Below are 137384 nucleotides of genomic sequence, written 5' to 3' on the forward strand. Positions count from 1 at the left end.
GGCCTCGGGTCCTCAGAGCAGCAAGTGCGGGGGGCGGGACCTGTCCTCCCATTGGCTCCCGCCTGAGGGCGTGGCCAGAGCCCCGTTCCACCTCTAACCCCCCCGCCGGATTAAATAGGCCCCATGCTGGCCGGGTAAATTATTCATTATGGGGCGGGGCCTCCGTTTGTTTACACGCTTCCATAGGCTGAATTTGAATCGGCCGGACTGCCGGTCGGCCGCGAGGCGGGGCTCCCAAGGGCCCCAGGTCGCGCCTGACAGCTTCGCCCAGGCTGAGCCTGCGCCTGTCGTGCCTCCCGAGAGCAGGCAGCCTGGGGATGGTGGAAGCCTCGGTGGACGCGGGAAGCCCAGGCGAACCGTTGGAGGCTTCCGCCCTGGCCCATTTGTTGATGAACGTTAGCCAGGTCGTGGTAGGGGAGCACTGGTTTTTGTTTTCATAGAAAGACCCAAGAGACAAGCAAATCCGAAAACAATCTAACGGTCCATCAATGAGGTCTCCTTAAAGAAGTTGTCATCGAGTTACTTCTGGGACACGAAGTAAAAATAAAGCCAGTCTGGAATGAACTGCGCAGCCGATCAAAGGGAAAACACCAAGAAATGAAAGGTGTATTAGATAAAAGTGGGTTACAAATTTGTGCTTGTTAAATGTACATAGACATCTTCAAAAGCAAAAAAAAAAATTAGTAAAGACATGGGGGGGGAGGGTGGCAGGATGCACAGATCTTTTGATACTTTTGTAAAGTCTGAATTTTGTATCCTTATTCAATGTACTACAGACCATGCAAATGAAAACATTAGGATCTGAGAACTCTCCCTTTGCATTCACTTGATTGGCTGCTGCGTGCCCCTAGGAAAATTCACGAAAGGGTCTCTAAAGGTCATGCTCGCCGCCACCCCACCCCCACCCCCTATCCGCGCGCGGCGCAGCGCATTCTCCACTTGCCTAGGGACTGAGGGAATCCAAGCTGGGAATGAGTTTCTTTACAGATTCACCCAGACCCAAGTACTTTCATTTGTTGTTTTAAGATAGTCATCACAGCCTTATTTGGGTGTGTTGTGATGTGTTTGTGAGAGCGCTTTTGGGGCTAGCTTGGGGAGGTGGGGTGAGAGGAAAGAAAATTGAGAAGAAACAGTAAAGGGGTCAAAACTAGTACTGGCCCCTTTAAGAAGGGAAACCCAGAGCCATAGAGATAAAACCACTGGGAAGGCGCTTGCCTAGTCACCAGGGCACAACCAAGAGTAATCCCTAGTGCAGAGCCAGGAGAAAATCCCCTGCACCAACAGGTGTGACCCTCTCCACCTAAAAGACAAAAAAAGGGAAAGGGGAACCAGACCGAACCACAGAAGCCAGCAGAGGGGACGGACCAGGAGAAATTGGCAGATTTTTTAAAAAATATATTACTGGGGCTGGACAGATAGTACATAGGGCACTGAGCTTGCCTTGCGTACAGCCGAACTGAGTTCCATTTCAGCACTCCACATGGTCCCTGAACATCACCAAGAGTAATTCCTGAATGCAGAGCCAGAAATAATTCCTGAGCACCTCAGAATGTGGCATCCCCAAAACCAAAATAAATAAATGTTATTTTGGAGAGGAGCTTGGGGCCACATCTGGTGGTTCTCGGGGCTTATACTCAGGGATTTCTCCTAGCGGAATTCAGAGCACCATATCTGAAGCTGGGGATTGAACCCAGGTCTGCCATGTGCAAGACAAGCACCCTCCCTGCTGTACTATAGCTCCAGCCTCAAGGTTTTTTACTTCTGGAGAACTGTAGAAAAGGGAATAAGGACTTCCTACAGCAATTTATGACTCTTACTTGTAAGACACTCCACCCCTCAGTTCCAGGGTTTGTAGAACATTGGGTTTTTTTAATTCCTGATTTGTGTGTGTGCCTGGGGTCACTCCCAGAGGTGCTCAGGGGGACCATGTGGTGCTGGGTATTGAACCCAGGCCTCCTGCATGCAAATCATGTGCTCAGCCCATTTGTTAGAGTTTCTCTTACCCATGAAAGGGCAGTTGTTAAAAGTCACCAATGCCTGGACTAAAAATGCGGCCAACCTGCAAGAGTGGCCCTTAATGCAGATGGTTCTATGGCTTAGGAACAGAGACAAGCTCAATGAATACTCCAAGGATTCTCAGTGGTTCTAATATCATCCCTGGCTATATAGAAATGATATAGAAATGGAGTCAGAGAAGTTATTCATGGGCTGTGGGGGGATGGAAAGCAGGGTGCAAAACAAGCCCCTGCCCCCTATGCTATCTCTCTGGGCCCAGACTGTTGCATTTTTTTTTTAAGTAAAACAGATTTTTAAATTTATTTATTTATTGTGTGGGCACAAGCAGCACATGGGCTCTGGCAGCATATTCACCTGTTGCATTTGGTTTTGGTTTGGTTGGTTTAGGTTTGGGGTCATACCCAATGGTGCTCAGGTATTACTCTTGGCTCAGGGTTATGAGGGGTGCTTGGGGGAACCATGCAGTGCTGAAGACTGGATCCAGCCTCCAATGGGTAAAAACCTGCACACTAAGTCTTTGAACCCTCTCCCAGACCCCAAGTAATTTTTGGATACCAGTCACAGTCACAGTCACAGTCCTCCCGGTGTTCATCGATTTGCTCGAGCGGGCCCAGTAACATCTCCATCATGAGACTTCTTGTTACTGTGTTTGGCATATTGAGTACGTCACGGGTAGCTTGCCAGGCTCTCTTGTTGTTTTAAGATAGTCATCACAGCCTTATTTGGGTGTGTTGTGATGTGCGGGCGAGATACTCTCGGTAGCTTGCCGGGCTCTCCGAGAGAGGTGGAGGAATTAACTCGAGTCAGCCATGTTGGCTGCGTGCAAGGCAAACACCCTACCGCTGTGCTATCGCTCCAGCCCTTTTGGATACCATATTAAAAACTATATATATATATATATATATATATATATTAGCCTCCCAACTTGCTAGAGTGAGTGTTTCTGTTCCTTTGGAGTACTTGAGCTGAATACCATAGACAAGGAGAGCTGAGAATCAGAAGAGAGTGATTGCTCCTAGATTAGAGGCTGGAAGGATCAAGTCCCCTTCAGATTTTGTGTCTGAGAAGGATTTACTTCCTGTGTCACAGATGGCCTCTTCTGGGGATAGGGCTGGGAATAGGAATGAGAATGAGGTGGGAATGTCCCTTTTCTAAAGGTTCCATACTTGTGACCTGATCCCCTCCCAGTATCCTCCCCCTGGGCTTCAGATTTTGCTCTTTTAAAATGTTGGATTTTGGGGTCTGGAGCTATAGCACAGCGGGTAGGGTGTTTGCCTTGCACATGGCTGACCCGGGTTCAATTCCCAGCGTCCCATATGGTCCCCCGAACATCGCCAGGAGTAATTCCTGGGTGCATGAGCCACAAGTAGCCCCTGTGCATCGCCGGGTGTGACCCAAAAAGAAAAAAAAATGTTGGATTTGGGGCCAGCCATATCCAGTGGTGGCTGGAGCGATAGCACAGCGGTAGGGCGTTTGCCTTGAACGCAGCCAACATGGCCGACCGAGTTCGATTCCTCCGCCCCTCTCGGAGAGCCCAGCAAGCTACCGAGAGTATCTCGCCCGCACAGCAGAGCCTGGCAAGCTACCCGTGATGTATTCGATATGCCAAACACAGTAACAACCAAAGTCTCCAATGGAGACGTTACTGGGCCCGCTCGAGCAAATCGATGGGGAGGACAGGACCAGGACAGAATGTTAATGCCCAGTGGTGCTCAAAGTCTATTCCTGGTTCTGTGCTCAAGAGTGACACCTGGTGGTGCTCAGGTGACCGAGTGGGGTGCTGATGATCAAACCTGGGTCAAACATGTGCAAGACGAGTGCCTTCATCCCTGTACTACCTCTCCAGTTCCTAGGCATCAATTTTTGACATATGGATTTGTGGGGGGTTGTGTGATGGTGGTGGGACACACACAAATATTGCATCAGTAACAGGAGGAAACTGAAGCACAGAGAAAGCAAGTCACTTGCTGGAGGCCTTCCCAGCAGAACAAGGATCAAAAGCGAAACAGTCCATATATGGATGTGATTGTTAGCAAGGATGGGAAAGAGTTGATTTCCAGGGCTGTGGAATGGGCCAGGGTGGAGATATGGGATGGGCAAAGTAAGCAGCTCCGCCTCTCCCCCCACCCCCCTTCAGGATGTCTTCTGAGGAAGTGGGAGTCCAGGGGCCAGAGTGATAGTACAGACTGATACTACAGTGAGTAGAGCGCTTGTCTTGCATGCAGCCAACCCTATTCAATCCCTAGAACCTCATGTGATTTCCTGAGCCCACTAGAAGTAAGCCTTGAACACTGGTGGGTGTGGCCCAGGAAAAGAAAGAAGGAAGGAAGGGAAGGAGGGAGGGAGGAAGGAAGGAAGGAAGGAAGGAAGGAAGGAAGGAAGGAAGGAAAGAAGGAAGAAGGAAAGAGAAGGAAGAAATGGAGGGAACCAGGTAGGACTCCCACTGTCCCAAGCATTTAAGGGGGAATGTTTTCTCTGAGTAGATGGAAGGAATAAAGAAGAGATGCAGAAACTGGGGTGGCCTACTCCAAGTGGGAGGAGCTCATCAGCTTCCGGTGATGGCTTAGGGCCAGATTGGGAGCTCAGAGAGAGAGGAATGAGCTAGCAAAACCCAAAGTCACCCAATGACCAGCAAAAAAGGGAAGCACAGGGCTGGCGATACAGCTCAGTGGGGGGGGGGGGGGGGCAGGCTTTGCATGGTGGATACGCAGGCTTAATCAACAACACAGCTGGGTTCCTTGAACAGATAGCCAAGAGCAGCCCTCGAGCATTAAAAGGTTGACCCAAAACTAAAAATCACAAAAACAAAATCCAAAGGCTAGAGAGTGTGTGGCCATCCTCAGTTCAATCCCCGACGCTCATATGGTTCTGCTGAACATCACCAGGAGTGATCCCTGAGCACCACTGGGGGAGGCCCAGAAACAAGAACAAAAACAAAACAGGTTGAACTGGAGCGATACTGCAGTGGATAGGCATTTGCTTTGCACACTGAAGACTTCAGTTTAATCCCCAGCACCCAAAATGGTCCCTGAGTTCACCAGGATTGATCCCTGAGCTCAGAGCCAAGAGGAAGGTCTGAGCACAGCTGGGTGTGGCTTCCCAAAGCAAAACAAAAACAGAGCCCAAAAGTAAAAAGTATAGGGCTAGCCATGTGGCTCAGAGTACTTGCCTCATAGGTATGAGATCTCTGGTTTAATTCTCCCAAATCGCATGATCCCTTGAGTACCACCAAGCCCTGACAAGAGTCACACTGAGTACTGCCAGCTGTGGCCCCAGAACAAAACAAACAAGCAAAATGTGAAGAACAGGCATGATGTCAGAAAACAGGAATGTTGTGGAGTGGGTCACTGTGGCCAGTGGGACTTGCTTTTGAATGGTTCCGGGAAGGAGACCAGAGCTAGCCAGAGTCTCCCATCCCAGCTAGAGAGGGCCCTCCCTACTCACAGGATTTTTGTCCCCTGACTGGGAAGCAACTTCCCTCAGAAGATGAATCTGTTTCTCCAATGTTTGAACAAGAATTTAGCACTTGCCAAGAGAACACAGCAAAAATGACAGAGTATAGATCCTAAAATCAGGGGCCAGAGAGATAGTACAGTGAATTGGGCACTTGCCTTGGATGTGACTGACCCATGTTTGATTCCTGGCATGAAAGAGGGTCTGAAAGTCCCACCAGATGTGATCCATGAGCACAGAGCCAGGAGTAAGCCCTGAGCACCATCAGGTGTGGCCGGAAAACAAAACAGAAATTCAAGTTCCAAGATCAGATCCAGGAGACTTAGGGGAATCTCATGAATTCTTGTCTCTCCTAGTTCATGGCTTTGTCCTGAAAACATGTCTGGGCTGGTTTACCGAGGAAAGTCTGTCTGTCTAAGGCAGACATGACCTGAATCATCCCTATGGAATCTAGTCAACACCAGCACATCTCTTGTGGATGGACTGGTTTAGCTAGGAACCCAGCCAAGGGCAGCTGGGCCTCACCCAGATGAGCAGAACTAACAGTCCTCAGAACCCAAAAGCATGTGAGAAAAAGAAGTAAATGCTCCTTATTTGGAGCTGCGAGGTTTCAAGGCTGGCTCATAGTCTGATGGGTCCTATTAACCCTACCTGGAGCTGGCAAGCGCCACTGTATACTGTATATACACGCGTGTGTGTGTGTGTGTGTGTGTGTGTGTGTGTGTGTGTGTGTGTGGAAGGTCACATCCAGCGATCCAGTGATGCTCAGGGGTTACTCCTGGCTCTACACTCAGGAATCACTCCTGGAAGTGCTCGGGAGCATAAGAGATGCTGGAGATTAAACCTGGGTCTTCCACATGTAAGGCAAATGCTCAACCCGTTGTACTACTGCTCCGGCCCCTAAGGTACTTTTGAGGCCCAGAGGTCACTCCCAGCAATACTTGCTAGGTTGTGTCAGTTGACAGTGTTTGTTCATTCAAGCAGAGACCATATGGAGTTGGGGATTAAACCCCGAATCTCATGCATATAAGGAATGTATAGGAAAAATACAGTTCTGTGGCATTCATAGTGTCAACCTTGACCATTGGGTTTTTGAATCTGAGGGTGCAGCCTCTGGGATACAGAGGCCCAGATAAAAAACCTGAGCATCTTTGGGGGTTGGTCCAAACAAACACAAACACTGTCCTCCCGTTGTTCACCTATTGAGCCTGGAGCTACTTCTCCAGCCTCTACACAATTTTTTAAATTTTGGCTTTTGGGGCCACAGCTGGCAGTGCTCGGCTTAATCCTGGCTCTACTCCCAGGGATCATTCCTGGAGGTCTCGGGGGACCCTTTATGGTACTGGAAATTGAACCTGGGTTAGGTTCGAACCCAGGTTAGGTTCGAACTCTGGCCCCTTATACATGAATTTTTGTTGGTTTTTGGGTCACACTCAGCAATGTTCAGGGGTTACTCCTGGATCTACACTTAAAGATCAGTCCTAGTGGTGCTTAGGGGCCCATATGGAACGCTGGGAATCAAACACAACACTTGTCTGTGTGCAAGACAAGTTCCCTCACTGCTGTCCTCTCTCTCTGGCCCCAATATGCATGAATTTTTAACATGGGAGATTCCTCCCAAGCTGTGCTCAGGGGGCCAAATGATTCCTCTGACAATTACAGACCAGTTGGACCCATGTTTAGACCCATGGTTAGGGATGCAGTGCTGTTTTTTTAATTTTTTTTTTTTTTTTTTTTTGCTTTTTGGGTCACACCCGGCAAAGCACAGGGCTTACTCCTGGTTTTGCACTCAGGAATTACCCCTGGCGGTGCTCAGGGGACCATATGGGATGCTGGGAATCGAACCCGGGTCGGCCGCATGCAAGGCAAATACCCTACCCGCTGTGCTATTGCTCCAGCCCTGCTGTTTTTTTTTTCTTTTTGGGTCACACCCAGTGATGCACAGGGTTACTCCTGCCTCTGCACTCAGGAATCACTCCTGGTGGTGCTCGGGGGACCATATGGGATACTGGGGATCGAACCCGGGTCGGCTGCGTGCAAGGCAAATGCCCTACACACTGTACTATCGCTCCAGCCTCAATGCAGTGCTGTCTGGATCTGTGGTGTGGGGCAGTCCCTAGGCCACCCCAGCAGGGCTTATGGGTGTCTAACAGATATTTTTGGAGGAGATACATGCAGCAGTGCTTAGGGGCTATTCCTTGCTCTGTGGTCAGGAGCGACCCATAACAGTACTCAAGAAACCATATGTGGTGCTGGGGATTGAAGCCAGGTTGGCTGCATGCAAGCAAGTACCTTACCCCTGTACTATTTCTCCAGGCCCTATACATGGATTTTAGGGTTTGTTTTTTGGCCATTCCCAAGGCTCTCAGGGCTTTTTCCTGGTTCTGTGCTCAGGGAAAACTCCCAGCAGGGTTCAGGGGACCCTATGTGGTACCTGAGATGGAACCTGGGTCAATCACATGCAAGGGAAGTACCCTCCCAGTTGTACTATCTCTCTGGCCCCAGTAGATCTTTTTTACTAAAAGTCATGTGCTGTGGCTGGAGAGATAGTACAGTGGGTAGGATGCTTGCCTTATACACAGCTGACCTGGATTTGATCCCTGGCATCCTAAAAAATCTTCAAGCATCACCAGGAATGATCCCTGAGTACAGAGGTAGGAGTTACCCTAGAGCATCACAGGGTGTGGTCCCCCATGCTCCCCCACCAAAAAACCCCAAAAGTTATGTGCTGGCAGAAGGAGGCTTTGTAACAAGGCACTCCTGACCTCAGTGGAACCCAATGACGACGATGTGCTTACTACTCATTAGTCTGGAGTCACCAGAAATGGGTTTGGTGGCTCTGCTGATCTGGACAGTGCTCACTTGTGTGCCTGGTGGTCAATCATGGGCTGTGTCCCTTGTGTCTTTCTCACCCACAGGCAGGCCAGCCCAGACATGTTTTGTGGATGAGGGAAGAGTCGCTGGAGCAAGTGGGTCCAATCACACAACCCAAGCTCAAATTTTTGCAGGTGTCACATCTGCTAGTATTGCACTGGCCATGGCAAGCCCCAGGATTAAGCTGAATGGGAGGGCACTACACAGTTACAAAATCAAGATTCTACAGGAAGCCTTTCTTGCAGGAAAACCATGCTAGAGATCCAAGAAGGCTCCTTCCTATCACTCTCCCTCAGCATTTGTGACTACACAGTGAACATGTAATGCTTGTTGCTGCAACAGCCATCTTATGCTGATGAGTCACTGACAATGAGGATGAAAAACACCCTTCTGAAGACAGCTGAACAAAAGATGTGGAAGTCTGTGATGACATGGCTGAACTGAGTCACAGACCTCCAGTCATTGTCAGTTGGTGATTTTTTTGTTTTTGTTTGGGGTCTCAGAGATCAATCCTGGAGGTACTCAGGGGGACCCTATGTAGTACCAGGCATAGAACTGGGGTTGGCTGCATGCAAGGCCAGCTCCTTACTCCTTGTGCTATCTCCCCCTACGTGGCCATAGGATAATGATGTACTATGTGTTGCGAGATAATCAACATACCAGTTATTCCTTTTTTGGGTGGGGGGAGGGGGAACACACAGCAATGATCAGAATTTACTCCTGGCCCGACACTAGGAAATTTCTCTTGGTGAAGCTTAGAAAACCTTATGGGATGCTGGGGATTTAACCTGAATTGGCAGCGTGTAAGACAAGCACCCTACTCATGGCATGCTCTCACAAGTTCATTTTTAATTTTTAAAATTATATTACTTTATTCAAGTTTCCCTGAAGGAAGTGGCCTGCGAGACAGAGACAGCACAGTGGGGAAGGGGCGTGTTCTCTTTCTCCTCTCCACACCTGGTACTAATGGGGCAACCATGGAACTTGTTAATGCACCTGTCAGGGGGCTGTGGTGGGGATAGAGTAGGGAGACACTGTTGGGAGAAATTGACACTGGTGGTGGGACTGGAGTTAAAATATTATGGGTCTAAAACTCAACTACCTAACTTTATAAATCACAATTATTATTTCTTTTAAAAGCCAAGCTGGAAGCAAATTGTGAGACTCAGACTTTGGGGGTCGGAGGAGACAATGTTTGCTAAAGGAAGAAAACCAAAGCTGGCCCATCTCCCACCACACCCACACTTCCTCATCGTTGCCCCTGAGGATCAATTTTATTTTATTTGTTTTTGGGCCATACCCGACAATGCTCAGGGTTCCCTCCTGGCTCTTCACTCGGAACTACTCTTGGCGGTGCTTGGGGGACCATATGGGATGCCAAGGACCAAACCTGGGTCAGCCACGAGCAAGGCAAATGCCCTACCCTCTGTACTATCGCTCTGGGCCAGGATCAATTTTACTTAACAAAAGCCAAACTCCACAGCAGCGTCATTTACACGAAAGCCTTATATCTTATATCTGAAGAGCGTAATGCAATGTTCAAAATTAAGGCTAAAAATGCAAATGTGCTGCCACGCACGACCCCCGGGCTTTAGTACATTGTCCCCACCCTCCTCTGCAATGAGGTGACCCCTCAGGTCGATTGATCCTGAACCCCGCCCCCCCTTCCAGTTGTCCGGTTCCTCAGGAGCCAACACCCCATCTCTGACGCGCTGGGGTGCAAACTGCCCCAACAGGCGGCATCAACCTCCCCGCTCCTTGCAATCAGTGCTTCAGCTCTGCGCCTGCCCCGCCCGGGGGTGGGGGGTCCCATGACCCTCGAAAGGCGTCCCCTCAGCTCCCTGAGAAGGACCCCGCGGCCCAGAGCGGCCCGCGAGCCCCGCCCACCCGCCCGCTGCGTTCTAAAGGTGCCCCCCAGGGAACAATGGCCAGTCTCTGCTGAGGGCACGCAGGGCCCGCCCGTGCCCCTCCGCCCGCTCCCTTGCCGCCCAGTGCCCCCCCAGCAGCGCCTCCCCACGCTCCCGCCCTCAACCGCCCGCCTCCCAAAATGGCGCCCAACCGCCTGCTTTCCCGCCCGCTGCGGGTCACCTGACTGCGCCGGCCCCGCCTCCAGGCCCGTGGCGCCTGCGCGGTCGCGCCTCACGCGCCAGAGCCCGGGCGGCTCGAGGCGCGCGCGAGGCGACGGGGCGGCGCCGGGCGGGGGCCGTGTCGCGCGCGCGCGCCCACGCTGCGGCCCCGCCGGGTGCTCCGGGGGTCGGCCGGGCTGCGCGTGCGCGCCCCGAGCGCGAGCGGCGCGGGCTGGGCGGGGGCCGCTGGGAGGCCCGCGAGGCGCGAGGCCCGGCGGCGCGCGAGCCCCCGGGGCGGGTAAAACCCGGTTGCTGCTGCCCTTACCCCCTCCCCTTCCTTCCTACCCCCCCTTTCCCGCCCCACTCCTCACTTTTCAACCCCTCCCCCCTTCAAAAACCCTAATTTGTTTCTCTCTTTCTCTTTTAGGGGGGCGGGCCCCGTTACCCCTGTTGAGGGGCGCAGCAGGCGCGGCGGGTGCCGCTGCCCCTGCGTCACGCACGCACCTTCTGCACCCCAACTGCTCCGGGCCCCGCTGCAGCCCCGCAGCCCTCTGCCCCTTGGAGTGGGCTCTCGTCAGGGACCCTCGGCCGCTGCATCACCTTTTCTTTTCTTCCCGGTCCCCCGAGGCCCTAACTGCCCCCGGCAGCTCCCCAGCTCGCGCCGCGGGCCCTACCCGACCTCAGCGCTTTCTGCATCTCGGCCTTGCACAGGCCCCGCTGCTCGCTCGCTCGCGTTCCTCATTCCTGCCCAGTTGGCCGACCTTGGGGAACCCAGATTTGTTTCTTGTTAGGATAGTCGAGCAAAGGCCCCCTCCTCCCCTGGGGGGGGAAAAAGCTTTCCCATCTCCCTTGATTACTCCCTTCCTCCTTTTTGAGGCACTTTGCTCTAGCAAAAATACTTTCTAGATTTTTCCTTTATTCTGAAGCAACTTTCAGCAGACGTTCTTTCTTCACACCCAGAGACTCCCCCTATTTGGAGGATCTTTACACATCATAAAAAGTTCCATCCTCCCAGCTTTTCCTCAGATCTTCGTATTTTTAACTCTCTGTTCGGCTTCTTCTATATATATATATATATATATATATATATTTGTAATAGAATATATATATATACATATATATCATGCCTGTTCACCCCACTTCCACAGTTCCCTTCCGTGGATGTGTGGGAGATAAGGAGAGGAAAGAACTGTTCCCTTAGCCACAAACCCTTTCCCCAACAAGATCCTTTCAGTTTGGTACTGCTTCCTTCCTTCCTTCCTTCCTCCAAAAATCACCCTGTCCCTCCTACTCTCACTCCCAATTTTACACCCGCTTCTGGCTTCTTTAGCAACCCTAGTGTTGACCACCCCTTCCTTTCCACCACCTGCTTTCAGACGAAAAGAAGTTGACTGCGTGTTCAGAATCCACCACCCTGCGATCCACGAGGAAATACCCAGGGGTCTGATTGTCACCAGAATCCCTCTCCCCGTGAGGGCGGGGGGGAGGCCTCCACTGGGTCCTTCTGTTCCCTGGAGATTCATTCCTGCACTTGCTCCTCTCCTGGTGAGTTTTCTCCCTTTTGCACTTGTCCAAAGACACAATCCCCTGGGCCTGCTGAAGGGATGTAGATGCTCCTTAGGTTGATGCCTATGTCCTTATTTATTGCATGCCACTTTTGCCTTTTCTGGCATAGATGCCTCCAGGAGATGGGCCGGGAACCATCAATTGTATGCCTGGTCCATGGAATGCTAGCTAGTGAAAAGTCTTTCCATTCTTGAAAAATAGATTTTTTTTTGTTTATTTTGGGGTCTCAGCAGGTGATGCTCAGGAATTACTCCTGGCTCTGCACTCAGGAATCTCTCTGGGCAGGGCCCAGGGGACCATAAGGTATGTTGAGGATTGAACCTGGGTCGCAAGACAAGTACCACTGTGCTATTGCCCTGGCCAGTGATACTCAGGGTTCCTCTTGGCTTTGCACTCAATTATTCCTTGCAGAGTGATCCCTGAGCTCAGAGCTATGAGTAAGCCCTGAGCCTGCCATATGTGCCCTACCCCCCCCCAAAAAAAAAAGAATTACTCCTGGTGGTGCTTGGAGGACTGTATCAGATGCCAATAACCAAACCCAGATTAGGCCCCTTCTAGCAAGCTCCCTACCTCCATCCCCCGTTTTTTTTTTTTTAAGAAATCAAACACTCTCATGGGAAAACCCCCCCCTTTTTGCTTTATTTTATTTCTTTAATATTTGGTTTGGGGGCCACTCCTTGCAGTGCTCAGGGCTTACTTCTGGCTCTGTGTGCAGGGATCACTCCTGGAGGGGCTCAGGGGGATTATCTGGCTACCAAACCTGGGTCAGTTGCATACAAAGTAAGAGCCTTACCTTCTGTTATCCAGTCCCATGTCTTTTGATTTTTAAATTAAAGTTTTATTTTCAGCAAAAACTAATTTAGTAAATATGAAGGATGATGTGAAGTCCTTGGAAAGTACATCTACTGACTTGAAACTTCGGCTTCAGTTTTTGTTTTTTGCTTCTTAGTGGTTGTTAGACATACATCCACAAATACAGACATATTTGGGCATGTGGGGACTCAACATTTTATCCTTTTTAGACCAGCAGTTCTGTTTTTGTTTGGGGGCCACGCCCTGAACACTCAGGGTTTACTCTCCTGGTTCTGTGCTCAGGGATCTTTTGTGGCTTCAAAAGTGACTTCAGCCCACTTTTTGTGGACTTGGGACCCCATATGGGGTGATGAGGATCGAACCTGGGTCAACCACATGCAAGGCAAACGCCCTCATTCTTGTCCTAGAGCAGCAATTCTGAGGCATTTGGATCTTAGGACCCCTTTACCCTTAAAAATTATTGAATACTCGGCCAAAGCAATAGTACATCCAGTAAGGTTCTTGCCTTATGGCTGAATCATGATCAATCCCTGGCATTCCATATGGTCCCCTGAGCCCACCAGGAGTGATCCCAGTAGTGCAGAGCCAGGAGTAAGCTCAGACCATCACTAGGTGTGGCCCCCAAGCCAACATATAAATAGAATAATAATATTAAGCAGCTAAAATAATTTGTGTGCATGTGGGATATATCTGCTGACATCATTGCTATTTTAAATGTTTAAAATTGTGGTTGATGATATTAATTTTATTTTATTTTTAAATTTTTATTAGTGAGACAGATATTTGTTAATTTTAAAGTAGCAATAATAACTTAATGTATGTTAACATTATTGTTATTTTTATTTAAAAAAATTTCGGGACAGGACTGGAGGGATAGTACAGCAGGCAGTACATTTACTTTCCTTGCACACAGCCAACCTGAATTTGATCTCCAGCATCCCATGTAGTCCCCTGAGCATGCCATAAGTGACACCTGCGCACTGCCTGGTGTAGCCCAAAAACAAACAAACAAACAAAAATCTTTATCGGGGCTGGAAAGTGAGCTCAGTGGACTGAGTGCATGCTTTGCATGCAGGAGGTCCAGATTTGGTTCCCCGACCCATATGGTCCCCTGCACACCGCTGCAAGCAGTCTCTGAACACTGCCTGATGTGAGCCCAGAACAAAACAATCAGACAAAACAAAACACTCCTAGATACCAGAGGGAAAGTTGGTGAGAACCATGGCATTCTTTTACACTTTTAAAATCATCTGGATTCTCATATCTGCTTCTGCCTTCTGCTGCTTGAGATCTGGCATTAAGCCTCTGCAAAATTTTCCTGAAAATGGAAAAGCCGAAATCCAAGTATTATTAGGAAATTGATTTTGATCTCTCTCTGACAGACTTGTGAGGTCTGTTCCCTGTATACCTCACTAGTGAACATGGTTTTATAAAATTTAAATGCTTAGTTGCTTTTTTTTTTTTTTGCTAGGATCAGCTTTTGAAATGAAATTTTTATCTTTGGTTCTGGAACCACACCTGGTGGTGCGCAGGCCTTACTTCTGGCTTTGCACTCAGGGATCAGTCATGGCATGCAAGTCAAGCACCGTTCTTGCTGTGCTATCACTCTGACCCCAAACCACTTTGCTTTGGACTGTTGAGTAATACCCATTGCCCCAACATTTGAAAGGCAGTACAGCTGTTTCTGGTTTGGGGCATAAAGCTGCACAGATGTGTGTGGGAGCATCTGGTAAGATGCTTCCTGCTGGGGTTCGAAGGGAGGGTCCAGTGCGGAGGGCACTGGCCTTGCATGCACCTGCCCTGGTTCAGTCCCTGGCATCCCATCTGGGCTCCCTCCTGGCTTCTTTGCAGGCACCTGCGTGCATACTCTCCCTGCTGACTCCTTACTGTGCCTCCCTGAGCTGGGCACCGCCTTTGTCCAAGCCCCGATCACAGTGAGCCATGGACCAGTACAGTCTCGGCGACGAGGGGGCCCTTCCAGCAGAGCTGCACCTGCCCCCGTTCTCTGAGAACCAGAGCCTCAACTGCAGTGACCCCCTCAACCGCGACCTGGGCCCTGGCCCCCGTGACCTGCTCTACGCTGGCCTGGGTGGTTTGGACCTCGACCCCAGCCTGCCGGCCCCTGAGGTGCCCAGCGAGGCTCTGGAGGACAACCTGGACACCCTGTCCCTCTACTCAGGCAAGGACAGTGACCCCACAAAGCTGCTGGAGGAGTGTACTGACCCCGAGTCTCAGGCAGCCTTGCAGGGTGAGGCGCTGGCGGGTAGCTGGGACAGGGGGTGGGTGGGCTCAGCTTCCCTGCCCAGGAGGCTGAACCCTGATCCTAGGGAGCAGTGCTGAGAAACCTCGGGGGAGTACTCTGCTTTGAGGCCGACCCCAGCTTGCAGAGAGGCACTGTGAACATTTGAACCCATCTCTGGGGCATTCCTCTGCTGAGAGTGTCCAGTTTTCCTCCTTAATCATCGTGTTCACAAGCATTTGAAAAAGGAGGCTGGTAGGGGTAAGAGTGAGAGTCCAGCGGGGAGAGTGCGTGTCTTAAATGTGGCCCACCCAGATTTGAAGTCAGGCATGCCATAGGGTTTCCCAAGCACAGCCAGGCATGACCCTTGAGTGTGGAGATGGGAGTAATCCCTGAATACCTCCGGGTGTGGCAAAAAAAAAAAAAAGAAGAAGAAAAGAAAAGAAAAAGGAAAGGAATTAGGAGGCTCATGAGGATGGGAACCCTGACCTGCACCACCAGACCCCAATCCCATTTTCCTTATTCAGAACTATCTGTTGGCATCACCTGATCCCAGACATTCACTTAACTTGTGTAAGTGAGGTGAAGTGAGGGGACAAGTGACGTCCTGGAATGACATCGCCTCATTGCTTCTCTGTGTCCCATGTGGGTTCTCTGCCACCAAGGGGAGTCCAAGGAGCCCATGGTGCCTCCTCTGCAAATGTCCCCAGTTACCTGGGAAGTCTGAGCTGTCTGTCTCGAGTTCTCGCCCCCTTCCCCCTGGAGACACCGTTAAGGCCAGAGCGACAAGGTAGCACAGTGGTAGAGCTTTTGGCCTTACACGTGCCCCATCTAGGCTCCATCCCCAGCACCTCAAATGGTCCTCCCTGAGCACCACCCCCATGTTTGGGGACTCCAGCCACCCCAGAGCTTCCCAGCTTCCTCACCTGTTCTCAAGTGGCATGGCTGGTTGAGATGGCTGGAGGTGGAACTGGGATGTATGACAGAGTGGCACAGAGCTGGGTCTGTGGTGCACATTCCTCCTTGCTGCTTTCCCACGTGACAGATTTGCATGCTCGGGTTGCCGCCCTCTGCTAGCGCAGTGCTGCTGCAGTCCCCTCTCACCTCGACAGCTCTCTTTTCTTTTTTCTTTTCCTTTTTGTGGGGGCATACCCACCAGTGCTCAGAGTTTACTCCCAGCTCTGCGCTCAGGAATCACTCTTGGAGTGGCCCAGGGGACCCTGTTTGGTGCTGGGGATCAACCCTGGGCCAGCTGCGTGTAAGGTGAGCGCCCTGCCAGGTATACTATGTCACTGCGGCTCTGTCTGGCCTGTTCTCTACGTGTCGTCAGTGATGCTGATAGCAGAGATGCTGGCGCCCTGCTGCCACCACCTCCCTGTCCTGTTGTCCAGTGTTTCCCCAGGAAACTCTAAGCTACAACTGCCCACTGAGGGTGGGGAGGATTGGCGCCTTCGCCTAGGACTCCATGTCTGGGCCCCCTTTCCTGCAGGCTCTCTGCCCCTGCAGACAAGCTGCTGCGGGTGGGTTGGGGCCACCTGCCCACTCTCTTTTCTGCCATGCCAGAGCCCCGGGTGGCCCTTTAGGATGGACGTGATGACCCGAGCTTCCTCCCTCCATCTAGACCTGGGGCTTGGCATGCTGAAGGCCCCGAAGGAGGCTGAAGAAGGTGGCAGGGCGGCCTCGGGCAGTGCCCGGAAGGGCCGGCGACAGCACAGCTCCCCACAGAACCCACTTCTGGACTGCAGCCTGTGTGGAAAGGTGTTCAGCAGTGCCAGCTCGCTCAGCAAACATTACCTGACGCACAGCCAGGAGAGGAAGCACGTCTGCAAGATCTGCAGCAAGGCGTTCAAGCGCCAGGACCACCTGTATGTGGGCTCATGCTGACCCGCGGCACCCCCACCCCACACCCCTTCTTACTGATCGTACCTTTTCTTGAACGGGCACGGCGCAGGGACATCCCAACACGGAAACTTTGGCCAAGATTTTCTTGAACCTAGTGGTGGAGCCTTGGCTTTTTAATTTTTCTCCCCAACTCTTGAATTGTATTTCTCCTTTTTGGGGGGGTTCTTCCAAGCTGTGCTCAGAAGGCCTATGGGACCCCTGCTCTGGCATCTCTTGATTCAGGGCAAGGCACTAAGGGTGCTCCAGGGATTCTCGGGCAACTGGAGGCCCTGGGCTGCACCCAGTGAGGCTCTGGGACCCTATGGAGCCGGGTCGGGTGCAGCATCCCTCTCCCCCGGTTCTGAGTGCCCAGGGGGACAATCAGCTTCGCTTGCTCCTTCAGGAACAATGAGACCCTTTCTGAGATCAGGAGGCTGGCCAGTGGAATTGGAGCTCCCAACCTGCACACTGACCAGTGACTTCCTAGCTGATTCCACCTGCTTCTCACTCTCCATCCAGATGCGGGAGAGGGAACTTCCACCTATGGGCTGATGCTGTCTGTGGGCCAGGCTGTGGGGGAGGTCTGCGCCCTATCCCCCTGAAGAGGGGGGCCCAGGGGCATTTTACACTTGTAGTTGTGTGGGTGGAAGTCGCTGGAATCAGCCGTGTGTGTGTCTTCACTTGTCAGAGTCACCTTTGGCTGCTTTCTAGAAACTGTTTATGCCTGCTAGGAAGTCTCTTTTGGGAGTTTTTCTTTCATTTTGGTTTTGGGGTCACACCTGGCAGTGCTCAGGGCTGACTCCTGGCTCTGTGTTCAAGGATCACTCCAGGCAGGCTTGGGGGCCCATAAGGAGTGCTGGAAATGGGATCCCAGTTGGCCACGTGCAAGCCAAGTGCCCTGCTCACTGGACAATCTCTCCGGCAGGCCCTTCTGAAATTTCTTAATTTTTTGCTGTGGGAGTGCTAGACAGTTTCCTCTCTGAGTGAAAGGCCCCCCTCCTCCACCCCCCATCTCTCCCCAGCTTAGAATTTTCTTTCGTGCTTTCTACTTTGTTTTGGGGCCACACCCAGTAGTGCTCAGTGGTAACTCTGCACTCAGGAATTACTCCTGGTGGTGCTTGGGAGACCATATGGAATGCCAGGGATCAAATTCGAGTCAGCTGCGTGCAAGGCAAGCGCCTTTCCCACTGTACTACGGGTCCAACCCCAGAATTTTTTTTGTTCTTGGAGTTGCTGAAAGGGCCTTTCTTCAGACAGAGGCTTTTCTGAGACATTGGGAGCCCCAGAAGCAGGTCCCCCCGCTCCTTGGGGCCCCCTGCTCCCTGCCTGGGAGCAGCCCTGCTGCCTGGTGTTCCCCGGGAACCCACTTTGGGGAGGGCCAGCCAGACTCCCTGGGGTTGCGTATTTTGCATCCCGCAGTGGGGGTTGGGCTGCTAACCACTGACTGCTCCCCCAGGACCGGGCACATGCTCACCCACCAGAAGACCAAGCCCTTTGTGTGCATCGAGCAGGGCTGCGGCAAGAGCTACTGTGACTACCGCTCGCTGCGGCGGCACTACGAGGTCCAGCATGGCCTGTGTGTGCTCAAGGAGGCGCCCCTGGATGAGGAGGCCCTGGTGGACTCCCCCCATGCCCATGAGGCGGCCGGCCTGCGGCCCCTGGTACCCCCCGAGGCCCGCTCACCCGGCTCGCTGCTGCCCAGCCGGGACCTGCTGCGCTGTATTGTCAGCAGCATTGTGCACCAGAAGATGCCGTCCCCAGGCCCCGTGCTGGCTGATGGCGAAGGGAGGCCTGCGGCCTGCCCCTGCCCACCCCCCACAGGGCCCCCCTGCACCCTGGTGGGCACCCCCACCGTCCCTGAAGGGCCCGACGAGCCCCGCTCTCTGCGGAAGGAGCCTGCAGACACCCGAGCAGCAGAGAATGGCGGCCCTGACCTGGCCGAGGCCGAGCCTGTGCCGCTCCAGCTACCATCCACCCTGGAGGCCTGGCCCGACAGCAGCCCCCTGCCCACTTGCCTGCCCCTGTTCCGAGGCCAGGCTGGCCCTTCAGGCGCACCACCAGCTGGCCATGGCTTCCAGTGGCTGCGGAACCTGCCGGGCTGCCCCAAAGGCAAAGGCAACAGCCTGTTTGTGGTGCACAAGCCACCCACCGGGCTGGCCCGCGAGGGCCCACAGGCCGGCTCCACGCCTTCTCCCGATGAGCCAGAGCCCCTGCCCAGCTCAGGGCCTGGCCTGGAGGAGGCGCTGCCCTTCCCACCCTCACTCCTAAAGGTGTCTGGGGAGGTGGTGGGCGACCCCCGCTACGCTGGAGGGGATGACGACAGCTGGGCAACCAAGAAGAGCAAGTTTGAGAGCGAGGCCCTGGCCTGGCCCGGCCCCGCGGAGCTGGGCGCACTGCCCCCCGACGCCACCCCGCTCTTCCGCCAGCTCTTCCTCAAGTCACAGGAGCCAATGGTGAGCCCCGAGCAGATGCAGGTGCTGCAGATGCTTGCCAAGTCCCAGCGCCTCTTCCCGCATGCGCCCGGGACAGCTGGGTCCTGGCCGCAGCAGTCCCCACTCCTGCCACCTGCTGCAGCTGATGCTGTGCACATTGGGGCCGGGAACCCTGAGCCCGAGGGCTCCCCAGCCCGCCGGAGGAAAGGCTCGGCCACCTTCCCCAGGGAGGCCTCCCCGGGCAGCAGCAGACGCGATTCCAAGGGAGGTGCCAAGGCAGCTGCCACTCCCCTACCCCTTGGGGCTGCACCTCTGGACACCCCCGGGAACCCCGACCTCTCCTCTCTGGCCAAGCAATTGCGATCATCAAAAGGTACTTTGGACCTGGGTGACATCTTCCCTGCCGGGGGCCCTCGGCAGGCTCCGCTGAGCGGGGACGAGCCCCCCGGAGTTCAGCTGGGCGGGAAGCAGGCCCAGGCTGAGAATGGCGTGGCCTCAGGGACTGCCAAGGCTGAGAAGGTCCCGGCCTGCTCCCGTGGTGGCTACCGGCTACTTCCGAGCAACCCCCGCGCCCAGCGCTTTTCGGGCTTCCGGAAGGAGAAGGTGAAGATGGACCTGTGCTGTGCTGCATCCCCCAGCCAGGTGGCCATGGCCTCTTTCTCCTCAGCTGGGCCACCTGTGGAGGCCCCCCGCGACTCCAAGTCCAAGCTGACCATATTCAACCGGATCCAGGTATCTGCCAGGGGTCTGCAGGCTGGATCTGGGGTGCTCAAGTCCCCCTACCCTCTCGTCCTCTGGTTCCTCCAGCTGCTCTAAGCCTCAGGGGCAGGTCACAGAGGTGAAGGTTCAGGGAGGGCCCCCCCAGACCCCTAAACACAGAGTCGCGGACCTGACCAGCCGCTCTCCCTGGCCCTGCTCTCAGCTTTCTTGCTTTCGCCTCTCCTTCCTTTTGGACCAGCCCCACTGCTGTTCCTCAGGGGACCCCTGTGTTGCGGTGGCACCTCCTTCACCCCTCTCGTGATGGTGGGGCAGCATGCCTGCACCCAAGAGTGCCTCCTAACTGTCTCTACACAGCCCCCACTTCCTTGGTGGAGTTTTGTTGGTTGGTACCCGGTGGGCCACAGTGTACTGGGGAGGGACTCTTCTCCATCCTGTTGAGCACTATCTGTTCTGAGTCAGTAGGGACACATCCCTCCATCCCGGGGGGATGTGCACCATCCGCGAGCTTCCAGCACAGTCCATGGCTGTGCCTAAATCGCAACTGTTCGTCAAAATACTGTCATCACTCCAGAAAACACCCACACCCCTTAGTTGTCATCCCTCTGCTCCAGGGCCTCCAGCCTCAGGAAAAGGAGCATCTGCTTGCCTGCCTGAGAGCCGCCGCCCATCTGGGCACTGCCTGGCCACAGAGCCCTGCGCCATGGCCTGCTGGGCTTGGCCTATTTGTAGCTTCCAGGGCTGTCAGCCCTTTGAGAGCTGAATCCTGACACCTGCAGCAGCCCATTTTTGTATGTCACTGTCACTGTCCTCCCATTGTTCATCAATTTGCTCGAGCGGGCCCAGTAATGTCTCCATCGTGAGACTTGTTGTTACTGTGTTTGGCAGGCAGAATACTTTCGGTAGCTTGCCGGGCTCTCTGAGAGGGGCGGAGGAATCGAACTCGGGTCGGCCATGTTGGCTGCTTGCAAGGCAAATGCCCTACCCGCTGTGCTATAGCTCCAGCTTTGTATTTTTGTATGTATGTTAGTGTTTGTATATATGGTATACATGTGTGTGCGCATGTGTGTGTCTGCTGTATGTATGTATGCATGTGCATGTGTGTATGCATGTGTGTGTGTGTCTGTGTACCTGTGTCTTTGTGTTTGCACGTGTGCATGCAGTTTGTGCATATGGTGTATATGCATGTGTGTGCATGTATCTCTGCATGTGTGTGTATCTGTGTGTACATGTGTGTCTATGCATATGTGTCATTCTCTCACTATAGGCTTGCTGTGATGGGCTTTGCCCCAATCACACGGCATTGTCCCGTGCCTTTCTCTTCCCCGTCCATCCCTTTTACACAGATTCCCAGCCCTCAGGCCCTGTCCTGTGGGTTGAAGGCATTCTCCTTCGCAGAGTCTGCCTGGAGCCCCGTTTTTCTGTCTCCTGTTTTGTTTTGTTGGGAGGCCTTCCAGGGAACCCTGTGCAGCAGGCATGGCCCTAAGTTGTGTGCCTTTGGGGGTTTTCTCTTTGGCGCAATGGTCTGTTGGCTCAGGCATGTTCTGCTCCTCAGGGTGGAAACATCTACAGGCTCCCTCACCCCATAAAAGAGGAGAACATAGCCAGCAGCTGGTGAGTGCAAGGCCCCACCTATTCCACCCAGGGTGGGGCTGAGTTTGGAGGGGTCCCTGCTTCTGGTGCCTTCCCGTGCTACTCCCACGAGCTTGAGACCCCGGTGCTTGCAGAGAGTGGCACAGATGAGCACAGGGCCTTCATGTGTCCATCGTTTCATGGGTCAGACTAAAGCACAGGCCCGTGGTGTGGCCTGGTGCCAAAGCCCTGGGTGCAGACACAGCGTGGTCTGTGCTTTTATCTCCCTCGGAGGGTGGATCAGAGCCCCTTCTCCCCTTTCCTGTCACGTCTCCCCACAGTAGCCAGCAGAATGGGGGCCCTCCTGACCGGGTGGAGTCCCGGAGCACCTATGTCTGCAAGAACTGTGGCCAGATGTTTTATACTGAGAAGGGGCTGGGCAGCCACATGTGTTTCCACAGTGACCAGTGGCCATCCCCTCGGGGCAAGCAGGAGCCACAGGTAAAGGGACACGGGTGGTATGCACTGCACTTGCAGGCTTCCAATAGGCCGAGTGTCAGTCTGGGTGCTGGGTTGTGCATCCCCACTTTGGACCGGCGCAGCCGTTCTGTGCACCCCCTTAACGTTGTTTCTCTTGGCTCCACCTGTTCCCCGTGTCCAGGTGTTTGGCTCAGACTCTTGCAAGCCTCCAAGACAGGTGCTGAGACCCGAGGGGGACAGGCAGAGCCCCCCAGGAGCCAAGAAGACTTTGGATGGCCTGGCAGCAGCCCCAGTAGTAGCCTCTGTACCTGTCCCTGTGGCTTCCATGAGCCGGCCCCCTGGGAGCACAACCAAGGTAGGCTCCTGTCCAACATTTGCTTCTTTCCCCTCTTCTCACACAGACATGGAGGGCACAGCCAAACTAGAGCCAGGGGAGATCCTGACTCGGGAAGTTCCCCCTGCATGCTCCTGCCCCCACCCCCAGCTCAGTTTCACTCCTGGCAGGGCCCATGCAGGGTGGGCAGGGTTAGCAATGGCAGAGCAGGATGTGGGAGCCCAAAGAGGGTGCCTGAAGCCCAGCCTGCAGTGATCAGGGAGGACTTCTTGGAGGATGGGGTTTGGACTAAACCATGATATTGTGGAGGAGCAAGACTCAGAGAAGAGGAAGTCAGAGTATTCTCGCACCAAATGGCCCGTGTCTCTGCCCGTGCAGGAGGCTTCCACCCAGAGGAACCCATACTGGCCCAGGGGCAGGGAACCGGAGGGTGAACATGGGGCGTCCTGTTGCAGGACCTGATGTCACTATGAGGGGAATGTGCTTCCCTCCGCACCTGCATCCCGCTCCTGGGGTGCCCCTCTGTCTCCTGCAGCTGCCCTCTCACATTCCCCAAATCCCACTCCTGCATTTCTCGCTAGGCGTGAGGCCCCAGCTCAGAACATGGGACATAGCACACTGGGTGGGCCCCCACTCCTCACCCTTTTTCTTGTCCTGGGCCACCTTGAAAACTTGACTCCATGGGTACCCTCCCATACTGCTGAACTCTCCCCTCTAGGGACAGGAAAGGGAGCGGGAGGAGAGAGATGGCAAGGAGAGCCCACACCGGAAGCGGAAGAAGCGCCCCCAGCCCAAGGCCCTGCTCATCCCCCCACCGCCCGCCCCGACGTTTGGGGAGCTGGGCACCGGGGGCTGCCACCAGAGCTGCTTGCGTTCCCCCGTGTTTCTGGTGGACCGCCTACTGAAGGGGCTGTTCCAGTGCTCACCCTACACTCCGCCACCCATGCTCAGCCCCATCCGTGAGGGCTCGGGGCTCTACTTCAACACACTGTGCTCCGTGTCCGCCCAGGCCGGTCCCGACAGGCTCATCAGTGGCACGTTTGGTGAGTGGGTGCTGCAGCTGCGTGGGAGTAGTCTTGCATGGCCAGCCTACTTCCATGGTTCTCCAGGGCCGTGGCAGTGCAGGAGCCGCAGGTCCTGCTGCTGTCCAGTGGGATCCTGGGGCCCTTGGGGCCTGCAGCTAGTCTAGATTCTGCGCATGCACTCATCTGCAGTTTAGGCCTTGCCATGCTCTTCTCCCATTGAACTTAAGGTGTTTTCTGTGTGGTCCATAGCCCAGTAGAGACCAATGGCTTGTTCTCTTTTGTTGCCAAGCTCCAGTTCCACCTTCCACGGAAGCCAGGTTGTCCAACAGCGGCTGGTCCCTGGCTCTCTTTAACTGGGAATGAGTTTGCCTTCAATTTAGTAAGATCCCTGCTGGAGGTCAGAGTCATGGTAGCCATTTCTGGAAAGCCCCAACTGTCACCCGATGTTGCCCCTAGTTTGGGATGAGAAGCACCACCCTCCCCCTGGGTCCTCATGTGCAGTGGAATGGCTCTTCTCTCTGCTTTCCTGGCTTGTCCTCCCGCATAGCTGCAGAGAGTTGTGGCTGATGTGTTGGAGTAGAGAGCTGCTTGTGTTTGTGCTGCTTGCTTCGGGAGCTGGCATGAGCATGTCACTTGATTTTTAGTCAAATTGGGACACTGCAAACATGATGGAACACTGCCTTCCCCTCCTGCTCCTACTGTTTGCAGTGTCCTGATGAAATCCCCACCATTCTCTGAGATGCTCCTGATTTTCCTTCACCCTTTTCTCTCTAGTCTTTGGATTTCATCATTTCCACTGACAGGCCCGCAGGTTGGCTGTCCCTTTATCTGGCCAGCTCAAATCTGCTCTTGATCCTCACCTTGGTTATTGTACATTTATTTATTTATTTATTTATTTATTTATTGGGTTTTTGCACCACACCCAGCGGTGCTCAGGGCTTACTCTTGGCACTGTGAATTATTCCTGGCGGTGTTCAGGGGACTATATGGGATGCTGGGGATCAAACTCAGGTGCAAGGCAAGTGCCCACCCCGCTGTACTGTATCTCTGCCCCCCAATTTGTTGCCTTTCAATTATTATTTGGGACGCACACCTGATAGTTTCCTGATAGTTTCTTCCAAATCCCAATCATTTGGGGGCCATGGAATGCATCCAGGATTCTGGTAGGCAGAGTACATCAACCAGCACTTTGCATCGTATCGCCAGCCCTAAGGACTGTTACTGACCTTGTTTCTTTAATGAGAAACATTTATTATGTGGGCTGGAGTGATAGCACAGTGATAGGGCATTTGCCTTACAAGCGGCCAACATGGTTGACCCGAGTTCGATTCCTCCACCCCTCTCGGAGAGCCTGGCAAGCTACTGAGAGTATCTCACCCGCACGGCAGAGCCTGGCAAGCTACCCGTGATGTATTCAATATGCCAAACACAGTAACAAAAAGTCTCATGATGGAGACGTTACTGGGCCCGCTCAAGCAAATTTATTATGCACTTGGTTGTTGGCATGCTGGGGGTGTGGGGTCCCTAGCTCCTTGTCGGTGCAAACATGTCGAACTCCCCTTTGATAGAGCCAGGGCCTGGGCAGGGAAAGTTGCACAGACTGTCACTGTTCTTAACACATGCCAGTCAATATCTGTGAGTTTGAATGCTCCTGAAGATCCTGTTAGCCAGGCTGGAGAGAGAACACAGTGGGGAGGGTGCCTGCCTTGCATGTGGCTATCCTGGGTCCAGTCCACAGCACTGCAGAAGGTCCCAGTAGCCTGCCAGAAGGGATCCCTGAGCACAGAACCCGGAGGAAGCCCTGAGCACCACCAGGTGTGACCTGAACAAGGTCCTAACAAACAAACGCTTTTTCATCCAGTCCATTTGTCTATCTCCTTCCTCTACTCATTCCAATGTCCTGTGGCCCTCCCTGCAACAGAGCTGTTTGGGGTGATGTGGTCACCCTCTTGCCGTGTCTGCTCTGTGGCCTCCGGCTTTGTGTTGAACCTGAATCCCAAAGGCTGATTCACAGACCCCACCCAGGATCCCAGTATCCCGCCTCTCTTTGGTCATGTTGAAAAGCTTTTTCAGGTAATTGGTGTAAGCGCATCACACACTGTGTCTCTGTGACTTCGGTTACTCAGACAAGTGTCTTCAAGGCTTCTCACCTTGAGGTAAAAGAACTTCTTGTCCCTATGTCATGCACATATGCTTTGTTCTCTCTCTTCTCTGGTTTTTAGGCTACAGCATCCCTGCCTCGACCCCAGTGGCTGGTGTTGTGAGGCCATGACATGTGACCTCCTCGGGGTCCTTCTCTCCATCCTTGGGTTCCACACTTGGAAGTGGGTGTAGTGGATTGTTGGGGCGTTCTGCTGTGATGATTTGAGGTGCCCTCGGAGCCTACTCTTGACTGTGCTGGACAGTGGTCAGGAGGCAGCCTCCCCTGGGCATTCTTTGTGTTTCCTAGACCAAGGGGATGGCAGCATCAGTGTCTCCGTGCTGAAGGACGATACCAAGATCAGCATCGAACCGTGAGTCCAGCCAGCTGAACCACCTGGGGGCCTCCACAAGCTGGTTTATCTGCCTCCTTGAGACTTGGGGCAGACACAGCCACCTCGGAGAAATGTGGGGGAGTTCCTGGGGACCCCATACTCCTTCTGTCTGGGCCAACTCTAGTGGGGCTGCAGGGATTCAGTGCCCAGCACCCCAGGGTTCCAGGAGGAACCGGCGACTCTCATGCTCACACCCAATGTTCAAGGACTGTGTCTGCATGGTGGGGGCCACGTGCCAGGTACCCCCCTGTCCCCAACCCCAAGAAAGACACCTGAGGCCAAAGGACGTCTCATCCAGGGAGGGGCTGGTGTGAGGGTTGTGGGATGATCTGACCCTAACTACCCACCCCTCAACACCCCCAAGTGCAGCTCTCCAGCCCCTGAGCAGTGCTGCATCCTCAAGTCCTCACCTTGCACCCTGGACCAGTGCTGAGGGTCCCGAGAGAGGGGCCTGAGAGAGGCTCTACAGGCCTGTGTTTGTGGGAGGCCAGCAGGGTGCCAATTCCACCTTCCTGGTGGGCCCCCTGACCTGACTTGTGTGGTTCCCCCAGGCATATCAACATTGGCAGCCGGTTCCAGGCTGATGTGCCGGAGTTGCAGGAGCGGCTGCTGGCCGGGGCAGATGAATGTGGTGCTTCCCTGGTCTGGAAGCCATGGGGAGACGTGATGAACAACCCAGAGACCCAGGACAGAGGTGGCTGGGTTGGGGGTCCTCCCTGACCCTCAGGGGCCTGACACCCAGACTTGAGGGGGCAGGAGAGGCCCAGGCTGATGTCCACGTCTCCTCCCTCCATCAGTGGCCGAGCTCTGCAACGTGGCCTGTTCAAGTGTGATGCCAGGAGGGGGCACCAACCTGGAGCTGGCACTGCACTGCCTGCACGAGGCTCAGGGCGATGTGCAGGTGGGCCTGGGCCCCAGGGTACAGGCTGGGGGCAGGGCGCAGCTGCACCCACAGGAGTAGCCGTGCATCCTCCTCCCCTGTGAACTGGGAGGCCTGGGGTGCTGGGGACAGATCAGGGTCCTCCACTGAACCAGTTCTCCCTCAGGGGAGGGGAGTCCTACCCAGCCCCACATGGATCCCCTTTATTTCTGAACTTCATCCTTAACATAAAAAAACCCATGTCTGGACCCAGGATATGCCACAAAGGGTGGGATCCCAGGCTTGATCCCCAGTACTGCAAGGTCCCCAAACCCCACCTGGGGTGACCCCAAACCCTGATCCCCAGATGTAGCTTCCAGGCACTGCCAGGCATGGCTCCCAAACCAGAAAAACCATTGGCTGCTGCCGAGTGCTGGATGACCCTCAAAGGGGCTGTGACGGGCACATAACAGAAAGCTGGTTGTGGCTCCCAGCACCCCCAGGAAACCCCACACTAGGTGGGTGCCTGCTTGGGGACAGTGTCAGGCAGGGGCGCCAAGCATAGGAGCTGTTCCCTGTGCACCTCCTGCCAGGCCTCTTGTTGCAGGTCGCTCTGGAGACTCTCCTGCTCTCTGGTCCCCAGAAACCACGGACCCACCCCCTTGCCAACTACCGCTACACAGGTGCTTGGGGTTGGGTCTCAGGTTCTCCTAGGGGAGCCCTTGGCTGGGAGGGGGACACATAAGTGTCTTGAGCAGCTGCTCTGGAGCAGCCCCAAGTGCTGCATCTGGAGGGGGCCATGCTGTGTGGGGTTCAGGAAGGGGCATTGGTGAAGGACAGTGGGGTCCCAACTGGAGAGACATCCCAGCCCTGCTTGCCCTTTTTGCTAGGTTCTGATATCTGGACCCCTGTGGAGAAGAGGCTCTTCAAGAAGGCCTTCTGTGCCCACAAGAAAGACTTTCACTTGATACACAAAACGGTAATGTGGGTGCAGACAGGCTGGCCAGGGCAGAGCACCTCCGTCATTGCACCTCCAGCCACACCAGTACTGAGGCTCCTCACAGCAGACTGCATGACTGCATGCAGTGCCAGAGTGAACTGTGCAGCCCTGAGAGAAAGCATGAGGGGGGATGGCGAGTACCTTGTACACAGCCAACCCAGGTTCGATCACCAGCATCCCATTAGGCCTCACCCCTACCCGAGCCCTGCCAGGAGCCATCCCTGAGGAGCCACCCCTGAGCACAGAGCCAGGAGGAAGCCCTGAGCACCACCCAGTATGACCAAAGAAAATTCCAGAAATTAGTAACTCATCTGCTCTTAGCTGTGCATTGCCCTGAACAGTGGAGAACTTGGCCAGCCATCTGCTCTGACCACTTTTCCCGGAAGTGAATCCTCCCTTGTCCTCTGTGCACAGGGGCACACAGCCCCTGCCCACAGTTCTGGGACCACGTTTTCTGTGCTTTCCTCCCGGGAGTTGTGAGAGTGGCTGCGTTGTCACCATTGTTCTCTCCCCCTGCGCCTCACCTGCAAGTCAGGCTTCACTGAAGGAGCAGACATGGCTCAAACAGACCTCGTGGCTCCACGGCCTGGGTGTCCATCTAGGGGGTCTTGGGCCTGAGAAGATCTCGAGTCAGCAAAGCCTCCTACTAGCCTGGTTTCTTGCACTCTGCATTGGTACTGCCCCATGTGCTAAGTCTTCATGCCTTCTTCCTTCCTTGGGCCACACTGGGTGGTACCGAGCGGCTCTTCCTGGCTCAGTGCTTGGGGTGACCCCTCATGTGCTGGGAGGACCTCATGATACTGTGGATGGAACCGGGATCTGCTGAGCTCACGGCTTATTAACCCTACCCTGGATCTTGGGAACTTGGCATGTCTTTGTGGGAATGATATTTTATATACCTTCTGGACAGTGCCAGGCCAGTCTGTGGTCCAGGTCTGTGTGGTTCAGATAAAGACATTGCTGCTGGACCAGCATTGTGAGAGCCTCCATCACCTAGGAGGCTGCCTCTGTAGAGAGACCGCTGGGGTTATTGGCCCCGCAGGGTTCCCTGGCTCCTGTGGCTCTGCCCATTGCCAGTTTCATTTCTTTCTTCCAGATCCAGACCAAGACTGTAGCCCAGTGTGTGGAGTATTACTACATCTGGAAAAAGATGATTAAGTTTGACTGTGGCCGAGCGCCTGGGCTGGAAAAGAGGGTCAAGAGAGAGGCAGAAGAGGCCGAGAGGACGGAGGCCAAGGTGGCAGTCCTGGGCCCTGGTTCCAGGGTGGGGGTGTCTGAGGAAAGATTGTGGGAAGACCCTCCGGTGGCTGCCTATGACTCAGAGCCTGCTTCTCCTATGGGGTGGGGAGGGGGTACACCAGGGCACCCACATGCTGTGTCGCCGCCTCTGCAGGTCACGTGCAGCCCTCGGGAGAGGCCCAGCCATCGCCCAACTCCAGAGCTAAAGATGAAGACCAAGAGCTACCGGCGGGACTCAATCCTCAACTCTAGTCCCAACCCGGGCCCCAAGAGGACCCCAGAGCCCCCAGGGAGCGTGGAGGCCCAGGGCGTGTTCCCCTGCAGAGAGTGTGAGAGGTACCTGTCCTATGCCCCACCCCCATGTCCCTGGCTGGCTCAGGTCCTCTGGGGACTCCTCAGGCCCTGCCTGCACCCCCTACCGCTGACCCGTGTCCTGTGGGGACTCCGAAGGCCTGCCTGCAATGCCCACCGCTGACCCCGGTCCTGTGGGGGCTTCGCAGGGTGTTCGACAAGATCAAGAGCAGAAATGCGCACATGAAGCGGCACCGCCTCCAGGACCACGTGGAGCCTGTGGTGCGTGTCAAGTGGCCAGTGAAGCCTTTCCAGCTCAAGGAGGAGGAAGAGGAGGAGGAGGAGCTGGGGGCGGGCATCGGCCCCCTGCAGTGGTGACCAGCGGGGCCGGGCAGTCCCTCCACGAGTGTCTAGGACCTTCTCTGACCATGCCCCACTCAGCCCTTAGGGCCTTAGAGCACAGTCCAGGGAGCCGCGACTCCCTGGGGCACCAGAGGCTCCTCTCCCTGGGGTCCTGCGCAGGACTGGGAAGGAGCCGGTTCCATCCCGGGAGTGATTCCATCTGAGCCCCAGGCTGGGGATTTGGCTCCGTTTGTTAGGTAAGCCCAGAGAATCAGTGGGAAGATGCTTCAGATCTCCGACCAGTGGGGCCCCTCCTGGGTTGGGGAGGGGTCTCTCTCTGCAGTTTTGATTCAGTCCCTAGTCTTGCGATGACTTGTACATGTTGGGTGTTTTTTTTTTTTTTGTACGTGTCCACTTGTAAATCGTATTAAATTGGGTTCTTGAGCTGCTGTGCTATCTGCTGTATCCCTTGACCCACCCATCCAGCAGAGACCTTGGGGCTCTGCCACTAGCTGGGGACACAGATGGGTGGGCCAAGTCCCTGCACTAGGGTCCACCCCTCCCAAAACTCCATAATCCATGGGGGAGCAAGGAGATCAGCCCTGCGGGGAGAATGAGCCAGTGGTGCCCCTCAAGGCTTCAGGGATTGGTCAGGGAATAAGGGGCAGGGGTTCTTCGAAAGTGTTGACTGTGCAAATATCAGCAGTCAGGAGGGGGGATGCCAGGAATCCAGGCTTCCTGGCCCATCCTCACCATCAGCCACCTTTTGGGCTGCGCCTTTCTCTTGCAAGTTCCCATTTTTTTAAGAGGGAGGAAAATCTGCAGCCAAAGGCCCCGTCATTTCTAGAAGGGTTTCTGGTAGTGAGAAAGGTAAGGACCCAGCTCTCCTGGCCACTTGGGCCATGTCCACACAGCTGCCCTGACTACTGCTCCAGACTGGACTTCTCTACCACGAAGAGAAGAGGAAGTAGAAATGGATGCTGGGCAGGCATACCTTGTGTCTGACACAAAGAGGCTGGATTCATGGGGATTCACTCGGTGTGGTGGACAGCGAGGGTCGGCCTCGCTGTGGGACTCCAGTGTGGGAAAGCAGTGATGGTTGTCTAGAAACAAAGGGAAAAACAAGGGCCAGAGAATAGAACAGCAGGTCCTATTTGCCTTGCACATGGTCAACCCAGGTTTGATCCCCGGCATCCCATAGGATCCCTCAAGCACCACCAGGAGTAAATCTGGAGCGTAGAGCCAGGAGTAACCCCTGAGCATCTCTGGGTGTAGCCCCAAATCGAAACAAAACAAAAAGGGAAAAACAAGTGATGAGAGCCAGGACTGGGCAGCGTGACTGGAAGCTTAGGAGAGGCCAGAAGCTGTGAGGTGGGTGGTGGTGACCGGGGCTGGGGCGGCAGAGCAGAGAAACAAAGGCAGGACAAAGCACACATCTTTCAAATTTTTTGTTTTGTGGGCTGGAGCGATAGTAGAGTGGATAGGGTGTTTGCCCAGCATGCGGCCGACCCGGGTTCGATCCCCGGCATCCCATATAGTCCCCCAAGCACCACCAGGAGTTATTCCTGAGTGCAGAGCCAGGAGTAACCCCTGAGCATTGCTGGGTATGACCCAAAAAAGAAAAAAAATTGTTCTGTTTTTTGGGACACACCCAGAGGTGTTCAGCTGTTACTCCTAGCTTTGAACTCAGGAATCACCCCGCAGTGGGCACAGGGGACTATGTGGGGTACTTGTGTGCCAGGGAAGTACCCTCTCTGCTATACTATAGCTCTGCCCCCTGAGGGTTGCATCCCACAGGTCAGAAGGAGGATAAGGCTGGCATTGGAGTTTCAGGGCATGAGCAGCCACGCAGAAGCCTTATCTCAGGAACTGAAGAGGTTCTAGTGCTCTCCCCACTGCCACTCTGGAAGCACAGCACCACCCAAGGTGGCCTGGCATCCTGCAGGGTCAAAAAGGTGGGGGTGGGGGGTGGCTAAACAGAGGATGAAGTGGTGTTTGCAGGGTTTTGACACTGTGGTTAGGGGAAAGGCCTGGGGCGTCTAAGTCACAATGTCCAGCCTGACCGCCCTCTTCCTCTCCTGTGCCCATGACCAATTCACTTTCCCTGCCGGAGCCTCCGTGTTCCTGTTCTGTAAGGTGGGAAATGCCTGCCCCCCGTGGCTCCTTCCGAAGAATTAAGTACTGGGCAGGATGCAGCACCACAAATGGGGATTGGTCAGGGAATGAGGGGCAGGGGCTCTTCACAAATGGTGACTCCGCATAAATATCAGCGTCAGGAGGCAGGATGCTAGGAATCCGGGATCCGCAGAACCCAGCATTCAACCCCGAGACACAGGGCACCTTCCTGGCCCATACTCACCACCACCCCCCTTTTGGCCTGTGCCTTTCCCTTGCAAGTTCCCATTTTTTAAGAGGCAGGAAAATTAACAGCCAAGGGCCCCTGTCATTTCTAGAAGGATTTCTGGTAGCGAGAAAGGGAAGGACTCGGCTGTTGATCTGCAGCATGTTCTAGCCACAACTGTGACTGTATAGGTTTGCTATGAATAGCAAGGGGTGCTCTGTGGTGTGAAGAGTGGGTATGATGGTAACCACTGCTACATAACAAATTACTCAGGAGTTGAACAGCTGGGAGCAAACGGAAGCTTCTCTAACAGGGCCACCCCCACAGGCCCCAGGAACCGAAACTGCTTGAAGCAATTCAGGCCCAACCGCACCTGCTCTTGGGTCAGAACACACTGGTGACCACAAGTGGGTTGTCCTTGGGTGTCAGAATGTGGGAGGAGATGGGGGCTGGAGTAATAGCACAGTGGGTAGGGCATTTGCCTTGCACGCGGCTGACCCGGGTTCGATTCCCAGCATCCCATATGGTCATCCGAGCACCGCCAGGGGTAATTCCTGAGTGCAGAGCTAGGAGTAACCCCTATAACCCCTCTGCCTTGCCAGGTGTGACCCAAAAAGCAAAAAAAAAAAGTGGGAAGAGAGTTGGGGAAGCTTTCTTCTGTCCCACAGTTCTCAGCCACTCCCACCCTTCCATAAGAGCAGTTCTATAGTCCATAGTCCCTGAGATATCTGTAGCCTAATCATCTGGGAGAGTCCCATCCACTAGCACTACCAATTCGTTTTCTGGTCTTTCACTGCAGAATTTCATAACAGGAATCAGTGAGGGCCAACCACTGGAATCTGGATCTTCAAAAAGTAGTTTTATTCAGTAAATAGTTTAAGGGTTTGGGGATAGAGTGATAGTACTGCGGGTAGGGTGTTTGCCTTGCACACAGCTGACCTGGGTTTGATACCCATTGTTTGATATGATCCCGTGAACTCACCAGGAGTAATTCCTGAATGCAGAGCCAGGAATAATCCCTGAGTATTGCCTGGTGTAACCCCAAAACAAAACTAAATCTTTTTGTTACTATTAGTTACTAATAGTTTACAGAAAATGTGGAGAGGTGGTGCAGAGTTCCTTAAACACACCCAGATCCCCTGTAATACACTTAGATTAGTATGGCACTTTTCTTACCACAAATGAACCATTAGTGATACATTGTTAATAAAAAGAGCCCATATTTTATTCAGACTTCCTTGGTTTTAGTGGCATGTCTCTCTATTCCAGGACTTCCCACGAACACTTCTTAGCATTTGTAATTTTTCCTTAGGCTTCTCTTGGCTCTGACAGTTTTTCAGGCTTTCACTGTTGTTGATGACCTTAGCACTTTGAAGGAGGCATTAGGAGAAAGTGCTTCTGCTGGGATGTGTTTAGACTAGGAGGAAGCCCACAGAGGGCAAGTGCCATTTTCATCAAACTGTCCTGAAGGTACCAGCTGTACCTATGCACTGCTGATGGGAACCACAGCAACTAGCTGGTAGCGTTCTGTTTCTCTGCTGTGGACTTGGGCCCCTACCTCCTGCCCTCTGAAGGAAGTCACCAGTGCATAGTCCACACAGAGAAGTCATGCTCCACCCTGAGAGTGCAGTACAGATTATTAGAGTTTTGTACAGAATATTCTACCCCACTTAAGTGCCCCATCGTTTATATCATCGAGGTTCGTGGATTTCTTCTACATTCGATTATAAATCAATACTATATTTTGTTGCTAAAAGCATTAGTTTTGGTCACTGGGAGTTGTTTCTTCAACATCGCATCGGGTGTGTGTTGGGGGCTGTGAGACAAGCGCACCAGCCTTTCTGGTATGAATCATGTTCCATAATTTCCTGCCTAGTTTTAGAACTAGTCATATATCCAAGGAGCCTGGCTCCTTTCACTGGAGAGTGTTGTTCAAAACCAAGATCTGGCCACGAGGTGTGCCTAAGCCTGAAAGAAAAGGTTTAAAGTTTTATGGCAGGGGAGGCCTGAACTACAGCTGGCGATGTTCTGGGACCCCATGTAGCACCAGCAGCAAGCAGGGGTCGGCTGCATGCAAATCAAGAGTCTTAACCTTTCCTATCTCTCTTGGCCCCTAAAAACCTGAATTTTTAACACTCCCCGCTCCAATTATTATTTTAATGAAACAGGATTTTGAAAACGCCTCAGTTCAGTATTCTCTCTAGTTTCAGTACTTCACTGGTCTTCCGGAACCAATTTCACCGTGGTCGGCAGAGGGCGCAAGAAAAGGCAGCTCGGTTTCCTTTCCATTTCCTAAGCCAACCGAAGGATTGTTACAAGCTCTGAAGGGGCGTGGAGGCGGGAACCAGACTGCGCAAGAGCTGTCAAACCCTGACGTGGGTGGGGAACCTCTTCCGGCAAAGGCGGCGGGGATATCACGTGACGACACGTGGTCAGCTGACTAGCGCTCAAGTTTCGCAGAAGGGACGGGCTAACCGGTGGCCTTCGATAATAGGTGGAAGCTGCTCCAGCCGCGGAGCCCTCTGGGGTGGGTCCTTTGACAGCAAGGGCGATGATAGGCTTACGCCACGTCACGTGTTGGCCGTAAGGTTCACCCGGAAGAGAGCGAGGAGGTCACCGAGGAGGAATGCGCTTGCGCGGAGGCTTCGAGTCGGGGATTGGCAGCCGTGAGTCACGGGATGACGCGCTCGCGGCCGGAGGGGCCGGGCCCAGCGGGACGCGCGCCGGGAGGTGAGGCCGCTGGTTGGCTGGTGTGAGTCACGTGGTGCTGCCGGCAGGCGACGCGCGCAGGGGCGACGTCAACGCCGCTCGCTGAGCTCCACCGACCTGTGTACCGCGGCTCTGCCGCGGCTGAGTCCCCAAGGGCCGGGTGCGCGTTTTGCCAGGCGTTTTAGCGACCACCATGGACAACTCCGGGAAGGAGGCGGAAGCGGTGGCGCTGCTGGCCGAGGCCGAGCGCAAGGTGAAGAACTCGCAGTCCTTTTTCTCGGGCCTCTTCGGGTAAGGACGGCGCCCGGGGGTCGTCGGGGGCCGGGGCCGAGAGGACGAAGGAGTCGCGGCGTGAGGCGGCTGGACCGGGACGTGAGGGGGGCGGCTCCGGGTTGACGTTACAGGGCCTCAGGCGGCGGGACCCCGGGCTGAAGTGGGTTGAAGAGTGAAGAAGCTGGGCCGGGCCAGCGACCGGCTCGAGAGGCCGTTGGGGACCGGGTCCTGGCCCCGAGGGCACTGCCCGGGGCGCCCACCTCTGAGAGCGAGATGCGGGCAGAGGGGCTGCTGGGGGACGTGAGAAGAACCGGCCGGCGGCGGGGAAGGCAGGGGAGGAGCGGGGAGCTGGGGTGCGGGGAAGGGGGCTCAGGGAGCGGGGGCTCGGGCTGCCGCGCGCCTCGGAACAATGTGCCCGGACAGACCTGGATCGAAGGATGTACCTGGACTGAGGATGGAGCCGAGAGGTCGGGAGTGGAAAGGGCTGGTGGAGTCAGGGGGCTTTGCAGGGGTGGGGATAGGGCTGGGAGGGGGACAGGGTAGGGAGACGCACGGGGGTGAGCGCGGGCTTAGGAGAACCGCGGGGCTTGGACAGCAGAGAGGTCGGGCAGCAGAGACTCTGGGGCCAGCCCCCCGCAAGCTGCCTGGGAGCCGCACAGAGGTGGCGGGTCCGAGGGCGAGGGCAGAGATGCCTCGGGTGCGGGCGGGCGGGCGTGGCTCGCGGTGTTTGTTGAGGTTGTGTAATGTTTACTGAAGAGCTTGAACCTGCCCCGTGGCACGGGATGATGGTGGTCATGGGGCGAGCAAGGCCCAGGTTGTATTGGAGGGATGGGGGACAGGGGCGTCGTGTCCCAGTCTCCACCGAGAACTGCAAGTGTAGGGTCCTGGGGACGGGCAGGAAGCCCCCTTCCCCGCTGTCGCCTTCACGGGTAGCCCTGGGCATCTGGTCCGGTGGGACCCGAGCTTGACGGGAGCTGCCTGGTCAGCCCCGGTTTGGGAAGGGAAGCTGGATTCTTGCCGGACAATGGCAGAGCAGAGCAGGGGAACGTTCTGTGGCCTTCCTGAGCTCTTGTGAGTGGGGCGACAGGCCCAAGGCCCTTAGGTTGCCAGGTGAAGGGGGAGTGGTGGGGCTGGTGTCAGCAGAGGTGGCCCAAGGTTCTGCCCCAAGCACAGGGGCCAGAGGATAGAGGATAAGCAGAACTTTGGGGGTTCCCTCTGGTGGGGGTATTGCACCAGGATGAGGATCCTGAGACTTGGAGCAGGCAGCTTCCTACAGGGAGTTAGAACATGAAGTTAGGACAAGCCAAAATAGGAGGCAAAGCTCAGCCCAGCACACCTTTTGAGAAGAGATTTGGACTTGAGAGGGTATGTTGGAGGGTATCAGGAATTTGGGGGCCCTGATTTGGTCACATGGACTGCTATGTGGGCAGACTGTAGATCAGGTGACTTATAAATGACCAACATTTCCTTCTCATAGTTTGGATGATGGGAATCCTGAAATTACAATGCCGCGGGGCCTATTTTTGCCAAGGAAGGACCCTGTTCCTAGTGCCCTCGGGTCTTTTTTTTGGTGGGGGGGAGTCACACCTGGCGATGCACTGGCTCTGCACTCAGGAATTACTCCTGTTGGTGCTCGGGACCATATGGGATGCTGGGAATCGAACCTGGGTCAGTTGCATGCAAGGTAAATGCCCTACCCGCTGTGCTATTGCTCCAGCCCCGCCCTCGGGTCTTTTTGCTTTGTTGTCACCTGGGCAGCACTCTCCTGCCTACCCGCTGCACCCTGGCCTGACCTGGTACCCTCTTCCTCAGAAGTTATGGTTTCAGTCTGCATTGGGGTGCTGGGGAGACTTAACTCTGGCAGGGCCAGTCCTGCAGGGTTCTCAGAGTTTCCGTTTGGCTTTGTTTTACAAAAGGTGGCTTGCTTTTGATGTTTGCTTTTTGAGGCAGCATTTTGCGCCACAACTGTTCCCTTGCTGTTCCTGGCTCAGTGCTTAGGGGTGACCCCTGGCGGTGCTTGGGGGACCATGTGTGGAACTGGGGTTTGAACTGGAGTTTGCCAAGTGCATGGGAAGCACCTCAACCCCCATACTGTCTCTTAAACACCATTTTGCGTCTGTTTAAATTATCCCCTTTGCCTTTCTCCACTGTGATGGTGGTGGCTTGCCACTGTGTTCTTATACACATGCACTGAGATTTGCGCTTCTTCCTCTCCATTTTTATTGGAGGGGGCAGACCTGGTGGTGCTCAGGGCTTACTCTTGCCGGGACTAAGGGAACCCTGTTGGGTGCCAGGAATTGAACCCAGTTTGGCCAGATGTAAGGCATGTTCCCAGGTTCTGATTGGGTTCTCTCGGAGGCTGTACTCCCTGCCGGGACTCAGAGAACCCTATTGGGTGCCAGGGATCAAACCCAGGTTGGCCATGTGTAAGGCATCTCCCCAGGTTCTGGTTAGGTGCTCTCACAGGCTGTATTCCCTGTCTATGGTGCTCGAAGTTTTGCTTAGTTTTGGTGTGACCGGAAGTCATGGATCACAGGTCTCACTGCTGCCTGCAGCACCGGAAACTTGAACTTGGGACCATGTATTTGCAAGGAGGGGCTCTGAGCCTCTGCACTTGTCCCCCATTTGGAAAGGGCTGTCACAGCTGCTGGTGGAGAGGGACCACAGCACCCTCACCCACATCTTATAAGACCCCAAGCCGTGAACAGCCTGTGGGTGAAGGGAGATTCAGACCCTGACCTCTCTGACCTCATGGCCCTTTTATTACCCCAAGAGGTTCTCCTGGGGGTCAGGGAAGTGGCTCAATGGGAAAGCACATGCCATGCAGCCAGGAGACCGAGGTTCAAACCCTGGTTATCGGTGGGAATAGTTTCTCCTTGAAGTATGGGCCTATTTATGGCCCTTTAAGAAGGACATTGGCAAACTCGGGGTGCCCTACTTGGTCCCTCTCCTGGGCAGGCTCTGGAAACAGTGGAAAGAAAGAGCAGACCCTGGGCCTTGGTCCTGCCCCAGAGTTGTGCAAGAGGTGCGGGCTGGGAATAGTGGGGCTGCCGGGATGGACGGGCTTGGAAGGGGATGACACTGGCCTTTGCCTGCAGGGGCAAAGGGGACTGACGACAGGGAGTGGCACCCTAGGTTTGTTGCTCTAAGCTGTCCCCCTCTGGTACTTCCCCCTCCCTCTCTGTCGCTCCCAGTTTCTGGCACTTGACGCTAGAGGGAGGCCAGCTGGCTGCAGCTGCAAGATGCAACTTCCCACTCCTCAGCTCCCCAACCTGTGTTCAGCTCCAGACAGGTGCTGTCCGGTGGGGCTAAGGGGGGGGGAGTCCAGCGCAGGGAAGAGAAGCCAGAGCATTTCTTCCTTTCTGCCCCATGGCCCATATCCCAGTAGCACTGCACTGTAGCACTGTCCTCCCGTTGTTCATCAATTTGCTCGAGCATACCCCAGTTCCCAAACGAAAACCGCTTTCCTCCAACTTTTGGCCTGTACGGGACTTTCTTGCCCCTGGGCGCACCTTTAGGGAAGTGTAAAGGCAGATGAAAGCCACATGAGAAGCAGGAGAACCACGAGCATGCATTTGGGCTTAGCCTCACCACATGCACCTATGGCTGGAGTTCAGGGCAGCCCAGCACATAACCTCAGTGACTTGGACCTGAGCACCCCTCAGAGGGGTGGGAAGGATATGGCCCCGGGCAGGCCTCCTGGCTTTGCTGCTGGATACAACCCCCTTCCTTCTCCCTCAAAGCTTCAACATCCTTGGCCCCAGGGATGGAATGGGTTATTCACTGGGGAGCCCCTCTCTGAGCAGTCTGAAGGGCTCAGTCCCTGAAATGCACATGTCATAGCTGGGGTGCTAGGTGGGGGTGCAGGGCCCTGGTGGCACTTTGCTCCTCCAGAGTGGAGAGTTAGCCCCATGCCCAGACCTGAAAGCAGGTGAACAGGCCTAGGACATGCCCTGCTCCAGGCTGGGTGTCATTATCATCAACCTCACAGCTCCCAGGTGGCACTTACTGCCCCTGTCCAAGAAGGAAACAGGCCTCCAGGCTATGGGCCAACTCAAAGCAGGCCTCTCGGGGTGCAGGGAGCAGGGATGTAGGCTGTGCTGCTTCCTGCCAGGGTGAATTTGGGGGAGCCCCAGCTTCTTCCTCTCTGAGCAGGCTTGAAATTCCAGGGACAGGTGGAGGCCATCAGAGGGGACAAGGTCCACCCACTTTCCCCACTGACTCATGGTCTGTCACTCTGACACATGCATCCTTACATACACTGTCTTCTTCTCTCATACACACAGTTCTACCCGCACAGACACACAGCCACACACGCGCTCACACACAGTCATATATTGTCTCTGCAGAGCCAGGACAGGGCCTCTGGTTAGGAGAGACCCATGGGTGGTGGGTGATAGGGGGATATGGAGGGACAGAAAAGGACCTACAGCAGTGTCATTCTACCCGCCCTGCACTTTGATGTCCCTGGGGACTGCAGTTGGGGTGGGGAGGCGGGAAGGAAGCAGAGCCCGGGCCTGGAGGGCATCTGTTGGTCCTGGCACCTCGTGCTTTGTTCCATCTGGCTGTCGCTGGAGGTTTGGTGTCAGTGCCTGTAGACCTGAGCCTGCTGCCTGAATTACCAGCAGCTCTGGGCCAGCCCCAGCCCAGCTGCCTCTGCCCAGCGTGGGATGGCCCAGCAGCTGTCATCACGCTGCCACCCTGGCACTTACCAAGAGACCCGCCTGGCCAGCTTTTCTGGATTCGGGGTGGGGGGAGAATGGGGGCGGGAGGGTGCTGCCTTTGGATGGGAGCTGGCAGCTGGCCTGATGGGGCGATGCTCCTGAGTGGAGGTGGGGGTGCCTTTCCAGGGCTAGCCCCCTGCCCACTGCTCCCCTCTCCTCTACGGTCATCCCTGAGGACTGAGCTCAGCTTCCACGTGAGAGCAACTTTCCTGACCCTTCAGAGCACCCTTTTTTCCCCAAGCCTCCGGTGCTGTATCTCCTCACCAGATTTCTGTAGCCAAGGTCCGGCAGCCTCTGATGGTCGCTATGTTCACCTGGTGTGTCACCTGCATTGGTGATTGTGTGATGCTCCAGGGACTACCCTGCACTCTACAGGCGGGAAGTAGGGGCAGGCCCAGATTGCTGAGCAGCTGCTTGATGACTTCCCCCTCACTGTTGGTATCACACCTGGGCTTTGCCCAGGGTCCCAGCGTGTCCACCTGGGCCTCTCGACACCCCCAACCCAGGAGTGCCCCTCTGCCCATGGGCACTGCGGGTCCTTTCCACCAGTAGCAGGAGTGTCTCTGCTGTGGGGAGAGTGGGCACACCTGTGATTTCCATCTGAATGCACCAGCCCCCTCCCCCCATGTCTGAATATTGGGGAGATCTCCCTGCAGCCAGCCCAAAGGGGCTCCTCTGCCAACTCACTTGGTAGTGCAAGCCTTTCCCCAAGGGAGTAGGAACCTGGTGGTTGAGTATAGGAGGGACCTCTCGGGGGGACAGCTGAATCTGAACTTTGTGTGGAAGATCTCCCTTGGTGGTTTGTGTTAAAAGCCCCAGCACGACATAGGTCCCCGAGCTCCACCAGGAGCCAGATGTGGCCCCCAAAGCCTCAACAAATCAAATGGAGTATTTCCTGTCTCATTCAGAACCCTTGGATAAGAACTGTGGATCCCACCTGCACCCCAAGCAGTCCCCGGGGTGAGGGGCTGGGGAGAACATGACTCTTCCTAGTGAGGTTCAGGGTGACACGTCAGGCCAAGGCGGGCTTCATTCCTGGGGATACACTCAGCCAGGAGACGCTGGGGTGAGTGTAGAGGGTGATGGTCTGTGTGGCATCTGCTCAAGAAGGTGAGACACTGCGTGGAGGCCTGAGAGGGGCCTGTTCTTCTGGTTATGGGGCCCCTGGAGGTGGGGCAGGCTACAGGGGCTCAGAGCAGGTCGAGCCAGCCTGGCTTAATGGAAATGGAAGGACAGGCTATGGTGGGGCCATGCTGACCAGCATCTCCTGACTCTTAAGTGCAGTAAAAACAGTGCTCCTTCCCTCCAGGGCGGGGCAGCTCAGGGGCCACACCTGGGGCTTTTTGGTGGTGCTTTGGAAGATCATGTGGTGCAAGGGGCCAAGCCCAGGCCAAAGTGTGCATGCCACTTCTTTACCACCCGTTCCTGTGCTTTACTGTTTCACTTTGTTTTCTGAGCTATACTTAATAGTGCTCAGGGATAACTCCTGGCTCTGCACTCAGGGATCATTCCTGGTGGGGTTCAGGACCATCTGGGGTTCCAGGTCAGCTGCATGCAAGGCAAGTGCCCTCCCCACTGCACTAGCTCACCAGCCCATCCCTGGTCCTGCTTTCTGGAGCTTCACCTGAAGGGGTGCTCAGACTACTCCAGGCATCTGCTCAGGGCCAGTGCTTGGGGATCACTCCATGGTGCTCAGGAGACTGTGCGGTACCAAGGCTCAAAACCGGGTTCCTCCATGCTCTGCCTGTGCTCAGGACTGGTCTCCTGTTGGGATCATGTTCTCATCAGCCCCCTCCTGCTACATCATTGTGCTTGAGGAGGTGGTTGCCTTCAAATGCTGTGCTGAGTACCCTTGTTGCAGCATCCCTGAGTTTTTCCAGGAGGTAGGGGGAGACCGCTGCAGCTGTGCCCACGGCACTGGGGCCATGTGCAGCAGTATTTAGTCCCAGGGTGTGCCCAGGGCCTGCAGGTTCAGGACAGAGCCCTGCAGTGCCTGGATGGACCTGGAGGCCTCTGCATGCCTGCTGTGCATACTGACCCCTCACGCCCTCTAATGGCATTTTCAGGATTCAGTTGCTAGAAGAATAATTCACTGCTGGAACACAGTCCAAGCATAGATCATCTACTTGTGATGTACATACATGCTCATCTTTGATAAAATCCACAGGTGGAGAATACCAAGACAGGGCCAGAGTGCTGACCCGCCAGACTGCTGACCCACCTGAGCGCAGGCAGGAGGCCAGGGCTGGGCCCCGGAACTGCATATTTCCCTAGGTACCCTAGGATAGTCCCCGAGCACTGCCAAGTCGTGGTCTAGAAACAGAGCAAATGAATTCAGACAGGCCCAAAGCTTATATAGTACAGCATCCCATATGGTTCCCCAAGCCCCACCATGAGTGATCCCTGAGCACCACTGGTGTGGACCCCCCCTCCCCCCCAAATTCATATAGCTGGAATGAAGGGCTCCCATATCTTTATATGAAAATCCCCCCCACACACACACACACACATACGCATGCTTGCCTTGGAGGTAATGGTAACGATTTTTGGGTGTATTTTTCCAGAAATATCCTCTTTTTGCTAATCTGTATGTTTCTTTCCCGAACAGCTTTTTAATTTTTTTTCTTATTTTAGAAATGGAAGCTTTTTTATTTTGGGGGCTATCACACTCAGCAATACTCAGGTGCTGTTCGTGGTGCCATTCTTGGGGATGCACGTGGTGCCAAGAATCAAACCTGGGACTCTTGAATACAAAGCCTGTGCCCCTGACCTCTCAGCGCGCACCAGCCTTAAAAATAGGGGCACTTCAAATCTGCCTTTAAAAATAGTTGTTCTGGGGCCAAAGCGATGGCTCAGCAGGTGGCACACTTGCCTTGCATACAGCTGACCTAGGTGACCTGGATTCGATCTTCAGCATCCCATATGGTCCCCTGAGGACTGCCAGGAGTGATCCCTGAGTGCAGAGCCAGGAGTAATCGCTGAACATTTCCAGGTGTGTCACTGTCACTGTCCTCCCGTTGTTCATCGATTTGCTTGAGCGGGCCCAGTAACATTGTGAGACTTGTTACTGTGTTTGGCATATCGAATATGTCACAGGGAGCTTGCCAGGCTTTGCTGTGCTGGCGAGATAACTCTGGGTAGCTTGCCGGGCTCTCCGAGAGGGACGGAAGAATCAAACTCGGGTTGGCCCTGCTGGCCATGTCGGCTGCGTCCAAGGCAAATGCCCTGCCTGATATGCTATCGCTCCAGCCCTTCCAGGTGTGACCCACACAAAAAATAAATAAAATTGCCATTCTTGAGACTAGAGCAATAGTACTGTGGTTAGGGCTCTTGCCTTGCATGTGGCTGACCTGGGTTCAGTTCGCAGCACCACATACAGTTCCCTGAAGTGAGTGTGATCTCTGGGTGCGAAGTCCAGAGTAATCTTGAAGACCGCCAGGTGTGGACCCCCCACCCAAAAAAAAAAAGTGGGTTTTTTGTTTGTTTGGTTTTTTTTTTTTTTTGCGTTTTGGGTCATACCCGGCAATGCACAGGGGTTACTCCTAGCTTTGCAGTCAGGAATTACTCCTGGCGGTGCCCAGGGGACATATGGGATGCTGGGAATTGAACCCGGGTCAGCCGTGTGCAAGACAAACACCCTACCCACTGTACTGTCACTCCAGCCCCCCCCCCAAGTGATTCTTAAGTATGGAGATAGTGTGTGGGGTGGAGGAGACTCTTGCCTTGTATTCAGCAGACCCTGGTTCACCCCATCATCACAAAAGGTCCACTGCCAGGAATCAGACCCGAACACTGAGCCAGGAATCACCCTGAGCACCACTGGATGTGGCCCCCAACCCCCCCCCACCCATAATAATAAGAATCATTGTGGGGACACTGTGTGAGGTGGGTGCGCTAGGAGACACTATGACTTCCAGTGCCAGGGAAGCTTGGCTGGCCCCTGTGCCAGAGCAGGAACGGAGTCTAGTGGATGCCAGAAGAGGACAAGAACCACAGCCTCTGCTGGAACCCTGGAGTCTTGGCAGTCAAGTCAAGGGGGCTTCGAATGCAGGACCCCAGGTCTGCCCAGTCCCATTGGGGGTTGGGAGGTGCGGCATACAGGGCACAGGGACATTAGGACACAGAGGCACTGGCATCCCTGCTGTCTTTGGGGAAACAAGGGTCAGTGAGCCTGAGGGGAAGTGCAGGAAGTGTGAGAGGCAGACCATCTTGGGCCCCTTCCCAAGTGCCCACCCAAGGCTCCAGTGACCTCCCATCTTGTCGTGGATAGGTGCCACCAGCCTCCAGGATGCGGGTTTCCCAGGGGACCCTGGGGCAGGGATGTAGCAGCTCTCTCTTTGACCCAGGTTGTCCGGCCTCATTGTCTTTCTTTCCTCCCCCCCAGGGGCTCATCCAAAATAGAGGAAGCATGCGAGATCTATGCCCGTGCGGCCAACATGTTCAAGATGGCCAAAAACTGGAGTGGTACGTGTGCACCCCTGCCACCCAGGCCCCACTGCCCGCTCCTGCGTCCATTCCCACCTACCCAGACCCCACTGTCCTCTCCTGCATCCACTCCTTCCGCTCAATCCCTGCTGCCCTCTCCTGTGTCCACTCCCACCATGCCCAGTCTTTGCTTCCCTCTCCTGTGTTCAGTTCCCACTGCCCTCCTCCCGCCCACTCCCACCATGCCCCGTCCCTACTGCCCTCTCCTGCATCTGCTCCCACCATGCCCTGTCCCCGCTGCCCTCTTCTGTCCCAGGATACAAGGTAGTAGGTCCTGGGCCAGTGGGTTAAAAGCCCTTGTGTGCTATTCCCATTGCCACCACACTGCAGATCTCCCCATGACTCTCCCCAAGATTTAGAGGCTGCCATTCCTCATACCTCATCTCATGCCCAAGTTCCCAAATGAATGCCCGTTCTCAGCGACACACTTACTCTGTGTTGGACAAGCAATAGTGTGGCGGAAGGGTTTTTGCCTTGCATGTAGTCAGCTTAGGTTAGTCCCTAGCACTCCATATGGTCCCCTGAGTCCTGCCAGGGTTGATCCCCAAGTACAGAGGAGTAGGCCCCAAGCACTGCCAAGTGTGGCCCAGAAGTCATAAAAAAAGGAAAAAAGAACAATCTGTCACTTTTCCCAGAGCCACAGGTGGTTGTCTTGGGTCTCCCCTTGGGAGAAAAGGGGAATAGAATGGGGGATGGGTGGGGAATGTGTGCGAGGGGGGTGCAGGACACAGTGCCTTCAGACTGCCCCAGCTGCCCTCCCCCCTGTACCACCTGTGCCTGCCATCTGTGCACCTGTGCCCCCTCCTCCATATCTGTGCCCACCATCTGTTCACTTGTGCATCCCCCACTCATGTGTCTGTCATCCCTGCCCCCTCCTCTTCCTGAGTGGGAAGCATACCCCGTGGTGAGCAGCGGTCACCTCACCTGCGGGGACTAGCGACTGATGAGACAATGTGGAGAGAGGTCAGATGGGACACTCAGGAGGCGCTTCAAGGGTTCAAGGAGAAAGAAACCAGAGCGAGGGGAGGAGCAGGGAGAGTATTGCTAACTCCAAAGGTCCCAGCACCTTTACTGCCCTCCCTGTGATTCCTTGGGTCATAGGGAGGGAAGATAGGTGGGTGGGGGCAGCTGGGAGCTGTTAGCATGAGGCCTTAGCTCCATGCACCTCGGGCTTTCCATAGAAACCACCGGTAGCCTCAACATGGCTCCCTGAGACAGTGACTTCCCCTCGGGGACAGTGGGCACCCTCCCCCCCAACTTCCTGGCACAGGTGGGCTCTGCCTTTCTCGCCTGGAGTCTCTCTGAGCTGGACCTGTTTTCCTGTTGCAGCCGCTGGCAACGCTTTCTGCCAGGCGGCCCAGCTGCACCTGCAGCTGCAGAGCAAGCATGATGCGGCCACCTGCTTCGTGGACGCCGGCAATGCCTTCAAGAAAGCCGACCCCCAAGGTGAGTGCCACCCTCCCCACACCGTGTCCTCAGGTGACCTCCAGTCTGCCTGGCACCGCTTCCCTGTGGCTGACACGTGAAGGCCCAGAGGGGGCGCCGGGGAGCAGAGCTGATTGCCGCAGCCCAGGCTTGCCTCCCCTGCTCCCTGGCGCCTGCCTGCAGCGGATCCCCCTCTCCAGAGCCCGAGCATTTGGGAGTGGGTGAGTGGGTGTCATTTCAGACCCCGACATGCATCGGGGAGAGGAAAATCTGTTCTGTTGTCAGAATTAACCCGTGGGGGTGCGGGGAGGGCTCCCAGCGCCGGCAGGTGGGAGCAGCTGCCGACAGAACAACGGAAGTACCCTAACCCGGCTTCTCTGTTACCCCACCCCCTGTGGCAGGTTGGGGGGCTGGGTGCAGCTGCTGGAGAACCAGTTCTTGAGTGAGAGCAGGCTCGTCCTGATTCATGGTCGGGGTCCCAGCCTGTGGCATTCCTGCAGCCATGTCTGACCAAGGCATTTGCATCTTTTCGCCAGACAGGCTGCTCACTGATCCTCTAGCCAGCCAAGGCATTTTCTAAAAACGACCCTCTCTGCCCACCTGCTCGCCTCAGAAGCGAGCAGACAGAAAGAGATGTGGCTGGAGGAAGTCACGGTGCACCATCCTGCCCACGTACTCCTGGGAAGAGGGAGCCCCAGCTCTCGTCTAGATGGAGTCTTTGAACTAGGGTCCAGTGTCTGTCCTCAGACCTACCAGCTGCTGGTGCTGCAGACACTGGCCTTGGGGCCTTCTTCCACCTCAGTTCCCCCCAGGGATGGTGTGTGTCCCTCATGACGCCCCTTCCCTCCTTGGGGAACCCATCAGCCAGAGACCTGCCCAGGCAGTTGTGGGGTTCAATATCTTCTCATTTCTGGGGCAGAGGCAATACCACGCTGGGCCCTGGGTCCCTGCACTGTTGGCACTAAACCAGCCCACATGCCCTTGGATTCACCCCACATGGGCTGGGGTCTGGTCATGGCCTGGCCTTGCCTGCAGTAGGGGCCCAAGGCAGCTGGGGCAGAGGTTGGGGGTAGGGGTCCCCTGGTGTGGAGGAGAGCTTCTTTTAGGCAGACCCGAGTGGAGAGGTGTGGAGAGGCTTCTGGGAATGATGCTGCTGTGGGGCGGGCCGGCTGCACCCCTGACCTCAGGCAGCCCCCATCCTCTCTGAGGCTCCCAATTCTGGTCCCGGGGGGCCAGCAGTAGCTCTGCCTGGTGGGGTTCCTGGCATGGGGAACATAGCCCTGGACAGCCCAGGGCTCCTCTGCCATGCCCCTTGGCTACCTGCCCAATCCTCTCTGGGACCTCTTTGGTCACCTCACCTGCCTCAAAGGCCCCATCTACATCAGTGCCATCTGTGGAAGTCCTGGCCGGGGGGAAAGGGGGCACCAACCCTCCCCCACAACTGATGGCAGAACTGCCAGTGCCAGCAGGGGCGGAAGGAAAGGATTTGCCTCTTGTCATCGCCTGCCCATGAGGAATCACCCCAGCTGGCAGGGACTGCCCAGAGCTGCCAGCCTGGCCCTGCTCTCAGGCCCTTCCTGCTGTGTGCCTGTGGGCGGTGGCGCCCTCCTGGCTACCCTCACCTCTGTGGTGTCGTCCCACTCAAACAGGAGGTGTCTCCTCACCCTTTCACCTTCTTTGTGGGTTTCTCAGATCAGCCAAAGGGGAGGCAGGTGTCCTGTGGGAGGGCATGCCAGGGGGGTGACTGACCTTAGGGTGGGGGAGCACCCCCTGCCCAGCACCCCTTCTGGGCTGAATCATCCCAGGCATGCTGGCTCTTCTCTGGCCAGCCCAGCCAGGTCCTGATGGCCAGAGAGAAGCGGTAGCAAACTGCTGGTAGCTTGTTTTCAGGCAACTTGGCAGCCTGCCGCTTCCCCGGCCCGCCACCCTGGAGAGCAGGTGTGGGCACCCCGCTTGGAGGGGTTGGGCATACCTGGCTGACAACCCTCCAGCTCAGACATAGAGCTGCCCCCCCCCCCCTTTTCTCACAGCAGACGGAGCTTTAACAGGTGACCTGGTATGGACTCCTGCTTGCCCCCCATGTCTATCCTAGGAGACCAGGACCACCTGGCACCTGACTTCCAGAATGTTCCATCCAAGTGTGTGGTCCTTGCTCCCCCGCAAGGCGACAGTGACTGTCCTGGGTGCTCTCCCCACTCCTCCCTTATCACCTCTCATGCCTCCTGGCAGCCTTCATACCTGGACTGAGTTTAGGAAGCCCTCTGAGCATTTGAGGGGTAACCAGAGGCCTTTTAGAACCAGACAAGCTATAGACTTTGCACAGGTTTTGCGTTTACATTAGTTGGGGGGGAGGGGGCTGAGCCCCTTTTTGTTCATTGTCTCCGAAGCAGTACCCACAAGAGTGGGAACTAGGCCCTGTGCCCACTGATAGACCTGGGCTAGGCCAGGAACCTTGGGATGCCCTGGGCTGGGGATGAGCCTCGCCTCTGCCCAGGCCCTGTGCTCTTCTTCTCCCGCCCCCCCAACCTTCCTCCCCTCCCCTCCTCCCCCCCACCCCCCTGTTCAGCAGCATTAAAATTATTCCGCCCCACAGCTCATCTCTGGCTGCTGGAAAGTGCCTCCCACTCATGCTTCTCTCTTCTCCAAATAACTTGTCAAAAAAAAAAAAAAGCCATCCCCAAATTTAAAATCTTGCAAGAGATAGTACAACAAAGCCAGCCCAGCTCTGCTCGGGTCCCATTGAGCTTGGGTGCTGGGGTCCCTGTGCTGGGTATGGGGGGCCCTGTCTACTGTTGAGATGGTGCAGGGGAGATGGGAGATCTTGGAGGGCAAACCCATGGCCAATTGAGGGGCCTTCGGCTCCCCCTTTCCTCTGAGCTGGGCAGGTGCGGCTGGAAGAGAACATGGGGGGTCTGGTAGAGTTCCCCAGTGCTGGGGAGGCCAAGGCTTCGTGGCTTGTCTTGAGGACAGGCAGGGGTCCCCATACTGTGTTCCTGCAGTACACGCCACCACCCACTTCCTTCTCTCCCCAGAGGCCATTAATTGCCTGATGCGTGCCATCGAGATCTACACGGACATGGTGAGGGTCTGCCCCAGCCTCCCCTCCAGGTCTGTCTGATGAGGGCTGTGGGCACCCAGGGTGGCGGTGACTCACCAGATGCCACCCCATTCGTCCCTGCTCCTCTGTGAGGTCAGGGAGTGGAGGCATGCAGAGGGGGTCCTAGGGAGCAGGCTCCCCTTTATGGATGCAGATATAGCACGGAGGTTTGCTCTTGCAGCAGCCTGTGGGAAGAGCCCTGAGATCACTGTGCTCCCAGTGGCAGTGATGTGACTTGTTAATCACTTGGGCCCTGCAGCATTGCTGGAGCCACACTCAGCTGGGCTGGCCTTGCCTGCAGGCCTGAACAGGCCTGACTATGTGGGGGATGTCTGTCCGTCATTCTGGTGTCCTCGAGAGGGGCTGATTGTACCTGGGATCCAGCACCTCAGCCAAAAACACCCCAGCTGTCCTCGCCTTCACCTCCCTTTCTAGCCCTGGTCACACCTCCCCTAGGGGTTCACCAGCCCAGGGGGTCGGGTGGGCCACCTGGGATGCCACTGGTGACAGGTGGCCCTGTGCCCCGACCCCACCCCCAGGGTCGGTTCACCATCGCAGCCAAGCATCACATCTCCATTGCCGAGATATATGAGACAGAGCTGGTGGACATCGAGAAGGTGGGTCCAGGCGGACCGGGACTATGGCATTAGAGGACAGGCTGAGGAGTGGCCAGTGACTGACCGACAACCCCCTTGTCCACACAGGCCATCGCCCATTATGAACAGTCAGCAGACTACTATAAAGGCGAGGAGTCCAACAGGTACCACGCCTGTTGCCTTTCCCATCCCCTGCCCACCCCAACCCCCCACCTCCGCCCACCTCCCTGCCTTCTGCACTCCCCTCAGCTCAGCCAACAAGTGTCTGCTGAAGGTGGCAGGGTATGCTGCCCAGCTGGAGCAGTACCAGAAGGCCATCGACATCTATGAGCAGGTGGGTGCAGGGTCCCTCTCCCCGCCCCCAGTTCCCTCCCTTCCTCTCCACTCTCTTACCCTGGGCGCTGCAGCCCTCCATACCCCGCCATCGCAGCTGCCAAGTCAGGGTGGGATGAATCGCTGGAGCGTGAGGTGGCAGAGGCAGCTGGGGACCTGCTTGAAGGGGCCCAAGAAGCAGGCCCCTCCCTAACAGGCTGGAATGTGGGAGCAGGGTTCGGGCCCCACGCTGCAGGGAGGGAGGCCCAGGGCCTCCTGGTGGGTTGTGCCTGGCCCAGAGTGAGGCAGCAGCTGGCCTGGGGGAGAGTGGGGCGGCGCCGCCTCTTGTGTTCCCGCTGCGTCCGCCCTCTGCCCGCCAGCCTGATGGTGGGGGGGCCTCCTGCCTCTCGCATCCTCTGCCCACTTCCCTGGGTCTGCTCCCTGGCCTCCGTCCCTGGGGGGTTCCTGGTCACATGCCTTCGCAGCCCAGCCCTCTGCCCACAAGCCTCACGTGACTCTTCCATGTGTCCAGGTGGGGACCAACGCCATGGACAGCCCCCTGCTCAAGTATAGCGCCAAGGACTACTTCTTCAAGGCTGCCCTCTGCCACTTCTGTATTGACATGCTCAATGCCAAGGTGCGCTCTGTGAGGCTGGGAGGGGGTCCCGGACGTCCCTCCGCCCCAGATCACTCTGCCCTTGGGGCCGGCTATTCCCCCATCTCAGGGAGTCTCTGGATCTTTATGATAGATGGTCTAATATCCCCTGAAGACCCAGCTGTCACTGTTCCTTCATCCCCTTCAGAAGGGGAAACCCTGACACAGAAACCTTGGCCCTCCGCCCCAGTTATCCATCTTTGTAGTCAGCATAGCACAGAGCTTGGCCCAGCTCTGGGGAGATGCTCCCTGGAGTGGCTACTGGAGGGATGTAAGTGTGACCCCAACTTCCTCCCCGCCCTGCTCAGCTGGCAGTGCAGAAGTATGAGGAGCTGTTCCCTGCTTTCTCCGACTCCCGGGAGTGCAAGCTGACCAAGGTGAGTGTGGCCAGGGACTGAGATTTGGACAGGTCCACTGGTGGTTTCCCCTCTGTGTCTGAGTCCTCGTTTTTAGAAGTGACAAGGAGGGCACAACAGTGATGGGGGTCTAGGCAGGTGGGGAGACTGAAGGGTGGCATGCTCTCCATGTGGAGTCCCGCCTCCCCTGTCTGCCCACACCCACAGGTGTGTGCCTGGCCCCTAGAGCCCCCTGGATCCCACCTGCCATTTCTTTGCAGAAACTGTTGGAAGCCCACGAGGAGCAAAATGTGGATAGCTACACTGAGGCAGTGAGTGCACCTCTTTGGGGTACTTTCCACCCTGGCCCTGAATTTCTTTCCCCAGCACCCCCGATCCTCCAAGGTACCCAGAGAAGTACAGTGGGTCTGTCCTGGAGTCGGCACAGAGCAGCGCTCACCCCACCATTGTACACATGTCCTGGGGCACACTGGAGGACCTTGCTTGGGTGAAGAAGGGGTACAGCACATGAGGAGAGTCCTGGCGGCCCCTCAGTGCTAATACCCCAGAGCCCTCATTCAGTCCTTCCCTGGGCAGTGCCTGCCCCGGGCCTTCTGGCCTCCCCTCACCCTCAGCACACAAGAATCGGTGTTGCCCACACCCCTGGGGCCTTTTTACCAGGCCTCAGGGAAGCCTGTTTGGGCAGCTTGCGGGCAGCCAGAAGCATCTGTCAGCATTCCCATGCACGTGCAGGTGAAGGAGTACGATTCCATCTCACGACTGGACCAGTGGCTCACCACCATGCTGCTGCGCATCAAGAAGACTATCCAGGGCGACGACGAGGACCTGCGCTAGCCACCTCTGCCTACGGGCCGGACACGCGCCTCCCTTCCTCTGCGCCCTCTGCCCCACCGACTTATTTAAGCCCCCAGAGGTGCCCTTGTCCACCGGAAAGCCAGAATCCATGGCACAGACCTGTTTGCTGGGGGCACTGCCGGGTGCTGGAGTCCGCAGCTGGCCCCATGCCTGAACCGCTGAGCCACTGCTTGACCTTCCCTGGCCCCCAGCTCAGCCTAGCACATGTAGCTGAGACCTGCCCCCACGGAAGGGGGTGGACTCCCTGCTTCCTGAGGCCCCACCTTTCCCAGGAAACCTCGGGCTGCAGGGCCCGGGCTTGCCCCTACCCCTGCCCCTCCATCTGCTCTCCCTGTGCTTCGGGATTTGAGGTGGGAGCCGCAGCTGGCCCAGGACAGGAAATAAACATCACCACTTCAGCATGAGTCTCTTCATCTTTACCTCTGCAACTCCTGTCCCCCAGCCCTTCGCACTGGCCTTCCAAACCCCCTTAGGCTGCGGCCATGCTCTGGAAATGGCATGCAGGCAGCATCTGGTCAGGAGACTGGAGTGTACTCCAGGGCAGATGTGGGAGTTGGTGGGGAGGGGCAGTATTCCCAGGGCAGGTGTGAGGGAGCTGCAGTGTGGCATTGTGGGGCCCAGGTATCAGACTTACTCTGGGACCTTGGGGACTGGCACTAGGCAAGAGGAAATGCTCCAGGGAGGAGCCCTTGCATCTCATGGTCTCCCCCACGCCCATGGTGCCTGTAGGCAGGGCTACATCACTGCATCTGATAGGGTGGACTGGGAAGGTACTAAGGTAGAGACAACAGAGGTCCTTGGCAAGAACCACCTGCCTTAAGGCTGGAAGCAGCCCATATGACAAGAAAGGTACGGAGAGGCAGTAATACAGAGGGAGGGATTCCCTGGAGCCAAGGACAGGCTTTCTCGGGAACTTCTGGAATGAGTTGGCCTCACCCAGCCCTGCTCCTTTGTCCCCATCAGCCTCTGCCACTGCACCCATTGGTTGCTCTTGTCTACTGCTTCTCATTCCCACTCCTGAGACCTGACAACTGATGTCTGCCTTGGCACAATCTGGAAAGGCAAAAGAGCATGTGATAAGCTGCCTCTACTGTTGTGATCTAAATAATTTTAACCCCAGATATCTTCCAAAATCTGGAGCCAGGTTTATTTATTTATTTTGTTTTTTGGATCACACCTGGGGATGCACAGGGGTTCCTCCTGGCTCATGCACTCAGGAGTTACTCTTGGCAGTGTCCAGGGGACCATATGGGATGCTGGGAATCGAACCCGGGTCGGCCGCATGCAAGGCAAACACCCTACCGGCTGTGCTATCACTCCAGACCCAGAGTTTTTTTTTTTTTTAACTTTTTGGGTCACACCAGCGATACTCGGGTTACTCCTGGCTTTGCACTCAGGAATCACTCCTGGCAGTGCTCAGGGGACCCTATGGGATGCTGGGAATCGAACCCGGGTCGGCCGTGTGCAAGGCAAATGCCCTACCTGCTGTGCTATCACTCCAGCCCTGGAGCCAGGTTTAAAAAGTCCAGGCTGGAGGAGCACAGTGCTGCCTCAATTCATCTGTTTGTGAACTTGACAGACATGGACATGGGGGAGCTGCAGGCTCAAAGAGAACATTGAGAAGAAGCAGACCTCAGTCCAGATTCTGTTCATTGAGCAAGCATTTAAGCACCTACTGTGTGCATGCTGCTCCAGACTTGGGGGAATAAAGAATGGTCAGACCCTGCCCTCCAGAAGTTACCCAACTTGAAGTGGATTTTTATTTTTTTGCTTTTTGGGTCATACCCGGTGATACACAGGGATTACTCCTGGTTCATGCACTCAGGAATTACTCTTGACAGTGCTCGGATGACCATATGGGATGCTGGGAATCGAACCCGGGTCAGCCGTGTGCAAGGCAAATGCTCTACCCGTTGTGCTATCACTCCAGCCCCTGAAGTGGATTTTTAACAGTTAATATCAGGCATCACCCAGAGATGCAGTGACATGTGTATGCACATAAACAGACACACCACCACTCTCCACTTAAAACCTGAATCAGAAACACTGGTGTCTCCCCACATGCCAAGGGTTTTCCTGAGCCTCAGTTTTAAACTGGGAGACTAAGGGGTTGGGGAGAGTACAGCGGGAGTGTGCTTACCTAGCATACAACCTATTCAGGTTCTATCTCTGGTACCCCCTATGGTCCCCCGAGCACCCCTAGGAGTAATTCCTGAGGGCAGAGTCTGACACTGCTGGCTGTGACAAAAAAAAAAAAAAAAAAAAAACACTTTTTAAAAAATGAAAAGCACACACAACAGCCCGATTGTGTGCCAGGATAGATCTTTTTTACTTGGGGTAAAAAAAAGCGGATTTCACCCTTTTGGTGGTGACCTTTAAAAGGCGAACTTGTTTGGGCTTCAATATTAACCCGCATCTTACTCCCCGTGTGTTGTTCACACAGTTCTTTACCTCTTGGTGCCTCAATTTATCTATAAAAATTTCTCCAGTGGAGAACCAATCTCCACCTGCGTAGGTGTTAGAAATAAATGGAGAAACGTGTTTTGTTTTGTTTTTTTTTTTTGCACACCCAGCTATACTCAGAAGTTACTCCTGGCTCTGCACCCAGGAATCACTCCTGGCAGTGCTTGGGGGACCATATGGGGTGCCGGGGATCGAACCCGGGTCGGCTGCATGCAAGGCAAATGCCCTACCCGCTGTGCTATCGCCCCGGCCCTACATGGAGAAACGTGAAGGCTATGTAAAGTTTTGTGATTCTGATTATTCTACCTTCCACACCGCCTACCTAAGGGTAGGCACCAGGCACTTCCGATTTACTGCCGCAGCCTCCTCCTGGGTCCTGGAAAACCCCGGAGGAGCACACTGTGCGCTCGGGCAAAGTGGCCTCCGAAGTCCGCCTGGATGCCATCTTGGAAAAGGGCAGAGGCGGCGGCTTTCCTGCGTCATCAATCCGCGCGGCCGCCTGGCACCCCGGCGTTTCAAGTCCCGGCTTATGGAGCGATAGGGCGGGCCGTGGGCCCACGCCTGTGGGGGTGAGCGGCGGAGGGGCATCATGGGGGAGGCCGCGGTGCCCTCTGAGCCCTGCCCGCTGCGCGAGGACAGCTTCACACGCTTCTCGTCGCAGAGCAACGTGTATGGACTGGCGGGCGGCGCGGGCGGGCGCGGGGAACTGCTGGCCGCCACCCTTAAAGGCAAGGTGCTGGGCTTCCGCTACCAAGACCTCCGACAGAAAATCCGGCCAGTGGCCAAGGAGCTGCAGTTCAACTACATTCCCGGTGCGTGGCGCCCTGGGGCCAGGGGGCCTGGAATGTGTTGAAAAGGCGTCTGAGGCTCTCTTGAGCCGGCTCAGCCTAATGGGAGTCTGGGTGATGGCAGAGGTGATCCGAAGAAATAGGTCCGAGGACAGGGATCAAAGGGGCCTGGGAAGGGGTTGGTGTAAGGAGACTTCAGACAGGGAGGTCAGGATCCCTGTACTGTGATGGTCCTGATTACAACTCCCGCAGATCCCTGAGGTCATGTTAAAGGCGGGGGATCTTGATTAGTGTATTGATGATTGGCCCTAAAACTTGAACTATCCCCTCCAGTGGATGCTGAGATTGTCTCCATCGACACCTTCAACAAGTCACCCCCAAAACGAGGTCTGGTTGTGGGGATCACCTTCATCAAGGTATCCACAACTTCTTCCACTTGCGCAGCCCTATCTTAGACATGCATGTGCGGTGCCTCCTGCAAACTCTGACCCCCTCCTTTTTCTATTTGCTGCTGAGGCACTTTCCTCCCTCAGGATTCAGGGGACAAGGGTAGTCCCTTCCTTAATATTTACTGTGACTATGAGCCTGGTTCCGAGTACAACCTGGATTCCATTGCCCGTAAGTGTGACCTGGATGGAAGAAGGGGGATCAGGAGGGCAAGTGTCTGGCTTGTGAGATCCTGTGCCCACATGCCTGTGTTTGCCCTTCAGAGAGCTGCCTGAACTTGGAGCTGCAGTTCACTCCTTTCCAGCTGTGCCATGCAGAGTAAGTGTTGCAGGGGGGATGGGACAGGAAGCCAGATGTGACCACAGACCTGCCCACAATCCAATTCTGTTTTGTCTTTTAGCTCTTTATAACTCTTTACAGTGGTCCAGTGGCCATCGGCTAGGCTTGGCTGATGGGCTACCATCATGTTATCCTTGAGAAGTCATTGAACATCTGGATTTCTAAGAGCTAGAACTCCTGGCTCTCATGGTCTAGATTTAGCTCTGCCAAAATCTAGAAACATTCCATTTTTTCAGGTTTATGAACTCAGAGATTCAAGAAAATAGGGGATAAGAGCTGAGATTCCATAAGGATAAAGTCCTCACATTCCTCTATTTCAAGGAGAACCAGTGCAGACCATCTAGATTCCCAAAGTATATGGGTTCCATTCTAGAACACCTGCACAGGTCAGCTATTGGGGCCCAGGGGACACTGTACATGAATGGGTATGGCTGTGTTCCAATAAAACTTTATTTACAGAAGCAAGCAGTGGGTTGCATTTAGCTGCTGCTTATAGTTTGGCAACTGCCAGCTCTAGCAGCAAGAGTTCTAGAAGCTGGTATCAAATCTAGGATGTGATATTTGGCCATTCCGAGTCTGAATACCCAAGAGACCAACTTCTCAAAGTTCTAGTTCTTCCAGAGACCAAAAAAAAAAAAAAAAACTTTCAGCAGAACACCCAAGTTCCAGATTAAAGAGATTTTAGATTTCTGAGGCTCATGACACAACATCAAGAGTGAAGTTTTCGGAAGCTTCTCATGTCTGCCACTCTGAAATTGGAAAGTTCTACAAGTCTGCAGTTCTAGAGTTCTCGAGGACTAATTTCTGCATTCTGGGCCTCCTGTCCTGGCCCCCGTCACTTGGGTTTCTGGAGCCCAGATTCTTTAGGATTCTGATGGGCAGGAGGAAGGTTTTATAGCATATGTACTCATTATGTCCCCACTCAGGTTCTAGATTTCCTCTGCTTTCAGGGTCCAGGTCGGGGATCAGCTGGAAACCGTGTTTCTCCTGAGTGGAAATGACCCAGCCATTCACCTCTACAAGGAGGTAAGGTGGAGTGGTGAGGGGGAGGTGTTTAACTGCGCTTCCCACAGACTGCCTGCTAACTGCAAGCCTGGGCCGGATGTGGGGGTCTTGGTTCCTCCCAGAATGAGGGACTGCATCAGTTTGAGGAACAGCCAGTAGAAAACCTCTTCCCGGAACTCACGAACCTGACCAGTAGGTAAGCGGGGCCCTGAAAGAGGCGGGGTCCAGGGCAGGCAGCCTCTGGAAACCTAGTGGCGGGAATGCCCCGAGGATGGAAGCAAGGGGAGGGGGGTGGTGAGAAAACTAGAGAAATGGAGTCGCAACAGGGATTCCAGGTCTCAGTGGTGGCCCCAGGGAACACAAGAAGTGGAGTCAGGACTTGGAAATTGATCCCCATAGAAATGGACAGAGGAGGACCTCAGAGAAATGAGATCCCCGGAGACCCAAGCTAAAAGGAGGGCCCACCAATGTCCTTGGGGAAGCAGAAGAGTGGGGCTCTAAGACTTCCCGCCTCTTTGATCCCCTGCCCATCTGCTCGCTCACCAGCGTCCTCTGGCTTGACGTGCGTAACCTCCCTGGCACCTCGCGGAGGCTGTCAGCCCTCGGCTGCCAGAGCGGCTATGTCCGTGTCGCCCACGTGGACCAACAGAGTCGTGGTAGGGGCAGAGTCCTGGTGAGGGGGGCGGGGTTGTGGTGAGGGGTGGTGCTGTGGGGTAGGGCCACATGGACCAGCGGAGTTGGTGGAGTTGGTGAGGAGTCGGTGAGAAGTGAGGGGTCTTGCCAGGGCTGGGCAGCATCCGGAGTCCCATTCTCCATGCAGAGGTTTTGCACACCTGGACAGTCCAGCAGGACGGCCCCATCTCCCGCGTGATCATCTTTAGCCTCTCGGCCCCCAAGGGTGAGTGGGTGCAGGCTCCCCCACTACTGTGTGGGCCCCTTCCTGGAGCACTCCGCCTCCAGCATGCCCCTGCCTGCCCCTGCCTGCCACCCATTGGCCCTGGAGCTAAACTTCTGCCTTTCCCTCAAGCTGTCAGCCCTGCACTCTCATGCTCTCTGTCCTCTTCACTCCGGCTGGCTAATCTCCAAGGCCAGGCTTCTCCACCCCTCAGGACCCTGCCCCAGCCCCCCCCCCCACCAGTTGGCCAGGGCTGTGTCACGACCCCTCACCCATGAGCCTGCTCTCCAGTCCCTCCCATGACCTTAGACGTTTCCGCTGCCCTTCAATCTCCATCCCTTCTACCCCTATCTAACCACCCTCTCGAGGGCCTCCCATCATCCAGTGTCAAGCTTCCAACCCTCCTCCTGAACCACACGACTCGGGCCTCTCCTCGCTTCCCCCAGCGTTCCACCCACTCTGAGGTGGGCCCCTCACCTCTGTTCACGTGCCCTCCCCAGAGACTAAGGACGAGCCACAGCAAGACGAATACAGCGTGCTGGTGGCCAGCATGTTGGAACCGGCGGTGGTGTACCGGTGAGGGGCCCCAGGGTCTCAGCAGAAAGCCCCTTGCACCAGGTGGCTCTGGACTGGGCAGGCCCAGATGTCCATGTTTGGCTGTAGGGGGTGGGGGATGGCTGTGTAGGAGGGTAGAAGAACCCGGAGCCTATAGGGAATGGTTGGGGGCTGGAGGTCCACTCCCCCTGGTGGACAGGTGGACAAGCGGGCTGGCAAGTGGCAGAGCTAGTTGGAGATGCTTGCCAATTGCCCCAGTGTAAAGATACTCATCATCTGGGATCGGCCCACACAATGCCCACTGATTCTTTAGCTCCCTGGGTTGACTCCTGGGAGCTGGCGCCAGCCAGTAGGAAGAAGTCCACACTGGGCCCACTCTCCTCCAGTGCATGGGGACAGTGTCTGGCAGAACTGTGGAGCTGGGGTCCAGACTAGAGAGGAAGGGTTGGCACTCGAAAGTGGAAGATTTGCATTCCTGGTGGAGAATGCTGATTGGAGGTGGGGAGTGTGTGGGTGTGGGTGTGTGAGGGGGGTCAAGGTCTGACCGGATGCGGGAGGCCAGAGTAGGGATGTGCATTGGACCCTCACCCTGGCCCCTTACTGGACCCTCAGGGACCTACTGAACCAGGGCCTGGAGGACCAGCTGCTTCTGCCGGGCAGCGATCAGTTTGACAGTGTCCTCTGTGGCCTGGTCACCGACGTAGACCTGGACGGGCGCCCAGAAGTCCTGGTAGCCACCTATGGTCAGGTGAGTTGGGAGGGAGGAAAGGAAAGGGTTGGACCCCACCCCACCCAACCTGGCCCCACCCCACCTTGACAGGCCACGCCCATGGGACACTTTTGCTGCCCCTTGCAGCCCTGCCTATTTCTGCAGGCCACGCCCCACGTGGCCACGCCTCCGCCTCGTGACTCCTCCTCTGCCCTCCCCTCTTCCATTCCCCAGGAGCTGCTGTGTTACAAATACTGGGGTCCCGAGTCGGGGCTCCCCAAGGCCGAGCAGGGCTTCCGCCTACTGTGGCGACGTGGCTTTCCCAGCCCACTCCTGGCACTGGCCCACACAGACCTGACAGGGGACGGGCTGCGGGAGCTGGCCGTGGTCTCCCTGAAGGGCCTGCACGTGCTGCAGGTAGGGGGCGCGTGGGACTGGGCGGGTGATCTGGGACCCGGGACTGGACAGGCGGGGCCCCACCTGCCCTGCAGAGGCGCTTCCAGCCTCCCGGATACCTCTCTCAGGAGAAGGGGCACTGGGGCATCCCCACTGGGGAAGGGGACACTCTCCACGCGCTTCCCTTGTTCTTCCTGAATTCTGGTCCTAGTCCTCCAGGCCACTGCTCAGTAAACCTGGACTCAGACCCCCTACTGTCTTCCCCTAATGAATGCTTTCACTTGCTCACTCACTCTCTCTCCCTTTCTCCCTCTCCCTCACACACACACACACACACACACACACACACACACACACACACACACACATTTAGCTGTGCTTAGGAGTTACTTCCAACTTTGTGCTTAGGGATCACTCCTGGCAGGGCTTGGGGACCATATGGGGTTCCAGGGATGGAACTTGAGGGAGTGTCTAAAGCCAGCACCCCCCCCCCCCAGTGTACTATCTCTCCTGGCCCTCAGCTACTCCTTTTTATGGGGGCAACCTGGGCTATGGGAGTATTCAGGCCTGGCTCTGCTTGGCACCTCCAGGACACCCCCACCAGTATCTGGGGACTTTTCATGGCTACTTCTCCAGATGCCAGCCTGTCCTTTGTCTCCCACCATCCCCATGTGGTCCAATCTTGGCCTCCCGTGGACAACCCTCACGTCACATCACCCGGCCCAGCCCTCCTGACATGATCCTTTGCCTTCCACTTAGATTCTCCTGTTCCACCCCTAAAGAGCTCCCCTCCTCTGCCCCATCACCACTGTACTCTGGCAGGGGGGTCTCACCATGCCCCTCTTGTCTCTCACCCCCACAGCACAGCTTGACCCAGGCCTCCGAGCTGGTCCTGTGCCGGCTCCGACAGGAAGTCGAGCAGCGGAGACGGCAGCCACAGCAGTGCGGGGACCAGGAGGGCTCAGGACCTGCAGGGAGCTCAGCCCCCTGAGCTGGGACCCTTCCTTGGAGGTTCTCCGTCCACCCCATGAAGGAGGAACATGTTTCCCAGACACCCTGTGCCCCACTCTGACACATGCCTCTGAGCCTCCTGTGAGAATGGCGTGGTCTTCTCGACCATCCCCTTCCACTCCCAAGGAGAATGGTTTGGAAGAACTAACTCAGCTCTCTGTCCCCTCTTTGTCCCGCAAGCTTTGGGGGTGGGTGATATTTTTGCTGTGTGCATCCAGAACAGGTGGGAGAGGGGCCAGAGAGGGAAAATCTAAGGGTAAACCCAGAACCCCAAAGGGGTTGAAGCTCAGTGTACGGTCTTGAGGAAACCCACACCCTGTCCTGATTCCATAGGAGCATTGCCAGGAGGAATCCCTGAGTACCACCAGTATGGCCCACCCACCCTCCATCTCCCTCCCATAGAAAGGAAAAGGAAGTTAGCAGAGAAGCAGAGAAAGCTGTGTCTCTGTAGAAAAGTCTAGAATGTGAAAGAGGACTAAAGTTAGGCCCAGCGAACAGGGCCACTAGGCTGAGCACATGCGTTGCAGGCAGGAGGCCCCAGCACCACACCCAGTACCACAGAGACAGTACCCTAAGCATCCTTGCAAGGGACACTCCCCCCAACTCCCCAGCACCATTGTGTAGCCCCCAAACAACCAAACAAAAATAGACCTGCGCTAAGGGTCAGAGAGATAGTATAGAGGAGAGGGAGTCTGCCTTGCACATGGTGGTTCAGGTCTGCTCCCTGGGCATCCCATCTGCTCCCCTGAACCCTGCCACGATTGAACTCTGAGCACTGCTGGGTGTGGCCCAGAGTCAAAAATAGGAGCTGGAGAGATAACACAGCGGGTAGGATGTTTGCCTTGCACGCAACCGACCCGGATTCGATTCCCAGCATCCCATATAGTCCCCTGAGCACTCCCAGGAGTAACTCCTGAGTACAGAGCCAGGAGTAACCCCTGTGCATCGCCAGGTGTGACCCCAAAAAAGCAAAAAAATAAATAAAGGACCTAGGGGCTGGAGCAATAGCACAAGCGGGTAGAATGTTTGCCTTGCATGCGACCAACCCGGGTTTGATTCCCAGCATCCCATATGGTCCCCCGAGCACCGCCAGGAGTATTTCCTGAGTGCATGAGTCAGGAGTAACCCCTCTGCAACACCGGGTGTGACCTAAAAAGGAAAAAAAATAAAATAAAGGACCTATAAGGAGGACCAGAAGAAAGCACTGAAGGAAAGGCCTGGCTGGGGACACGGGGTTGTGGCCTAGAGGCCAGAGACAGACAGGTCAGAGTCAGCTGTGTGTGGGATGCTGGGGTTGGCTCCTCTCCAAAGTGGCCTATGAGAACAGGAAATAACTAACTGGGTCCAGCCCCCGGCTGGATTTGCTGGAGGAACTGCACTGGAGAGGACAGAGGTCAGCCAGAGTCCGAAAGCCCTGGGGTTGGAGGTGAGGCTGGGGCCACCCTCCCGTGGCTCTCGGGATTGCCCACTAGTGGCCCGTGGCCCAGTGGCCAGCAGGGGGAGGAGTCAGCCCTATCTCTGAGCCACTTCTGGAGGCAGTTGGGGATGACGACAGGCCTCCCCTCCCCCAGGGCGGCCAGGAATAGAATCCAGGTCAGGAGGGGTGAGGAGTCAATTCCTGAACCGGATCCAGGCTGGCGGGAGGCTGTGACTGGCTTCCTGGGGGAGCAGGGTGGGCGACCTGGTCCTGCCCCCGCACCTCCATCTGCCTTCCCACTGGGAGCTCTACCTGAAGAGGGACTTCCACTTCCAATGACAGAAGGCCAGCACTCTCCCTCCTGACCCTGGGGCCGCCCCCAGATGCCTGATGGAGGGGAGCCTTCTGGTCTGTGGGAGCTGGTGCCCCAGGTGCATTTGGGAGGGGGGCAGTCAGTGTGCTTCCAGACGCCTACTGGACCCCCACCGGCTCCCTTTGAGGGCAGAGCCCATAGCCATCCTGCAGCCCGGGCCTCAGTCTCCCCATCTGTATAATGAGAGGGTGACAGGTTGGTGAGGGGAGTGAACTGTGGCAACATGTGTCAGCAGCTGATGAAAAAGCTTCCCCGTGCCTGGCCCTGGGCAGTGGCAGTGTGAATGCAGCCCTTGTTATTATTATTAATGGGCGCTTCTGTGGTTGTTTCTGGCTGGTTTTCTGAGCTGAGGGCTGCAGTCACCAACTAGGGGTTTGGCTCTGATTCCCACACTTTCCAGGGCGCACACATGCGCGCGCGCGCGCGCGCACACACACACACACACACACACACACACACACACACAGTGCCTGTCTGAGCCTGTGACTATTTGTGGCTGTTTTTGTGTCTTTTGGCCCTTATAGGGACCAGCGCCCTGGCGGCGGGGGGCGGGGGTGCCAGAGCGACGCACGTGCTTGCCCATGTGTGCAGAGGGTGCCTCTGTTGGAGCCCCGGAACCCCCAGCCCCCCCAAACACGCGTGCACACCGCACACGCGTGCAGCCGCTGTCCTGCGCCGGTGGTGCTGAAGCGGTGTGGGGGGAGCTCTGACGACCTCCCCCCTCCCCACCTCCGCTGTCCCTCCTGGTCCAGGCCCCTCCCCTGCTGCTCCCCGCCCCGCCGCTCCCCTCGCTCCGCCTCCTCCTCTCCCCCTTTCCCGACTCCTCCTCCTCCTCCTCCCCGGCGCCCTCCAGCCCCTCCTCTCCCCAACTCCCCCTCCCCTGTGCCCTCCCCCCTCCTCCTCTCCTCCCTCTCCCTCCCCTCTTCTCCGACTCTCCCTCTCAGTCTCTGGTTTCTCTCTCTCTCTCTCTCTCTCTCTCTCTCTCTCTCTCTCTCTCTCTGTCGGGCGGAGTCGCCCACCACTGCCAGCCCTTACCGGCTTCAGGCTGCAGCTGCAGGTAAGAGCCCCCCAATTTCCCCAGGTGAGCTGTGACGGTCCGGGGCCAGGACCGGGCACCCCTGCTCCCCCTGAGTTGGGGTATGGGCGGTGGGGGTTAGGTCCCTCCCATGGGGGCACCACCAGCTGCCAGCATCCTCCGCTGCTCTCCCGTTTGGGGGCGAGGGCATGGGAAAGGGGGCTGCCCCCTCCCCTCTCTCCACCCCCGCCTTCCTGTCTGGGGATCTGGTCAGGCTTCCTGTCTGGGGGTCTCTGTGCTGACTCTCCCTGGAGGTTTCTGGGGGCCTTCTCTGCCCTCCTCCAACACCTCCTCAGGGGGTTCATGTTCCTGGGGCTGCCCCCAGGGGTGGCTTTCGTTCCCTGTCTCGGAGATTTGGTCCCTTTCCTCTGCCTTTCCCTGAAGCTGCCACTTAACTCTCCTCCTACACACCTTTGTCCCCGCCCCTGGCAGGGAGACCTGCCCCCCCCCACATTGAACTCCCCCAAACTCCTTTCCCCTGCTCTGCCCCCTCCCCATGCTCCGGGCTGACCTCTCCACTGAGCTCTGACCGCACCTGCCAGGCACTCCCTCCCAGCCCTCCTGTTCCTTTGAGTCATTCATTCTGGCTCTTCTGGGGTGCAGCCCTGCCTGGTCCCTGCATGGCCAGCCTGGACCTCTCTGGGGTAGGGCGCAGAGCCCCAAGCTTCTCCATTGACCTGGGAGGACCTTCTGGGGATCCCTTTCTTCCTGGAGCACCCCCAGAAGCTGGTGAGAGTGACAAGGGGAGTTAGGGCCCCTGGAGCCTATGTGGGGTGGGGTCCCCAATACCCACACGGCCTCCCAGATGGGATGGAGCATGCCCGCGCTGGAGTTGCCATCTCTGTTTCTGTCCACTGGAGCCAGGCCCTTCCCCTTCCTGGTTGATCAGTTTCCCCATTGAGGTGTGTGTTGTGTGTGTGTGTGTGTGTGTGTGTGCGCGTGTGTGTGCGTGTGTGTGTTTGTGTGTGCGCGCGCGCATGTGCCTGAGCGCATGTGTGCGTGTCCAGGGCCAGAGTGCTGTGCTGGGGAAGGCCAGGCAGGAAGTCAGTCTCTCCCCACCTGTCCCCAGAGTGCAAGCAGCACCTCTCATGTGCACCAGGAGGGGGGGCCACCTAACATGACATCAGGCTCCCCCTCAGTCTTGTACTTGCTCCCTGTCCCCCAGACCAACAACCTGAAAAGGGGGTTTCTCAGCCCTGCCCAGCGAGCCCCCTGCAGGCTGGGTGGGGAGGCAGCACCGCCTCCACCAGGTCGCTCTAGCCTGGGCTGTGAAGCAGATTAGGTTTCCGGGCCCCCGGCAGCAGCAGTGGGCCGGCGGGAGCGCGGATGGAGCCAGCTGTCCGCAGTGACAGGGCTCAGAACTCTGTGGAAGAAAAAAAGGAACTCCGAGTGTTCCAGGAACAAATATTTACCCGGCGATTCCTCTCCCCGACCCTCCTCCTGGTCCGCCTCTGAAGCTGAGACCCAAATTTCTCCCAAGAACTGCCAGGCATTGGCTCCAGCCCCTGCACCCTCCACCTCCCATCTCCCTGGTTGGGGACAGGTGGCTGAACTGGACAGGCGACCTCCAAAGGGAGGGAGGGAGGGAGGGAGGGAGACAGCCACTAGTGACCCAGACACCCCCAGAATGCAGGGGAGATGGGAGGGTGGAGAGAGCAGGCTGGCATCCTGGTGGGTTCGTAATTATGCCTAAACCATTGCTAATTAGGGGGCTTCTAATTAGACTCTCATTAGTGGCCCTGAAGGGACTAATTGTGCAGTGGCCCTTTAAGAATCACCCCTCTCCATTGCCCTCTACATACACACGTATACATGTATGCACACATATATGCCTACAGATAGGTATACACATACACAGACTCACACACTTCTCAGGAAAGTTCTGCCAAAATGCTGCCTCCCTCCCCTCATGAACCAGCACCCAACACTCAGGCTGTGACTCTGCGGGTGTGTGGGAGGGGAGACCCCGGGTAAGACTGCCCCCCCCCCCCACTCACACACAGCTCCTGCTCCAGGGAAATGGAAGTTACAGGAGGAACCCTGCTGTGGTCCAGGAAAGTGGGCTGGGGGCGGGGTGGGCTGGGTGCTGCATATGCCTTTAGCTCGGCTCCTTCCCTTTTTATCCTTTTTATAGACTTCAGGTTCTGTGCAACGGGGAGGTCCCGGGTCCCCCATCCACTGTGAAATGTGGGCAGGGACTCCCCAAAGAGGGTGGGGTGAGTCTGAATCTGATGGTTCGGGCCAGGGATGCTCCCAGTGGATGCTGGAAGGCGTGGATTGTTGGGGGAACAGCCGGGAGAGAATGTGGGGGAGGCCTCAGGGAGGGGGCCGGGGGGGTTCTGAGTCGGGTTGAAAGAATCCAAATTCCTGATGAGAGGCACTTGGGCAGGACAGAAATACCCCTCAGACCCAGGCCCAGCAGTGGCAGGAGAGGGCTGACTCCCCGCCCAACACGCACACATGGAACACATGCCCAGCAGAGCTCACCCCACAATACCCTCTGCAGATGGGCGTGAGACCCCTCTGCAGGCAGCCCCCAGGTGGGGCAGGGGAACCAGTACAACCACCCAGTGGACAGGCTCCTTGATCCATTGCACCTCACCCACTCCCTGTCCGTCTTGATGCCTTGACCCTGGTTTTCTATGCAACTGGAAACTTTAGTGCTGTATAGTATTCCACTGGTCATTGCTGCCATCATCTGCTTCTGCAGCCACAGCAGGGTCTGTTGGGTGGGGAGAGTATCCTCCTGCTGAGATGCTCGAGCTGCTTCTCCCCATCACAACCTTGCAAAGCCGAACTGCCGAGTAGGTGGGGTGGGGTGTAGGGAATCTTGAAAGTGTTGAGTTCCATTTTCCTTCCTGGGAGTGCCACACCTGCCCCTGTGTCTGTCTCTCTGAGTCTCCCCATGTCCCTTCCCTCATGCAGGTTTCCTCCCCCCCTCCGCAGGCCCCCACCACCCTCCATGGCGCCCCTGGCCTTGGTGGGGTTCGTGCTGCTCCTGGGGACTCCCCTGTGCTGGGGGGCAGCCACCCCAACCCCCTCCATGCCACCGCTCCCAACCAATGAGAGCGACACCAGCACGGAAGGGTGCCAGGGCTCCAACCGCTGTCAACCGGGAGTCCTGCTTCCCGTGTGGGAGCCGGATGACCCCTCACTGGGCGACAAGGCTGCACGGGCCGTGGTCTACTTTGTGGCTATGGTCTATATGTTCCTGGGGGTGTCCATCATTGCCGACCGCTTCATGGCGTCCATCGAGGTCATCACGTCTAAGGAGAAGGAGATCACCATCACCAAGGCCAACGGGGAGACGAGCGTGGGCACGGTGCGCATCTGGAACGAGACGGTGTCCAACCTCACGCTAATGGCCCTGGGCTCCTCAGCGCCCGAGATCCTCTTATCGGTCATCGAGGTCTGTGGACACAACTTCCAGGCGGGCGAGCTGGGCCCCGGCACCATCGTGGGCAGCGCTGCTTTCAATATGTTCGTGGTCATCGCCGTGTGCATCTATGTCATCCCAGCCGGGGAGAGCCGCAAGATCAAGCACCTGCGTGTCTTCTTCGTCACGGCCTCCTGGAGCATCTTTGCCTACGTGTGGCTTTATCTCATCCTCGCCGTCTTCTCCCCAGGGGTGGTCCAGGTGAGCAAGGACTGGGTGCAAATTTCCGCGGCCAAATCCAGAGGGGGGTTGGCACCTAGGGGTTGGGAGTATGGATTCATGCTGCTGCAGAGAGACCCGCCCCCAAATTGGAGGGCTGCCTGGCGATTCGTGCAGCCTCAGAGAGGCCCGCCCCCAGGTTGGAAGGCTGCCTGGCGATTCGTGCAGCCTCAGAGAGGCCCGCCCCCAGGTTGGAGGGCTGCCTGGCGATTCGTGCGGCCTCAGAGAGGCCCGCCCCCAGGTTGGAGGGCTGCCTGGCGATTCGTGCGGCCTCAGAGAGGCCCGCCCCCAGGTTGGAGGGCTGCCTGGCGATTCGTGCGGCCTCAGAGAGGCCCGCCCCCAGGTTGGAGGGCTGCCTGGCGATTCGTGCAGCCTCAGAGAGGTCCGCCCCCAGGTTGGAGGGCTGCCTGGTGGAGGTGCAGATCTGGCAGGCCTAGGGAGCCATGCTAGAGAACTGAAGAGTGCCTCAGCCATGTCTAATGGTGCTGCTAGCCCTGGAAAATTCTCCCCTGCCCGGGGAGGGGTGGGATTTTATTGTATCTATTCATCCAGAAAGGGTGTCCTGGAACGCCCGGAGTCCCTGTCACCTGAGGAATGAGTGCGTGCTGCGGTGGCGCCCACTCGAGTCTGGTGTCGGGATGGCCCCAGGCCCCTCCTCCATCTCCCCTCCCTGCCTTCTGCATAATTTAGTCCCGCCTCTGCGGTGAGATCTCCCCATTTGAATAATTCACGCCACACTTGCCCAATCCCGCCTGTTTTCCGACAGTGCTAATTGGATTGGGGGACTCGGTGCCATTTGCCTAATTTCTCCTCCCTGATCTGGCTGAGAGCCAGCTGTGTCCACATCTCCATACTGTGGCTGTGAATTGCTCGCACACCTCCTCCCTGATTCATAACTGATTTCTGAGGGGAGGGTAATTTCTGCAACTTCAGAGTAGCTTAGAGGCATGTCGCCCCCCTGCCCGAGACAAGCGACCTGAAAAGACAGCTTGGTCACACTGTTTGCAACAGTGGGAAAATCTAGAGCGGCAGCCAGATCCTGTATCCCCACACTTCCAGCTCCCGTGACCTCTCATCCGCCCAGTGTCTTCCAAAGGCTGTCTGGAAAACCTTTGCCAAACTTCTTTCCCACAGCTCTGGACTGCTGCCTCCACTGGCATAATTTACTTGTGGGCCTGGCCTAATTCATTCACTAGCATGTGTAATTTGTTTGAAGCTGCCCAAGATTTATTTACACGTGTATGATGGAGTTGTACCTGTCAGATTTTACCAATGACAGTTTCTCTCCAGGAAGGATTGACAATCAAAGGTGAACAAATTCTCAGTCAATGATTTATTTCTTGGGCCGGGGTTGGAGGCATAGCCGGCAATGTTCAGGGCTTGCCCCTGGCTCTGAATTCAGGAATCACTTTTGGTGGGCTTGGGGGCCCATATAGGGTGCCAGAGATCAAACTCAGATAGGCCTGGTGCAGGGTTAGCATCCTATCTGCTGCACTCCAGCCCCTTAACATGACTCTTTTCCAGGTACACTGTCAGGTATTGGAGACAGTGTGCATCCAGCAGACGGGGTCCTCTACTCTGTAGAATTTGCACTAGGAGTGATCATGCTCATTTCCGGTCTTGTGAATTTCCTCTGAGTAGGGAACCAACAATGTTTGATACTTCAGCTCTGACACTCATTCTTGAGAATCTCCTTTTTCTTTTTAGCCACTGGGCTATACCCTGCAGTGCTCTGGAGTGCCTCCTAGGGTGCTCAGGAATCATGCAGTGCCAGAAGTCCAGCTTGAGGCTCCCTTGTGCTAAACCTGTGCTCCTGCCCATTTGAGTCACAGCCCCTACTTTTTTTCACAGCCCCTATTTTATGGGCAAAAAGTGGGGCCAGGGATTCTGCTTTAGAATCAAGACTGACCAGAGAGGTAGTCTGGGACACAGACATTCATTAGGATGAGTCTAACCCTCCTTTCTGTGCTCTACCACTGACTCACAAGTCACATCTCCAGTTTTCAAACTTGTACTTTTTTTTTTTTAAGAGTCACCGTTTTGGGGCTGGAGCAATAGCACAGCAGGTAAGGCATTTGCCTTGCATGCAGCCGACCCAGGTTCAATTCCCAGCATCCCATATGGTCCCCCGAGTACCTCCAGGAGTGATTACTGAGTGCAAAGCCAGGAGTAACCCCTGAGCATCGCCAGGTGTGACCCAAAAAGCAAAAAAAAAAAAAAAAAGATTCACCATCTTGGGGCTGAAGCAATAGCACAGAGGGGAGGGCGTTTGCTTTGCATGTGGCTGACTGGGTTTGATTCCCAGCATCCCATATGGTCCCCTGAGAACCGCCAGGGGTAATTCCTGAGTGCAGAGCCAGGAGTAACCCCTGTGCATCGCCGGGTGTGACCCAAAAAGCAAAAAAAAAAAATTCATCATTTTGTTCCCAAGGCCAGAACACCTTGGGAAGTCTGAGGAAAGAGAGATGGGCTGGGCTGTACCCACTGAAGGTGGTGGGACGGGAGTTAGAAGTGGACAAAGTAGACATCCCAGGTTTGGGGGATAGGTGGGGGGAAAGAGGGTGGGAGCACAAGTCTCTGCCCTGGGCCTGCAGGATGGATGTTTGCTGGGTGCTGTTTGAAGGTGCCTGCGTTTCTGGGACTTGGGCAACATGACAAAAGTGGGTGGGTGGAAGGACTGAACAAGGAGACCAGGAGAAAGGATCGGAGGCAGAGAGCAGTGAAAAATCCACAGAGGAGAGAGATGGGGACTCGCCAGAGAAATAAGAAGTTGGGGCTGCAGAGACAGTAGAGTGGATAGGGCTCTTGCCTTGCACACAGCCAACTCGGTTTCGATCCCCGGCACCCAGGAGTAATTCCTTAGCATTGCCGGGTGTGACCGCAAAGCTAGAAGAAAAAAAGAAAGGAGAGGGACTAGAGAAATAGTACAGACGTTAAAGCACTTGCGGCTGACCCAGGTTCAATCCCTACCATCCCAGTGGTCAGTCCCCTGAGCCTCATCAGAAGTGATCCCTGAATGCAGAGCCGTTTCTTTTTAGCCTCTGGGCTATACCCTGCAGTGCTCTGGAGTGGGACTAAGTACCGCCAGGTGTGACTCAAAACCCCCCCAAAAAACAACCCACGGAGACTGAGGCAGCAAGGAGGAGAGCAGAGAAGGCGGAAAGACCAAAAACAAAAACAAAAACAACCAACTGTCACCGAGAGAGACAGAGGGAGAGAGAGGCGAGAGAGATGCAGGGGCAGGAGACCTAGACACCGACGGACAGACGGAGAGTGGGGCGGGCCTGCGGGCGCGTCCCGGGGAGCCGGGGAGCCGGGCAAGGCGAGCGGGGCCGGGACGGGCTGGCGCGCCCCCTGGCGGCGCGGCGGTCCTGACGGCGCGGCCACCCCGCAGGTGTGGGAGGCGCTGCTGACGCTCGTCTTCTTCCCGGTGTGCGTGGTGTTCGCCTGGATGGCCGACAAGCGGCTGCTCTTCTACAAATACGTGTACAAGCGCTACCGCACCGACCCGCGCAGCGGCATCATCATCGGCGCAGAGGGGGACCCGCCCAAGAGCATTGAGCTGGACGGCACGTTCGTGGGCGCCGAAGTGCCGGGAGAAGTCGGGGCCCTGGGCCCGACCCCCGCCGAGGCCCGCGAGCTGGACGCCAGCCGCCGCGAGGTCATCCAGATCCTCAAGGACCTCAAGCAGAAGCACCCCGACAAGGACCTGGAGCAGCTGGTGGGCATCGCCAACTACTATGCCCTGCTGCACCAGCAAAAGAGTCGCGCCTTCTACCGCATCCAGGCCACGCGCCTCATGACGGGCGCAGGCAACGTGCTGCGCCGCCACGCGGCCGACGCCTCGCGCCGGGCCAGCCCCTCCGACGACGCGGGTGAAGACGAAGACGACGGCGCCAGCCACATCTTCTTCGAGCCCAGCCTCTACCACTGCCTGGAGAACTGTGGCTCTGTGCTGTTGTCTGTGGCCTGCCACGGCGGCGAGGGCAACAGCACCTTCTACGTGGACTACCGCACTGAGGACGGGTCGGCCAAGGCTGGCTCAGACTATGAGTACAGGTGGGTGTCCTAGCGCTCCTCATCCAGCGCCACTGTCTGCAGGCTCTTTACAGCTCCTATACTCTGCCACCCAGAGCTCACCAGTCTCCTGGATACATATGGGTCCTCTTACCGTACTCTGGGCCAACCTATTCAGTCAAAATTCACTCATTCATCCATTTATGCATCCATCCATCCATCCATCCTTCCACACATCCATTTGTCCATCCATTTGTCTAGCCATCATCTACCCATCCATCCATTGGTTCATCTACTTACCCACCCATCCATCCATCCACTCACCTCACCTACCATCCATCCACACAGCCAACCATTCATCCACCCATCTATCTACCCATCCATCACCTACCCACCCAACCATCCATCTATTCACCACCTATTCATCCACTCACCCACCCAGCTACCCACCTAACCATCCATTCATTCACCCACCCATCCGTCCATCCACCCATCTGTCTACCCACTGACCCATCGCCCCATTCACCCATCCATCCATTCACCCACCCAACATCCATCTATTCATTCACCCACCATCCACCCACCCACCCACCCACCCATTAATCCATCCATCTACCCATCCATCTATTCATCTATCCACCCATTCATCCATCTACTCATCTATCCATTATCTATCATCCATTTGTCCATCATCGTCCTTTCCATCCACCGATGCATCCATCAACCCATTCACTCATTCATCCATCCTTCTGTTTAAGCTCATTTCATATCAGTCACAATTATTGACATTTGACACCAAGTGACAATTAAGACAAGTGCCAACTTCCACTGCCCACATGTTCCTCACCTTCTTGTGAGTTCTGGTGCAGGATGCCACACCATTCTCCTGATTACAGCTCCAGAAACTGTGTACTATTAACTAGGCAGAATAAGTATCCACACCCACACACACTATGCACCCCACTTCAGTCATGCATCACTTACATTTTGACCATTATTGGAATGTCTATAGGACACTGATCCCAACAGACTGCACCATCTAGCCTAGTTGTGTAGTTGGCTGCAAGACTGTCATGCTCTGTGTTGTTCATACAACAAAAGCACCAACTGCTGGATTTCTCAGAGCATATATATGTCTTTAAGCAATGCATACTTGTATTAAGTAAAAATGGATTCTGAACCCCTACTGAATGCCTGTTGTCTAGGGGTGAACAGGAACGCCATGGTCCCTATCCTCAAGTTGCCATGAAGCAATAAACTGTTAAACATAGAGCAGCAAGCGATGGTTAAGTGCTATGTGGCAAAGTTAAGCAGGATAAGAGAAGTGACACTGTCCACAGCATCCTCAGGCCTCTGGTTTCACTATGAAGCAAACCACCTTCTGCTTCCTCAAACCTCATGTCCCCTGCATACATACCTGACCCTTCACTGAGCAGACCTGTGACTCTCCTCAGGATGCAACAATTCCCACCTGCTGGGTCTCAGTTGCTTTCTTAGGGGGTTGGGAGAACATAAAGAAAAGTAACTTTCAGGGCAGAATAATAGTACAGTGGGTGGGGTGTTTGCCTTTCACACAGATGACCCAAATTTGATCCCCAGCATCCCATGTGGTCCCACAAGTACTGCTGAGTAATTTCCGTGTGCAGAGCCAGGAGTAACCTATGAGCATCTCTGGGTGTGGTCCCAAAACCAAAAAAAAAAAAACAACAAAAAAGAAAAGTAATTTGTTTGTCCTCATCTGGCCCATTTTTCAGGTGGCTAACCATGGGTGGGGCTGGGAATGGGACCTCATCCAGCCTTGCTCATTTGTGGCTCTGAGGTGACCCCTGGTGGTACTCAGGAGACCATATGTGGTGCCAGGATAGAACAGAATCAGCAGCATACAAGGCAAAATGCCTTATCCTTTGTACTATCTCTCCAGCTTCTTATTTTAATAAGATACCCCCCCCCCCACAGAGGGTTAATGCACATGTGAAGGTTGAGAAGGGTGGCTTTGGTTGAACATTCTAGTTCTTGGTTCTGGACTGTGAAAACCTTTTCCAGCCCCTCCCCCCGCACCCCAGCCCCCGTGGTTCCCTCCAGTGAGAGAGGCCAACTGTCCTGTTGTGCTTGTACCTCATTTCTCACTGGAAGTCCCGGTTGATGCATGTTTAGAGGTATTTAATACCTCGCTACCCTCAAAGTTGTGCGTTCTCCTGTGATAATGCCCCTCTTCCTGGAAGCCCTCGGGGACGCCCCCATCCCATAGCCTCTTCACCCTTCTCCCTCGGTTGCAGCGAAGGGACGCTGGTGTTCAAGCCCGGTGAGACCCAGAAGGAGCTGCGCATTGGCATCATCGACGATGACATCTTCGAGGAGGACGAGCACTTCTTCGTGCGGCTGCTGAACCTGCGCGTGGGCGACGCACAGGGCATGTTCGAGCCCGACGGCGGCGGGCGGCCCAAGGGCCGGCTGGTGGCGCCACTGCTGGCCACCGTCACCATCCTGGACGACGACCACGCGGGCATCTTCTCCTTCCAGGACCGCCTGCTGCACGTGAGCGAGTGCATGGGCACCGTGGACGTGCGCGTCGTGCGCAGCTCAGGCGCGCGCGGCACCGTGCGCCTGCCCTACCGCACGGTGGATGGCACAGCGCGCGGCGGCGGCGTTCACTACGAGGACGCGTGCGGAGAGCTCGAGTTCGGTGACGACGAGACCATGTGAGATCACGCGCAGCGGAAGAAGGGATACCTGGAGGGTGTGGTTGGGAGATGGGCGGGGCGTGAACGGGGGCGGGGCGTGGAAGGCGTGCCCTGACCTGGTGGGCGGGGTCCTGCGTCCTGGGCGAGGTTTGGGGGCATGGTCCCATTGGCACCTGTTGTGGTGTGGTAGGCGTGGTCTGGGGACTGGGCGAGGCTTTGTTGGTTGGGGTCGGCGCTGTGGGCAGAACTGGGTGGCAGTCTCAGAAACGGGGTGAGGTGGGGCCCAGAGTCATGGGTCTTGGAAACTGGGCGGAGCCTCCGTGGTGGGACCAGGTGTTGTGGGCGGGCTCTGTGGTTGGGGCCTGGTGTTGTGGGCGGGGTCTGGAAACTGGGCGGAGCCTTCGTGGTTGGGGGCCAGTGTTTTGGGCGAGGTCCCAAGTGCTTGGTCCTGAAGTCGGGGGTGGAGGGGGCAGTTCTTGTCTACCGGGTGCGGGGCTGGGTGGTATCGCACCTGCCTGAGAAATGGAGAGAATTGGAGAGAGGGAACCTGGTTCAGAGACCAGCCAGGAGGGGCAGGAGCGGTAATACAGCGGGTAAGGTTCTTGCTTTGCATCCGGACAACCCAGGTTCGGTGCCCAACCTCCCCACCCCACCACGCCCCCGCACCACATGCGGTCCCTGAGCCCGCCAGAAGTGATCCCTGAGCATAGATCAGGAGTCAGCCCTGAGTGCCGCCGGGTGTGGTGGTAATGCGAGCAGTGCTTACTTGGGGAAAGGGTGGGGGTCCCAGAAAGAAGGGCCAGATGAGGAGAGAGGGGAGAGGAGAGAGACACGAGATTGGAGGGCTTCCTTGAAAGATGATCTGTGGCCTGCAGGGCTGCAGTGAAGATGCGAGGGCGTCTGTGGAGACGGAGGGATGCAGAAGGGCAGCGTCTACCGCAATGTGGGTGAGGAGGCCAGGAAACGAGGTCCGCGGGAGGAACCTTATAAGATGGGGCGTGACAGGGGAAGCTGCACGGGGGTGGGGAAGGGTCCTGACCTGGGTTGCAGGGGAAATGGGGGCGGGGGGGGGAATAGGCCAAGAATGGGGAACGTGGGCGAGACTTTAGCAAAGAGTTTGCTGGGACCAGACCTGTGAGGCGGGGCACTGGGGTAACTGGCGGGGTGGGGTCCGCTGAGCTGGATTTCCACAGATACACCTTTAAACTCAGACACAACCAACACAAACACACTGGCAGAGAAATAACCGCCCCCCCCCCCCCCCGGTCCAGGAAGTGTGGAGTCAGCGCTGCTCCCGGCCACAGACGCCAGGCCACCCCCTCGCGCACCTGCCTGGCCCACCCCACCCAGCCCCCGCCCCTGGCACGGAGCGCGCCTGCAGCCTCACTGCCCCCAGCCGCCTGCCAAGGCCGCAGAAGGCGGCGCCCCCGCTCCGCCTGCTCCCGCCGCCCCCGCAGCCCCGTCTGTCTCCCTCCTCCCGCCGCCCACGGTGCTCCCGCCGTGCAGCGCCCCCGCCTGCCGCAGCCTCGGGCCAGCGTCTCCCCATGCGCCCCGGCTTTCCTCTCTGCGAGCGCTCGATCCTGCGCCCCTCCCTCGCGCCATCCTCCCTCGCCGCACCCCACTTCTAAATTTCAAACCCTCCGCCACCACCACCTGGCTCACATCCTCGGTTATATAGTCCCCCTCCTTTTCCTTTTCAGGGGCCCAACACAGGCATCTCGCATGCCTCAGAGGCAGGGGTCAATGAGAATGCGAGGTTCTTCTGCTTGTTCTTTCTGTAGTCTAACCCACTTCCCTCCTTCTTGCACACACATACACACACACCACCACCACCACCACACTTCCTCTCCCCGGGCTTCCCCAACTCGAGACACCCTGTGGCCCCCGCCCCCGCCCGGTTTTCCAGCTGTGGCTTCAGGAAACAAAAAAACCAAGAGGCTAATTAGCGTTTAGGGAAACACATCCACTCCTCTGACAGACAGGTGATAATTAGAGGTGCAGCCTGGATGGAGGGGCGACCCCAGCAGGATCAACACAGATGGTGGGGAGCCATCTAGAGGTGGGGAGAGAGTGAGGTGCGGGGAGGAGGGAGAGAGAGAGGGAGAGAGAGAGAGAGGGAGGGAGGACAGGGGTTTAGGCACCTACCTTGCACCTGGGTTGGATCCCTGGCACCACATAGGGTCCCCCAAGCCCGCTGAGATTGACACCTGAGCATGGAACCAAATCTTAAGCCCCAGTGGGTGTGGCCCCCCAAAAAAAGGAAAAGAAAAGAATGTAGGAATGGAAGAGAGAAAAGGAAGGAGAAAACGAAGAGAGAAAAGGAAGAAGGGAGGGAAGGCTCGATGACAGGCAGGGCCTGGAAGATAGTGCATTGGGTAAGGGGATAGCCTGGCATGTGGCTTGCCTGGGTTCAATTCCCAGCATCCCATATGGTCCCCTGAGCAATGCCAGGAGTGATCCCTGAGCACAGAGTCAGAAGTAAGCCCTGAGTACCACTTGGGTGTGGCTCTAAAACAAAAAAGGAACTAAAAGAGGAAGTGGGAAACTGAGGCAGAGGAGGGTAAAGGGTGAGGGTGTAGAGACACAGGGGTTCATCATTCACTCTGAGACTCAAGGAAGGAGACATTCCCCCACTCCAGATGAAGGGAGATTGGGACAGCAAGTGATGGTGGGGACAAAGGGGCTGGGTCTGAGACCAGAAGACCCAGTGGTCTAGGCTGGACCTTTGGGTGTCCCCTGGTGCCGTCTGCCCTGGGGTCCTTGAGGTAGCTCTTCCTCCCGGGCCCGTGAGGGCACCAGTGCCCAGTGCCTGGAAGACAGTGAGGGTGGGCTGGGGCTGCCCATGTCAGGGTGTGTGTGGGGGGAGGGATACTGTCTGAGTCTCCCTCCAGCCCCCCCTAGCCTCCTAGTTTCAGAACCCTGGACAGATCTACGGGTGGGTTGCTACTTTACCCACCCAGGGAAGATAGAAACACCCACGCCCAGGGTGCTGAGGGAAGAAGAGCAGAGTGTCTTGGGGTGGGGTGGGGCGGCCTGGCTTCTATGTTCAGACTCAGCTGCTTGGAGAATGATCCACACTTTCTATATGACTGTTCATTTTGGTCCCCATGGCCTCATATCAGCAGGGAAGATCCTTGGCCTACCAGGCGGGTGACCTTCTGCAGGTCCTGAGGCTTCATGCAGGTCCAGTTCTTCAGCACCAGGGACCCCTGGTCTACCCTGGCAGTGGCTCTGGAGTTGCACCCAGTGTGATTCACGAGGAACCATGTGGTGCCAGGATCAAACCCAGCTTGGATGTGTGCCAGGCAACCACCTTAACCCCTGTACTTCTCCTGGTCCCCTGAGGGCTTACTCCTGGCTCTGCAGTCAGGGGTCACTCCTGGTGATACTCGGGACCCTGATCGAACCTGGGTCAGCCATGTTCAAGGCAAATGCCCTCTTCATTGTCCTATTTCTCGGGCCCATATTTTTTCTTCAAGGGGAGTTTTTTTATTTGGGGCACATCGCTGGTGCTTGGGGGCTACTCCCCGCTCAGTGCTAGGGATCGCATGGGGTGATGCTGAGGGGACCATACGGTGCTAGGGATCCAACCGGATCCCCTGTGTGCAAAGCCTGTGCTCTAGCTCTTGGAGCCGTCCATGGGGTCCCTCTGGGTTGTTTCTTTTTTTTTCCTGCTTTTTGGGTCACACCCAGCAATGTACAGGGGATACTCCTAGCTTTGCACTCAGGAATTACTCCTGGCAGTGCTCAGGGGACCATATGGGATGCTGGAAATCGAATCCAGGTCGGTCCTATGCAAGGCAAACGCCCTACCCACTGTACTGTCGCTCCAGCACCTGGGTTATTTCATTTGATGGACACTTGAGAGAGGGCGAGGACAGGGTGGGAAGACAGGCGGGTAGGGTCCAGCCCCAGACAGTCGGAGTCAGAGAAGCGAAGCCACTGGGCTGGGGGTAAGGAGAGCAGAGAGGCCACCCCAGGCTGAAGGGAACAACCTAACGTGGGCGGCTGTGAAACAGACGTCTGAAGAGAGCAAGACTCCTTGCCGGGGAAAGGCGGCTGGGTGGGCTGGCGTCGGGCAGAAGCGCTGCAGCCCTGGGTGAGGGGCCAGCGGGCTGCCGGCCGCCCCCCTCCCCCTCCAGTTGTCTGCTGCAGCAGGGAGCGGCGGGTGCTATGGCATGTGGGCGCGGGCGCCATGCCTGGTGGTGCTTCCCGTGTCTGCTGAGTGTGGGCTGCGGGTTTGTGTTTCTGGGCGCTGCGGCCAGTGCCTGCTACAGCTGAAAATGCTGCTGGTGGAGAGCCCAGCGCGCCTCCAGGCTCCAGGGCCTGTGCGGGCAGCAGGGAGGGTTCCGGTGTTCGGCCCCTCCAACCGGCCCCCCGCCGTTACCATGGCAGCAGAGTGGCTGGGAAAATCACTTAGCCCTGGTGCACAGCCCCGGTGGGGTCCTGACCCAGAGCAGGAAGCCGGGGAGGGTTCTCGGCACTGGTAGCTGAAAGATCCTAGTTAGCACAGTTGCTCGACTGATGTAGGGCAGGATGGATTTCCGTACTGGGGGGTGTTGAGCCACACCCCAGAGTGTAAGGAGCTGCTCCTGGCTCTGTGCTCAGGGATCACTCCTGGCAATGTTTTGGGGTCATTTGTGGTGTGAGGGGTTGAACTGGGGTCGTCCAGGTGCATCTGCAGCACCTTTCCCTCTGCACTTTCTCTCCGGGGATTCCCATAATAAAAATGGTAGCTCAGGGGCCCGAGTGATAGCACAGCATGTAGGGCGTTTGCCTTGCACGCGGCCGACCCGGGTTTGATACCCGGTGTCCTATATGGTTCCCCAAGCACTGCCAGGAGTAATTCCTGAGTACAGAACCAGGAGCAACCCCTGAGCATTGCTGGGTGTGACCCAAACACAGGGAAAAAATTAAAAAGGTGATATAGCTCAGCACATAGCTGCAAGGCCCTGGGGTTCATCCCCAGCACTGCATGTCCCCCAGTCTCCCCCAAAGATGGAGCCAGCCTCAATGAATCAGGGTCAGCTAGGGGCAAAGTACTGGAGTGAGCTAGGAAGAGTGTTCTTGGTGGTGGTGGTGGTGGGGGCAGCCAGTGCAAAGGCCCTGAAGCAGGAGTGGGCCTGGTGTGATCAGGGAATGGCAGGGGCAGAGTAGATGGGGAAGAGGGGGATGGAGGAAGGGGGCTGTGAGAAAATGAGGGCGACGGGCAGGGGTGGGAGGTGTCTTGTGGACCAGTTCTGGGGAATTTGGGAGCAGAGAAGGTTCTGTCTCAGCCATGTCTCATGGGGATCCCTTTGGTGGTGGTAGAGAGGAGGGTGTGTGGGTGCAGTAGCTGAAGCCTGGTTTGTGAGGCAGGCCTGGGCGTGGGAGATGATGGGGGGCGCAGGGAGGCAGGGAGGGGTGAAATCAACTCCCCCCCATCATCCCTGAGTCACATCACTCCTCTTCACCCTCAGCTTCCTCTGCGGGGCAGTGGGGGCTTGTTTGGGATGTGGGTCGTGCCTCTCCTGAGGGAGTTCTGGGGGGTCGTGGGATGTTACACGGCGGGGCTGGAAGGGGGCGCTGTAGGCAGCTCGCGACTGGCTCCCCTAAGGGCCCTCATGCCAGGCTCCCCCTCCCTCCCGCCACAGGAAAACTCTGCAGGTGAAGATAGTTGATGATGAGGAGTATGAGAAGAAAGATAATTTCTTCATCGAGCTGGGTCAGCCACAGTGGCTTAAGCGAGGGATTTCAGGTGAGGTGTGATGGGAAAAGTGAGTGGTGGGGGTGGAAGCAGAGGAGACCCCTGGAGTCCTTCCTTCAGACTTATGTAAATGAACAAGTGAACAATGCAGGAAAATAAACCGACTCTTCTCTCTCTCTCTCTCTCTCTCTCTCTCTCTCTCTCTCTCTCTCTCTCTCTCTCTCACTCTCTCTGCCCTTCTAGCCCTGCTCCTCAACCAAGGTGAGTGGTGGTAGCTACCTCCAGGCTCAGATGTTGGTGGGGTGGTACTCAATACTCAATAGGATGGATCTGAGGAACCAGAGATATAGTACAGTGAATGGGGAACTTGTTTTTTGTTTTTGTTTTTGCTTTTGGGGTCATATCCGGCGATGCACAGGGGTTACTCCTGGCTCTGCACTCAGGAATTACTCCTGGCTGTACTCAGGGGACCGTATGGGATGCTGGGAATCGAACCTCAGTCAGTCGCGTGCAAGGCAAGCGCCCTACCTGCTGTGCTATCGCTCCAGTACCAGTGGGGAACTTGTTTTGTACACAGCCAACCCGATTTGATCCCTGACACCCTAGATGGTTCCCACGTCCTACCAGGGTGTGACCTAGAAATTTAAAAAAAATGGGGGTGGGGCGATTAGGGGATCAGATCCCAGGTACCCTTCCAGGCTGGATTGGTGGTGAGAGGAAGGCAGAGCAGGGACTGGTAAGGGCCAGAGTTCATGTCAGGGTTATAGCCAGTTCAGTTTGGGGTTACAGTTAGAGACTTAGAGCTTAAAGTTGTAGATCAATTCAGGGGCTGGGACTGGAAAGATAGAATTGAGGTGCTTATCTTGCATACAGTCACCCCCAGCTGATTCCCAGCAACATATCTGGTCCCCGAGCCTGACCAGGAGTGACCCCTGAGCACAGAGCCAAGAGTCAGCCCTGAGCACCACTGAGTGTGGCCCAGAACAAAAGTTAGAGGTCTGTGATGAGGTTAATGGGAATCAGATTTGGGCTGGACTGGGGTAGGTGGGGTTGAGGATCAGGATTAGGGCTGAATTGAGGTCAATGTGTTTCTCAGTATTTGAGATGAGATTTGAACACCAAGACTGAGGTTAGAGCTTGAGGTGAGTTTGAGGGACTGTGGTTTAGTCAGGGTTGGGGTCTAATATTGGGGTGAGGGTGGGCGCAGGGCTCAGGGGCTTGGAGAGAGTGATGGAATGGTTTGGGGGTTCAGACCAGGACTGGAATGAGGGTGCTTAGGATTCAAGTCACACTATGGATTTTGTTTTTTTTGGAGGCCACACCCAGCAGTACTCAGGTAACCCTGGGCAGGCTTGGAGGACCCTATGGGGTGCTGGAGGTTGAATCTGGGTCAACTGCATGGAAGGCAAGTACCCTCCCTGCAGTTCTATCACTCCAGCCCCAGAATAAGGATTGTCTTAGTCAGGATAAGTAGGAGAAGGTGCTGCAAGAAGACCGCTAAATCAAACATAGTGAATTTCATGATGGGGAAGTTTTCCAAGGACTTTTCCTGGTTAGTGAAGGGGGGGAACATGGGGCGTGTGTGTTGACTCACTTTAGGGAAATAAAAAGGCTCAAAGCATATGTTGGTGGATCCAGACCCAAGAATTATTCCAGAGTTGAGGGTCACCATCTTCTCGACCACCTCAGATGCCCTCATTGATATTTCCAGAGCCCTAGCGTAGAGCGAGAAGCCCCCTCCAGCCCCCTCCACTCAGGCATGAGGACGACCATGCTTGGATGCTTTCCCCAGGGTTCAAGGACTTCTCTGAACACTTTTCATCAGTTTAGTTTGTTGTTCATTTGTTTGAGTACCAGAGATATAGTTCAGGGATTCAGCACTTACCCTGCAGCCTCTGTTGCTAGTTCAGATTCCCATGAATTGCACAGGGTTCCCCAAGCAAAAATAGGGGTCGCGCCTGAGAACAGAGTGAAGAGTAGCCCCCAAGCACCTATGGGTGTCTCTTCCCACCCACCCCCAAAAACAACTCTTAAAACTTTACTATCTGGGATCAGAGGGATAGTACAGCAGGGAGGGCATTTGCCTTGCATGCAGCTGAACCAGATTCGATTCCCAGCACCTATGTAGTCCCCTGAGCCAAGCCAGGAGTGATCCCTGGGTACAGAGGCAGGAGTCATCCCTGAGCACCACTGGGTGTGACCCCAAACCAACAACAACAACAAAACACTCTCCCAGCTTTCCTATGAGGTGAGAACATATAACGGTCCTAGGATACACTGGGACACAATGAGATTATGAAGGGCTTCAGTCCAGGGGCCAGAGTCTGGGGGCAGGATGGGGGCAGAGCTCAGGTTGAGGAAGACAGTGCTCAGATTAGGGGAGATGGTGGGCATGGGTGCTTCTCCACAGGAGGCTGCCTCCAGGTTCCATGTCTGGAAGCAGTTACTAGGGACTGGGCACTCTAATTCGCTTCCCTCGAGTTCCGACACACTTCCCTCATGCTGCAGTGGATGGAGACCGGAAGCTGACAGCTGAGGAGGAGGAGGCCCGACGGATCGCCGAGATGGGCAAACCTGTCCTGGGGGAGAACAGCCGTCTAGAGGTCATCATCGAGGAGTCGTACGATTTCAAGGTGTCTTTTTGTTCTGGAGCCCCAGCTTTCAGGGGCATCTTAGCTGAACAGTTTCCTTGAGGGAGAGAGTCCAGAAGCAGGGGGATCAGGAGAGTCCTGGGGTTGGGGGTTGCTCGGTGCTGGGGCCTTCAGCACCACGGATAGCACCCCATCCACTCTCAAAGCAAGCCTATGCCCCCCTTTCCCACCTAATGGATCTGGGTCTGGAGGTGCAACCTTCCCACCTGTTCAGATCTTCCCTGGTCACAGGCAATGGTGTCCCCACTTTCCTCTTGTCCCCAGAACACGGTAGACAAGCTCATCAAGAAAACCAACCTGGCGTTGGTGATTGGGACCCATTCCTGGCGGGAGCAGTTTTTAGAAGCGATTACGGTGAGCGCAGGTAAGTGGGGAGGGAAGAGGGGTTGGGCGGTCAGGGGACAGCAATAGATGCAGAGAGACCCAGGGGGACCCAGAGGGGTACCCGGCAAAGGGAGAGTCGCGCCTGGCAGGACAGAGGCGGAGAGGGAGAGGACGGTGAAAGGAAAGGGAAAGCGGGGCAGAGAAACAGAATGAGACAGAGACATGTGGGTGCAGTCAGGGGAGAGGGGACGGGCGCTCGGGAGAGAGAGATGTTCAGACAGTGAGGAAGCGGCGGGTTTAGATGTGAACACCAGAAATTTGAGAGGGGCTGCGGGAGGGGGCAGGTGGATGGGGTGGGGATGGGAACAGAGGGCAGAAAAGGACAGAGGATCTCGGTGCTCTCCTGGGGTGAGGTTGGACAGTGGGGACTGGTGGAATAATAGCACAGAGCTGGCTCCTCTGTTGCCATGGAGACTGTCACCAGGACACCCAGCCCTCCCCACCTGAGCCTCTTCCACCCCTGTGGGCCTCGAACAGGTCAATGCTGCCCCCCTGTGGCCTGAAATGCAATGACAACCAGGAGTCTGTTAAGCATGCAGCTGGGGGAAACTGAGGCTCAGAGCCAAGGCACATCTGGCCAGAAGTATCAGAGGTGGGCTGGAGAGATAGCACAGCGGGTAGGGTGTTTGCCTTTCATGCGGCGGACCCGGATTCTATTCCCAGCATCCCATATGGTCCCCTGAGCACCGCCAGGAGTAACTCCTGAGTGCAGAGCCAGGAGTAACCCCTGTGCATCGCCAGGTGTGACCCAAAAAGCAAAAAAAAAAAAAAAAAAAAAGAAGTATCAGAGGTATCCAGAAAGGGCCAAGGTGGCACTTTTGTTCCTAACACATCCTCGCCATCAATCTCTGACACTCTGCGGGGGGTGTGGTTGGAAAGCAAGATGGGGTCCACCAGAATGGGGGTGGGAGGGCGAAGCTCTGGGAGAGGACAGCCAGTGTGAAGCAGACTAGAGATGAGGTGGCATTTCCATCTGAGATGGCATCTGCTCTGCGTCTTTTACTCCACAGTGGCCCCATGAAAGACACTGGTAAGGACAGAGGTGAGATCTTGACCAAAGTCACAGTCCCTTGGGGGAGGTATTGCTGTTCCCCAAGAGTGAACAGGAAAGAGAGCCCAGGACAGGCTTCGAGAAACCAGGCATGGAGACTCACCCAGGCTGGAAGTCAGGGAGGGCTTCCTGCAAGAAGAGGCTTCTCAGTGGCAGTCCCAGAGGAGGAAGCCAGGGGAGGGAGAAGACAGGAGGCTTGGAAGGAGGTGGCGGGAGGCAGGGGCCAGACCACACCTGGTTTCACATATGAGTTTGCCTTCCAAGCACCAGTGTAGCACCTGTTACCCCTTTCTCTTTTTTGTATTTTAAATTTTTATTTTGGTTTTGTAAGAGCCATACCCGTTGGTGCTCAGGACTCATGCCTGAGCTCAGGGGACCATAAGGGTTGATGTGGATCAGACTCAGGTCAGCCGTGTACAAGGCAGGCATCTTACCCACTGCACTATTATCTCTCCTGCCCTCGAAAGTGAATATTTTTATCTCAGGGACAGAAACTAATCACCTCGAGGGATTTGGAGACAGAGACTAATGTTAGCAATCTATAGCTCGCCCCAGCTGCAAAGGATTCTGGAAAAGCAGGCATCTTCAATTTATTTATTCATTGGCTTTTGGGTCACAGCCGGTAATGCTTAGATCCCTGGCTCTGCGCTCAGGGATCACTCCTAGTAGTGCTGGAGGGACCATATGGGATGCCAGGCATTGAACCCAGGTTGGGAATACACAAGGCAAACACCCTTCCCACTATACTATCGCTCCATCATATTTATTTTGTACTGCTTCCCCCCCCCCCCCATCCTCCAGGATGTTTTGTTACTCCTGCTTGGGGGACCATATGAGATACCTCCGAGATATGCTCTTTGGGGGTCATACCCCGCAGTGCTCAGGGGCTACTCTGGCTCACTGCCCAACAGTTGCTCCCAGCAGTGGCTGTTTTTTTTTCCTTTTTGGGTCACCCCTGGCATTGCACAGGGGTTACTCCTAGCTCATACACTCAGAAATTACTTCTGACAGTGCTCGGGGGACCATATGGGATGCTGGGAATCGAACCCAGGTCAGCTGCATGCAAGGCAAACGCCCTGCCCACTGTGCTATCTCTCCAGCCCCAGCAGTGGCTGTTTGAGGGACCATGTGGTTCCAGGACCAGCCAGGACCCTCTGCACGCAAAGCATATGTGTCCTAATCCATCGGGCTCTCTAGCCCCAAAGGTGAACATTTCCAGTGGGGACTGGCCACACTCTGAGTTGCCAGGGCTTTTGGGAAGACAGGTGCTTGCATGGGATGGGTCATCTAGAAGTGAAGGGAATGGGGGTGCTGCTGGCCAGCGAGCCCCAGCTGGGTCTTGTACCCACAGGGGACGAGGAGGAGGAGGAGGACGGGACCCGGGAGGAGCGGCTGCCATCCTGCTTTGACTACGTCATGCACTTCCTGACGGTGTTCTGGAAGGTTCTGTTCGCCTGTGTGCCCCCCACGGAATACTGCCACGGCTGGGCCTGCTTCGGCGTCTGCATCCTGGTCATAGGCCTGCTCACAGCCCTCATCGGGGACCTCGCATCCCACTTTGGCTGCACTGTGGGTCTCAAGGACTCTGTCAATGCTGTGGTCTTCGTGGCTCTGGGCACCTCTATCCCTGGTAAATTCCCTGGGAGGTCGGGCTGGGGAGGGGAGCGGCTTGGAGAAGACAGGTAGATGTACTGAGGGAAGGAAGACACCCAGTGGGGGCAGTAAGGGGGTGGAGCCATAGCACAGCAAGGAGGGCGCTGGGCACTCACCTTGCACACGACTACCCCAGTTTCGATCCCTGGCATCCCATAGGGCACCCTGAGCACCATTGATTGCAAAGCCAGGAATCATTCCTGAAGACTGCCTTGGTGTGAAACACACACACAGACAGACACATACATAACATAGTGAAGGGTTGGAGATCTAATACAGCAGGCATGGCCTTTGCCTTACACATAGCCAAACCAGGTTCAATTCCCGCAACACATTTTGCCTTCCTGAGCCCCACCAGGAGAGATGCCAGAGTGCAGAGCCAGGACTCAACCCTAAGCACCTCCCATAAGCCTAATAATAGTATCATCAGAGGCCAGGGTGATGGTAGAGCAGGTAGGACACTTGCCTTACACATGACTGAGCTGGTTTGATCCCTGGCATCCCATAGTATCCCCTAAGCTCCACCAGGAGTGATTCCTGAGTGCAGAGCCAGGAGTAACCCCTGAGCATCATGGGTGTGACCCCAAAGCAAACAGCAAAAACATCATATTCAGGGGCTGGAACAATAACACAGTGGGTAGGGCATTTGCCTTGCATGCAGCCAACCTGGGTTCGATTCCCAGCATCCCATATGGTCCCCTGAGCACCACCAGGGGTGATTCCTGAGTGCAGAGCCAGGAGTAACCCCTGTGCATCGTTGGGTGTGACCCAAAAAGAAAAAAAATCATAATCATAGTCAGCCAGTGTAGTCTAGTTAAGCCCGTAGGATGGGTCCCTGAGAAATGCCGGGGTGGGGGTCATTATGGACATTAAGTGGGGTTGCAGGGGTACTGGAGAGTCAAGGGTCAAAGATATAACACAGGGTGGCTGTTTTTGGATTTGGGGGAAGGTTTTGTTTGTTTGTTTGTTTGTTTTGCTTTTTGGGACACACTCGGAGATGCTCAGGGAGTACTCCCAGCTCCACACTCAGGAATGACTCCAGGTGGTACTCAGGGGATTATATGGGATGTCAGGATTCAAACCCATAACAGCTGCATGAAAGGCAAACGCCCTCCCCTACTGTCGCTCGGGCCCCATAGTTCAAGATGCTTTCCTTACAAATGGCTGACCCAGTTCTATCCCCAGCACCTTATGGTTCCGGAGTACTGCCAAGGGTCACTACTGAGCACGGGAAAGCGGTGGTGGTCCAGTGGCCCAGTGGACCCTCAACCAGCCACTGCTGGGTAGTCCAGTCCTCCCCCACATCTGTCAGGTCCGGGCAGGTAGGCGGGTGTGGTGTGGCGGCACCCCCCTCAGAGCCCTGACACCCGTGCCCCCTCTCCTCCCGCCCCCTGTGTCTTGTCTCTGCAGACACGTTCGCCAGCAAGGTGGCTGCGCTGCAGGACCAGTGCGCGGACGCGTCCATCGGCAACGTGACGGGTTCCAACGCAGTGAACGTGTTCCTGGGCCTGGGTGTGGCCTGGTCGGTGGCCGCCGTGTACTGGGCAGTGCAGGGCCAGCCCTTCCAGGTGCGCACCGGAACCCTGGCCTTCTCGGTCACGCTCTTCACCGTCTTCGCCTTTGTGGGCATCGCGGTGCTGCTGTACCGGCGCCGGCCACACATCGGCGGCGAGCTGGGTGGCCCGCGTGGGCCCAAGCTGGCCACCACGGCACTCTTCCTGGGCCTCTGGTTTCTCTACATCCTCTTCGCCAGCCTGGAGGCCTACTGCCACATCCGCGGCTTCTAGGGCGCCCCCTCCTCGCCATGGACTGGGCCTCACACCTGGCCTCCTGCCCGCATCCCTGTCCTCTGCCCTCTCTTTCCCGCAGCAACTGCCCCCCCCTCCCCAGCTTGACCCCTGAGAATTCCCCGCTGACTTTTCTGGGGAAACCTGTACCTCGAAGGCCCCCAGGACCAGCTTCTCTCCCTTGATACTTTTCTCCCATCCCACTCTCCACTCTCCTTTTTTAATTTTTTACTTTTTATTTATTGATCTATTTATTTTGCGGTGTGGGGGATCACCCATGCAAGGCATTGAGCTCTAACCGCTGAGCCACATCCCAGGCCCTCTTTGAAGAACCTTTTCGGGGAGAGGAACCGCCCTCCTCCTCTTCCCCCTTTCAGAACTCAGCCATTTCTGAGGGCCGGAGGGGGCACTTTCAGGAGGTTGATCCCCCCTCGACTGTCCCAGATCTCTGCCTTTCCTCCCAGACTCAGGGACCTGGGATGGGGCTGGAGAAGGGGCAGGGGGCACACCTCTTGGTTTCTCCACTCAGGTCCTTGGGATGACTCATCTTGAGGCTTGGAGAAGGGAGGGGAGAAGTTTGGGGTTCCAGAGCTGGAGGAGGTACAATTCGAACCTGCGACTTCTCACATTCCAGCGCCCCCACTTGCCTCCACTACCTCTGGGAGCCAGCCATGCCTTGGAGGAGGAGGGCCTGTGTGTGTGTATATAGTGTGTTTGGGGTGGGGGGAACGTGGGAGGGTGCATGTCTTGGGGACAAGGGGTGACCGACTTTCCTTTTAAGAGGGCAGCAGACTCCCCAAGCCAGAAGAATCGACTCTGGGGAGGAGCCAGGGAGACCAGCCCATCTCCCGTGACAATCTCGAAGGTTCATTATGCCCTCAGTGCCAGCCAATCCGGGCAGGACCCTCGAAGAGGAGACCGAGGGTCCCAGAGGACCAATGCTACAAGCCAGCAAATGCTGCCACATCTCTGCCTGATGGGGAGCAGGGGGGTGGGGAGGGAGGGAGGGACTGGGGGTCAGGGGGGTTTGGGTGGACATTTTTAACTTCGGCTGTCCATCAGTCGGCAGCCTGTATTTTCTTACTGTTGTTGTTTCCCACCCAAAGGACACGTGGGGTGTGGGAAGTGCCGCCCATTTCTTGGGACCCCGTGGATGATCCTGCAACCCCCATAACACTCTGCTTCCCTCACATTTGTAGCGTTCTACCATCCTGTTGTACATTGGCCCCAACATCCTAGCCCTGTGACCCCCTTTCTCTACTCCTTTCTCCACTCCGAGCTCATCAGCACCAGCCGTTGTCTCTCTCTTCTCTGTGATTTCTGTAAAAGTTGCCATAAAACTTGGAAATTCTGCCTGAAAAACAGCCTTCCCGCGGGAAGTTGGGATTCGAGGAGGAAAATCAAAAAGGGTGGGTCTCTGAAAGCCTGGGTCATCTGTAAAAATAGAGCGGGTCATTTTCAGGGCACACCCGCAGTCACGGGTCACGGTGGCCTTCTTGGCCACCCCCCATACGCCACTGGGGCTCTTTCCTGGCTACGTTCCCTCCTAGAGCTATGCATGACTGGGGAAAAAAAAACCCTAGCCATACCCCTGCCAGTCAATTTCAGAAGAAAATGTTTGGCTACGCCCCCTGTATCTCCTGGTCACGGCCCCCTACCATTCTCTTCAGGAAGGACTGCAAGCTGATAGCGGAGTGTGGGGATGCGGGGGGGGGGGGGGGGAGAATTTCCTGCACGGACAGTGGGGTCTTTCGGGCGTGGGAATGAAGGCTGCAGATAAGTGGGAAGAACCGGGTCAGGGAATGGTCTGGATTCAGAGTCATTCAGAGGCTGCTGAGGACCTGCCTTCCCCATCCCATGAACCCGAGATGCCCACCTGGGTCTCAGGAGAGGGAGGTTTGGGGCAAGTCAGCATGTGGTGTCACTGTGCTACAGGGGAGATGGCCTTGACCTGGGACAGTGGGTCAGCAGATGGGAGCTTGTGACTGGAGAACTTGGAGGGGAGGTGGGCGACCAGGAGACTGGGGCATCTGGGCCAGAGAAATTTCCAGAATATGAGTGTGATCCACAAGCCCAAGACCATGGGGAGAAGCAGGACCCCCGCACTGGAATTTTTTTTTCGCTTTTTGGGTCACATCCGGCGACAAGCAAGGGTTACTCCTGGTTTATGCACTCAGGAATTACTCCTGGCGGTGCTCAGGGGGCCATATGGGATGCTAGGATTCGAACCCGGGTTGGCTGCGTGCAAGGTAAATGCCCTACCCGCTGTGCTACTGCTCCAATCCCCCCACCCCCCAAAAGTTAAGTGTTGAGGAGAGCTGTGCGGCAGGGGCAGAGAGGGGAAAAGGCAGGTGGAGGGTGGCCATGGACAAGCAAATGACCCCACCGGAGGGAAGAATGTTGGATAACATCAATCTGAAGCGGGGAGGTGGTGGGAAGTCACTAGAGGCTAAGATATCAGGGCAATGGGGCCAGCTCCAGAGGAGAGCCCGCGGTAGCTGTGGGGAACACACTTCAGGGCTCCTCCATGCCACCCACCTGCCCCTCAAACCAGGCCCCTTCCTCCATGGCCAGGAAACAATCTCGGGAGACCAGGCAACCTGCACAGGACTCACAGTGGAGAGGACGGGGTCCAGGGTACGGAGGGCACCGGGACACTCCCATCTTACCAGGAATCACCACTGGAAAGGGTGCGGAGGCAGAGAACTGTGGGAGCAGAGAGATGAGACCAGATCTTGGAGAATAAAGGAGTAAGCAGCAGGAGTCCCTGGACCCTTCCCCAGACCTGACCTTTGCAGTTTTTTGTTTGGGGGTCAGACACCTCCATGCTTGACGGTCCTCCCAGCTCTTTGCTCATGGCTCATACTCGGTAGAGCCCAGAGACCAGGTGGTGCAGGGGATGAGACCCAGTCTTCTGCATGCAAAGTGTGAATTCAGCCCAACATGCTCTCTCTGCTGTGAACCTCACCTGGTTTCTCACCCAGATGGGGAACGCCCCTCACAGTCTGGTGGCAGAGATCAGAGCCCTTTGTCCAAGGTAAAGGTAAAGGTAAAGGCCCTCCCGTTGATCGTCGATTTGCTCGAGCGGGCCCAGTAACGTCTCCATTGGAGATTTTGTTGTTACTGTGTCTGGCATATCCAATACTCTCGGTAGCTTGCCGGGCTCTCCGAGAGGGGCGGAGGAATCGAACTCGGGTCGGCCATGTTGGCCGCTTGTAAGGCGAACGCCCTACCCGCTGTGCTATCGCTCCAGGAGGTAATTTAGAGACGTGCATCCCCAGCCTCAGCTCTCACCCTAATAATGGGGGCAATCATAAGGGACAGAGGGACCTTTTCCCCGGCAGTGTCATGAAAGAACAAGTGTTAAAACAGTCCCTGGATTATTCTAGAAACCAGAAAGAGTTCAGCCTGAGGACACCATTACTCTATCCCGCCTGCTCCCAGGTTACTCCAGGTTCCAACTGCCCTTGCAGTCTCCTCCACACCCTCCTTAGACAGCACCAGAGGACCGGGAAAAGCTCCCAGGAACCTGCTGAGTTGTGGCCAAATCACAAAAGCCAGGGAGGAGTGGGAGTGTGGGGTGCAACTGGGGACAAAGAGAATTTCCTGCATGGACAGTGGGGTCTCTGGGGCCTGCAATGACAGCTTTGAGTAAGTGGAAAGAGCCGGGTCAGCGAATGATCTGGATTCAGGGTGAGATTCAGAGACTGCTGAGGACCTGCCTTCCCCACTTGATGAGATGATCCCTTCCCCCACCAATCCCTAGTGCTCTGGGGCAAGCCTGCTCCCCCCAGTTTGTATTCTCTACCACCTCCTCTCCAGTCCCACCTCCCCTCTTTTTTTCTTTTTGGGTCACACTCAGCAATGCTCAGGGGTTACTCCTGGCTCTGCACTCAGAAATTACTCCTGGCGGTGCTCAGATCAAACCCAGGTTGGTCCCGTGCAAGGTAAACGCCCTACCACCCGACCCACTTACTATCTCTCCAACACTATTTTTTGGGGGTAGGGGGGTCACATCCTGTGGTGCTCAGAATTTACCCCTGCCTCTGCACTCAGGGATTATTCCTGGCTGGGCCGGTGAACCCTAGGGGGCGCCCGGAATTGAACCAGGCTGGCTGTGTGCAAAACAAGCCCTAAGTGGTTTCCTGTTATACTGTTCTCTCCAGTCCCTTGATTTGCTTTCAGTGTATTTTGAGGAAGTCTCCCAAGTAATGCCCAGGAGGCTCCCAGGGCCCTTCCTGCCCAACAAGGCTGGTGGCTCAATGTGAGGGTATAAGAATCTGATGCTACTCAGACTCTGGCATGCCAGGAACCATCATGATCACCCCAGAGTTTCTGGGGGGGTCTCCTGGGCTGCACCCCTCCACGCTCAGGTCACCCATACTGTACTAGGGATCACATACCTTGCTGTTACCCCAACCCCTATACTATGTCCCTGACCGCTGTTACCTTGATTTTATTTCGTTATTTCAATTTTTGTTTTTTGAGCCACACCCCGTGGTTCTCAGGGCTGACTCCTGGCTTTGTGCTCTGGGATCAATCTTGCCTGACTCGGGGAGCATATGTGATGCCAGAGATCCAACCTAGGTCAGTCATGTGCAAGGCAAGTGCCCTAACCTCTCTACTATCATTCCAACTCCTCCCCTTGATTTAGACTTTTGGACTCTATGCTCACCATGAGAGAATACAAACAAGTGCATGAGCTGGGAGGTATTGGGGGGTGGGGTAGGTGCTTGCCTTGAATGCCACCAGGCCTGCTTTAATCCCTGTTGCTGTATAGTCCTGGAAGCACTCCTGGGAGTGATCCCTGAGCTCAGAGCCAGAAATAGGCCTTGAGCACTGCAGGATGTGGCCCAATCCCGCCCCCCACCAATGTGCTATTTTAAACTGTGAGGATTGATTCCAGCAACTTCACAAAAGATACTATCGAGAAGCTTCTGATTCTGACTGATATCTCCTTGGAGCTCAGTCCTCCTCCTCCTGCTCTGTGCTCAGGGTTTAATCCTGATACTCCTGATTCTGTGCCCAGTAGGTTGAACACAAGGCGATCTCCTTACCCCTTGTATTATCTCTTGCACCCAAAGTTCAGCTTCTCAACTGTCAGGCAAACAGGCAGTAGACGGGTCTCTATTTCTGGCTACGCACTGCACTCCCTTTGTGGTCAGGGCTGACATTCTAGCCTTGAGAACCCTACACCCCCCCCCACCCCCGCCTCAGAACGCAAGAGCCTCGATTTCCCAGCGTCCTTTGCAATTCGACTGCACACGTGACACAGTTCCCACCAATCAGGTTCCCCAACCCCCTCCCCGGTGGCTTGAATTCCGAAGAGCCACTGACACGGCCCAAGAAGGCTCCAGATGGGATCTGATTGCTGGCCAGAATGGAGTGACAGCCGTGGGTGCAAGAAGGAGCACAGCCTTAGTAGTGGTGGGGATGCTGGAAGGGTTGGAGGCAGGGTAGGTCTGGGCTGCAGGACCCGTGGACAGAGGTGGGGGCCCCTAGAGCTCAGCTGGGAGATGGTTTCAGTTGGGAGGGTGCTTTGGGGGTGCTAAGCTGAAAAGATTCACACCTGGTTTTCCAGGTGACCCAAGGCTTCCAGAAGGACCCCCCCCCACCACACACACACACACACACACACACACACACACACACACACACACCATCCTTTCACATTAAGGTCCATATGGCGGCAGTAGGACACGCACTTTGCAGCGCACAGCCCTGCCTTTCACCCCCAGCACTGCAAGCAGACAAAAAATAGTCCAGGGGCCTGGGGAGGTAGCGCAGCGGGTAGGGCGTTTGCTTTGTACGCAGGTTCGATTCCCAGCAACCCATATGGTCCCCTGAGCACCGCCAGGAGTAATTTCTGCGTGCATGAGTCAGGAGTAACCCCTGTGCATCGCCGGGTGTGACCCAAACAGCAAAAAAAATAGTCCATATAGGAAATTGTATTGGTGCTCGCTAAATTCTTTTCTCTTGCCCAAGGGAAGGTTGCACACTCAGCAGCGGAGTGACTTTCCTGTTAGAGGATACCAGAACACCAGCATGGGAGTGGTCCTAGAGGGTAGGGGCCTGGCGCTGGCATGCACTGGGCTTGAACTAGATGAACAAATACACCTCCAGGTCCATTCAACTAAGTGTGCAGGGTGTTTGTTACAGTAGCGGTACCCAGACACACCCAGGGTGAGTAACAGACCTGCAAAAGAGCCTGTTTCTGGCCCCACCAGAACCTGAAAATGTTCCTTCCTGTGGTCCAATGGACTTTGCAGGTAGTTAAAGACCTTTCTTTCTTGAGCCCCACCCAAAGGCGCTTAGGGCTTACTCATGGCCCTGTGCTCAGGGATCCCTCCTGGTGGGGCTCTGGGAACCCTATGGGATCCTGGGGATCAAACCTGGGTCAGCTGCATGCAAGGCAAGTGCCCTTCCTCCTGTCATATCTCACTGGCCCCCAGGTTAAAGATCTTGAGATGGGGTATTGCCTGCATGAATGCAGTCACATTCTCCTTCCCAGGGAGACAGTATGTGGGGAGGGAGAGGAAGGAGAAGAAGGAAAAGATGGGCAAAAGATTGCAGATGCTGGCCAGGAAGCTTGTAGCAGCCCCCAGAGGTGGCAGGCAAGAGGCCAGGGGTGAGGAACAGAATCTTCCCAGAATCTACAGGGGCTCCCAGTTCCAAGTCCTGCATCAGGCCTGGTGTGAGCTTTGGGTTTCCTGAGCTGTGAGAATATCCAGGGTTCAGTGCAAGTTCTCAGTTTGTGTTGCATAACCACAGCGCCCCTGCTGCCCAGGACAAGGCGACAGCTCTGAGACTCACGTACTGCTCCAGACTCCTGTGGCTGGCTGTGCTGTTAGTGCTCCTGTGACGAGTGTGACAAGAGGGCCAGAGCCATAACACAGTGGGGAGGTCATTCTCCTTGCACCCGGCTGGATCCAGGTTTGATCCCTGGCATCCCATATGCCTCTGTGCACCATGACTGCCAGGGGCAAGCCTTCCACACAGCCCAGAGTCGTCCCCAAGCTCTGGCAGAGGTGCTGTTCCCCAAACTTTTCACTGTGACCATATTTTCCATGATCCTCACGTTGAGAGATGTCACCACATAGGGACTCATGACCCAGAGTTCCTAGCAAGGGTTCAAGCAGTCTTTGCCCCAACCACACAGAAGCTGGTGAGAAGCCTCAGCCCAGAGCTAGAGCTAGAAGGAAGTAAGGATAGAAGGAGGGGAGCAGGGAATTAAGGCGGGGGGGGGGGGGGGGGGGGGAGGGGTTGGTGTGGGGGGGGAGCTCAGAGGGAAGACAGACTGAGAGACAGAACTTGAGCGACGCTTCATCCCAAGAGACAAAGGTAGAGGGAGAAACGCAGGAGAGAAGAGCCGCACAGAGAGAGAAAGTGGGGGAGAGGAGGAGGAGGAAGGGCCAGGGAGAGCTGCTCAGTGTATTGAGCACATTCGTTGCACACAGGAGGCCCTGTTTGAATCCCAGAACCACTTGCTTCTCAAGCACCATCAAGGAGAACCCTCCAAGCACAGAGGTGAGAGGAGCCATCACCAAGTGTGGGCCAAAATCGGGGGCGGGGGGGGGGGGGGAAGGAGGGGCCCGAGGATGTTTGCCTTGCAAACGGCTGACCCAGGTTCAATTGTCCGGCATCCCACAGGGTTCCCTGAGCTGCCAAGAGTGATTCCTGAGTACAGAGCCAGGAGTAACCCCTGAGCATCGCCAGATGTGGCCCCCCCCAAAAAACGAGAGAGACAGACAGACAGACAGACAGCAGACAGACAGACAGACAGACAGAGGGAGGGCGGGGGAACGGAGCGAGAGAGGAGGAGGAGGAGGAGGAGGAGGAGGAGGAGGAGGAGGAGGAGGAGGAGGAGGAGGAGGAGGAGGAGGAGGAGGAGGAGGAGGAGGAGGAGGAGGAGGAGGAGGAGGAGGAGCTGCAGAGAGCCGGTAAGGCGGAGAAGCAGAAGAGAAAGGCGGGGGCGTGGACACTCTGCCCCGCCCCTCCCGGCCTGGCCCCGCCCCCGCCGGGCGCGGGCCAATGGTGCGTTTGCGCGGCGGGCGGCGGGCGGCGGGGACCGAGGAGCGGCTGGTGTCGTGTCACCAGCTCGGGTGATGGATGGCCCCGGCCTGCGAGGCCCAGCAAGATAAATGTTTCCTGCTCCTGGAGCAGGGCCAGGCCGGGTGGAGGTGGGGGTGGGAAGTGGGGGGATTCGGGGCGATGTCTCTGCTCGAGGCATGGGGCCGTGGGGTGGGGGTGGGGGAGCCAGGAGAGATACAGAAACCCGGAGACCCAGGACGGGGGGAGTGAGAGAGGCAGCCAGCTGCAGAGGGGGAGAGGGGTGGACACACAAAGGCAAGAGCTGGAGGTCCCCAGAGAGAGAGAGAGAGAGACAGAGAGACAGAAAGAGACAGAGAGAAGAGGGCAGTGGGGGAGGGAGAGACCAAGAGAAACCAAGACGGAGAAATCTTCCAGAGAAAGACATCCCACCCACAACCAAACAGACACACAGAGCCCCCCACCCCCGCCCCTCTTAGAGAGGGACGAGGCGTTGTGGGCAGGGACAAGGGGCAGAGGCAAGATGGAACAGGAGAGAGAAGATACAGAGCTGGGGAGGAAGGGAAACTGAGGCAGAGTGAGTGAGACACCCGCCCCTCCAGCTTTGTGTGCACACGGGGGGGGGGGGTCAGTGCCAGGGGTGTGGGCAGGTTTGTGGGGACTGGTAGCCAAGACAGGGAGCCTGGGCAGGCGGTGGGGGCATGGCTAGGGGTCATGCCCCGTGTGTGTGTGTGTGTGTGTGTGAGAGAGAGAGAGAGAGAGAGAGACAGTGAGCAGAGGGAAAGAAGGAGATCCCCCTCTTCACCCTCATTCACCCTCAACCCCTGCCTTCATCCTAGTTTTTCTCCCATGTATACTTCCCCTCCCCAAACCTCCCTCTCTTTAATTAAGATTGATGCCCAGGAGTCCAAGCACTTCCTTCTTGATTTGGGGGGGTGGGGTCCTTCCTGGCTCAGAGCCCTGGAAGAAAACAGTCTCTGTGCACCACCCCCTTCCTCCCTCCCTCCCTCCCCCCAACTCCACCCCCTTTCCTTCTCCCAGGCTTTCTCCAAGTCACACCCCCTCATTACACTGCTGTACATCACACACACACCCTGGGACTGCCTGGCACCCTGTTTTTCAGGATCAGCTTGGGTATGAGGGGGCTGAGCCTCCCACCCCCATAGGCCAGGCAGGGCCGCAACCTAGACCTCGGGTTCCCCTGCTCTGAGCCTCTGAGGGCGGGGTCCACAGGGGGTGGAGGGTGTGTGTTTGTGTATGTGTGTGTTCATATAGGGAGGTCCACAGAGGGCAGTGTGTGTGTAGGGGGTGTCCACAGAGGGTGGTGTGTGTGTAGGGGGTCCACAGAGGGCCCTGTGTGTCTGTGTAGGGGGGTCCACAGAAGAGCTTGGCTTCTTTAATTAAAAAGTGATTTAAATTAATTTTCTGCTCCAAAACCCCTATCTGGGGGGTGGGGTGGGGATCCTGTAGCAGTGATTAAAGTGGGGGGGCAGGGACTTCCCCTCCATCTTTCTTAAAGGGCCAGTGTGCTGAGATTATTTGGTGGGGCAGTTAACCGGGCCCCCAGAGCCTAGGCACCCTGATTTAGCTGCTTCCTCATCACCCCCAAGCACACTGCCCACCGGAAGGTGGCGAGACAGGGTCAGAGAGGGTAGAGGGTGGAGCGGGGAGATTTTGTTCCAATTTCCAGGGCTGGCAGGTGATTAAGATTGATGCCCAGAAGTCCAAGCCCTTCCTCCTTGAGTAGCAGGAGTTAGTGCTGATTATGGGGTGTTTATGGCTGTCTAAACTATGCCTTTAGGGCATCCAGCAGATCCTCTTTCCCCCACCTCCCTCTCTCTCTCTCTCTCTCTCTCTCTCTCTCTCTCTCTCTCTCTCCTCTCCACCCCCCCCCTTGCTCTCTGCCTTTCTGTCCCCTCAGCTCTCAGGTCTGTCTCTGTCTCTATGTGGGTCTCTGTCCCCCCATTCTCTGGATCTGAGGTCTTGCTGTTGTGCTTATGCCTGCACATGTGGTATATATGCGCACACGGGTGTTTTGGTGTTGATGCATATGTGTGCATGTGTGTGTCATGTGCCTGTGTGTATGTGTGTGCATGTATGCCTGTGTGTCTGTGCCTATGTGAACATGTGGTATATGTCTGTGTGTGCACAGAGTGTGTGCATGCATGTCTGCACGTCTCTGTGTGTGTGTGGGGGGGTGCATGTAAGGCTGCACTTTCCCGCTAACCCACCTGGCTGCCCTGTCCCCCAAGTCTCTGCCCTGTCCCCCAAAACCTCAGATCCAGAGAATGGGGGGATAGAGACCCACATAGAGGGACAGACCCGAGAGTTGAGGGGACAGAAACGCAGAGAGCTTTAGGTTTCTCTTTGGTGACACCCTCTGTGGTCAAGGCTCATGACTTTGGAGAGTCAAGTAGCCAAGTGTGAGAACAGAATAAAAATCCTGGTGTCTCTAGGGAAAATCACCCTGGCACCAAGCCCACTGAGCCCAGCAACTAACATTCCCAGGCCTCCTGCTAGCCACTCACTGACTCTGCACCACACACACACACACACTGCATATATGCACTCTGAGAACACTAGTGGCGATCTCAGCAGTAGTGAGTATATCCCAGACACCTGTCTTGTCCCCAGTCCCCTCCTGGGTCTACTGGCCTTCCTGCTTCTCCAGCACAGCTGCACATTCCTGCCCCAGGGCATTTGCACCTTCAGTCCCCTACTCAAACGATCACCCCCACATCAGCATGACTAGCTCCCTCATATTCAAGTGCCTTCTGGGAAGTCACCTCCCCTGAGGTGTCCCTGCTCTGTCTCAGAGCTCATGTCACTTCTAGACATTGTTTTGTACTTAACCCTTCATTCCTTCCTCCCCCCCATGCCCCCAACCCACACACACTTTCTTTTTTGGCCACACCTGGTGATGCTCAGGATTACTCCTGGTTCTGCACTCTAGTCACTCCTAGAGCAACTCAGAGGACTATGATGAGATGCTGGGCCTGGGACCAAGCCCCCCGTCACCGTTTGCAAAGCAAGCGCCTTACCTGCTGTCTCTCCAGCCTGACATTTTTCTTTTACTAGTCTTTCTCCTCCACCTCCTCCACCTAGAAGGTTGCCCCTTAGGGTCCAGAAGTTTGTGCCTAGTCCCCTGCTGTATATCAGAACACCAACCAGCACAGGGCATGCACACGCACACATGCCTGAGAGCACAGTGCCCGAATCCGAGCGGAGTCTCACACACAGGTGAGCATCGCCGCACCCATCCCCGATCCCGCTGTACATGTCCATTTGCCTTGCCCAGATCTTCATCTTGGAAAGCCTGTTGTGAGTCCTTCCCACGTGGGCACACGCCCCACATGCCAGTCACCTGGAACACCCGCCACCCCAAGTCACCCCAATTCACCCCATCCTCCCTGAGAGTAGGTGAGGGGGTTCAGGGGGGAAAATCTCTGGCAAGGCAGGAGGGACAGTGCTTCCTCCAGGCATGCACGTGGAGACACCAAAAGCCCAAAGTCTGTGCAAACTCGGACAGACAGACAGACACAACCCTCACCCTAGTCAGAGCCAGACCCGATAGCCACGGTCACGCTCACAGCCATTCACATCCCACACAGACACACAGTGGCACACACAGACACACACAGACACACACACAGACACGCACAGACACACACTCGCACGCACACGCACGGGCGCACGCACAGGCCATAGCCCCGGACTACTTGTCTCCGCAGGGGAGGACAGGGCGAGGGCCAGCGTGTGGGACTCCGGGGCGGGGAGCGATGGGGGCGCGGGGGAGCGGGAGCCCAGCGGCGGGCGGGGCGGGGAGCTGCGGGGCGGGGCGGGGTGCGGGGCGGGGCTCCCCGCCGTCCCCCGCTCCAGCATCTCCGCGGTGCAACTTCCGGATGTAAGAGCGGCGCCTGCCAGCCGGCAGCGGAGGGAGCGAGCAGAGCAGAGGCCGGGCCCCCGCACCCCGCGCCTCCCGCGCGCCCCGCGCCCCGCGCCCCCCGCGCGCTCTTGGTCGGTCTCAGGCTGGTCCGATTCCCCCCGGACCCCAGGGAGGGGGCCTCTGGTGACCCTCTCCGCCCGCTCTCACCCTCCCTGCAGGCATGCGTCCCTCGCCGTGACCCCCCGCGGGGGGAGGGGGCTGGGGGTCCATGCTCGGAGACCCCCGGCTGCCCGGCGCCTGCCGCTGACGGCGGTGGGGGTGGGGGGCCGGGCCCCCAGCCTCCTGCCCCACCCCCCTGGCGTCGGCACCGCGGGCCCTGGGGGGCCACTGCCCCCGGCTGCGCGCTCCCCGCGGGCCGGGCCCAGGACGGACCCCGGAGCTGCGGCCGGCATCAGCCCATGGCCCGGAGGGTAGGTCTGGCGGGGACCCCGGCGCCCCAGCCGGTCTTCTCGGCCCGGCGCTCAGCTCCGCCTCTCGGCGCCCCGCGCCCTCTGCTCCAGCCTTGTGTGTCCGCGCCCTGTCCCTCCGCCTCTGTCCCTGGGTTCCCCCCTCTCTGTCCCCAGCTCTCCCCGGGCTCCCTCCTCTCTGTCCCCAGCTCTCCCCTCTCTGTCCTCGGGTCTCTCCTCTCTGACCCGGGTCTCTCCTGTCTGGCCCCGGCTCTCCCCACTCTGTCCCCAAGTCCCCCCTCTCTGTCCCCGGCTTTCCCCTCTCTCCCCAGGTACCCTCTCTCTCTGTCTCTGCGTACACCCCCCCCCGCTGTCCCTGTGTGCCCCCTCTGTATCCCCATCCCTCTCTCTCTGCCCCTGTGTCCCCAAGCCCCCCTGTCCCCGCTTACCCCTCTCATTCTCCAGTCCCCCTCCACCCCCCTCCTCTCCTTCTTAGACCCCTCCCTCCTCTGTCCTGCCCCAGCCTTTCTCCCCAATCTGTGATCTACTTTTGTTCCTTCTGAGGGGAGAGGTGGGGACTGAGGGACGGGAACATTTGGGGAGAGGGTCTACCCAGGCTAGGGCTTCAGGGTCTCTAGGCCAGCGGTTGAAGAGATGGGGGTGAGGAGGTGGAGGCAGGATGGGGGCCCAGGCTGTGTCCGGTGGGAAGCCGAGGGCTGAGTTGAGAGAAGTGAGGGTGGCATAAGAGTCGCAGCCCTCTGCGCCCCCCTCCCCAGCTTTCTCATGTAAGGGAGGGGGGTTGACCAAAGGCCCCAGCACCCCCGTACATGAGCTCCTGCAGCAACAGCACCCACAAAACTCCAAGGGGCATCTGTCCTGAGGGTCTGTGAGATGGTACAGGCGTGGCTTCTGTCTGTCCGTCTGCCCATCCCATGGAGGTTCCCACTGCTCCACCTGGGCTTCACTCATTCATTCATTTGTTTCTGCATGCCCTGTGCACTGTCCTTCCGGTCTGGGAGGTGTTTGGTTCTGTGTGTGTGAGTGTGTGTGTATGTGTGTCTGTGATGTGTGTATGTGTGTCTGTGTGTGAGTGTGTGTGTGTATGTGTGTCTGTGATGTGTGTACGTGTTTATGTGTGAGTGTGTGTGTGTGTGTGTGTGTGTGTGTGTGTGTACACATGGGGAGTACGAGAGGGAGGCCCTTGCCGAGTCGGGTATGACAGATTATAAAGACTCAGACACGTGTTTTTGACAGCTGTGAAATGAAGTCAAAGTTTTGGAGTTGGGATGTGAGCAGTTGTGTACCGGCAATTCAGCTCTTCAGGGGATGAGTTCAGGAGTGAGAATCTTTCTCTCTCCCCCCCCCCCCTGTCTCTCATCCTCTCTCTTCCTCTCCTTCTCTCTCGATTGCTCTGCCTATTCTTTATTCCTTTGCCTTTCCTCCATCTACTCCCCAAATCTCCCTTCCTCCATCCCAAGTCTTTCTTCATTTTTCTCATCCCCCACACACTCACTGTGACCAGATAGTAACTCTGGACGCCCTCATTATCCTAACCCCCGAGATCTGAGACCACAATTGGCGTCTCCTCTCTGGACCCTCTCCACAAATGTGGGAAATGCTGATGCATGCAGGGGTGCAGGAGAAAATCATAGGACATGACCTTCGGGCCCCCAGGAAGCCAGGACAGAAGGACCCTGGGGGTTTGGGAAGGTCCAGGTGTGTTCCTGGGAAGCGGGTTTGGCATCTCTGATCCTCAGCTGAATGTCTGGGTCCCTCCCTCCCCAGTATGATGAACTGCCTCAATACCCAGGCATCGTGGACAGCACCTCAGCCCTGGCCAGTTTCTCGGAGGCAGCGCTCTCGGCACCCAGGGGCCCCGGCCCCTACGGCCCCCGCCGGCCGCCCCAAGCCTCCAGCTTGGACAGTGACAGCTTGAAGAGGGAGAAAGATGAGATTTATGGGTGAGTGAAGGTGCCCAGCCCCTTTGTCCAGACTGGTCTTCTTTCTTCCTGTGTCTCTGTCACCGCCTCTCTCTGTCTCCATCGCTTTTGGGGGACTTCCAAGCAGTGCTTTGGGGGCTCCAGGGCCACGTACCGGGATCCTTAGCTAATTGGGCTGGGCAGTTTGGTGCTCAGGTGGGGGTTGTGGTGTGTAAAGTCAGCCCAGAGGTGGCATGTTCCCAGGGACCAAACTCCTGCATGCTGGGTGGGTTCAGCCACTGACACCCGCAGCAGTCTCCAGCCCCCTCTGTTTCCGTTTCTTCTCTCTGGCTCCCCCATCTCCCTCCCAGCCGCACTCATGTCCCCATCCTTCCTTCAAGAGCTTGCTCTGCTCCTGTTCCCCACAGACACCCCCTCTTCCCGCTGCTGGCCCTGGTCTTTGAGAAGTGTGAACTGGCCACGTGCTCACCCCGTGATGGGGCCAGCGCTGGGCTGGGCACACCTCTGGGCAGCGACGTCTGTTCCTCTGACTCCTTCAATGAGGACATTGCAGCCTTTGCCAAGCAGGTATGTACCACCCCCATCCACCCTGCTGGGCCATGGGAGCCCCCGGCCAGGGCAGGCGGGAGCCTGCATGTGCCTTCCTGCCTGTGTCCCCCAGGTCCGCTCTGAGAGACCCCTCTTCTCCTCCAACCCGGAGCTGGACAATCTGGTGAGACCTAATTCCGCGACACGCTCGCCCCCACACCCCTTGTCAGGGGCCCGAGCCAGACCACCCCCCGCAGTAAGAATGTCGGTAAAGTTGAGCGGAATATATGGTAGAGCAAATCGCTAGAGTCGGACACTCCCGTAGCAGCAAAATTATGTCTGCGCTCTCCTGGGGGCTCTGAGCTGTACACAAACATCACTCAGACCTGCAAGGACCTGGACCTCTGGCCCTGTCTGCTGGGCTGCCCGGAGCCCTCCGTGTCTACACAGCACACATGGATGAGAGTGCTGCAGCATAACCTGAGTTTGAGAAGGAGGATGGGGGGGGGCTGGTTTTAGATCCCAGTGGGCTTCGTGTGACAGGGCAAAGGGTGACCCAGGACCTCTCTGGCCTCTTCAAGGCGAACCCTCAGTGATAGAATTGTGGGGAGCACTTGAGCTCCAGAGTATCAGGCTCTTGGAATGATGATGCGGGCACAGTCTTAACACTCACTTCCGAGTAATGTGGGGACTGGGTGGTCATGGAGATGACCAAAGGACTGGCCAGAGAGGGAGAAGGGACTGGCCTCGCCCTTCCCTAGAGCTCCACAGACTCCCAGGTCTTCCCATTGGCCAACCCCTGTTGCAAAGGCTTCTGGGAAATGTAGTTTTCAGCCACGGGTGGGGTAGTTTTTGTTTTGTTTTGTTTTTAAAACCCGACGAGGTCCCTTGCTGGGACTGGGCGCTTTTCTTTCTCTCCTGCTTCTTGTTTCTCCTTTGTCTCTCACTCTGACACACGCTTGCTCCCCTTATTTCTGCCTCTCTCCTTTCCGTTTTCGTCTTTGTGCTCCTCTTCCCCGGCCTCCCCTCCTGCTCAGATGATCCAGGCCATCCAGGTACTCCGGTTCCACCTGCTGGAGCTGGAGAAGGTGAGTGATGCCCCCCCACCCGCCCTCACTGCAGGCGCTCCCAGCTGCCCCCGCCCTGCGCACCCGGCCCTGGCCCCCGGGTGGCCCCCCCAGTACCCCGGTGCCCCCCCAGGTCCACGACCTGTGCGACAACTTCTGTCACCGCTACATCACCTGCCTCAAGGGGAAGATGCCCATCGACCTGGCCATCGAGGACCGGGACATCGGCGGCTGCAGGGAGGACCTGGAGGAGTACCCGGCCCCCTGCCCCAGCCTCCCAGAGCAGGTGGGCTCCCAGCGGAGGCATCCTGGTGCCTGACCTAGGACACACACCAACTCCCAACAGCCCCACCAGCTGCAGTGGGAGACAGCACCCCACGTTCACCCACAGACACATGCACACACACCCACATTCCCCACTCACACACACATCCACCTCTGCCCACATATATGCTCAGACCCGAGCCCTGCCCAGACCTGGGGACTCTGGGGACTTGAGTGTGGTGTCGTGGGCAGTACAGACAGGCCCCTGTGGGAGGGCCTGGGGTGACTGGGAGGCTCAGCTGCCCACAATGGCCGCAGGGTTTTCTTCTTTGGTTTCGATTGCCAGGAGCCAGATGTGGGTGCGGGGAGACAGATGCTTGTTCTGGCTAAGCCCGGTGCTCCCTTCCCACCTGACTGATCGATCACCTGGGCTGCATGGGGCTGGGGTGTGGAGTGTGGGGGACCCAAAGAGGAATGTGTCCAATCAGATGTAGCAGTGAGTACCCACTGCAGGGTCCTCAGGGTGTCCTTGGCCTATCCCCAGAGCAGTGACTGTAGTATGGGTGGGTCACTCCTGGAAGGACTCAGGGCACCATGTGTAGTGCCAGAGGTTGAACTGGGGTCGATCACGTGCAAGACCTGTCCCCTTCCTCTGTTGTCCTCTGGCTACGCACTGTCACTTCCTCTGTGTGGAACCCTGTCTGTGACCCCAGACCTGTGATAACCGAAAGGTTTTCTTTGCCTATCAAGTTTTTTTTTTCTTCTTATTTGGGTCACACCCAGTAATGCTCAAGGGTTACTCCTGGCTTTGCATTCAGGAATAACTCCTGGCAGTGCTTGGGGAACCTTATGGGATGCCGGGGATCGAACCCAGGTCGGCTGCATGCAAGGCAAACACCCTACCCGCTGTACTATCGCTCCGGCCCTTGCCTGTCAAGTTTCTTGCAGTCTCACTTGGCAGTGAAATCTGACCTGAACTAATGAGGGAACTATTTATAGTCTTTACTTCTTTCACTTAGTTACATATTCATCCACTTGGTGGCAGAAATGTTAATGAGTCTGGTGCCAGGGCCGTACCCCCGCTGGGGATGTGTGGTGTGTGCGCTGCGGGGTTCGCTCCGGGCAGAGCAAGGAAATTCTGAGTCCTGGACACCGCAGGAGCCCTCTCCAGCCCCCACCCTCCCCAACTCCCTACTGAGGGTTTAGCTAAAAGACCAGAGAGCTCCACTTTTGTGAGCCATGGTTCTGTGACTTTACAGAAATAAACTCTTCCTGCATACTCTTGGGAGCCAAGGAGGAGTGCAGGACCCTCTCATCCTTGATTTAAAACGGGAGACACGGAGGCAAAGTGATTTTTCCAAGATCATACAACCAGGATGGAGCTCAAGATGGTCCATACAGGACTGTCCCTAGCTTGAGAGTGGTTGATGCCCAACACTTGTTTTCCAGAATAACACATGGATCAGAGACCAGGAAGACAGCGGGTCTGCACATTTGGGGACCCCGGGCCCCTCCAGCGGGGGCCTGGCTTCTCAAAGTGGGGACAATTCCAGTGACCAAGGTGAGAAACAAGGGAGGTGGGAAAGGGGGAGGTAAAGTAGAAACGGCAGGGGGGGTCCCAAGGAGCAAGGATGGAGTAGGGTGGGGTATATCTTGCACATGTGTCCTGGCCTCCCTGGTCCAGCCTGTTCTCACCCCCACCAGGAGATGGGCTGGATGCCAGTGTGGCCTCCCCCAGTTCTGGAGGCGAGGATGAGGACGCAGACCAGGAGCGGCGGCGGAACAAGAAAAGGGGGATCTTTCCCAAGGTGGCCACCAATATCATGAGGGCGTGGCTATTCCAGCATCTTTCGGTGAGAACCCTGGGCTGGCTGCAGCCGGCCTGCAGATGGGAGCCTCGGGGAGTCTGAGGGCAAATATCCAGCAGGTGGCGCTGTTGAGAGCACCATGGCGGAGACAACCCCCCTCACCCCACCCCCAGGCAGGTGCTGGTGAGGATTCTTTTGTCTTCAACTTATTATTACTTTTTTGGTGTTTTTGTTTGTTTTGGGGCCACACCTGGTGGTGATCAAGGGTTACTCCAAGCTCTGCCCTCAGGTATTACTCCTGGCAGTGCTTGGAGGACCCTATGGGATTCCGGGGATCAAATCCGGGTCGGCCATGTGCAAGGAAAACACCCTCTCTGCTGTACTATTTCTCCAGACCCTTAATTTTTTTCTTGTAACACTGTGATTTACTGAATTTTTCATAATACAGTTGTTTCCAGCTTTAAATCTTCGAGCCCCAAGAGTTCTTTTGATTTGAAGGCCACACCCAGCCATGCTCAGGGCCTGCTCTCAGCTTGGTGCTCAGGGGACCGTGCAGTGCTGGAACCCGGGCATCCTGCATGCAGAGCAGTGTTTGCCTCTTTGAGCTTTGCTGGCAGTTCTTGAAGCCTTTGTTCTTTGCCCCATTCACACCCTCCAACCAGCCCAACGCCCCTGGAATAAAAGGGATCTCTTTTGGGGGCTCCCCACACCAGCGGTGCTCAGGGGATCCTCAGTGCCTGGGGAGCCATTAGGCATTGGTGAAAGAACCCTGCCGAAGCCTGCGTTCCAGCAGAAGGACTGAGAGTGTTTCCATGTCACAGCGGAGGAGACAGGCTTAGTAGTGTCCCAGCTAGACATGGGGTCAGATGGGTGGGCTGGCCTTAAGCACAGCACCACACTGCTGCACCCAGAGATGGATACAAAGGCAGCAAAATATGGAGAGGAATCAAGGACTGGAGTAAGGGCAGGAGAGGTAGCATAGCTGGTAGGGTGCTTGCTTTGCATGTGGCTAACCTGGATTCAATTCTTGGCATCTCATCTGGCCCCTGGACTCCCTGCAGGAGTGATCTTTGAGCACAGGGCCAGGAGTAAGCCGTGAGCATCAATGCATGTGGCCTCAAAACAACAACGATAATAATAATTAAGAGTGAGAGAGATGAAGAGGAGGGAGGGAGAGAGAGACAGTAGATCACAGAGAGAAAACGGAGCATGGAGAGACCAGGGCAAGCACACTCGTGAGGGGATGGAGCTGGGCTTGCCCCCTCAAAGCTGCCTTCCTAGCGGGGAACCCCCAGAGGGGCCGCCAGTCAGCCTAGAAGTAGCCTGCATGGAGGTTCCCTGGGAAATGGAGAAGCTTCTGCCCGCTGCCTGACAGCCTGGGCTCTGCATCCTGGGGCTGCGGGGTCAGGCCTTGGGGCTCCGGTGCCCCGGGAAGGCAGGGTGAGTCTTGCTGGTGGCCGCAGCACCCGTACCCATCGGAGGAGCAGAAGAAGCAGCTGGCCCAGGACACGGGACTCACCATCCTGCAAGTGAACAACTGGTGAGCGGCGGGCAGGGCGGGGAGGGCGCTGTCCGCGGTGCTGAAGGAGGCGGGGCTGGTGCCGTGACCGCGCCCCCCGTCTCCCCCGCGAGCTCTGCACCTCTGCGGATGCCCCGCCGCCTCTCTCCAGCCCCCCTCTCCCCTTTCCACATCCTCCTGCTTCCGTGACCGGTCCTCAGGTTCATCAACGCCCGGAGACGCATCGTGCAACCCATGATCGATCAGTCCAACCGTACAGGCAAGGACCGACGGTGGGAGAGAGGCGGGCCTAGGGTACTGGCCCCCTGGAGGCCCAGCCTGCACCCCTCAACACCCCCCTCCCCTTACCTCACAGGGCAGGGTGCCGGCTTCAGCCCCGAGGGCCAGCCCATCGGGGGCTACACGGAGACTCAGCCCCACGTGCCGGTCAGGCAGCCTGGTAAGACCCTGCCCTGTGAAGCCACGCCCCCAGCCTGCCAGGCCACGCCCCCTGGGAGTGCATCTCACTTGGTCCAGGCCCAGCTCCCCGACCAGAGGACCCCACTTTCTCTTAAAGACTGGAACTTGGGGCCAAGCGATAGTACAGCGGGGAGGGCGCTTACCTTGCACGTGGCTGATCTGGGTTCCATATGGTCTCCTGAGCATCCCCGGAGAGATCCCTGACTGCAGGGCCAGGAGGGAACTCTGAGCACCACTGGGTGTTTCCTCCCGAAAAGGACGCTCAATCTGTCCTGATATGGGGCCCCCAGGTGAAAAACGGGGCCAACCAGACCTATGGGAATACGAGATGTCTGGTAAGGGCCCACTAATCTTCATCTTCCAGGATCCATGGGGATGAGTCTGAACTTGGAAGGGGAGTGGCATTATCTGTAAGGCTGTATTCAGGACACGTGAGTAACCCCCGCATGGGGACGCAGGTGGGGTGCTGTGACTCAAACCTTGCTCAGCCCACTTCCATCCAGAGTGGGTTCCCCGGAACAGGGTCAGTCCGGGTTCCCCAAGACTTGGTAGGGAGGTTGTCCGTTCACCTCTTCAGCCCTCACTGTCTTTCCATCCAGCCATTCATCCGTGTGTCTTTCCTTTTGGGGATTGCCCACCACCCACCCTCTGCCCTTCCTACCATGTCCCCACCCACTAGCATCTCCTGCCTGGGCTTTTGTCCACTGCCTTATTGACCCATCTGGTCACATTCCCCTCCACGCACCCACCTATGCCTGCAGGCAGGTTCCTCAGCATTGCTCAGGACAGCTGAAAGCTGCAGGGAGACTTTCAACCAGCCTGGCCAGAGGTTCAATGCCAGGGCCCGGGATGCTGGGATGCTTGGGCTCTGCAGTGCTGGGCACACCTGGCAGTGCTCAGGGGGACCAGGTGGTGCCAGGAATTGAACCTCAGTTGGACTCAGCTTAGGCATGTACTCTGGCCTCTGTACTATCTCCTGATCCCTCACCTACTTTTTTTGTGTGTGTGTGGAGGGGGTGTCACAGTCAGCGAAGCTCCTGACTCCGCACTCAGGAATTACTACTGATGGTGTTCAGGGGACCCTCTGGGATGCCGGGGACCAAACTAGCAAGGCAAATGCCCTACCTGCTGTACTATCGCTCTGACTCCGCTCACCTGCTTATTTACTTACCTACCTATGCTTGCCCGCATACATTCATCCTTTATCCTTCCACTCATCATTCATCGTCCATCCTTCCATCCAGCCATTTGTACATCTATCCACTCATCCTTCCCTCCATCTTCCCATCCTTCCATCCATCCACCCCTCCCCACTTTTCTGCCCTTCTGTCTCTGGCTTGTCTTTTTCTGACATGCCCTTTCTCCAGCCTCCCCCTCACCGGTCTTATCCCCTGTCCCTTACCATCAGCCTCCTTCTTTTTCTCCATCCCTTTGGGTGTTTTTTTCTTTTTGAGTCACACCCAGCGATGCACAGGGATAACTCCTGGCTCTGCACTCAGGAGTTACTCCTGGCGGTGCTCAGGAGACCATATGGGGTGCTGGGAATTGAATCCGGGTTGGCTGCGTGCAAGGCAAACGCCCTACCAACTGTGCTATCTCTCCAGCCCCCATCCCTTTGTTTTTTGGGGTAGAGACTTCCCAGCAAGGCTTAGAAGCCTGGGATCGCTCCCGGTGATAATCAGCCTGGGGTTGTGCCCCTGCCAGTTGGATGCTTGGTGCTGACCAAGAGCCCCATACAGAGATGATCAGACCAGCAGAGCCAAGGACCATGAGGGACAGCCATAGCCCATGGTGCTAAGGATCAGACAAGGGGCCAGAGAGATAGTCCAGCTGGGAGGGCGTTTGCCTTGCACGTGGCCAACATGGGTTTGATCCCCAGCATCCCCTAGAGTCCCCCAAGCACCGCCAGGAATAATTCCTGAGCACAGAGCCAGGAGTAACCCCTGAGCATTGTGAAGTGTTACCCAAAAAGCAAAAAAGAAAAGAAAAACCCAAAAGACCCTCAGGCTTTGCATGCAGCCCAGACAGGTGCTCCAACCCACCTCCCCACCCCCATCCCTGTTCGTCTCCAAGGTCCCTTCCCTCCCCACCTGCTGACTGGCCTCTCCTGCTTCCCGCAGATCCCACCTTCTGGACTCTGACCACCAGGCTTCCTCTTGGACCACATCCCCACCTGGCCTCTGGCCTCCAGGCCCCGCCTCTGGAGGCTCCTGCTACTCAATGCCTACCTCCCTGGGGCCCTGCCTGGACTTGGGGGTACAGGGTGCCCATGGGGGGTCTCTCAAGGACAAAAACCTGAGCCCCACTTCTGCCCTCACCCCTGAAGAGGCGAGGAAAGATGCTGAGCCCGGGTCTCCAGGAAGTCGGTGATGGGACCCCTCCCCCTACTGCCTGAACAGAGATGGGATCAGGGGTGGACCAGGGCAGCCAGGAAGGAGGGTCCCGGCACTGGGAGAAGGGTCCTTTGTCCTTCCCGCTACTTCCCTCCGCTCTCCCTACCTCCCGTCTTGGATGGCTTCTACCTTTTTTTTAAGTGATAAAGTCTTAGAACTACCGTGTCTTCCCAGCCTGATCCATTCAAGCTCCAGCGTTGCTCATGGCCATCAGAGCTGGTTCTCAGGCCCTCCTAGCCGCTCCCAGCGTGTATCGGTCACTGACAGCTGCTGGAAGAGTCAGCCTGGTGACTGTGGCTGGACACGCCCAGGACCCTTTCACTCTGTTCCCACACTGTTCTGTTTCTGGTTTGTTTGGAGGTCATACCTGTGGCACTTGGGGGGCTCCTCCCAGCTCGGGGCTTGGGGATTGTTCTCATGGTCCTGGGGGGACGCCAGGGGGCTGCGGATGGAGCCGAGGCGCCCCGCAGTTTGCAAAGCCTGCACTCGCCCCCCCACCCCCCAGGCCTGCTCCCTAAGCTTGAGGCTGGTATTTTATTTTGCGGCCACACCCAGATGTGTTTGGGCTTACTCCTAGCTCTGCATTTGGGAATCACTCCTGGATTACGCCTGTGGCAAGGCTTGGGGATGTCAGGATTGAACACGGGTTGGTTTCGCGAAAGGCAAACGCCGTACCCCACGGGACTAGTGCTCTGCCCCAGGGCTGGTGCTTTCAGCCGGCTCAGCTGGGCAGCATGCATGCTAAAATGGTTTTATCCTGAGTGCTGGGTCCTGGAGAACAGATGAAGGGTTTGCGTTCACAACGTCAGCTGTTCATGAAGTCAGAGTGCACTGTCCAGTTGGAGTTGCTGGTTGTAGGTCCCTCCTTAATGTCTGGGTCTCTTTCCTTGGGACGTCCCTCGTCCTGTCCCTTCACTGTCCTGGGCCAGAGTGTGACTCCTGTGCTGTCCACCTGGCCCTGCTCCTCCCTGTGCCTGAGGTTTCTGGGCTTGAGGGCTGGGCTAGATTCTGGGAGCCGCTGGTCAGGGTTTGCTGCTCCTATAATGTCACTGGGGCTCTCAAGACCTGTAGCCCAGCAACTCCCTTGGCCACTTGCCATGTGGGCGACAACATCACTTCCTGCCTTCCACCAAGACCAGTGAGGAATCAAGAGGAAGTTGCTTGGCTGGGGGCTCCCTTTTGTTTCTTATTATCGCCCCCTTCCACATCCTATTATCTGTTTGACTAGTAACCTTTTGCACAGGTTACATGAATTTATCTTGCAGGGGTGATTTGGGGGCCGCACCTGGCAGTGCTCAGGGCTTGCTTCTGGCTCTGTGCTCAGGCATCACTCCCAGCAGTGCTTGGGGACCTTGTGGGGGGCTGGGATCAAATGTGGTTGACTGGGACTGGAACAATAGTACAGCGGGTAAGGTGCTCGCCTTGCATGCAGCCAACCCGGTTTTGATCCCCAGCACCTCATATGGTCCCTAAGCACTGCCAGGAATAATTCCTGAGTGCAGAGCCAGGAGTAAGTCTTGAGCATTGCTTGAGCATTGCTGGGTGGCAAAGCAAACAAACGAAAAAATGCACCAAAGACGTGGTTGACTTCTGGCAAGGCAAGTACTTACTGGGGGGTGAGAATTAAGGGACCAATTTAATTAATGTTCCTACCTGGTGCCCATCCCACTCTAACAGGCTGCGCAGTGGCTTCTGCAGGGCTCTCTCGGGCTCTGTGGCCCACATGGGCTCAGGGTTCCCCTTCTGAGGTCCCACTGGAGCAGAGGTCACAGAAGCGACCAGCTGCCCCCCTGGGAGGCCCCCGCCCACCTCCCTGCAGCAGTCTGGCCCACCCTGGTCCCCCACTGCCCAGATCCAGGGTAGAGGAGGTCAGTTTCAGCTCTGAAGCATTAGAGGTAGACCCAGAGGCTTACAGGGAACAGAGAGGGACCCCCCAACCTGAGGCTCTCCTGTCCCCTTTTCCATCTGCCCAGGAGCAAACCCTGTCTGTTCCTGGCACCTTACCCAAATATAGTCCCCACAGAAATGAAAAGAAGGGGCCGGAGAAATAGCACAGCTGGGAGGGCATTTTCCTTGCACGTGGCCAACCAGGGTTTGGTCCCTGGCACCCCATAGGGTCTCCTGGAACACCGCCAAAAGTAACTCCTGAGTGCAGAGCCAAGAGTAACCCCTGAGCACAGTAGTGTGTGACTCAAAAGCAAACAAAAAAGAAAACACTAAAGATTTGCAGGCTGAGATTTGGTGCCAGCAGGGCTGGCCTGAGAGGCTGCAGGAGTCCAGGCACCTTGCTGAGAAGTAAGGGCCCAGGGGAGGTGGGCAAGGAGGGCCTGGCACCTCTCTCCCCGCCCCACCCCTCCACCCAGTTCCTCTAAAGAGACCTTTTGGATGTGCCGCCCCTTACTTTGGAGGAGGGGAGCAGGAGGAAAGGGGTAGGGGAGAGGTTGATCAGAACTAAAATTCCCTCCCCACTCCTGGGGTGAGCAGTGAGCGGGCCCCAAGTTCAGGGGTCACCTGCACAGTGATTGGATGTTGCTGAGGGAGGGGTCATTGGCAGGGAGGGTGGCTTGGGGGCTTCAGTGTGTGTGTGTTGGCATGACTGTCAGTGTGTGTGTGTGTGACTCAAATGTGTCAGTGTGTATGTCGGTGTGTCAGTATGTGTGACTGTGGTTTTGTGTAACTATCAGCATGTGTGTGGCTGTGTCAGTGTGTGTGACTACGTGTGTCAGCATGTGTGTGTCAGTGCATGTGTGACTGTATCACCATGTGTGACTCAGCATGTGTGTGACTATGTGTGTCAGCATGTGTGTTAAGGCATGTGTGACTGTATCACCGTGTGTGACTGTCAGCATGTGTGTGACAACTGTGTGTCAGCATGTGTGACTGTGAATCTGTGTCAGTGTGTATGTGACTGTCGGTGTGTGTAACTTGTCAGTGTATGACTATGTGTCAACATGTGACTTTCACGGTGTGTGACTGTCAGCTTGTGTGACTGTGTATGAGTTTGACTGTATCAACATGTGACTATGTCAGCATGCGTGTGACTATGTCAGCATGTGTGTGACCATTTCATTGTGTGTGTGTCAGTGCATGTGTGTAACTGTGTCAGCATGTGTGTGACCGTGTGTCAGTATGTATGTGACTGTGTGCGCACACACCTGTATTGTGCTGGGGCGGCCCTGCCTGTGGCCCTGCATGTGGCCCCTGAGTCCAGGGCCAAGGGTACCCCACGCAGAGGCTGGCACCCTCTGTGCCCATGCAGAGGTAGCGTGTTTGTGTGTACTTGCCACGGGACCTCGTGGATGCAGCATGTCCACTCAGAATCTTGAGGTCATCAGGGGGCCACATCGCACAGCCAGGGCCTGCTGCCACCTCACTATGCACTGGTTCACCACCGAGTCCCCACACACCTCAAGTGAGATCTTGGGTTCAATCACCACCCCCCAAAAACAAGACTTGAAGATCTTCACAATACGTATATTTAACTGATGTATTTATATTTAAAGTGCGTATACGCCATACACTATGTATCATATGAATCAATTCAATGATAATTCCAATCGATAACAAAACATCTGCAGAAGGGAGATAACGGGTCCATAAAGTCCATGAAAGGATACTTGACATCATCACTCACCTGGGAAATGCAATTAAAATCACAGTGAAGGGCTGGAGCATAGCACAGTGGGGAAGGCACCTGCCTTGCACAAGGCTGACCCAGGTTTGATTCCCAGCACCCCGTAGAGACCTATGAGCCCCTCCAGGAGCGACCCCTGAGCACAGAGCCAGGAGTTAGCCCTGAGCTCTGTCAGGTGTGGCCCCTAAGATAAAGCAAGACTGAAAAAGCAACGTGCTCGCCTGGCTGGCTGCTTCTCAGCATGGGGGAGGCTACGGCCCAGGCATCCAGATGAACCCATCTCTGGTTAAGCTGTCCCAGGGATTCAAACCCGGGCCGGGGCGGGGGGGCTGCAAGGCAGCTGTGCTGTCTCTCCAGCCCTCGCTTCCATTTTATCGCTGTAGTCTCTCCTGGCGAGGTCTGAGCGCTCCGCCCACATGATTTGCTTTGGGCACTAATTTTTATTTGAACCCTTCCAAGGTGGTATGAGTTTTTACTGTGATTTTGATTTGGGGGCCACACTTGGTGCTGAGGGTGCTGAGGATCAAACCCTGCTTGGCCATGTGCAAAACAAGCACCTTCCCTGCTGTGCTATTTCTCCAGCCCCAGATTTATTGTTTGGAGTCGGGGGGGGGGGGGGGGTCTGGGAGGAGACCTAAGATTCATGGTGGGGGCTGGATAGCACAGAGGTTAGGGTGTTTGCCTTGCATGCGGCTGACCCGGGTTGGATTCCCAGCATCCCATATGGTCCCCCGAGCACCGCCAGGAGTAATTCCTGAGTGCAGAGCCAGGAGTAAGCCATGTGCATCGCCGGGTGTGATCCAAAAGGAAGAATAAAAACATTCATGGTGGACCCAGATGTTTTATACTTTTCACACAACCCCCTGCCTCCTCCCCACCCACCCACCCCCCACACAGAAGCATGTATTTCTTGCCTGCTAAATATCCCAAGCAATGATGAAGCATGTCTGGGTGTCACTCCTAGTTTGAGTTCAAGCTCAGGCACCATATTCAGTGCTGGGGATCAAACTCGGGTCAGCTACATGCAAGGTAGCACTGTATCACTGTCCTCCCGTTGTTCATCGATTTACTCGAGCGGGCACCAGTAACGCCTCCATTGTGAGACTTGTTACTTTTTTTTTGCATATCGAATGCGCCACGGGTAGTGACTTAAATACTGACTGTGATGCTATTTCTTTGAAAAATTAAAATTTTTTGGGGGGGCCACACTTGGCGGTGTTCAGGGCTTACTCCTGGCTCTGCACCCAGGGAGACTCCTGGCAGGGCACAGGTGTCCATATGGGATGCTGGGGATCAAACCCGGCTCAGACATATGCGAGGCAAACACCATACCCACTGTACTATCTCTCTAGTCCCTGAAAAATAGAAAATATTTGGTTGGGCATCAAATAAAATAATTTGAGTGAGACGGGGCTGCAGGGCACCTTTGTGGGGTGGGTAGAGGGTTTTTTCCAACAATTTTATTTAGGGCTAGTTTACACATCAGCAAATGGTTATACCTTTTTTTGTTTGGTTTTGGGGCCACACCTGGCACTCAAGGTTTACTCTGGGCTCTGTGCTTAAGGATTACTCCTGGTGGGCTAAGGAGAACCATACTGGGTGCTGGGAATCAAACCCAGGTTGGTTGGTGCAAGTAAGTGCCCTACCTGCTGTGCTATGACACCGAACTTGCTCAGGGCCTGGATTCCTGCTCGACTTCCACACGCTCATTCTCTTCTCCTGAAAACAAACCAGCGAAACTGACATGCTCTGCAGCCTTCCAGTAGAGGCACAGAGAGGTTGAGTAATCTTGTCTGAGGCTGCACAGCAGTCTGGCTTTTGAGCCACATGCTCTTAACCACAATTCGCTTTTGAGGGGAGAGGTGGTTGGGTTGGTTGGGGATTGGATCACACCACAGCTGCTCAGGATTTACTCCTGATTCTGTGCTCAGGGATCACTCCTGGAGGGGCTTGGAGGACCATATGGAGTGCCATGGACAGAACCCCGTGGCTTCATGCAAGTGAGCACCCTCCCCCTCTACAGTCTCTCCATCCCTGGGGCACAGTTCTATGTGTGTGGAACTTCCTTTCCCTTCCCAACAGCCAAGGAAAGCCCCACTTGGCCCCCTCCACCCATCCCCACTGCCCGGGTGCTGAGGGTCACCCTCAGCGACCACTTTCCCCAGATTGGCTTCAGGTGGAGCGGGGGCGCCCTCTTGTGGGAGAACGATGGAAGCACAAACACAGAATTTGTTCTGGGAAAGGGCCTGGAGTCATATATAGTAATTCTGAGCGATAGCACAGCGGGTAGGGCGTTCGCCTTACAAGCGGCCAACATGGCCGACCCGAGTTCGATTCCTCTGCCCCTCTCGGAGAGCCCGGCAAGCTACCGAGAGTATTTGATATGCCAGACACAGTAACAACAAAGTCTCCAATGGAGACGTTACTGGGCCCGCTCGAGCAAATCGACGATCAACGGGAGGGCCTTTACCTTTTACCTTTACCTGAGTGCATGAACCAGGAGTAACCCCTGTGCATCGCCGGGTGTGACCCTCCCAGAAAAAATAAATACAAACCACAGACCCAGGGAAGTGGCTCTACAGCAGGAGGAGGCCCAGATTCGAGCACTGTTGCTGCATGTTTCCCCGAGCACTGCCAGGAGCCCCCCTGAGCACTGCTGGGGGTGGCCCCCAAACCAGAAAATGCTTTTCGGGGTTCATACCCAGCGATGCTCAGGGCTTATTCATAGCTCTGTTCTGCGCACTCCTGGTGGAGGCCCGTATGGGGTGCTGGGGATTGAACCCAGGTCAGCTGTGCGCAAGGCAGGCGTCCCACTACCGTGTTGCTTGGGCAATTTTAAATTTTTTTAGGTTTTTTTTTTTGTGCCACACCTGGTGATGCTCAGGGGTTACTCCTGGCTCTACACTCAGTTTACTGTTGAGTGTAAACTGACTGTAACCTGCTCTGAGTCCTGAGTCCTTCCGTGGAGAGGAAACTGGGGGGACCAAGAGGAGAGGAAGGGGCTGGCCCAGCGGGGCACTTTTGAGGCCAGTCACCTCCTATGTGTCCTTTATTTGCATCAACCGAGTGCTGGTCGCTGACGCTGGCCCCACGCCAAAGCTAAGTCAAACCAGGTGCCTTCCTCTCCTGAGCGATGCTCAGGGCTTATTCATGGCTCTATGTTCCAGCCCTTGGCCTCCTGCAGGTGGGGTGTGAGGTGAAGGTCCGCCAGCCAAGGGCTGGTGCTGGGGGGCCTGAGTGCTGCACTCCGGGGACACTGGCAGCAGGGACTCACGTGCTGCCACCACCTGAGGAGCTTCCACTTGAAAGCTGACCAGAAATGAGCAGGAGGCGCCCGCTCCCGTCAGGGCAGAGGTGGCTGGGGGGTTCAGGGCAGTCGGGAAAGGGATGGAGGCCGGGGTGAGAGCATGGACTCTAACCTGCCTCCGGGGCAGTGGGCCGGATGGGTGTGAGGGCACGATCCCAGAGAATAAAGCTCAGGCTTCTCGGCTGGCAAAGAACCCTAGCAGACAGACAGAAGGACAACTGTGCAGTAATGGGCGCATGGACTAGAAGGTTTATTGGGTTACTGGGCGTGGGGAGGGGGTGCCAGCCATGCATGCAGCCAACCCAAGCTTACTCCCTGGCACTGCAGAGAGGGCCTGAGCCCTGCCAGAAGTGATTCCTGAGCACTGCTGGGTGACCCCCAAAATAAAAATTACTAAAAAATCGAAAAAACAGTAGGGCCAGAGTGATAGGACAGCGGGTAGGGTATTTGCCTTGCATGTTGCTGACCCAGGTTCGATACCGGCACCCCATAGGGTCCCCCAAGCACCACCGATGGTGATCCCTGAATACAGAGCTGGGATAACCCCTGAGCATTGCAGGTACACAAAAAAGGCAAAGAAACCCAAAATCACTGAGAAGTGGACTGTGGGTCTGGACTAGGGTCAAGGGTACAGGGCTCAGTCAAGGCAAGGGGTTGAAGGGTGTGGGAGGGGAAGCCACGTGGTGTAGCTGGGGGTGCAGGGGGAGCAGGGCCCCGGCCAGACTGTCTTTTGACTGGCTTTTGAGGGGAGAGGTGGTCGGGTGGTAAGGAGGTTGGCGGAGCTGCCCCCGACTTGTGGCAGGGACTCTGCCAGGAGCGGCTAAGCGGGGCAGCCAGGGGCCCATGGGCATGGGGATGGGCCAGGCTGGTGCTCAGCAGCCAGGACCCCCAGGACTGGGAATCCCCAGCCTGAACCCCCACTCTGACGCAGGGAGGGCAGGAGCAGAGGGGTCCCTGCGGCCTCAGTCCGGCCCCCGGCTCTGGCTCAGATGCTGCCGGCGATGCCGCAGGAGTTCGGTGGGCGTGAACAGGAAGTGCTGCCCACACTCCGTGCAGTGGTAAGGCCTCTGCAGGGCAGACGTCTTCGGTGGGGGCTCGGGGGCCACATCCTCAGCCCCTAGGGAAGAGCAGAGGGAGACCGTGGGGGAGGCACTCCTGCACTGGACATCAAAGCCCCCGGCATAGTGGGACCCTGCAGTTCTCCCCAGGCCTTGCCTCCTCCAGGAAGCCTTTCTACACACACACACATACACACACACACACAACCTGCAATTCTCCCCAGCCAGCCTGGCCTCCTCCAGGAAGCCTTCCTACACACACACACACACACACACACACACACACACACACATATACACACACACACACAACCTGCAATTCTCCCCAGCCAGTCTTGCCTCCTCCAGGAAGCCTTCCTACACACACACACACACACACACACATATACACACACACACATATACACACACACACACAACCTGCAATTCTCCCCAGCCAGTCTTGCTTCCTCCAGGAAGCCTTCCTACACACACACACACACACACACACACACACACACACACACACACAACCTGCAATTCTCCCCAGCCAGTCTTGCCTCCTCCAGGAAGCCTTCCTACACACACACACACACACAACCTGCAATTCTCCCCAGCCAGTCTTGCCTCCTCCAGGAAGCCTTCCTACACACACACACACACACAACCTGCAATTCTCCCCAGCCAGTCTTGCCTCCTCCAGGAAGCCTTCCTACACACACACACACACACACACACACACACACACACACACATACACACACACACACACAACCTGCAATTCTCCCCAGCCAGTCTTGCTTCCTCCAGGAAGCCTTCCTACACACACACACACACACACACAACCTGCAATTCTCCCCAGCCAGTCTTGCCTCCTCCAGGAAGCCTTCCTACACACACACACACACACACACACACACATATACACACACACACACAACCTGCAATTCTCCCCAGCCAGTCTTGCCTCCTCCAGGAAGCCTTCCTACACACACACACACACACACACACACACACACAGAGCAAGGCTTGACTCATTGCCCTGGGGGATGAGACAGAGGGAGACAGGTGGCCGTTGGATGGGGTCTGGGTAACCCGAAGGCTGTCTCTTCTGTAAACTGGGGAGCTGGGTGCTACAGGCCGTGGCTCTCCTGGATGAGAGAGAGGTCAAGAGAGGCAAGAAACAGACCAGAGGGACAGTGGGCCGGAGCGTGAGCCAGACCCATAGGGCTCTGCCGTGGCAGTGCCAGCTCCAGGCCTGGGGACAGAAGGGATGGGATGGGCAGAGGATGCGAGGTCTGTGCGTGGACAGCGGGGGTCTCACCTGGGGTGCTGTCCGGGGCTGCAGGGCAGCTGTTCTCGTGGGCCATGCGCTCCAGGGGTGTGAAGGGCATGTGCAGGGCGCAGTGCGGGCAGGTCCAGAAGGTGCGGAGACAGTCACTGTACAGGTCCCTGTCGCTCTGCAGCACGGGGAGTCAGATCAGCCCGCCCGCCCCACGCCCACCCACAGCCCAGGACCCTCCCCAGAGCCCTGCGGGTGGGGGACAGGCCAGCCCCTCTGAAGCGGCGGCCTGAGAGGGAGTGCAGTTGGTAGGAGGGAGGGGATCCCTGGAACCTTGTCTGAGGGGGGCCCTGCTCACCGCAAGGCAGTTGTAGGTGAGGAAGTCGGTGACCGCGTAGCCCCCTTTGGTGGGGTGTGGAGACAAGGGGGCGCTGCCAAAGAGGCCAGGGAGACTCGGGGTGGCCGTGACGGTCTGAGGTCCCACATAGAGGTTCTGGGTTTCCAGCCCTGTGAGCCGCCGAAGGCTGTAGGGAACCTGAGGGAGGAGAAAGGAGTGGGAGAGAGGCGGGGAGAGTCTCAAGCACCTGGAGACTCCGGGCCTGAAGGCCACCCTGCACGTCCAGGGACGCCGGCTGCTGGTCCAAGCCAAACCCAACCTGGTTTAGGCTGGTCTAACACCCACCCTGATGCCATCTCCCACGTCAGGCGCTCCCGGAACCCAGACTCACCTTGGAGGCTGCGAACTGCAGCAGCTCCCTGCTCAAAGCTGCCACCTCTTTGCGGTTCTCCAGGGCCGCCTCCTCCTCCTCCTCGTCCTCCTCGTCCTCCTCCTCGTGCCGCCGCCGTCCCCGGGCCTGGCGGGACAGCTGCCGGTCCAGGGCCCGTTCCCAGCGGGCCCGGATCCGCAGCGAAGCTGCCAGCAGCCGGACTGCGCCATCTGTGTCTGCGAGCTGCAGCTCCAGCCAGCCGTCAGCCACCAGGCGGGAGCAGTCACCGTTGGTGTCCAGGGAGGAGCTGAACAGCAGGAGGGACTGGGACAAGGGGACAGCAGCGTGAGCGACACGGAGGCCAGCTGAGAGCCTACCCCGCTGGGCTCCTGCCCACGCCACCCAGCTGTCCGTCTACCCACCTCCATCCACCTGCCCACCCCCATCTGTCCATGCACCTGCCGCTCCACTCACTTCCATCCCCCTGTCCACCTGTCTGTCCCTCCACATGCCCATCCTCTGACCTCTGTCTGTCCACCCTCTGTTCGTTCATCCACCTGCCCATCCGCCTCCTGTCTGCCCGCCAGCTCCCACAGACATCTGCCGCTCACCATCCCTGAACCAGACATCACTGGGCCTGGAGCCTCAGGTGACAAGACAGGCCCCGCCCACAAGGCTGATGAGGGCCACAGAGATGTTCTAGATGGTTCTGAAGGCGGGAGCCTCCTTGTGGCCCTGAGGCATTGCGCCCTGCCCCTGACCTGCTCCGTCTCTTCCTTCAGCTCTTGGGACAGCTTCACTGGGGGGAGCTAGAGGCCAGGGTGGTCCAGTCCGAGAAGCCGCCCCATCACCGTGTAGGGGGATGGGGCCTGGCGGGGGAGCCCCAAGGGTTTCTCCCAAGCCTCTGTGCCATGGTCACAGCAGGGCTCCTGCCAGGGCACAGGGCACCAGGGCTCGGCCTGAGACAGGGTACATGGGCCTGGGCTCCAGTCCACAGTGAGTGCCATGGGCTGATCTGGGGTCTAGAAGCACGGGGGCACACGCCACACACACGCCACACACATGCACCACATGCACACACACATACACACATCACATGTACACATACACAAAAATGCCACACACACACAAACCCATGTACCACATGCATACACATATACACATATGCATACACGCACCACATGCACATATACACACGTACAGGCACACACACACATTATCACATCCATACATTCCACACACGCACATACACACATGTGCCACATGCATAAATGCACACACCACATGCACACACATATGCACACCATATACACATTATACACATGCGTACACATACTTTATATGCCTCACACATACACACATACACACTAATCTGGGCACTGAGCATACATATAAATCACACACACGTGTGCAACCCCCACACACACCCCTTACACACGTACACCACACACCAGTCACCCCCCTGCCAACTGCGCGAGGTCCTGCTCCTGCCCCCGCCCCGCTCACCTGCAGTGCGGGTATGCGGACACAGTTGACTAGGTAGGGCTTGGTGGTCTCTAGCAGGGAGACGAAGGCGAGGAGCTGGTGGCGGCTGCTCATCCGGCCCCTGTCGCCTGCGGGTCAGGGAAGTGCAGCGGCTGAGGGAGGCCCGGACTCACCCTCCCAGCGCAGGTCCCGAGCACAGCCAGTCACCCCGACCCCCGAGCTGGGAGTGGCCAGGCGCCTCAGTGCTAATCTGCTGCCAGAAGAGCTGTCTGTGGCCCTAGGGTGACACCAGGGTCCTGGTTCATCTGGGGGCAGTTCCCACAGCCCGTCTGGCTCACCCTACCTTGGCTCCCCTCAGCTGCAGCCTCCGGCTCCTGGGGGTGCAGCACCTCAGGGCTGTTGGTGAAGACGCAGGTGGGGTGTAGCACAGCGCCCTGCTTGGCACGTGTGTGGAAGATCTGGGGACAAAGGTGGCCGTGACAGGGTGGTACCTCCCTCCCCACAGCCCTCTGGGCCAGGCTCCCTCCAGTCACAGCTCAGAGCTTCCTCCTCCTGGATGCTCTACTGGCCCCCCCCCCCAGGCTAGGTCAAGTTCCCTTCCAGGAACCCGAGCCAATGGGCTCCATCATCCCTGTCAAAGTGGGGATGGTCTGTGCCCTCACTGGACACTGGGCCACACAAGGGCAGGGTCGTCCCTGTTGAGTGACCGAGAAGCCCAGAGGGCCTGATGGGGGATGGCGCACCTGGTCCGAGTCCTTCCGACTGCTGTTGAGGGGGTCAGGGAGGGCGAGCTGGGGGTAGAGGCCGCGGCCCAGCACCAACTTCAGCAGGGCCAGCTGGTCCCGTGTCAGGTCCTGTGCCGAGCGCGCGGCCGCCTGCAGCTGATCCAGGCTGTGCCGGAGTTTGAACTTAACGTCCTGGCGGGGGGGAGGGGGAAACAGCGGCTTCCTGGGGGCTCAGAGATCCCAGCGACTGGCCCTTGGGTGAGGACAGGCCCGCCCCAGTCACCCACCTGGATGTCCACGCTGTCACCGGTACCCCCGGTGGCCCTGCGATCAGGATCCTCATCGCTGGAGCCGCCGTCCAGACCCTCGTCCAGCCGCAGGACCTTGCGCCGGCGTCCCCCACCCGCGTCATGCTGCCGCTTCAGCTGGTACAGGGCCCGGCGCTCCCTGCGAGCCTGCAGCCGGCTGTAGCTGTCCCCCTGCTCTGGCACCCTGGCCCCCGCCAGCAGCCCGTGGTCCTCCAATAGCTCCTGGGGGACGGGGGGGGGGGCAGGTTGAGTGAGGGACAAAGGGACAAGGGTGGCAGGGGATGATGGGGGGCTTTGGCTACCCACTGTCCTCAATTTCCCTTCTGAACCAGTTTCTTCCTGTGGAAATTGGAGCCTGGGGGCCCCGAGGAGCTGTATGACCTGGCTGGCCTCTGCAGGGGGCGGGGGTCCATCTGATGGGGTGAGGGTCCCATCCCCGAGGGGCCCACTCTGACCTGCACCTGCTCCCGGGTGTGTGGGGGACCTCAGAATAGCACCAGGAGTAACAGGGAACCCAGTGGAAAAGGCCGTGTCCAGCACAGAGGCGTGACCAGAACCCCAGGAGGTGGAGAACAGGAGGTGGATAGACTCTCCAGGGCCCACCCAGACCTCCCTGATGACCCTGCCCCTTCCCCAATGCCCCTCCCTTCCGTGGCCCCACCCCTCCTGAGGGCCCCCGACCCTCCCAGTGGCCTAGCTTGTTCCGGATGGTGCCACCCCCTCCCCAATGGCCACACCCAGTTCCAGTGGCCCCAATCCCACCCCTCACCCTGAACTGGCGCCGAAGGTTGGCCATCTCGTACAGCCTGTGCTCCTCTATGCCCCGGCGGCGGCACCACTTGCGGGAGTTGCTGCCCCGTTCTGATTTCACCTGGACAGGGGGACGGATACACACAGGCTGGAGTGCTGAGGCCTGGCCACGTGGGAGCCCAGGGGAGGACAGAGGTCCCGCTGAGGCCAAACTAGGGCCACTGAGAAGGCAGCTGGAACATCCACCCTCTTCCTCCTTCCAGGATCTGGCTCCACTGCCCCCTCCAAGAGGAAGCCCTCCCAGACCCAGGAACTGAGTCAGGTATTTCCACTGGGTGCTTAGTCCCTTGCACTCCCATGGCTGACACTCTGGGTGGTGACCGACCAGGGCCGAACCTCCTCCCCTGCCTGGGACAAATGCGGGGTCACTACTGGATCCCCAAGCCCTGTCTAGGGCGGGAGAGGCTGAATCAGAGAGGAGGCGATGGACACTGGCCCCAGGAGCCTGCCCTCTGCCAGTGCAAGGCCTCAAACCCGCAGGAATGGGCAGAGGCACAGAGGCCCTGAGCCTACAGGGCTAGTGTCCTGGTGTGCAGCGGGGAGACAACACTGGGGGCTGGAGCTCCCAGAGGCCCCCGACCCACAGGACGGGCTGCGGGCTGGCCCGCGCCCAGTACTCACCTGCACCCACGCGTTGAAGACATTGAAGAGCGTGAATGGGTCTCCCTGGTCACTCTCCAGGCTCCGCCGGGTCCCTGAACTCTCAGGGTTGCTCTGGGCGCTGCGGGGGAAGGGCGACTGCACGCTGAGGGCAGCGGCGATGGTGAGCACCGGCTCCGCCAGGCTGAACAGCGAGCCCAGGATGAGCATCTTCCCTGCAGGCCGTGGACACGAGTCAGACGTGCCCCCATCCCTGGCCTCCAGCTTTCTTGCCCAAAGAGCCTCGGAAAACAGAGGGACAGAGGCCAACCCTCTGTTGTGCTCCCAGTCAGGGGGGCACAAGCCCTGCTGAGGGAGTGGTCAGTTCTGTTTTGTCCGCTGCCAGCTCCCAAGCTCAGAGTGCCCAGAGGAGTCAAGCCTGAGCAAGAGGAGGTGGGGCCAGAGCGGAAGGGGGAGGAGCCATAATAGAAACGGGCGGGGCTAAACCATAAATGGGCGGTGCTGGGGCAGGGCCACAAGGGAGAGGAGGGGCCAGTGCAGGAAGAGGCGGTGTTGGGACAGGAAGAGGAGGGACCGGGAAGGAAGTGGTGGCCCCTGGGTCAGTCAGGTTGCCTTCAAGGGGACCTTTACCAATGACAACATCCACAGGCAGCTGGGCCAGCAGGGACCCGATGGGGGTGAGGGCTTCTGAGCTGTCCAGGGCACCCTGGTCCCGGAGGTAGAGTATGGCCGTTTCCAGGCTAGCAGCTGGTGGGGGCTCGATGAAAGGGAAGGTACGGGGGTCCCCCACACTCATGCTCTTCATCTGCAATGAGAAGCAACCCCCAGCAATGGGGCATTCACGAGCCACCGTGGAACTAGCTGGGGTTCCAGGATCACCATGCAAGCCTGCTGGTTAAGAGGCAGAGATGGTGCCACCACCTGTCTGTCCACTGGTTTGTCTGCCTGCCCACCCCACCCCTGAGGCCCTGGTGGGATCACAGCGCACCCATCTCTTTCTCAGCTCCTGCCCTACCAAAGGAAGGACGGGCAGTGCCCCTGGGCTGGTCCCAAGACAATCCCGAGCACCCCAGGGTGCAGCCCTGGCTGCCCCCAAGCACTGCATGGCCCGAGCCACATCTGCCACATCTGGTTCTCAGGACATTGCACAGAACTGCTGGCCCTGTTGCCCACCAGTTGCCAGGAGGGACCCCAGATTCCCTGAGCACCACTTGGAAGGCCCCAAAAGAGAACCGGAGCTGGTCTGGTACAGTGGATAACGGCCAGGCCCTCTGGGCAGGTCGGTGATCTGAGAGCAGAGAAGTCACAGCCAGTCCTGGGACTCAGCCATTCTCACTGAGTAAGGCGACCAGCTGGTCTGGCCCTGACCAGAAGTCCCAGTGCCCCTGGCCATCAGTCCACCATGCTTGGTGATGTCTGCAAGGCTTGTTCAGGACTCAGGGCTTGTTCAGGACCTTTATGTTAGGGGCTGGGGGCAGGTATGCCACACTCCTGAAGCCTGGGGTCACAGTGCACATGTGACCTGGCTGAGCCTAGACAGAACAGGAGGTCAGCTGGGGGACTTCCAGGAAAGCATCCCCCAGGCCTTAAAAACCAGAGTTATAGGTAGCTGGGAGACAGCTCGGGACAAAGTGGTGCCTTGCCCAGAGTCACTGGGTTCAATCCCCAGCACTGACAGAAACAACGAAAAAGAGAAACTGGGGTGGGGCTAAAGCGACTGTAGAGTAGGTTGGGCCCTTGCCTTGCACATGGCCAGCCCAGGGTTTGATCCCCAGCATCCTATATGGTCTCCCAAGCCCTGCCAGGAGTAATTCCTGAGCGCTAATCAGGGAATAAGCCCTGAGCACTGCCGGGTGTAGCCACAAAACAAAGGAGAGGGTGAGGGAGAGGGTGAGAGAAAAAATATCCGGCTAGGGATGATTTCGTGGTAGAGCAGAGCCAGCACCCCGTGATGTGCCAAGTGTGGTCCCAGCCACACTGAGGTTAGAATGTGGTATCGGGCCCTCCACAGTCGAGCATGCCAACCGTCACCAGCAAGCCACACAGGGAAGGGAAAGTGGAAATGCTGGCTCAGAAAAGTCAGCGGGGACGGGGAGGCGGGGCAGGGCTAGCACATGCCTGACCTCTGTCCTATCCCCAGCACACGAGACCCCGCTGGGCACTGCCCAGGGTAGGCTGAGAACTGTCACCCCCTATCCCCCTTGACCACCGTTTGGAAACCCCCACCCCCACCAAAAAGAATTTGAAAAATAGAATGTACAGGGCCAGAGAGATGCCCCATGGGCTGGAGCACGTGCTTGGCATGCAGGCGCCACCACTGAGCACTGAGTTGGGAGCATCCCGAGAACCACTGGGGGTGGCCCCAAATAAAAACACTAAATACAATAAAATGCATGTTGGTCATTCTGTAAGTGGCTCATCTGTTACAGCTGCCAAACCAAGCAACGCTGACTCCTGAGATTCACACCACTGCATCAAATCTACTGAGAATTTTGTTTTAGGAATTTTGGCGGGGAGGGTTTGGAGGCCACACTCAGAGGTGTCCAGCGGTCACTCCCAGTGGCACTCGGGTCATGCAGTACTGGGGACTGACTCATGAAGAACTTGTGAGCCAGCCTTTGGCCAGCTTCTCAGCCCCAAGAAGCCCCAGATTTGGCGAGTTTTTCTGGGGGGCTGGAACACTCCTGGAGTGCTCAGGGTCAATTCCTGGCTCTGTGCTCAGGGGTCAGGGATCACTCCTGATAGTATTCCAGGGACTCATGTGGTGCCAGGACTCAAGTCTGGGTTGGCATGTGCAAGGTGAGAGCCTTACCCACTGCACCATTCTCCAGCCCCTAAGAAACCCCATGGGTTTTTTGTTTGGGCCACATCCAGCAGTGCCTTAGAGGTTGCTCCTGGCTCAGTGCTCAGGGGTAACTCCCAGAAGTGCTCAGGGGAACATGTGATAGCAGGGATCAAACCAGGATCTTGGCCGTTGCTGCACACACCATGCACACGCCACGTTTCGTGCCCTCCCTCCTGCTCTCAGGTCCAGAAACCCCAGTGTTGTTTTTCTGTTTGTTTTTGGGCCACACCCAGTGATGCTCAGGGATTTCTCCTGGCTCTGCTTTTAGCAATTACTCCTGACAGTGCTCAGGGCACCCTACAGGATGCTGGGGGTCAAACCTGGGTCGGTTGTGTGCAAGGCCAGACTCCCTCCCCACTGTCCTGTTGCTCTGGCCCTAGAAACCCCAGTTTAAAAGTACATCTCACTGAGGTGTCAGCTGAGCATTCTGACTGAGGGTAATGGAAACATTCTCCAAACTGCGTAAGACCAAAAGTGGCCTTTCCTGGCCCTAACACATGGGGTGCAGCTGACCCACCTCCCGCCCCTCCCCCCCAGCCCTGGCCCCCAGGCGATACAACCCTCCCTGCCATGTGCTCACCTGCAGCACCAACGCGTCCAGGGCGACCCTCCGAATCTCTGGGACAGGGTAGGGGGCGAAGGCATCGTAGTCAGACTCGGCATAGAGCCGGAAGCAGACGCCGGGTCCAGTACGGCCGGCACGGCCCTTGCGCTGCTCGGCACTGGCCTGGCTGATCCAGAATTCCTGCAGCCGCTGCAGCTTGGCCTGCGCGTCGTAGCTCATTTCCTTCACCTTCCCTGGGGGACAGAGGGCAAGTGGGGAGGGGAGCAGGCTCGCCCGGAGGCCTGGGACTGACCCCAACGGCATGTCCACTTCCTCTCTCATTCCCTCCTTTGTTCTCTTTAGTGTTGGTGACATACACTTGAGCAGTTACTCCAGGCCAGGTCTGTGACCAGGCAGAGGGCACAGCGGCAAGCCCAGGGTCCCTGGACCCAGCACCCATCACTTTATCCCCTGTACCCTAAGAGCCACCGGTTGGCCTGCTGCAGTGCTGGGAGATGGGCAGCACCCAGAACTCCACAGGACTTGCAAGTCTGTGTGACGCTGAGCACTTTACTCAGATTCCATCAGGGCATGTGAGTGGTGGAATGTTCCAGCACCGTGACCTGACAGACAGTCAAGGGTATCTGGGCTGACACCAATGTCTGAGCTCCAGGGGACCTTGGCACTCAGGGGGAGGGGGGCAAGGGAGGCCTCCCCAGTGGGGAGACTTTTCTTTTTCTTTTTTTTTTTTTGGGAGGGGGCCCACACCCAGTGATGCTCAGGTGTTTTTCTTGGCTCTGCACTCAGGAATCACTCCTGGCGGTGCTCAGGGGAACAAATGGGATGCTGGGGATCGAACCTGGGTTGGCTGTGTGCAAAGCAAACTCCCTCCCTGCTGTACTATTGCTCTGGCCCCTCAGTGGGGAGACTTTTATGCAAGGCCTGGATGGAGGAGAAGGATCAGGGTGCAGGGCTCGGTGGAGAAAGACAGCCTCAGTGGAGTCAAGTACGTGCAAAGGCCCTGCAGCAAGCCACGCTGGGGCGTCTGAGAAAGGGTGAGGTGCGGCCACAGCTCAGAGCTCCGAATGGCGCCCACAATCTGCTCCAGCCTGGGGGCTGGTGGGGGAGCCCTCACGACATGATGCACACATCTCAAACCCCATGCTGCTGGCCAGGACCCTGGAGTGGCTCTTACCAGAATCCACCACAAAGCGGATGCCATCAATGGTGACCGAGGTCTCAGCAATGTTGGTGGACAAGATGCACTTCCGGACTCCAGGGGGCGCCACATCAAACACCTGGGGGCAGGTGAGCAGGCACTGAGGACCCCTGCTTGCCTATATTCCTCTGAACCCTGCTTTTCCAGGCAAGTGGAGGAGGGGGCAAGTGTTTGGGCATCCCCCGGCTGCTCAGGGATCATGGGACCCTACAGGGGTGTCGGGGGCAAAGTACCCTCAAAGACCATGCGACACCTGCACGAGGAAACTGATGTGCTCGAGGACCCTCTGGTGCCTGAGACATGAGCCCCCCAGTCCCCCTCCAAGTGCTGGCAACCAGGCAGCCTGCTGCTGGCCTGCCTCCCCCCATGAGCTGCCCCTGGGGTACTGGGGGCCATGCTGGGCCTTCCTGCAGACCCTCCCCCCCCACACACACACACACGTTACCTTGTCCTGGTCAGCAACAGACAGGGCACTGTGCAGGGGCAGCACCACCCAGCGCTGCGTGCTGGCTGCGTAGGTCTGTGCGGCCTCTAGCACGGAGCTGATCTCGGCCATCCCGCTGAGGAACACGAGCAGGTCCCCCCGCTCCTCGGCCGGGTACTTGTGGTCGATGGCCTCCAGCACCCGCAGGAAAGGCCGCGGGTCCAGCTTCTCAGGCTTGGACGTGGCCCCGGCTGCCTCCTTCTCCGGTGGCTGGTATATGACCTGTGAGGGGACAGTGCCCTGTCGCTGCAGCCCAGTCATGCACGGAGGGAATGGGCCACATGTGGACGGGGTCGGGACATCACAGAGACACAGCAGCGTGGCACTGGGGGGCTCCAGGTGCTGGGATGACTCTCTCATTTGCGGGGCCTGGCTCTTACTCCCAGCTCAGTGCTTGTGGGATCTGTGCTACCAGGGATCAAACCTACACGCCAAGTGTGTGCAAAACGGAAGGGCGGGGAGATGATTCAGTGACCAGGGAGATGCTTGGCATGTCTTGGGGGGTAGAGGTCAAATCACAGTACCCCAGAGCACCCCCCCCCAACATCACATCAGCATAACTGAGGCAATTACTGCTGAGAGCAACTCCCAGATCCAGTGAGCACTGCTGGGGAGAACTCCCCTCCACCACTCTCCCCCTGAAAGGGGGAAGAGCATGCAGCCTTCATGGAAAAGACGAGAAGTGAGGGCTGTGGGTGGGGAGAAGAAAGGACAGAGGAAGGGCGCCAGCCTTGCACGGAGCTGACCGGAGTTGATCTCCCACACGGTACAAAGTCCCCTGAGCCCCGCCAGGAGCAGCCTCGGCACCAGCAGGTGTGGCCTCCAAACCCACGGAGGGAGGAGATGGAAGCCCGCGAGGGGCCAGCACTGACCGTGATGGGAAAGAGCCGCCCGGGAACCTGCAGCACCGGGGCCCCGCCGAAGTACGTGGAGAAGAGAGCCGTGTTGATGGTGGCGGACATGAGCACCACCTTGAGGTCGGGCCGCCGCGGCAGCAGGCCCCGGAGCACCCCCAGCAGGAAGTCGCTGTGCAGCTGCCGCTCGTGCACCTCGTCCACGATCAGCACCTGGTACTGGGGCAGGCCCGGCTCGCGCTGGATCTGCCTCAGCAACAGCCCCACCGTCAGGAACACGATCTTGGTGGCGGCCGAGCGCGTGCTCTCAAAGCGAATCTGGTAGCCAACCTGCAGGGCCAAGGGGAGGGGAAGGGAGTGTGGGCCTGGAGGGTGCCCCAGTCCCTGCAACCGAACTTCTGAGCAAGGCCCTCTGCGAGCTGAGGCCCCGCGCGTGTGTGTGACTCCCATCAACGGCGGGAAGGAAGGAGGCAGCGTGGGTTCATGCTGTACACCGTGCACGAGAGCCCATTCCTACCTGCTCTCCCACGGATGAATCCCACAGGCTGGCACTGAGCAGCAGAACCAGACCCACACCCAACAGTGCTTGGGGCTGACTCCTGCAGGGCTCAGGGACCATACAGGGTGCTGGAGCCTGAACTCAGGTTGGCCATATGCAAGGCAAGTGTCCTCCCCGCTATACTGAGTCCTTCAATAACATTCTTTTATTTTTTTGGCTTTTGGGGTCACACTCGGTGATGCTCAGGGATTACTGCCCCTGGCTCTGCACTCAGGAATTACTCCTGGTAGTGCCTGGGGGATCATAAGGGATGCCAGGGATCGAACTCGGGTCCACCACATGCAAGGCAAATGCACTACCCATTGTTCTATCACTCTGGCCCGAACTTCAGTAACTGAAGTGGAAGAGCGAGGATCAGCACCCTATAAACCCTTGTTTATTACTAGGACTGTTAATTAGTGCCCTCTTAAGAAAAAGAGTGAGGGGCCAGAGTGATAGTATAGTGGCGAGGGTGTTTTCCTCACATACAGCTAACACAGGCTCAATCCCCTGTACCTCATGTGGCCTCCCAAGAATGGTCAGGAGTGATTCCTGAGTGCAGAGCCAGGAATTACTGGGTGTGCATTGCTGGGTGTGACCCCCAAAAAGCAAAAATAAATAAATAAAAGATTGAGGGACCAGAGTGATAGTACAGTGGGTGGAGCATCTGCCTTACATGTGGCCAGCCTAGGTTCAATCGCAGGCACCCAAGATGGTCCCCCAAGCAACATTAGCAGTGATCCCCTGAGCACAGAGCTAAAAGAAAGCCCTGAGCACCACTAAGTGGGCCCCCCAAAACAAAAACAAAGAATTAAGGTCCAGAAAGACAGCTCACCGGGCTGAGCATGTTCCATGGTGGACCACCGGGTTCCATCCCCAGAACCACAGCATCCCGAGCTGGGAATAAACCCCAAGTACAGAGCCAAGAGCAGTCCCTTCCCCAACAAAAGAGAAGAGAAGGCTGATGAGCATTTAAGACATTTCCAGTTGCTTGCTGTTAGTGATGTTTATCATCTGCACCACCTCTGAGCCAGCCTGTAGAGAAATTTCTACAACAGTGGTTGCTGGGTTGGAGGGCCAGCCTGGGTGACATTGGTGACTGGGCGCTGTCCACTCACCTGGGCGCCGTACTGACTCAGGCTCTCGAAGCCAACGCGCTTGGCCAGTGAGATGCAGGCGATACGCCGGGGCTGGGTGCAGGCCACGTGGCTGAAGCCCGCAGCCAGCAGGTACTGGGGCACCTGCGTGGACTTGCCACAGCCTGTGTCACCTGCCACCACCACCACCTGGTGCTCCTTCAGCATCTGCAGGAGGCGCTGCCCGTACTGGGCAATGGGCAGGGCCGCCCGCTCCCGCTGCAGTTTGGCCAGCCGCCCAAACGCCTGCTTCTGCCCAAAGTCCAGGTAGTGGACTAGGGCGCGGCGGAACTCAGACACCCGGTCTGGGGGTAGCTGGCTGCCGGGACCCCGAGAGCCCCGGGTGTCGGGCCCCAGCACGGAGAGGTTGATGCGGTAGCGAGCGTCATAGGTGCGGGGCAGGTCAGCGAATGCCGGGACCTTGGATGTGGCCTGCCCATGGTCCTTCTCCTCCCGGTGGGCTGTCCGGAGACTGTGAAATCTCTGCAGGTGCTCAAAGAAGGTCCAGAACTTCTGGCACTCCTCGGAGCCCTGGTGGATATAGTCCCCCTCACCAAAGAAGGCCTCCTCAAAGAGCCGGCGCGTCTCCGGGCAAGTCCAGTCCCAGCTCTGGCAGGCTGCCTCCTCCCGGGGGGCATGGTGCCGGGCTCGGGGTTCCCCGCTCTCCCTGGCTCTGGGAGGAGGCATGCTGCGGGAAGCTCACCGCGCCAGGCCTGAGCACATCCGGTATGGGGCTTTCACGCACCCCCCATGCCTGAGTCTGCACCAGGCACCAACCACCTTCTCCAAGAGCTGATGGTCCTCGATGCCGAGGGCACAGAACCACCCCAGGTGATGAGCGGCAGAGCGGGTCAGAGTTGGTGACACAGAGGGACCTCACGACTCCGGGACAGGTGTCTGCGGGTCACACAGGCTCACTCTCCTCGGTCGGCAGGCCCTGAGTGTTTAGAAGGGAAACAGGAAGGTGTTCATGTGTCACGGTAAACACGGGTCACGTAATAGGTTAGAGGGAGATGCAGCCACACACCAGACCCCAAACCTTCCCCAAGCGGCCACAAGCCAAGGTGACAGGCATTTTACCAGGCCTCGACCCCCACTGCAGTCCGGTCATGAGGATCTGAGGGACGTGAGAAGATGAGGGGTCAGGGGTTAGGACACCAGGAAGCTGGAGACTACTTCCCCTGTGAGGTCGTTTTGTTTCCCTCTGGGAGGCCTATTCCTGCCTACTTTGTTTTTGGGTCACACTCGGCTGTGCTCAGGGGTCTCTCCTAGCTGGGCTCAGGGAACCATGGAGGGTGACAGGCAGAGCCCGGCAGCTGCATGCAAGGCAACACCTTCCCCACTGTCCTACTGATCCAGCGTCTATCTACCTCTTATGGAAACAGCGCCCACCTTTGAGGGCAGCCCTTCCGGAGTCCACCATGCAGTTCTGCCCACCGTTGTCCCTCATGGCTCGAAAAAGGACAAATGTCTTGCCAATCACCACTTTTCCTTGAACACACGTGACCAAGGACTGCCAATGATCAGCTGCCCCTATAACTGGCCCTTAGGGAGACTTTGGTCTTTTGGGTCACATCCAAGCAGTGCTCTGGGCTGACTCCTGGCTCTGCACTCAGGGATCAATCCTGGCAGGGCTCGAACAACCATATGGGGTATTGGGGATCAAACCCAGGTCGGCCACACGCAAGGCAAGTGCCCTACCTGCTGTCCATGAGTTTAATCTTTATTATTTGGGTTTAATCTTTATTATTTGGGGGATAGAACACAGGCCACACCTAGAGGTGCTGAGGGCTGACTCCTGGTTCTGTGCTCAGGGGGGACCATAAGCAGTGCCAGGAACAGATGGTTTGGTGCTCCATTTTCTCCTGATGGTGCTCACGAGCAATCAGGCCAAATCTGGCAGTGTTCTAGGGGGCCACAGGGGACAGAAATGCTTGCCTGTCTTCCCTGCTCGTCACACCATCATTTTACTGAGTGCTGGTAAAGGAAGCAGCACAGGGCAGCGTAATGCAAATCTTGGGATTCAGGCTTCATTTAGCTCCTTTTTTCCTTTATTTTTGAGGGCAAGTGGAACCATACCCTGTAATACTGGGGGGGTCATGCAAGGTATGGGGGGGTTGAGTCAGGGATGCTGTCTACTCCCCTTTTTCTTTCTTTTAATGGCATCTGGTTTATTTTCATTCATGTTTTTTGGAGGGGCACATTTCGGTTAATGTTTTTTTTAAGGGGTACACGCAGTAGTGGTCAGGGGTTACCCTTGGCTCTTGCCCTCTCTCATTTCCCTTTGTTTAGGGGAGAGTGGGAGCGGGGTGGGTTTGAGGACTACATCCAGCGCTGTTCAGGGAGTGCAGGGATCAAACCCGAGTCACCGCGTGATGCTGGCGCCTCTATCCCCCATCCCTGGCCCCCTTGTCCCATGTTTGAAATGTGCATTTTCGCAATCTGGCTCCCCACTTCCGTATTCAAACGAGACCCTGGACTTCTCAGCCGTTTGCCCTAATTCCCCCAGCTCTGTCGCTGCCCTTCTATGCCCCCCCCCCCCCCCCAGTCCCCGTTCAGGGCTGCTTGCCCCCGCCCCGTGCCCGGCCCCGGCCTCGTCGACTCCCCGAGTCCCGCTCTCCCTCCCGAGGGTCGCGTCCCGCCACTTCTCCTCTACGATGCGGCCCCCGGCCCCTGCACCTCCCCAGCCCCAGGTGTGGCCACGCGTCTCCCGCCCTGCGCGCCCCTGCCGCGCCCGAACCCCATCAGCCTCCGGCTCCCTGACTCTCAATAAAACTGTTTCCCTCCTCGCACTCCCTCGAAGTTTCTCGGAGCTCGCCCCCGGGAGGTCCCCGCAACCCGCCCCACTCCAAGCCGGCAGCTGCCGCCACGGCGCCCCGCCCCCCCTCACCTCGCTAGCATGGGCAAATCCACTTCCGGTCTGCGGCGCCTTCCTAGGCCTGAAGTGCCTCTGCGCCTGCGCACGCCAACGTCACGGCCCGCTCCCCGCCCCTCTGCCCGCCGTGGAGCCAATGGGCAGGCCCACAGTGCGCCTGCGCACTGAACACACTAGGGCTTCCTTTTGGTTTCTGGAGGCGCTTTTGATGACGCTGCGCCCTCTGGGGGTCGGTGGAGGCGCTGCGGAGGAGACTTGGACTTCCCTATCTCTTGTGGAGGGGACCATAGAGTCACGAGTGCCACCAGGAATGATTCCTAAGTGTAGAGCCAGGAGTTAAACTGAGCATCACCAGATGTGGCCCGCAAATAAAGACAAAATGTTGGAGCTGGAGCCATAGTACAGTGGGTAGGGCGTGTGCTTGCACACGGCCGACCTGGGTTAGATCCCCAGCATCCCATATGGTCCTGACTACTTCTCAGAGTAACTCCTGAGTACAGAGCCAGTGGTAACCCTGAGCATTGTTAGGTGTGACCCAAAAAGTTTTTTTAAAAAAATAGTTATAGAAACTGGAGCTAGGGCACTTGCCTTGCACAAGGCCAACCCGATTTGATCCCTAGCACCATACAGGGACCTCAGAAGACGCCAGGAATGATCGCTGAACACAGACCTAGGGGTAAACCCTGAGCACCACCACGTGTGGCCCAAAATCAAACAAGAAAAATGTGGGAAGCTGGCCCTTTAACTGACCAAGGGCCTACGGGCCTGTCCTATGTATGGTCATCTTGACCTATTCGACCCAGCGGCAGGCACAGCCTGTGCTATGTATGGTCATCTTGACCTATTCGACCCAGCGGCAGGCACAGCCTGTGCTATGTATGGTCATCTTGACCTATGCGACCCAGCGGTAGGCACAGCCTGTGCTATGTGTGGTCATCTTGACCTATGCGACCCAGCGGTAGGCACAGCATGTGCTATGTATGGTTATCTTGATGTATGGTTATCCTGATGTATGGTTGTCCTGAGAAAACATCTGTCATGGCTGTAACTGACAATGATTAACTTGGTATAAACTTTGTAATGCATGGTATGTCAAACATATAGTCCTAACCATAGATGGACATGACCCTTTTTGTGTAACTGCATTGTGCTTTTCCTGTACTGATAGGTATTTAAGCCCCTGCTGCCCTGAATAAAGTTCTGTTCTGTCCTGTCCTATCTGCTGTCCTGTCTGCTCTGTCCTGTTTTCTCTGCATTGTGTCTCTTGTGTCTTGTGTTCATTCAGTCGGTCCCTTCCTGCACCTACGGACCCTAGGGCCATCTCCACGGGTCGGAGAGTGGTCTGGTGGAGCCCCACGCAACAAAAAGAAGAAAAGCTAGGCATACCGATTTTTCAGATGAAGAAATGCTAGCACGGGGGGGGGGGGGGGGGAAAGGAACTCATCAAAGATTCAGCTAAGCAAGGAACACCTGTCTCCTAACCCGCTAGAACCCCTCTCTGGAAGGAGGGGTTCTAGAAAATCATCAGAGGAGCTGAGATTTGAGGTCATGGAAAGATCAGGCAATCTACAGCCGCGCCCATGCAGCCAAGTCTCCACTTTGAGCTGGATGAATCTCTCCATCTCCTCCTTCGGGAAATGGGAATCCCAGGGTGGAGAAGCAACAGGGGTGCTGGGTGGGGAGTGCAGAACAAGGGCGAGTACTCATCCCATTGGGTCACAGCGGCCTGTGTTCTCTGCGGACTTCCTGGGGGCTGCCCAGAACTCCTGCTTGTAGTGACACAACAGGAAAGGCAGAGGGGAAGTTGGGGCGCGCCCCTCCCCCCTCCCTCCCTGAAGCTCTCAAAAACCAGGTCATTTTCCTGGTGTTTGCATGCATGCGTATTCATGCATATTTTTGTTGATGTTCTGCTCTCAGATGATTTTCTTTGTAGATTTTTTTCTCTTTTTTTATAGGGGTGATGTCGGTGGGCCCCTGTTGGTGGGCCCCACCAGTGACTGATGTGAAGCGGGGAGGATAAAGAGGGTCACTTTAGGGGCTGGAGCGATAGCACAGCGGGTAGGGCGTTTGTCTTGCATGCAGCTGACCCAGGTTTGATTCCCAGCATCCCATATGGTCCCCTGAGCACTGCCCGGGGTAATTCCTGAGTGCAGAGCCAGGAGTAACCCCTTGTGCATCGCCGGGTGTGACCCAAAAAGAAAAAAAAAAAGACAGTCACTTTCTCCCCATCCGCCTCTGCCATCTGGGACCCAGGTTTACTGGGTTCTTGTCTCGCCTCGCAGAAAGGAATTTCAGGAGTAGACAAGCAGTGAAGTAATTAGATTTTATTTGGAAGGGTTTTGCGGGGGAGTGAGGCAGAGAGAGTTAACGCACTCAAGAGAATGCGGGCTTCTCCAAGAATGGAGAGAGAGAGAGAGAGAGAGAGAGAGAGAGAGAGAGAGAGAGAGAACCCCTAAATATATCCCAGCATTAGACATGAAAGTACACATCTCAAGAGGGGAGAAGATGCAGAGATGCGGGCGACACATGTGCTCGGCCATGTGGGCAAAAGCTGCACAAGGGTTCAGGCAACATATGCACGGTCTTCCTTTGTTCAAAGTGGCTTTTATAGGCTCTTCTTGGGTTGTCCTGATCCAGATCGTTCTGGAGTCTTCTTGAGGCTGAATCACTAAAGTTAATTGGATTAAGGAAGAGGTCAGAGGATTTGAGGATCTTCTTGAGGAAGGGTCCAATCTCCTCAGGGTCCACTGCTGAAAGTCTCTGTTTTCCGTATCCACAAGGTGAATCAGCCTTAGAATTTTCCTGCCAGAAGTTTTTTTGACCTAAATTTCATTGCCAAGGGCCTTTCCCTGTCAGTCTGCCAACATCAAGATGATTTTGTCATTAGGCACACACTGGCTGTGACACTCAGACCCCTCAGACTGGACAGAGGAACAGGGCTGAGGGGTTTGCTTTGCCACAGCCCGTCCAGGTTCCATCCCAGCACCCTATATGGTCCCCCAGGCACCACCAGGAGGGAACTCTGAGCACAGAGCCAGGAATAGCTCTTAAGCATCACTAGATGTGACTCAAAAAATGCCTGAACCTCCAAAATAAAACAACATTCAGTATACTGACATCTCCCCCCAAACATATGGTCATCTAATCTTTGACAAGGGAGCAAGAAATGTGAAGTGGAGCAAATTGTTCTGGCAAAACTGGACAGCTACATGCAAAAAAATGGGCTCAGATCTCTGCCTAACACCATGTTCAAAAGTAAGATCAAAATGGATTAAAGACCTCAACATCAGACCGGAATCCATAAGGTACATTAAAGACAAAGTTGGCAAAACCCTCCATGATATTGAATCTAATGGTATCTTCAAAGATGTCACGCCACTGGCCAAGCAAGTGAAAACAGAGAGAGATAAATGGGACTACCTTAAACTAAGAAACTTCTGCACCTCAAAAGAAACAGTGACCAAAATACAAAGGCAGTCTACAGAATGGGAAAGGATATTTGCCCAATACACATCCAACAAAGGGGTTGATATCAAGGATATACAAATTACTGGTTGAACTCCACAAAAAGAAAACATCCAACCCCATCAAAAAAATGGGGTCACGAAATAAATAGAAACTTTCTCAAAGAAGAAATCTGAATGGCAAAAAGGCACATGAGAAAATGCTCTACATCATTAATCATCAGGGAGATGCAGATCAAAACAACAATGAGATATCACCTCACACCACAGAGACTGGACCACATCCAAAAGAATAAAAACAACTGGTGTTGGCGTGGATGTGGCGAGAAAGGGACCCTCCTTCACTGCTGTTGGGAATGCCGACTGGTTCAGCCCTTTTGGAAAACAGTATGGACGATTCTGAAAAAATTAGAAATTGAGCTCCCATTTGACCCAGCAATACCACTGCTGGGAATATATCCCAGAGAGGCAAAAGAGTATAGTCGAAGTGACATCTGCACTTATTTGTTCATTGCAGCACTCTTTACAATAGCCAGAATCTGGAAAAAACCTGAGTGCCCAAGAACAGATGA

General features: G+C 56.5%; 6 protein-coding genes across 7 annotated transcripts; 5 read left to right on the forward strand and 1 right to left on the reverse strand.

The window, feature by feature from the left end:
- Positions 1-14729: 14729 nt before the first annotated feature.
- On the forward strand, positions 14730-29769 carry ZNF541 (zinc finger protein 541). The gene is made up of 15 exons (XM_056136955.1): positions 14730-15036; positions 16649-16892; positions 18365-20072; positions 21613-21671; positions 21971-22130; positions 22291-22464; positions 23162-23486; positions 25918-25981; positions 26554-26696; positions 26800-26903; positions 27469-27544; positions 27752-27840; positions 28958-29098; positions 29255-29436; positions 29601-29769. Exons 1-15 carry the CDS (start codon positions 14730-14732, stop codon positions 29767-29769), a joined length of 3945 nt encoding a protein of 1314 aa, XP_055992930.1.
- Positions 29770-34851: 5082 nt separating this feature from the next.
- On the forward strand, positions 34852-51959 carry NAPA (NSF attachment protein alpha). Its single transcript, XM_056136076.1, has 11 exons — positions 34852-35074; positions 44165-44244; positions 45595-45711; positions 48723-48769; positions 49327-49404; positions 49492-49547; positions 49633-49717; positions 50228-50332; positions 50659-50727; positions 50967-51017; positions 51439-51959. The coding sequence occupies exons 1-11, from the start codon at positions 34977-34979 to the stop codon at positions 51538-51540; spliced, it is 888 nt and encodes a 295-aa protein (XP_055992051.1). The 5' UTR covers positions 34852-34976; the 3' UTR covers positions 51541-51959.
- A 2607-nt stretch (positions 51960-54566) lies between these two features.
- On the forward strand, positions 54567-60288 carry KPTN (kaptin, actin binding protein). Its single transcript, XM_056136298.1, has 12 exons — positions 54567-54836; positions 55146-55228; positions 55346-55430; positions 55523-55577; positions 56549-56624; positions 56726-56799; positions 57150-57259; positions 57424-57501; positions 57999-58074; positions 58666-58801; positions 58997-59179; positions 60021-60288. Exons 1-12 carry the CDS (start codon positions 54614-54616, stop codon positions 60147-60149), a joined length of 1308 nt encoding a protein of 435 aa, XP_055992273.1. The 5' UTR covers positions 54567-54613; the 3' UTR covers positions 60150-60288.
- A 2718-nt stretch (positions 60289-63006) lies between these two features.
- Positions 63007-86625, forward strand: SLC8A2 (solute carrier family 8 member A2). The gene is made up of 10 exons (XM_056136322.1): positions 63007-63016; positions 65981-66671; positions 70084-70748; positions 72983-73405; positions 79021-79124; positions 79317-79334; positions 81582-81706; positions 81989-82088; positions 84511-84789; positions 86223-86625. Exons 2-10 carry the CDS (start codon positions 65997-65999, stop codon positions 86597-86599), a joined length of 2766 nt encoding a protein of 921 aa, XP_055992297.1. The 5' UTR covers positions 63007-63016; positions 65981-65996; the 3' UTR covers positions 86600-86625.
- An 11798-nt stretch (positions 86626-98423) lies between these two features.
- On the forward strand, positions 98424-106979 carry MEIS3 (Meis homeobox 3). Of its 2 annotated transcripts, none has more exons than XM_056136044.1 (12): positions 98424-99004; positions 100766-100941; positions 101328-101487; positions 101582-101632; positions 102486-102536; positions 102700-102801; positions 104229-104340; positions 104484-104632; positions 106051-106127; positions 106307-106365; positions 106462-106545; positions 106930-106979. In XM_056136044.1, the coding sequence occupies exons 1-12, from the start codon at positions 98993-98995 to the stop codon at positions 106977-106979; spliced, it is 1083 nt and encodes a 360-aa protein (XP_055992019.1). In that variant the 5' UTR covers positions 98424-98992. The 2 variants fall into 2 exon arrangements, with proteins under 2 accessions (XP_055992019.1, XP_055992018.1); XM_056136043.1 differs by having other exon boundaries at positions 98426-99004; positions 102649-102801.
- A 9728-nt stretch (positions 106980-116707) lies between these two features.
- DHX34 (DExH-box helicase 34) lies at positions 116708-131217 on the reverse strand. The gene is made up of 16 exons (XM_056135949.1): positions 130456-131217; positions 128818-129129; positions 127907-128167; positions 127438-127540; positions 126279-126496; positions 123484-123658; positions 122875-123068; positions 122213-122314; positions 121423-121665; positions 121154-121327; positions 120754-120868; positions 120432-120538; positions 118947-119249; positions 118577-118753; positions 118261-118396; positions 116708-117016 (listed from the first exon to the last, which is right to left on the reverse strand). The coding sequence occupies exons 1-16, from the start codon at positions 131158-131160 to the stop codon at positions 116862-116864; spliced, it is 3480 nt and encodes a 1159-aa protein (XP_055991924.1). The 5' UTR covers positions 131161-131217; the 3' UTR covers positions 116708-116861.
- Between the last annotated feature and the right edge of the window lie 6167 nt (positions 131218-137384).

This window comes from Sorex fumeus, unplaced genomic scaffold, assembly GCF_029834395.1.
Source record: "Sorex fumeus unplaced genomic scaffold, SorFum_2.1 ptg000122l, whole genome shotgun sequence".
NCBI classification, from domain to species: Eukaryota; Metazoa; Chordata; class Mammalia; order Eulipotyphla; family Soricidae; genus Sorex; species Sorex fumeus.

Coding starts and splice junctions, on each gene's coding strand:
- ZNF541 (XM_056136955.1), top strand. CDS start 14,730: ATGGACCAGTACAGTCTCGGCGACGAGGGGGCCCTTCCAGCAGAGCTG. Junction 20,073..21,612: donor CCATATTCAACCGGATCCAG/GTATCTGCCAGG, acceptor TCTGCTCCTCAG/GGTGGAAACATCTACAGGCT. Junction 26,904..27,468: donor AGGCTCAGGGCGATGTGCAG/GTGGGCCTGGGC, acceptor CTCTTGTTGCAG/GTCGCTCTGGAGACTCTCCT.
- NAPA (XM_056136076.1), top strand. CDS start 34,977: ATGGACAACTCCGGGAAGGAGGCGGAAGCGGTGGCGCTGCTGGCCGAG. Junction 35,075..44,164: donor TTTTTCTCGGGCCTCTTCGG/GTAAGGACGGCG, acceptor CCTCCCCCCCAG/GGGCTCATCCAAAATAGAGG. Junction 48,770..49,326: donor TCGAGATCTACACGGACATG/GTGAGGGTCTGC, acceptor CCCCACCCCCAG/GGTCGGTTCACCATCGCAGC.
- KPTN (XM_056136298.1), top strand. CDS start 54,614: ATGGGGGAGGCCGCGGTGCCCTCTGAGCCCTGCCCGCTGCGCGAGGAC. Junction 55,229..55,345: donor TGGGGATCACCTTCATCAAG/GTATCCACAACT, acceptor TTCCTCCCTCAG/GATTCAGGGGACAAGGGTAG. Junction 55,431..55,522: donor CAACCTGGATTCCATTGCCC/GTAAGTGTGACC, acceptor TTTGCCCTTCAG/AGAGCTGCCTGAACTTGGAG.
- SLC8A2 (XM_056136322.1), top strand. CDS start 65,997: ATGGCGCCCCTGGCCTTGGTGGGGTTCGTGCTGCTCCTGGGGACTCCC. Junction 73,406..79,020: donor TTCGGTGACGACGAGACCAT/GTGAGATCACGC, acceptor CTCCCGCCACAG/GAAAACTCTGCAGGTGAAGA. Junction 81,707..81,988: donor AGGAGTCGTACGATTTCAAG/GTGTCTTTTTGT, acceptor TCTTGTCCCCAG/AACACGGTAGACAAGCTCAT.
- MEIS3 (XM_056136043.1), top strand. Junction 102,537..102,648: donor ACCTGCTGGAGCTGGAGAAG/GTGAGTGATGCC, acceptor GTGCCCCCCCAG/GTCCACGACCTGTGCGACAA. Junction 102,802..104,228: donor GCCCCAGCCTCCCAGAGCAG/GTGGGCTCCCAG, acceptor CTTGTTTTCCAG/AATAACACATGGATCAGAGA.
- DHX34 (XM_056135949.1), bottom strand. CDS start 131,160: ATGCCTCCTCCCAGAGCCAGGGAGAGCGGGGAACCCCGAGCCCGGCAC. Junction 126,497..127,437: donor CCGCTTTGTGGTGGATTCTG/GTAAGAGCCACT, acceptor TCTGTCCCCCAG/GGAAGGTGAAGGAAATGAGC. Junction 118,754..118,946: donor TGCAGTTCGCAGCCTCCAAG/GTGAGTCTGGGT, acceptor CTCCTCCCTCAG/GTTCCCTACAGCCTTCGGCG.